General features: G+C 40.0%; 2 protein-coding genes across 5 annotated transcripts; one reads left to right on the top strand and one right to left on the bottom strand.

Moving 5' to 3' along the window:
- The first annotated feature begins 62968 nt into the window (after positions 1–62968).
- Positions 62969–125939, top strand: zgc:171775 (STKc_p38 domain-containing protein). Its single transcript, XM_039771076.1, has 12 exons — positions 62969–63364; positions 66446–66575; positions 66675–66733; positions 68518–68629; positions 96540–96569; positions 99535–99582; positions 106210–106324; positions 107116–107187; positions 112612–112691; positions 124375–124453; positions 125113–125286; positions 125432–125939. Exons 1-12 carry the CDS (start codon positions 63246–63248, stop codon positions 125491–125493), a joined length of 1080 nt encoding a protein of 359 aa, XP_039627010.1. The 5' UTR covers positions 62969–63245; the 3' UTR covers positions 125494–125939.
- Positions 125940–127191: 1252 nt separating this feature from the next.
- ccdc51 (coiled-coil domain containing 51) lies at positions 127192–138945 on the bottom strand. 4 transcript variants are annotated; one of them, XM_039771072.1, is made up of 4 exons: positions 138880–138945; positions 133532–133864; positions 130717–130881; positions 127192–128708 (listed from the first exon to the last, which is right to left on the bottom strand). In XM_039771072.1, the coding sequence occupies exons 2-4, from the start codon at positions 133832–133834 to the stop codon at positions 127956–127958; spliced, it is 1221 nt and encodes a 406-aa protein (XP_039627006.1). In that variant the 5' UTR covers positions 133835–133864; positions 138880–138945; the 3' UTR covers positions 127192–127955. The 4 variants fall into 4 exon arrangements, with proteins under 4 accessions (XP_039627006.1, XP_039627008.1, XP_039627007.1 ...); XM_039771074.1 differs by lacking the exon at positions 138880–138945 and adding an exon at positions 138762–138846; XM_039771073.1 differs by lacking the exon at positions 138880–138945 and adding an exon at positions 138746–138839.
- Positions 138946–144179: the final 5234 nt, after the last annotated feature.

Genomic DNA, 144179 nt, shown 5'->3' with positions numbered 1-144179 from the left:
CCACCAAGGTCTCATTGTATTGAATGACCTTAATGACTCTTGCATTTTAAACCAGGGTTGGCCAAAGACAGGTTTTCATTCTGTTTTCTTCATTAACAATAATAATTCAATGATATTGACATTGTGCAGGTACAATGAAATGCAGTTATCACATACTCCTTGGGGTCAGAGCACAGGGTCAGCTATTATACAGCACCCCTACAGCAATTGCAGGTTAACAGCCTCGCTCAACGATTCCAACAGTGCAGAATCCCCTCTGGCTGTAACAGGATTCATACCGGCAACCGTCAAGATACCAGCACAGATCCTTAGCCTCTGAGTGACCAGCACTCCCGTCTCACGATCAGATTCCCATGATTCGCTGAAAAAGAGTTGCTCAAAAAGAGCAAATTGCTCACAGATCACCCATCACTTCCTGTGAGTGTGGTATGTTGTGGACGGCCATCCCTTGTATCCCTCCCAATATTTCCTGGATAGACTTGGGTTCTAGGGGACCCTGTAATGGAACAGGCGGACTCCAGAAAATGCTTGGAATGATGGATTAATAAATGGATGCTCGATTGTAATAATTGCATAGTAAAGGTTCTTTAATTGGATTACTTTAAGTTATAGAAGTAAAAGAGATTTATTACCAAACCACCAGTAGGTTTACTGTTAAGGCATTGGAACCAACTTATTAATGAAGATGCTCTGCTTGGTGCCTTCCACATTTCCTGTCTCTCTTGCTTTAGATGTATTGTAGGCTCAATGTCAATGGAGTATGCATCTCACCCGCTCAGGCCATAAATGGTAATATTCAAAGGCCCAGTTCCATATATTCACTGTGTTCTTAGAAACCTGACTGCCAGTCACTGCCCTCCGCCTTATAAATGCAGAGGGCCTCCCACAGTTCTTGGTGGTTCATTTTGAAAGTGGTTGGAAGTTTTGGTGTATTTTTGAGTTTCGTCTGTGGTTATTATAAATTATTGGATTTTTGACCTGTTTGCTCTGTCTTTGGATTCTTGCTGAGGGATCTTGTTTACATTGGATTGCTTTATTGCAGCACTTCCCGATTCATTTTACCCTCACACCCCCTGTGACGGACAAGGCCGATTTCGCACCCCCTTGGTTTGAGAAAAAGTACGAAAAAATATGAGGTTAATGCAGAAAAGCAGTCATCCGTTTTAACAAGCAGCGTATTGCACTGATACAAAATAGCCTGCCCATTTAATTATTTAGGAATGGATAGATAAATTAAGATTTTGTGCAAATAATGTTTTTCATTTTTCTTCCTCGGTGGATTCTGGCACCCCCAGCAACCCCAATTGGGAAGCGCTGCTTTATTGGGAGGTTAGAAACCTCCAGTTTTTTGTCTTTCTGCTCAATAGAGCTTCATTGGTATTAAAGGGCCTTTTTGTGAAGAATAAATCTTTGATTTTATAAAGATTCTACAAAGCTCTTTTTTTAATAGCCAGGGTTTTTCAGGAGATTTCTCCCTCTAATGAGCATTTTTGGAAGTGCTTTTAGAACTTAATGTGCTTTGGGACTCCTAGTTCATGACATTGTGCAGACAAAAACTGGGTGCTTCATCAGTCATAGCTTAATGGATGAGTGGCAAAGGGAAAGCCACTGGTACAAAAAAAATTGCACATGATATCTTGCCAGAAAGCACATGGGAGACCTTAAGGTCAGCAAGGAAAAGGTTCTGTAGTCTGATGAGAGGAAAACAGAACTTTCTGGTAATCAGACTAAACACCATTGACATGGTCCAAATACTGCACATTATCAAAAGCACACCATCACCACCATGAAGCATGGTAGTGGCAGGAACATATTGAGGTTGAGGAATTGGGGGTTGAATGCAGCAAAATACAGGAACATGGGGGAAACCCTGATGAGGACTGCAAGATAACTGAAGGTTTACATTTCAACAAGACAACAACTCCAAGCATAAAAATAAAGCTGTATGGGAATGGCTTTAAAACAGTGATGCTAATGTCCTAGAATAAGCAAGTCAGACTCCAGATCTCAGTCCAACTGGGAATTTGTGGCTGGATTTGAAAAAGACTTTACACTCACAATCCCCATGTAACCTGACAGTGCAGGAGCAGATGTTTTACAAAAAGCAATGGAGAGCAATTGAAGTGTCCAGATGGGCAAAGATGACGGAGAGAGGGAGAGAGAGAGAGAGAGAGAGAGAGAGAGAGAGAGAGAGAGAGAGAGAGAGAGAGAGAGAGAGAGAGAGAGAGAGAGAGAGAGAGAGAGAGAGAGAGAGAGAGAGAGAGAGAAAGAGTGAGAGAGAGAAAGAGAGAGAAAGAGTGAGAAAGAGAAAGCGAGAGAGGAGAGAGAGAGAGAGAGAGAGAGAGGAGAGAAAGAGAGAGGTGTGAAAACAGGATCAGATCCGTCAGGGCTGCCAAAGGTGCATCTACTAAATACATTCTTGAGCGGATGAGCGGATGGGATCAATTATTTTGTGTTTTATATTTGTAGTATATGTTCTGTTGATCAGTGTTGTAAAAACACTTTGATCCACAGTGTTGTGCATGAACTCATTCAAAAGAGCAGGTTCATTGAACAAGTTATTTTTTCTAAGAACGGTGAACTTAACGTATTTGCAAGTGAAGAACTTGAACGTGAGCGAGTTCAGTTTTATGTGATATTCTGTATCTGGTTTAGGTGCAGATTAAACGTTTTGACTTTCCCTGTAATGTAGGGGTATTCAGATAAGCACAAATAGTGGATTTTTACGAATATTTATTTTGTACAAATTTTTTGCCATTTATTTGTATTCAGAAAAAATAACGTCAAATCAAATAGGCCCTATCTGTTCCTTCCTGCTTGTGCTTACGCTGACACGAGCTCGTGGTGAAGCTCCGCTTTTGCTTTTAGGAAAACGCTGGACTTCACGAGGCCACTTTATATTTTTCCACGTTGGACATGCAATATGTGATATGAATATTGACCGGCAGTGTAATACGTTAGTTCACCAACACGCTGGTTCCACAGTCGCCATTTGTGTCACATGGTTGGAAACAGAGAGGTCATTTATGTACACTTGCATATAATTAATTTCTTTTTTGACTGGAAAGATATTAGTGCATATATGTTTATACAGTACATCTGCGGTGGGCTGGCGCCCTGCCTGGGGTTTGTTTCCTGCCTTGCGCCCTGTGTTGGCTGGGATTAGCTCCAACAGACCCCCGTGACCTTGTAGTTAGGATATAGCAGGTTGGATAATGGATGGATGTTTATACGTGTTTGTTGCTGGGAGTAATTTAAAAAAGTGTATTTAAATAAAAAAGTCACCATAATTATTGTATTTTATTCAAGAACTAGCAAAATAGCAAAATACACATCCACATATATATACATACTAGCAAAATAACCCTGCTTCGCAGGGGAGAAGTACTGCTTTTAAATTTTTATTAAGAAGAAAAGTAAACCTTTTTAAACTGAGGGAAAATATACCAATAATTATTTGTTAAAGATCTCTTTGTATACCACGTTGTCAGTTCAGCCCTCCGGTTGTAATATGACCAAGCTGTGCGAGCTTACTCTTGAGCATGCAATGTATAGTTGGCCATGTGAAAAGCAATGTTGCCTCAAATCAATGGCAACCTTTTGTAGGGTCTGTCCCTGAGACTTATTAATTGTCATTGCGAAGCAGAGCCTTACTGGAAATTGGAGGCATTTGAATTGAAATGGGAGATCAGAGAATATAAAGGGGATGCGAGGAATAAAAACTCTCTCCCCTGAGCAACTGCCAGTAAAAATAGTTGCCTCAATTAGGTTCTTTTGCAGACAAGTGACCTGAAGTCTCGTGCCATTACAAAGTTTCAGTGGTTGTAAGTTTTTCAGTAACATTATTGGTGTCCTAAACCTCAAAATTAGATTATGCTCAGGAGTGTCTGGAGGATTCAGAGTGTGGAGAAACTCTAGTGACAGCGTGTCTATTAACTTGTGGATTTTTCTGTGAGTATTTGGCAGCAGCGTTGTTTCACAAAGCTCAGCTCGGAGTGAAATGAAGTGAATGAAATGAGGTGAATGGGAGGGGAGATGATCACATGACTCTCCCACCCACCTTAACTCTCCATCCCTCCGCAAACACACAAACACAGTCTCTCGGATCCCAACTCTCCTTTATATAAATCAGTAAAGAAGAGAGGACTAAATAGTAAGGATAAAGAACGGCAAGACTCAGCTCGGAGTGAAATGAAGTGAATGAAATGAGGTGAATGGGAGGGAAGATGATGACGTGACTCCCCCACCCGTCTTAACTCTCAATCCCTCCACAAACACAGTCTCTTGGATCTCAACTCTCCTTTATATAAATCAGTAAAGAAGAGAGGACTAAATAGTAAGGATAAAGAACGGTAAGACCGCGTCAGCTGCGAAGCTCAGCTCGGAGCGAAATGAAGTGACGTGAATGGGAGGGGAGATGATGACGTGACTCTCCCACCCGCCTTGACTCTCCATCCCTCCACAAACACACAAACACAGTCTCTCGGATCCCAACTCTCCTTTATATAAATCAGTAAAGAAGAGAGGATTAAACATTAAAGAAAAAGAACCGCAAGACAGCGTCCGCTGTGGAGCTCAGCTCAGAGCGAAATGAAGTGAATGAAATGAGGTGAATGGGAAGGGAGATGATGACGTGACTCCCCCACCCGTCTTAACTGTCCATCCCTCCACAAACACAGTCTCTCGGCATGACAAACGCCAGCGGCAGCGTGTCTATGAACTTAATTTAAAGTTAATCTTTACACCTTGCTTTCCTATTTGTTTGCATAAGCACAATCCTTCACCACTCCGTTACAGCAATTTTAACTCGGTTACAAAGTGATCAAAAGTCTCGTTTATACTCTGCTTCTTCTCATTAAACTTGTATCTCACGAATATCGTATTCGTCATAGGCATGACAAACGCCAGCGGCAGCGTCTTTGTTTGCATAAGCACAGTCCTTCATCCGTGAATATTTAGCGGCAGTGTGTCTATTGGATTGCTGCTGATGGACGGCCTTATATGGGCAGGCACTCAATTACGTGGGAGGCGTGATGATGCGGGACGCAACTCCGCCTCACACGGCGACCAAGCTGCAGGTTATGGCCGCATATATGGATGTAAGAAGGTTCCAGTTATGACCATTACACGTAGAATTTCAGAAAATGAAATCTGCCTAACTTTTGTAAGTAAGCTGTAAGGAATGAGCCTGCCAAATTTCAGCCTTCTACCTACACGGGAACTTGGAGAATTAGTGATGAGTGAGTGAGTGAGTGAGTGAGTGAGTGAGTCAGTGAGTGAGTGAGTGAGTCAGTGAGGGCTTTGCCTTTTATTAGTATAGATACTGTAATAGCCTAATATAAGGCAGGCGAAATTGAAAAAAATAAACTCGTGTCATTTATTCTCACTCCTTAAAAAATACAAAATAAACTGAACATGAGCTATTGCTCAAAAATTGAAAATTGAAAATAGTGAACTATGAACGTGAATCTATTCATTTTAATCTGTGTGAACTGAACTTTGAGCGAGTTCTTGTGAGGTGTGAACTTGCACGACACTGATGATCCAATGCTGTATAACAATAAAGTGTGAATACTTCCAATTTGTCAAATGAGTTGGCCTGTCCCATCTGCCCCACTCCAGTTGACATCAGTAGAGCAAATTCCACAGCAATGGGTACAGAGAAAGTTCATTTAGACAGCTAATCAATTGTGAATTGTACACTTGCACACTCATGCCGTCCCACTTCCTCAATGTAAGTGTAATCCAAATTGGTTTAATGGGTAGCTTTGGAGGAACCCCAGAGCCCCCGATACACAAGCAGCACTCTAAAATTGAGGTGTTTCAGGTCAATCAACAGTTCAACGATTCCTTTATTATGGGAGGTACCACTTTTAACGTTTTGGCATATGGTGTATTTTCTTCTTACACTTTGTGGATAGGCTCTGGTGAGAATCATCCTCACGTGTCTGGGGTTTTAAACACAATTTATGTGCCACACTGCTTGCCTTTTTAAAAACAGAAACTGAATTGTTTCTGAGGAGAACTGAGATCTGAGTGAGTCATTCACATGAAGTGGCTTGTGTAGTTGGGCCCCAATGGCACAATTAGAAAATAGGAAATGAAAAAATCAGGACCATCACAGCCTGTGATATCAATGTGAGTAGAGAAACAGAGAAGATGTAACCCAGGAGAGGCACTGAACCAGAAATAGGTCTCCAGGGACAAGGGCAGGCATGCTATGTTATGGAGCACATAAGCCATAATGAAAGAATATCACATGTAGTTATTTGTCAGAGCCATCTAGCTTGGGATTTGGAAGAATTCATTCTTTATTTCTAATATTTATAGATTAATTGTTCTGTTATTTCTGATTTTCGAATGTGGTGTGAACAACTGATCGCAGGTTGGCAGGAGTGTTGGCAACAAATTTCTTTTATTTTCAACTATCCATCCATCCATTATCCAACCTGCTATATCCTAACTACAGGGTCACAGGGGTTTGCTGGATTCAATCCCAGCCCACCGTAGGACACACACACCCACACACACCCACCAAGCACACACTAGGGACAATTTAGGACCGCCAATGCACCTAACCTGCATGTCTTTGCACTGTGATAGGAAACCCACGCAGACACGGAGAGAACATGCAAACTTCACACAGGTCGGACCCGGGAAGTGAACCTGGGTCTCCTAACTGCGAGTGCCAGCGTGCTGCCCTATTTTCAACCAGCAAAATAGAAAATTAATGAAAACTGACACTTCACTTGTGCAGGTCAAAAGAAACAAAATCTTTGTTCACAAGACAAAAATAAAAAAACGGTTTTTGGGTACTCAAGCCAGGTCCACATTAGAATGGCACTACCATCTCCACGGCTGCTCTGCCTTTATATTACTGAGGACCAGAAGAGGCGGAGCTTCCTTTAGCTGGGTGCCCTCATGGGACGGTTTCTCCAGGCTGTGTGGGAAGAAGGAGGCAAGTCTGATAATGGCAGCGCCCCCTCTCATTCTGGGGTGGTATTACTTACTTTGCGTGAGCCTGGAAGATGACCTACTGACACACATGCATGACACTAACTAACAATAGCATTTTTATAGACAAATAACAATATTTGACAAATTACCTAGGATAGTTAAATATTTTAATCCCCTCATGTCAGCTGATGCCAAGATGAGAATGCTTTATTTTTAATAGTTGAAAAGAGGCAGGTGAAGTGACTTGCTCAGGGTCACTTTATAGTTTATGTCTTACACAAACTTGCTGGCTTCCTGAATTTTACAGCACATTCCACTAATTAATTTCAGCATAAAATGTTACAAACCTAAAAAAAAAGGAGAACTGAAGTTTTCTCATAGTTCTGTGTTTTGTTTAGTGCTTATCATTTTAGTCCTGCACACCAGAAAGATGATGTCATGAATATTTCCAGTATCAGCATGTAAACCTAGCTGATCATTCAAGTCAACTTACATGGGTATGGGAGTGACTCAGAATTCTTCAAATTATTCTCACATTCCTCATTCTAGAGACTTGCAGACCTGCATGTTGGCCAGAGCACCATCTTCATCTGAATGATCCCATTTGGAGATTCTGACTTTACAAGAAGTGGGCAACAAGCTTACCTACTATTACTGGATATTTGACTGTTAAATTTATTCAAAGCAATGTAACCAGGATATGTTACAACTGTGTACAGATATTATTTATAGTCTGAGCACAGGCCAGGGTCACGCAGAGAGTCACAGTCTGGTGGTCCAAGGTCCAGTGCCTCAGCCACTACACTATGATGTCTGTACATGCAGCGTATTATAGGATGTCCAGTCAGAGATACAAATTTTACCTTATATAGCAAATCGCTAAAGTTAATAGCCTCATAAGACACTTTAATCATTACTATATAATAAAATGCCAAGATCTGCCCATCTGTCACACAATTCCTCACAAGCTACAGGGGCTACAACCTTGATCCTGGTCTTATTTGAAAGCGTATGACAAGGTCTGTTTTGGTAATTTAAAAAATTTGAGGTATCAGCATCCTCTGCAAATTGATCTGCACTCGTGGATTTCCTGTGGCTCAGCAAACAAAGTGCCATGGTAGAAAGAAACAGAAGACCGGCAACATCTGCTGAGCATCAAAAAGATTGCAGAATTCCAATGACAAGATGAAGAACACTATAACAATAAGATTAAAAAGAGGAGCAGTGCCATCTGCTGAAAGTCAAGCACAGTATACAGAATGCAAGAATGACAAAGGCAGAGAAATGCAAGCAACCAGAGGTATATGTGTTTCACTAGTATATATATTGTCAGGGATGCCAGGGGCGACGACCCGGCCGGGACGCCCTGAAGGACCGGAAGAGGGTCTACGCCCTCCCTGGATCACGTGGGGGCCGCCACCCTGGTTGCTTTTGGGGCCACGGGTAGAGGGCTTGGAAGCCTAACCCTGTAGGGGCCTGTGGTCACCACCAGGGGGCGCCCCGATGCCTTTGGAGCCCTGGACCTCAGCACATTCGAGACTGGAGTCGGGTGAGGAGGAAGATGTGGAAATGGCCAGACAGGCAGACATGTTGTTTTTCCACCACCACACATTTATTTACAGTTATATACAAGATTAAAGTGCACACACAAACCCCAAAAGTCCCCAAAGTCCTGGCCAATAGCACACAATGCCTTCACTCTTCAGGCCGCCTCCAGTCTCGTCTCCTGCTTCGTCCTTCTTCCACCCGACTCCAGCCTCGAATGAAGGGAGGCGGCCCCTTTTATTAGCACCCAGATGTGCTCGAGGTGACTTCCGGCAATCACCCGCCGACACTCCCCTGTGTGGTGGACGTGCCGGCTGTACTCCCAGAAGCTCTCCAGGTGTCCCTTCTTCTCTTCCCCCAGCACTTCCTGGTGTGGCGGAAGTGCTGAGGTCCAGGGCTCCAAAGGCATCGGGGCCTTTATAAAGTGGCTCAGGTTGTGCAATATTATAACTGTAATGCAAGTTTGCAGTGAGGTAACTGTACTAATAAGTACTAACAGTTAAAAACTACAAGGAGCAGTTGATGGACTGATTGAGTGCGTTTAGAGTTCTTGGGATGAAACTCTTTCTGAACCATGAGATCCATAGAGGAAAGGTTTGAAGCATTTGTCATATGAAAAGCAGTTCAAATAGGAAGCATGGCTGAGGCAGCGTTTGCTTGATGCTGTATACCGATAATTCTCTTTCCGATCAGCTGCTCCGAGTGGTGCAGTGAGAGTAATATGGAAAAAGATGATCTGATGTGGCAACCCCTAACGGGAGCAGCTGAAAGATGAAGAAGAAGGTGCAGTGAGAGTAATAACGCTAAAGCAGCTATGGTATTTAGAATAGTTTGACCATTCCGTGGACCATTATATTGTTACAGGTAAAATTACAATCAGATGAACTAAACTAATAAACAATATGCGGTTAATTTCAGTGTATTTATAAAGCCACGTCAGGAAAAGAAAGGATAACCACACAGGAACAGTAGCACTGCTTTGACGCTGGGTGCCGCAAGTCTGCAAAACCGAGCGGAGAACTTGCGTACGACAGGGTATGAGGTACCGTGGAAATGTGCGTGGTTTTACACCAAGTGTAGGTTTTATACATCGTTATTTGAACGTGGAAACGTTCTTACGCAACATTTCTGTGCGTACGCACCGTTTATACATGAGGCCCCAGGTCAGGCTAACAGAGTGCAACAGACATGCCCAGTTAAGAGTTTACATGGCCACATAACCTGTGTTTTCCTGTGGAGAAATTTACATGTGTTAACCCAGCTTCTCAGACACCAATATCTGGGTTTCTATATCTGGAATAAGGGTGTACAGTACTTGGAATTTTTCAAAAAATGGGTTCCTGTGAACGGGAGCGGACAGGGTCTCAAAACCAGCCTGGGAATCCTTCAATGAGTGAGGTGACAAGGTCGACCCACTCGACCAATTATTCATTGTCATTTTCTTAAAATAAATTTGTACGCGGCTCGCTACTTGCTATCAGCCCCTATGATATGAACTCAGTCTAAACTGTTTCCAAACTTAATCTGTGCACTGTTGTTTAGACACAACTTAAAATTTGATGACATGCTTAGAAATAAAATTTAATGACGTTATTAGTATATGTCAAATAGTGCCAGCACCCTAGTAGGCTAGTAGCTTACCCAGTTCACTGCTTTTAGCAGTCACATCATCAACAACACTGTTACAGTTTGGCCAGGATACTTTTCTCCACTGACATCAACATGAACACCTCAAGATGTTCTTGCGTCATTGTGCTTCTCTGGCGGCTTTTGATTCTCTTCAACGCAGAGAATAATCTTTCACACTTCACTTGTGACACAGGCAGCATTAGCAGTAGCTTGTAGACAAGAATTATACTCTTGTAAGCATCAGTTAAGATGGTCAACCCGAGTAGCACCTTGTAGCAGCAGAGAGGACAGTCTTTACAAGACTTGCAAGTTTACTTAATTCAATGCCAAATAATTACCCATATAGGCGGTTTGCGGCCTAAAGCAAAGTAAGTGATTATAGGTATGAAACAATTATTTTTAACTCGATAATCAAACTGCTTATTTACAATGGAATAAATTATAACCGAGGTTATAACAAAAACCTCACACGATTGAAATGTTCCATTAACAGAACGATAAACTATAAATGTTCTGTCCTAATTTGAAAAATTCCTATCCTGTGCTTTATAACTTTATTTCATCATACTAATAATCGCAGCTGAAAACCGCTAATTATCGCTCACGCTGACAACCAGAGAACAATAAAATGCATAATACATAATCTAAACTAATTATTAGTAATGAAGAATTTAAATACTAGATATGAGATAAAATAGATTGCAATAATGTATATGATAACCGAAATGTAGCGGTATCGAAACAGAAATCGGCAAAAAGCAGTTTTGGCCAAATTTTTCGCTGCAATGTTGCTATCTATCTATCTACTGACAACTAAAACAACTTGATGACATAATAAGGTATATTATATAGGACTATATAAATTGCAGCACCAGACAGATAATAAATAGTAGTTTATAAAATTCATTTTAATGTTAAACAGTAACCAGTACATAAAATCTATTTCATTAAACGGCTGGCCCATGACCAGACCAGAGTCTGCGGCCCACCGGGCATTGCCCAAATGCCCTAATGGCCAGTCTGCCCCTGCCTGTGAATAATTCTGGATCGTTAAAGTGCATGTAAATGTAATTCATCAAGGAAGAAGTAATCCTGAATACAGGGCAGCTGAGCAGCAGAAAACACAATGGCTCACAGACCTGAAAGATAAAGTCCAGGATACAAGAACGTGAAAGTCGCAGAAATGTGTCGCCGATAATCGAGAAGATCATCAATTAGTCGAAACTTTGGATCAAATGCAAGCATTGCTTTTACAACCGTATATTGATGCTTCTGTGAAGAGCACAACTTAGCAAGGTTGCATCAGTGATGTGATGAGTGTCAAGCTGTGCTTTTCATGTTGAAGACAAAAGAATAGAAACATTCAGCTTGCTGATGATGAACCGGTTAATAAAATACATTATCACTTCCACAGAATCTGAAAGAAGTGACTATCTAGAAGACATAGGAACTATCAGCAGTTTCTTATTTGCGTTTTATTTCAGGACTGTGGGTCCGTGTGCTTCAATAGTTTTATTATAATACCATAAAATTTTATGTTTTGATGTCACTTAGTGAAGGGCAAGGTAAGAAATGAACTCCGGCCTTGAGAATGAAAGAGTTAAAGTGATTTAGTCAATAGAATACACTAGCTGCCAAGGTCAGGTAACTTTTTATTATTATTATTATTCATTGTTTAGCCAACAACTTTGCGCAATGGTTTAAAAAAATCAAATGATTGTGTTATTGTGTTATTTTTTATAAGGATAGTGGAATCTCAGGGAGAGTCTTTATACACAGTGTTCAGTTTTTACCTCCTCTGTTGTCAACTTACTTCATTACGGCCACAGTTTAATGTATTTATAAAATACTTGATTGCATTACCAACATTAGTAACTTGAAGAGCCTAATTCTCCACATCACTTATTAAATTACACCATGATAGACTGAACTGATCCCTACAGCACAAGTCACAATGTGGCACTAATTCCACATGGGATACCAGTCCATTGTACCACTCTAGTCTTTGATTGTTGGGCACGTCTTTTGTTCGGATTATGGGTTTTCGAGCCACGAGGAATAAGATTTTTGCATTGATTTTGTAAAATTTGCGATGGTTAAAAATTTGAAGTTTTATAGTATCTGATCACGATGATTATCCATTTGTTCATTGATCGCCACCTTTTTGTTGTGTTAGCATCGGTCATTGCCTCAGCGATCCATCCCCACAGTCCTAATGTGTGCGACATGCAGTGCTGACATAAAGGAAGGTTCAAAGGTTTCAGGAGCATCTAGTTTTAGGATTCTTTATTTATTTTCACATAGCTGTTTTCTCTGACTGGCTTTTTCATTTTTCAAACAAAATATTTCTGCTGGCTGGTTGACTTTGGATGATTGTTCCTTTTGGTGCCCTTTTACGTGAAGGAGTTGAAAGGTTGCCACAGGTGGCCATTTCCTATCTGAGTCTTGCAGATAAAACTTTTCCTTTGCAGTTTACTAAAAACCTTCTATTTATTGACTTCTTGATTGCAAATTTCTTGCTATAGTTCCTGACATTTGAATTTCGTTTTCTCCTTTTAGCTCTGATGAAAGATCGGTTTGGATCACAGTCTTGACACCAGCTTGTTTCTTTGACTAATGTGTACCTCCTGCTCCTTTTCGTATTTCCTTGCTCTATAAGTCAGTATAATTTGCAAAACAAAACTGTAAATCGTAGTCGAAGTTCATGTGAATTTGTCTTTAACCAGTAGAATCAAGAAAAGCAATGGGACTTGTAAATTTCACTGTTGTTATCCTAATCTCAGATGACTGGAAACGCCTAACGTGATCTTTTATACCCGTGTAAAAATTACATCACACAATATTCATAGTTTCCATTGCAATGGCACCAGAAAATGACGGCGCCCATGACAAGCAAGCTGGCAAAAAATGCAAATAATTTGAAGCTATGTATAAATAACTTCTTCTTCTTCTTCTTTCGGCTGCTTCCGTTAGGGTTTGCCACAGCGGATCATCTTCTTCCATATCTTTCTGTCCTCTACATCTTGTTCTGTTACGTCCATCACCTGCATGTCCTCTCTCACCACATCCAAAAGCCTTCTCTTAGGCCTTCCTCTTTTCCTCCTTCCTGGCAGCTCTATCCTTAACATCCTTTTCCCAATATACCCAGCATCTCTACTCTGCACATGTCCAAACCAACACAATCTGACTTTGTCTCCCAACCATCCAACTTGATTCTCTAATTTCCTCATTTCTAATCCTTTCCATCCTAGTCACACCCAATGCAAATCTTAGCATCTTTAACTCTGCCACCTTCAGCTCTTTCTCCTGCTTTCTGGTCAATGCCACCGTCTCCAACCCAAATAACATAGTTATATGTATAAATAACATTAAATCAAAAAATAATTCTGAAAATGAAAAAAACATAATAAGTAGTTTTATGTGCACAATTCAAAATTTAGTATAGAAAATGAACTACAAATTAAAAAATGAAGCATAATCATGGATGAATTGGAGTGCTTGTAGAAATCCAGCTTTGTGCTTGTCAATGAATTCTGTAATAAATGAAAACAAAATGAATTAAACAAAGGAAATCGTACCTTGAAGTAACGAGTCCTTCATTCATTTTTATTTTATACAGCTCCTTCCACAGAACATATTATCTCAGGTTACTTTACAAAGCACAGAATAATTCAATTCAAAATATCAAAACAACAAGATCATTTCAGAATCATTCAAGGTCAAGATGGTTCACTGGATAATAAAGACCGGTCCAATGAGAAAAAAAATGGTGATGGTACTGTGGAAGATTGCAGCCTGGATCACAGCACAATGCGCACAGTGCACCAATCACCACAATAAGCTCACAGTTACTCAGTCCTTTCTTTTCCTTTCTTCTCTTTTTCCACTACTCTGTCCTTTGCCTCCTGACTCTGGCTCTTCTAATGGAGTGAGTCAAGTCAAGTCAAGTTAGGGAGCATGCACTGGTATAGTGTGTTGTCACACCAACTACACAACGAAACAACTCGGGATCCCAGTTGGCAACCCCCCAGGCAGACACGCGGTCCAGTCCTACCCTCCAGAAGTGACCCTCTATCTGCCGCAGCCAGGTGTTACATTAGCGAACCCCTTGGTCTGGTCCAGCCACTCGGGTCCTCAACAATGAGGATCTTACGAGCTGGCTCACCCTCGGGGAAACGTGCCAAATGGCCGTAGTGCCGTAACTGACGCTCCCTCACAATGCAGGTAATGTGCTTCATTCGGGACTCCATGAGCAACCGCTCATTCGACACAAAGTCAAACCTAACGGTACCCAAGGATTTTCCAGAGAGACACAGTACCAAAAGAGTCCAGTCTTCATCTCAGGTCATTGGAAAGCGTCCATGTCTCCAACCATATAGCAAGACAGAGAGAACCAGGACTCTCAAGATTTGGACCTTCATCCTTTTGCATAGATGGAGTGAGGCAGCCCCTTTTATGTTGCACCCAGATGTGCTCCAGGTGCTCCCTGACGATCTTCCAGCAGCACTTCCGAGTGTGGTGGAAGTGCTGCATCCCAGGGCTCCTATCCTGTCCAAGCGCCCCTTGGCGGTGGCCACAGGCCCCCACAGGGTTGAGCTTCCAAGCTCAGTTCCCATGGCCCCAACACCAGCCCTCTCACATCTCGGAGGAGATACTGCTCCTATCCCGGTCCTTCCACTCTCCAGGCATGCCGGCTAAGCAAGGGTCCCAGCCAACCGTGACAGTACGTAATAGTAGAAGGTGCATGGATGGCATTAGTTAGTGGAGACAGCATTAGCAGGACTGATACAGATGAGTCAGATAGAGGATAACACAAGGCAAAATCAGAGAAAAGTCGGCTCTCCAATATCAAGCTGAATGACAATTAGGGACACCGAGAGCCAAAGCCTAATCCTGCACCAGCCGAACATTTCAGAACGGGCACAGCCCTGCTCACTGCTACTGCATAGCTGCTCCTCTACTTTCTTTTCCATTATCAGGCTGCTAAAAGCTATGAGCGAGTCTGGCGTGAGTAGCCCTGAAATTAAACTCACCTATATACAGTATAGTCCAGCTTGAGTTGATTTATTTCTTCATTAACATTTTCTTATTACAGAAGCTCCTGGGGGATGGTAACCTCTGCCCAGATATTCACTACTGCCTGAGCTTTGTCTGTTTTCCAAGACTCACTCGATTGGTACAACGTACATTGTAATATACGGCATCTTTTATCATGTCAGTTAAAGGGTGAGGCAATTATATTGGCAGCGTCTTAAAAATTCATTTTTAAAACTGAGTCCTTGTGGGAAGATGAGCATTGTATCCAGTAGCCCAATTCTCATCCCTCAGCTTTTTTCAAAATCCTCCTGCCCGTGTTTACTTAATTTTCCGACTGAGTGTTCTGTACCAGCCGCATTGATTTTGACTCTACTGATCTTTCGATTTGCTCTGACTGTTGATCTACTCCTGTGCTCACTCAGTTCATTTTTCCCATCCAAGTGATTTATCATGCATTGCTTTTCTGTGTTCCTTTGACTTGTTTTGTTTTGTTTTTTTTCTACTCGTTTGACGGTGCCGTCGGTGAAAAGACACCATATGAAATAAAGACTGTTTGATCTTTATCTGTAGCTTGATCATGTCTAGTCTGGCCAGAGCCAGCTGTTTCTTTAATGAGCCACACCTTATGTAAATAACAGTGCACTCCGGTGACTTGTTTAGTTTGAGAGAGGATAAAGGCGGAGGAATTTCAGTTGATGAGGAGTGTTAGTAAGGTGGATGCCAGCTGTTGTGTAAAAAGAGCTTTTAACAAAAAACACAGGGACACATATTGACGATGGCTAAGGATGAATTTCACATAGATATTCTAAAGAGCTGATTTCTTCAGACAGCGCAAACATACAGTACATAGAATATGTCACCACCATGGAGTGGAGCAGACAGTAGCCTTCTGTCTTTAATCATTAATCTTAAAGATAGTTTGAAAATGTTATGGGAACAGTGACAAGTATATAGACCCAAATGGCCTACTGAAGTTCTAATCCTGTTTTTAACTGCAGTCCACGTCTTATCTAAAATCAGGTAGTAGCTTTTCAAAAGGAGGCGGTAGAGCCAAACACCAGAGCCACAATGGCAAAAATGAACTGTGCTGCTGCGTCTATGGACAGCAATGAACTGTCTCTCAGAGAAATCTCCATAAACATATTGTATTTATTTACACATCCGCAGTATATATCTCTCTATTATTAAAAAAAAAAAAACTTGCGACGAGACGAGACTTTTTCACGGAGACGAGAGTTTTTCCCAGGGACGAGACGTAATCTTTTGAAGAAGAGAGACAGAGACACTTTCATATCCTGTGAGACAGGCAAGTCACATCATACTTACAACCTTCAGATGCAAGTCCCGTGATACACATGCAGAGCAGATTAGAGATAAAGGAAGTCGGAAAAGTTGAAAGTCTCAAAAAATGAGAGTAAAGATCGCATTAGCGCAAACAATCTGAAAATATTACTTGGGGAAATAACGGAACAGCAAAAAGAGATTGAATATTCAGGTGCCGTACAGGCTTTTAAACGTTCAAAGCTCCGCACGAAATGCAGATCACGTGGTACTCAGCAGCAGCAAGCCAACAGCTTCTCGAGCAAAGAGGAGGTGAAAAAATACCCGTTACTTGTTGCCCAATGTATCACCATTTAAGAGGAGTTTTGGAGGTGTGGCTGCGTCTCCTTGGGGTGTGCTCAGAACCCTCTCTTCACAATGGCGCCTACCGCTGGTGGGAGGGTAGGTAGGCGAGTGAATTGCAGATCATGTGTGAGGGCAGCAGCATCTGCTCAAGCAAGGAGGAGTTAAAAAAAAAAAAGAATTTGCTTCTCATTGTATCACTGTTTAAGAGGGGTTTTGGAGAGATGGCCACTGGCAATGGGGGAAAGGGGTTGGCAAGCAAAGCAAGCAGGATGCGAAGCCCCCTAGTCTTTATATTTAATATGCTACCATGGATGTTCATTTGTCTGTCCAGGATTTTAAATCACCTGTAGCTCGTAAACCGTTTGACTTATTCACCTGAAATTTGGTACACATATACTATGTACCGTCTACTATCCGCTTTCAGGGAGATGATTGACTTCCAAGGTTATTCCTCTTTTTATTTTTATTTTATTTTATTGTAGAATCAACTCTCGGCAGTGGCCAGGAGTGCAGCTGTGCAGCGTATACTTATGGGCGCCGTTCTCATTTCCCTACCACCTTCACCGCCGTTTCCCCTACCTCTTCATATCTTAAATCATTCTTGAGGCAGATTGAAGACTTAAGTGCCAACTTAAGTGAAAAATTAAGGAAAACGTATAAAGTAATTGCAAAATAAACACTGACGTAATCAGTTTTAATGTGAAAAGATGCCGACGAAAGAAGAGAAGAAGTGGGCCGCTAGGGTGGAGAAAAGAAGAGCTGCTCAGGAAGCGGCAAGCGCATTAACATCTGAGCAAACGAATGATAAATGTATAGAGAAAGAGGATGAGAACTAAAAATGCTCAAGTCAAGTGTATTCACTGCACGTTATCATGCAGTGCGCTGTTACTGGTAATATATATTAATATTGTCTGTCATACGTGAGGCTGATGGGAGCTGATATAGAAGGGACACCTGAAATGGATACTGAGGTGACACCACAAACTATTTGTCATGTTTCTCTAAAGCCAGGAGGACCCCTGAGTTTCAGTGAGCCCACTTTTGATCTCCCAGTAACACCACCCCATTTGGTTGAAAGAACATCAAGATGGCGTTACACGAGCGATCACTGATTCACAAATAAGCCATTTATTATGTCACTTCCACCCTATCTCTGCCCATGCTACTAAACAGGGATGTCCAACTGTTGTATGTCTTTTGCTTTCTTTTTTATTTAAATTTATATTCATCACTATGGTGTTGTTGGTAGGCATCTAAAGTGTTTTCTTCAATATGTATCGACATTGCACACCTCATAAATGCCTCTCCCCCTCATTCACCAGAGAATCTATCATTTCAAAAATTGAATCCCATGTGAACTGCATCTCCTATTTATCCCAACACCCCATGATGCTTTGCATGGCCAGCGTGACATCACAGAGGTGTAACAGCCAATGCTGGATCTGCCTGTTGTCCTTATTACTTGGTCAAGAGTCCTCATATCAAAAGCACAGAATTATGAGAATGTATTTCCTATTTATGATATTATGATTATCTGGCGGTATCTGTTTAACAATTTTTTTAGCAAAACAAATGGCTGTGTTTTGCCCATTTTGAATTTACAAGTGGATAACTGACATGTGGATTATGCAACAGGAATAATGTGAGACTTTGTATTCATTTTACTTTCTTGTATACAAAGCATAGAGAAAGTATAGGAATTGTGAAAAAAATTCGACCTCAAGATTTTGATGAATCTTGACATTTTAGGCCTTCATGAGTCTGAACATACCATTTTTGAAATTATGTCTGTCAGTGTGGGTCTGTGTGTAAAAAAAAAAGCGCTTTGACCTCGGTCAGTGAAATTTTGTACACCTAGTTCATATCAAAAATAAAGAATCCTATCAACTTTTGAGCCAGTTTCTGACAACCAGAAGTGGTACATTAAGCGAATACTTGAGTATTTTCAAGTAAACTATAGCAATAATTAGAGATAACTTTGTATAGATTTTATAATGATAAAAAGCAAACAGATTTGAAATTTGGAAAAAATGACTCAACCTGAAGTAATATTTTATTTAAGCAATCATCCAAATTTTTTGTATCATGGAAATACAAATGTGCACACAATATTAAAAACTGTGTTTAATATAATCCATATTCTTTCAATAACTATTATTAAGTTTATTTTAATTTATACATAATCAGTTTCGCAATAATGTATAAACATTGAACCTGCCATGTAAATTTAAAGATGTAATGGGAACAATAAGCTGCAACGTCCCTGTCATGTTCCTGGTAATATATTTAATTTTATAATATATAGTTTTATTTATTGTGAATTTCCCCTTGGGATCAATAAAGTATCGATCTATCTATCTATCTATCTATCTATCTATCTATCTATCTATCTATCTATCTATCTATCTATCTATCTATCTATTTACACCATTATTATCAAAAATAGCTAAATGTTGTTTTACCTTTGCAATTTATTTCAACAAATATTATATAATACTAACACTTTTATGTTTTTAGGTAACTAAAACTCTTTTTACTTTGCACGTAATTTAGGTAACGCATATGTAATCATGAATAAATTCCACCACCGTTTTCGACCTCCCTAAGTGTGAATACACCATTTTAATATAAAGTTTGATTATAAATAGAGATGAATGCTCATATATCAATATTATCAATTAGTTATAATGAGAAATAAAGAGATATGATATTTGAGAAATATTGAACAACTGGAACTGGTTCTGATGACCTTTTCTTCCATCTCAGTATACGAGGAATGCGCACTCCGGATTTTTTGGTCACAATTTTGTTCCCTTTTCCAGCATTGGTGACAATAGGCTTCAAATATTTTATAAACCTTTTCCCTCCACTCTGCATGAAAACATGAGAATAAAAATTTTGGTAACACTTTAACTTAGGTACTGCAAAAATGCATCTATTACTTCTTTACTATTATGTAACAAGACCTTAGCACACACTTAAAAAAAATGTTAACCTAAGCATATTGCTTGGCAAATTTTCAGGGAAGAATTTGGTGAAAAAGGATGCTGGCAAACCCAACAAATTCACTGCAAAAATGCTTTGGCAAATTTCACAGATCAACACTAATTATTACAATTATAATCCATCTTCTGATTCCGTCTTAGTTTAAACTGCTGCAGCCAGTACACGAGGCAGGAAGCTGCTCTGGACCAGATGCCAGTCCTTCACAGAGACTACAGTACCCCCACCCTCAGAGGGCTAGTTTGGAATCACCAGTTACCCAAACACTCACAGCTTTGGAGATGTGGGAAGAAAACCAGTGGACTCAGAGGAAAAATCCACACAGACTCAAAAAAAATGTACGGACTTCATGTTGTTATCAGCTAGCAAAGGATTAAATTCATCAGGCAGCAGCACTAACCCCTGAGCCACCCTGCTGCCCCTGTAAATCTGTCTCATCAAGAATTAAATTAAAACTGCTGAGGTCTTTCCTGCACTTTTTAAGGGCCTTTCATGGTCCTCCCGGGAAAGTTCACAGGCTCAAATCTAACAAAGATCCACAGGCTTTGTTTCAGACATGTCTGGCAATGAAAAGAGAACTCGCCTGCTTGCAAATTCACAGTCGTTTATAAAATCAAGACACGCCACACTTAAAGAAAAAAGAAAAGCGAGAGAGGGCAACTCATTCGATTGAACATGACCTGCTTCTCCTGAAATCCGAAGAAATGAAATAAAAGTGAAACTTAGCAACTAGGAAGCATTCGGTGAAAACCAACTTCCTAGCGGAGTGATTTCTCTTGTGTTTTTTTCAAGCGCTATTCTTCACTTTAAACATTAATCCCTTGTGTTCTCTGCCTGTGGCTGCCAGCCTCAGCTTGCTAGTGATCAAATGTGCTTGTCTGTTTCAGAAAAAACTCAATTTATGTAAAAGGAATGAAGGGGCAAAGGAAAGACTGGGTTTGGGGGATTGGTGGGCTGCATTTATTCACCGCTTGACTTCCCAATCTGCTGTGTGTCTAAGTGCAGCCGTGCACTGGGAGCGGTGCTGGGTTTGGAGGGGGACTTGTGTGAACGGGGAAGACTGCCTGTCATTCAGGGCCCTGAACACACTGCCCTCATTCATGGCCATCCAGAGCCTAGCAGGCCTCCTGGAATATTAATGCGCTTAAGGGGACAGCGGCGCTCAAAATCCCCAAGGAAGGATTTATCTGCTTGTGTTTCCATAACCAACATCTACAGATGACGTACAGTGGATGGAAAGCTAAATTAACGAAAGTATTGTAACATTTGTTTTCAGATTTTTGCTCCCTGTAACTCTGATTAGAAAGTAGTGGATACAGAAAACAGATCTCTGCATGGTGGTCTAAATAATTGCAAATATAAAACACAAAATAATTGATCTCATACAATTAAGTATTTACTACACTAGTTCAGGTCAAGTCAGTATTTAACAGATTTACCTTTGGCAGCCATGACGGCCTTGAGTCTGTGTGCACAGGTCTGCACATCTATACGCTGCACCTTCTCCCCATTCTTCTTTGCTGAGCTGCTCATGCTCATCAGGTTTCATGGGGATCGTCAGTGAGCACTTGTTTCTCAAAGCCATCCACAAATTCTCAACTGGATTGAGATCTGGACTCTGATTTAACTACTCCAAGCAGTTTTTAAGCTGTATACCTTTGTCTTAGTTTTTTGGGGTCGTTGTCTTTCCGGAAAACAAATCTTCTCCCAAGATGCAGGTTTCTTGCAGACTTTCCTCCAGAATTTCCTGCTGCATTCATTTTCCCTTCTGCTGTCTTCCAACTCCAGCTGCAGAGAAGCATCCCCACAACATAATGCTGACACCACATAATACACGGTGAGGATGGTGTGGGTTTGGTAATGCACGGTGCTCAAATGTTGCACTTAGTCAAATCAATTTTGGTCTCATCAGAGTATAGAAAGTTCTGCCAAGTGACATCAGAGTCTCCCTCTGGTAAACTCTCCTTGTATTTATTTTCTCTTTGACACTTTCTCATAAAGCTGTGACTGGTGAAGCACTCAGGAACAGTTGTTGTCTTCACAGTCTCCCCAATCTCATCCCCTTTAGCTTGTAGCTTCTTCAGAGATCTCATAGGTCCCCTAATGGCCTCCCTCACTCATCTTCTTCTTGCACAATCACTCAGTTTTTGTAGATGGCCTGCTCTCATTTATCGCTCTGCCATACTCTTAGCATTTCTTAATGACTGATTTCACTGGACTCCAAGAAATATTTGGTGACTTGGAGATTTTCTCGTCTCCATCGCCCATCTTGTGCTCTTCAATCCCCCTTTCATGGAGTTATTCTTTTATGTTCATTAAATAGGTTAGTCCGCTATACTGACCCACCACAAGTTGAACCTTCTAGATAAGGCACATTTATAATGTAATCAAGTGAAAACCTAGACAGGCGACATCCTGTGAATTTCCCCTTGGGATTAATAAAGTATCTATCTATCTATCTATCTATCTATCTATCTATCTATCTATCTATCTATCTATCTATCTATCTATCTCTTTAGCCACCTCCACTCCTCTCTTGCAAGCTCCGTCTTCTCCCTCCCGACTCTGGCTCCTCGAATGGAGTGAGGCTGCCCCTTTTATCCCACGCCAGATATGCTCCTGGTGTGGCGGAAGTGCTGCATTCCAGGGCTCCATAATTGTCCAGGTGACCCCTAGTGGTGGCCATGAGCCCCAACAGGGATGAGCTTCTAAGCTCTGTTCCTGTGGCATCCACACAGCTGTTCCTGTGGCATCCACACAGACCAGGGCGGCTGCCCTCTCGTGGCCCTATCTATCTATCTATCTATCTATCTATCTATCTATCTATCTATCTATCTATCTATCTATCTATCTATCTATCTATCTATCTATCTATCTATCTATCTATCTATCTATCTATCTATCTATCTATCCATTGAACTAATTCTGTGACTTCTAAAACCAAATGGCTGCACCAGTGATGATTTAGGGATGTCACATTAAAGGGGGTGATAAACTATTATATTTGTAATTCATTTAGACCATTTAGCAGGGCTATCTTTTCAATTTGATATTAAAGTCTTTTTCTGCTTACTGATGTCAATAATGCAAAATTAAGTCAACTGACATGTAATGCTGTATTGTATAACAGTAAAATGTGAAAAGCTCTATGAGAATGAATACTCTTTAGAGGCTTTATATTAAATATGGCTTGGCAAAAGTCAACACATTCTGGTGAATGGGACTCTGTGTTTTGAAACAGGGCTAAAAATCGGGAGTTCTCGGGTCTCCCCTAGACGTTCTCGTATACTCAGATATATTTGAGGAGTAAACCGCAATTATATATATATATATATATATATATATATATATATATATATATATATATATGATTATATTTTTATATTATGTACATAGAACCATCAACAACAAATCACATTAATAATGCATTGAACAATTATTATAAAAGTAAAGTTGAATAAATTGGACTCTGCAGCTGCATGAATAAAAAAGACCCACTTCTGGTTAGTGGAAATAACCCAAAAGTTGATAGAAATTGACATTTTTTATTTATATGAAAAATTTGGTTAACCTAAGTGAAAGCCTACTCAAGTTATCGTACACACACACAGACATAATTCCAAAAATGGTATTTTCAGACTCAGAGAGGTCTAAAATGTCGAGATTCATCAAAATCTTGAAATCAAATTTTTGGAGGATTCCAGTACTTTCCTTGTACTTTGTAAAATGACTATATTTTTATACATACAGAGATGGATACTATTCTCGGACCAAACTTGTTAACAATAATTATTACTTTTAATGTAAAATCTTGTTTACATGAATAACCAAACCACACATCCATAGTTGCATTGGTTTATTTTTTATCCTACATTTGGTGTTTTGACATTCGCCCTGTGCATGTTTCATGCTTGTTTTTTTTCTATCTCCAGATTGGTGTAGCCGACTCCTTTTTTTGATTAAACCCTTCAGATATATATGAGTTAAAGAAACAAACATGGACTCTATTAAGCTAGGGGAGGACCCAAAATGTCATTGGCCATTAGAATAGTGAGTATCGTTGATCGCTATTAACCACAGGACCTCAGACGAAATACTGAGGTGTCAACCGGGCCACTCTGTTTAGCTCTTTTACATAAGAGCACAATAGTGCCAAATAGGACAGAAATACAATACAATACAATTTATTTTTGTATAGCCCAAAATCACACAAGAAGTGCCACAATGGGCTTAACAGGCCCTGCCTCTTGACAGCCCCCCAGCCTTGACTCTCTAAGAAGACAAAACTCCCAAAAAAACACCCAGTAGAGAAAAAAATGGAAGAAACTTCGGGAAAGGCAATTCAAAGAGAGACCCCTTTCCAGGTAGGTTGGGTGTGCAGTGGGTGTCAAAAAGAAGGGGGTCAATACAATACAATACAATACAATACAATACAATACAATACAATACACAGAACAAATCCTCAATACAGTATACAAATAAAAATATTACAAGTACGGAGCAGAATTTAACAGTAGATGATATCACATAATATGATTTGGATTTGTTTAGAGTCCTGGAGACCTCAGCCATTAAGCTGCCTCCCCCATTTGGCCATTCCATGCCTGAAACAGTGCTGGCCCAGCCAATTCGATGAAAAGACCCCTCTTTCCCACGATTCCTGCGATCCTCCATCAGGAATGACATTACCTTAGGCAGGCAAAACAACTTGGTAGGTGGGCCGTGGCACCAAGTGCCACATTTGAAATCAATAAAGCCGTCAGCTATTATAACGTTTTCCTTTTAGGTTTGTCAGGCTTGTTGTCGCACTTCCTTCCTTTAAGTCAGTGGTTCCCAAACTTGGTCCTGTGATGTTGTTCCAACCAAGTTCACAATTAGTGATAATATTTGATAATAATTATCTCATTTAGTTAGCTCATCCTTTTTCTCTTCTCTTATTCTGCATTTAGAAAAGCACAGCAGTTTCCATCCATCTATCCATTTCCTAACCCGCCGAATCCGAATACAGGGTCACGGGGGTCTGCTGGAGCCAATACAGCAGTTTGATTTTAGTCTATTACAACAGTTAAAAATATTGCTATTTTCTGCTATAGCTTGAAATGCTTAACTCTTTTTATTGTTTTCCTATTATTTCCCCCTATTTCTTTGTAGTCTGCTCCCTTCATTGTGTCCTAATGGTGACAATTAAAAACAAGCCGGACAAACAACACTAAACAACGAAATGCTGCAACTGCTTCAGCGTCAGACCCACTAATTAGTCAATAATGGAAAGGCAGAATGGGAATCAGAATAAATTAAAAGTAAAAAAATATTATCCACTTATAATTGCTTCATTTTATTAAAATGTATTAAAACACTTACTTTTGTTGTTTCTTCATTGACCCCTAAAACACAGAAACTGGGAAATAACAGTTCACTTAATTAGGCTGGGAGTCCAATTAAAAACAGAAGTTGGTTAGAACACAAATCTACAGCCCCAGAGGGTCCCCAGGACTGAGTCTGGGAACCATTGCTGTAGGTGGGTCATCTTCCAGGTGAGCCCCCCTCTTTTTATAGCCCCAACACTGGAAGGATGGGGTTAGTTGCCCTCACTGAGTGGCTTCTCTAAGCTGTGAGTGGAAAAGGAGATGAGGTAGGTAGCTATTGGGCACCCTGGTGTCCTGAGTTGGTAGTGCTTACTTACCTTTAATGAGACGGGAAGGTGACCATGCGTGACATGAATTATAAGCATAAACTATGAGTGTCAAAAGCAATATTGACCAACAGCTCTGAGAAGTTGTAGTGAGTTGCGCCATTTAGCCACCTTCAGTGGCACTGAGGGATTTGCTTTCATAGTTTGGAGTTCATCACTTGCTCAGTAGGACGTACAGAACCTCATCTGGTTCATTCAGGCTTTGGATGGATGAGACTGAACGGATACTAAAATACAGCCAGGCCATGTTCACGCTGTATTACAGGATTCACTTTGCTTTGTCTAACTGACATTTTTATGTTTTATCTGGAAAGCCCCTAAAGCAATATCCGCCCAGCACCTTCATCCAAACTCCAAAATTCAGGCAGAGCAACCACCTCAGAAGGACATTCTGTGAAAAGCTCGTTCTTCATCTGCTCTGACAGGGTTAAACTGTTTTGCTCTGTGGTTTGGCCAATTATTTTTAAGCAGACATGAACAAAAATAAGTTCTTTTTTTTTCTGTGGATGTTAACTCCTACTTATTTCCACCCAGCGCTATTTTTACAGCAATGTTTGGCAAGGCAGCAGAAAAAAATGAAGAAGAAATGAAGCCTTTTACTTCATCACATCAAACGTTTATTGGACACTGAGGCAAAAATAACAACACAGAGGGCTTTGAAAGTCCAGAACAGCCGCCCGGCTTACTCAACTTGCCCCGAGTTTCCTAGCACCCAATTAGCTCCGAATTTGGACGAATTCAAAGTTAATACAAAACAGCTTTCACAAGTGGAATTTCAAAGAGCACAGCACTGGGGAAGCCCATTAAACAAAATGAATGGTTTGAATGAAGGGTAGTAGGCGTTAATTAATTGAACATATGCCATGAACTGAAGCTGGCTATGCTAACGCACATGAAAACTGGACGACAGAAAACTAATGACCAGCATTGTGTGACAGGGCTGATAAGCGGCGTTTGTTCAGGCTTCAACTGCCCCCTCTGACAGCCTGCCTTTCCCACTGATAAGAGGACACATTTTGATTATTTGTGTCATTTTTATGGACGTCACCTACAGCACAACATGTGTCTGGAGATCTGTTGGCCTTTGTACTTGAATATGTCACAGTTGACAAATGAGCTAGCTCTTGCATAAAGGACAGTTATATTGGAAACAGAAATCATTAGGAATCAAACCTTTTCTGGCTTTAAGAATTATGGATAAGGCATTTTTTCTGTTACAATGAAGATTGTAAGCAAAGGGGCCATTTAGTTTTAATTGTCTGTGCAAGGACCCTAGTCGTCTGCAAACTGGTGTTACCTTCAACAAAAAATAACACCATAGTGTGGCCAAAATTCCAATTACAGAACCCTGTATTTAGGATATAGCGGGTTGGATAATGGATGGTTGGATGGATGAACAATTGTGTTATGCACTGGTGAACCGCAGCGCCTTGAATTTTGCTTTTGGTCCCAATGGAGAGCTTATTCTGTGATATACTGTATGTAATGTGACCCATGAATTGGTTGAGCAAGCTATCTTAGTCACAAAATTGGGTTTCATGTCTTTCTCACAGTAAGTGATAGTGTGGCTGCGGCTGACAGAAAAAGAACAGCAGTGCAGGCATGCTGTATTGCTGCCTGGAAAAGAACCATGGTGAGCTCTGCTCAGAGCGAAATGAGGTGAATGGGAGGGGAGATGATGACGTGACTCCCCCACCCTCCTTAACTGTCAATCCCTCCACAAATACAGTCTCTCAGAATTTGCATAAGCACAGCCCTTCACCAGTAATTTTAACTTAGTTACAAAGTGATCAAAACTCTTGTTTATTTCCTGCGTCCTCTCATTAAACTTGTATCCCGCATTAGCCGTGAGCATGACAAACGCCAGTGGCAACCTGTTTATGAACTTAATTTAAACTTTAGGTTTACATCGTGCTTTGTTTCCGAAGTAGCAGCACTCATGAATATGGTTGTATATGTCACTCGCTCGCTTCTTATTGTTTCGCTGCCTTCTCAATTATATAATGCATGTTTTCTTCAGCACTTTTTGGAGCTCTTCCTTGTTTTCTACGTATTGCGTTGACAGTCAGTTCACGTGATTACGTGGGAGGCGTGATGATATCACATGAAACTCAGCCCCCCACGGCCATCGAGCTGAACTCCATTACATTATATGGAGAAAAATAGGTTCCAGTTATGACCATTACGCGTAGAATTTCGAAATGAAACCTGCCCAACTTTTGTAAGTAAGCTGTAAGGAATGAGCCTGCCGAATTTCAGCCTTCCACCCACACGGGAAGTTGGAGAATTAGTGATGAGTCAGTCAGTTAGTGAGTGAGTGAGTCAGTGAGGGCTTTGCTTTTTATTAGTATAGATTTAAATAAAGAAATCTAAGAAATCCAGTGAAAAAAACCCTAACCTTAACCCTAACCCTAACCCTAATCACCAGAAGAGTGTATATTGTCATCTCACATAAAGCGCATGCTAGATAATGAAAGTGTCTACTAATGTAGTGAGATTTCCTGAGGAGAAAACAGAGTAATGTGTACAGTGGTGCTTTTGAATTGTTTTTGCATAGATAATATGCAGCGCTAAAATACATACTGGGCTCCTCCTCTTTTGATCTGAACAAAAGGCATAAACAGAATTGATCTTACTGATGTGGTATGGATTACATGTGTAATGCAGCTGCAGAAAACACAGTTAACCTGGCAGTGCAAAAATGACTTTAGGGTGCAGTATTGCTTTCCACACACACCCAAACAAAAAATTACAACCCCAAATAATTTTTTTAATGAGTTCTGCATATTGCAATTGCATAATTGCATGGGAAACAAATTTTAGTGCAAGTTTTTTCCAGCAGTTTATGGGAATCAAAACTCTCCTGCTCCACTTGACACTAAGTCATAGCGCTCAGCAGTCTCTGTGAGTGACTCGCTATGACAAAATCAAACTGGCAAATGGGCCTCCAGCTTGAAAGACGGGTTCTTGTGCCCATGAGAGTTAACAGCCAATGAGAGCTCAACCAGACATGCAATGAATACAATTGCCACAATCATAAAAGAATATTGGAGGCTGAATTTAAAGAACAAAAGTGTGTGTTTAGGACTGTGTAAACGGAGGAGAGGAATGTCAAAATAGGGAGCCCAACTCAGATGTCCGTTTGGTGTTTCTCATATCCGGGGCCAGCTCGGCATTTAAGTGAACTATAGACATTTTTTTTTATTTTGCATTCAGTTTAATGTGACAATATGAAGAACAAAAAACTCCAAAGATGTGTTTCTGCCTAATTGCTGAGCTGGTCAGCATACACTTTACAACATTTGAAATTTCTTCTATTTCATATTTAATTACATGTGTATTATGCCTGTTTTATATTACTATCATTATTATGTACGAGGGATATCCAGAAAAAAAGTTTACAACAGCTGTTAAAAATCGAAAAATGAATATATTTCAACCAAATTTACAGGGTATGTTCTAAAATATGTGTTTATTTCTCAACATAATCGCTGTCAACTTCGATACACTTCTTCAGCCTGGGCACCAGCTTTTTTATACCCTCGTCGAATACGCTCTGCTCCACCTCCAAAAGCCACTTCTCCACTGTCTCCTTCACCTCCTCATCGTTGGAAAAACGTTTCCCACCCAAGAATTCTTTCAGTTTGGTGAAAAGTTGAAAATCTGAGGGTGCAAGGTCCGGGTAATAGGGTGGGGGGGTAACAATATCCCATTCAAAGGACACTAGCAGGTCCTGAGTCACACGAGCGGTATGGGGTCTGGCGTTGTCGTGAAGGAGGGACACACCACGAGTCAGCACTCCCCTCCTTTTGTCTTTAATATTTTTTTTCAATTTTTTTAGGGTCTCACAATATGTTTCAGCATTGATGGTGGTCCGTTTGGCCATGAAATCAACCAAAAAAAACCCTTTTCTGTCCCAAAAGACAGATGCCATAATCTTCCGCTCTGAAAACTGAACTTTGAATTTTTTGGCTGATGGGGAACGGGTATGGCGCCATTGGTAGGGCTGCCTTTTGGACTCAGGAGTATAGCGACATACCCAAGTTTCGTCTCCAGTCACAATAGAGTCAAGGAACGCCTCACCCTCGATTTCGTAACGCTGAAGAAATTCACGTGCAGCCAAAACGCGATTTTGGCGATGTTCTGGAGTCAACATTTTTGGCACCCATCTTGCACTCAGCTTCCTGTAATCAAGTTTTTCTGAGATAATTTCACCCATGAAACTTCGTGAGATGTGTGGGAACATTTCATGAAAGGTGTCAATCGTCACACGACGATCACTGCAAATTTTTTTATCAACTTGCTGCAGACGCTCTTCTGAAACGAGAGATGGCCTCCCACTCCTTTCTTTGTCATGAGTGGCAGTGCGACCTTCTTTGAACGACCTAACTCACTTGTAAACATGCTGACGTGACATTACCTCAGGTCCATAAGTTTCCACAAGCTGACGATGGATCTCGGCCGCGGATTCGCGACGCAAAGTGAGGAACTTGATGACCGAACGAATCTCGCATCGGCGGTAGGTGGAGCAAACGGCCTTAGCAGAGATTGACTAACTTGCTTGCTGTGATGACATTTCACAACTGACTGATGTGGTCCCAGGCTTATTTTGACCGTTAGGACCCCCCTACACACAGGTATGCCAACCTTCAAAAAAAAAAATTCCCTACACCCTCCAGGGCACTTGTAACCTTTTTTTCTGGATATCCCTCGTATTAGTAAAAATGTGGATAAATTTTAGAATTAGTAGCAATTGTGGAAGAAACCTACTGTACAATGCAGTCATTTGAGTGGTTTACTGTATGTGTATATGTACTGTATATGGATATTATATATTGTGGTCTATGGCCGGCTTGTCATCCCAGCCAATACCCGCAGCCGCCAGATGGAGCCCTCCCTGCAGCATGGAGGTGCCCCAAAGACCAGCAGGGAATCCTGGAGAATGGAATTTTCATCCATAGCCCTGCTGGATACCACAGGGGCCGCTAGATGGAGCTGCAGGGAGGAACAAAGAATATTATTTGCCCTACGCCCCGGAAGTATGTCCGAGTCACATGGACAAGAGGAATGATGTGATTCCGGGGTGAAGAAAAAGAAGAGTTTTGATCTGACCCGGAAGTGCTCAGAAGTCACATGGACTGGGGGTTCAGAAGCACTTCCGGGTCACGGACTATAAAAGGATTGTGGGAACTCTCAGACAAGGAGCTGAGCTGGGTGGAAGGGTGGCAATGCGTCTGGGAGTGGAGGATTATTGTTTATTGTGGATTATTGTGTTATTTATGAGTATTGTGAAGAGCAGGGTGCTTTCTGCACTGTTTGTGAATAAAAAGTCAACTATTTGGACTTTTATCTGGTGTCTGGTGTTTTGGACAAGGGTTCAAGGGAGTGATAGCGCCCCTATCTGTTGCAATATATATATATAGGGACGAGGGACATTTAAAAAGTTTCCGCAGTTTTATATTTTCATTGGAAATGATGAAGGTGGGAGGAGTAGTAATTGGGCATTAAAAAGTTGGTATGATGCTGGGAAATTGCATTGCAAACAAATGTGATTATGCAGAAAGGTGATGTAATTTGTTTTTGAAATTCTTAATAAATAGTTAAAAAAAGGTGCAGAAAGTTTTTGAACATCCCTCGTATTTATATATAAATATATATTATCAGAAACTCGACACAGAGTCATGGAAAGGCTTGGGGCAGACACCCGTATAATTGGTTTCCTGGCTGCAAAGTCGAACATATGAATACAGGACTGATGTGCACAAAACTGAGTCCAGAACAGAACTGAGGGAATAGGGAAAAGGTGCAGGCATTTAAAGGGGAAGACAGGGAGTGAGATCATAGGGGTCGGGCTCATTGAGGTCTTCAGCCATTGGTTCGAGCCTGGACGTGACATCACAGGGGCCAGAGCTGGCAAGGTCTCTTTTGATAGGCTCGGTCCCGGAAGTGGCGTCAAGAGAGCCAGGTGGAATCTCCCATGAATGGTCTGCAGGCAAGGGAGAAAAAGAGTCAGTGCACTCTGCCACATCCCGGTATGTCCTTACTCAAGCCCTTTAGCTGCCTCCCATGAGCACGTGTGTGACAATATATATATATATATATATATATAATATATATATATATACTGTATATTGTGACCAGCAGCGAATGTCACTAAGCCCCTACACCCTGAGACACAACTGCACAACTGCATACAATATATTCTCTTGTCTCCTTCCACACCTCCCAAGTAATCTCATCCACTCTCCTCCCAACTGAGACTACACTACCCATGCAGGAAATTCAGTTTCTTTTATGGCACACTGCAATCACTTCTAGGTCAGGTGGAAGCTCTTCAAAGAGGATATAATGGCAGGCCTGTTCAAAGAGTCTACAATTCCTATTCTGCACTATGGTTATCCATATAGGAGTACCACCATTAAGATGCTGCCATCATGGGCATGGGGGAAATATAACTCCCAGGTATAGCTATTTTCTGTCCCTCCAAACTGGCCTCCTGACCTGGCAAAAAATTTGCCTTCATCCTGGTTGGGATGCCAGTCCACCAGTCCCAGTCCCTCTAAGATAGCACTCACTATATATATATATACAGTGGAACCTCTAGATACGATCACTTCTGTATACGAGAAATTCAAGATAAGAGGAAAGTATGAGCGAAAAATTTAGATCTAAATACGAGCATTGGCTCACAGAACGAGCCACGAGCTAGGCTGTGGTTATGAGTGACGCGTTTCCCGATCTGCCTCAACTCGGGGATTCACCCAAGCTAACGCTGCCAGCCCGTCAGCTCACTCAGTGTTCCTTGTTCTCCCATAGCGTGAGGATCTACGCGTTTGTGCGCTTGTGATTTCATTGTTTCGCTGTAGCAGTTCGCTGTATAAGCATATCCAAAAATATCGCGGACATGCAGACAGAGAATAGGAGATGATTGCCCTCAAGAGGAGAGAGAGAGAGAGAGAGAGAGAGAGAGGCACGCGCGAGCGAGAGAGATAAGGAGAGAGAGAGACGCGTGCGTGCGATAAGGAGAGAGAGATGCGCATGAGAGAGAAGAACCATCAGATCAGTTATGCTCACATGATGTTCAGCAGACAAAGTATATCCATACTACTCGTATTGCAAGACATCGCTCTTTTTATCAAGTCAAAATTAATTAAAAAATTTAGCTTGTCTTGCAAAACACTCGTAAACCAAGTTACTTGCAAACCGAGGTTCCACTTGTATGTATTATTTATCAGTGTTATTTTTTAGGAAAATTGATTTTTATGTTGATATTTTTGGGGGTGCGGAACGGATTAACTGGATTTCCTTTATTTTCAATGGGGAAGTTTGTTCTAGATACGAGAAATTTGCTATGCAAGCTCAGTGCTGGAACGAATTAAACTCGTATCGCGAGGTTCCACTGTATATATATATATATATATATATATATATGACTACTGACATTTTGCTTAGCTTCTCAACCTCAGTGACTGGTTGTTACATTTTAAAATTGTTTTAATTTAATTTCACATGAGGGTGAGGCCTAATTTATTTTTTTGCACCAGGGCCCGTGAAATTCTAGTTACGACACAAAACTTAAGTGAATAGTTTTCTTTTTTATTGTTTTGTTTTCTTTTACGGTCCATATGTGTATGATGGCAAGAGTATCTTAGTGTTGTAAAGTCATAGATAAGAAAATGATAAGATGGATAATAGTGAAGAAACGATCTTGAGGGGTGTGAGTACTAGTGTTGCTATTTTATTGTACACTCTTAAACTAAATTTGTCAGAGTGGTTCTTCATGGCGATGCCATTATTGAACCATTTTTGGATCCCAAAAGAACCATCCACATGAAGGTTCCAGAAAGATCCTTTATTTCTTTAGATCTGTAACAGATTCCACACAATAAATAACCATGAATAGATGGTAACAGATTTGTGAAATGTCAATGACTTCCTGATTTTCAAAAGGGCCTTGCTGCATACAATAATCTGCTAGTGTCCTGCTAAGTGGCATCTCAAACATTAAAGATTTTAATTTTATTCCACATATTAGAAAGTTTTTCAAAGCGCCAAGAACCAACTTCACATAAAATGAAGCCTTCCCAAAATGAAATGGTGCTCTGTCAAGCAATGAAGCTACGATGAACTACACAATCCTGTAAAGAACCATAAAGAGCCATTAAAGAACCAGGATTATAAGTGAGGTGCAATTATGTATTTCTGATCATTTTAATTAACAGTTGACAATCACAAAAAAGCAACTCTGACATCAGACGTCAGAGAGCAGTTAGAAAGCACACCACTAAAGCAGCACTCAAAGCCCTAAAGGAATAAATTAATTTGGAAAAATTTACTGTAAGGGAGATGTTAAGTATCCTAAGGATAGGCTCTCCATAATTGCATCCGTCAACACTAATAAACTAACAAAACCTTCCACTTCACCCAAATCAATAGTAAGCAAATCAAACTAAACTCTGGGATCACTTCTAGGAACTCATTAGCATAGCAACTTTAAATCAAAGTGAAGCAAAGAAATGTTCCTCAAAAATATATACTGTATGTGTTTAATTTTATTGTTCAGTGTATTACTGCAACATATTATAACAGATTACAGGAATAAAGCTGGTTTATTTCTATACTTTACTATGCTTTTTATTTAAACTATTTATTTCAGCCACTTATGGAACCTGATATTCTGCTGTAAATAGTTGCACAATAGTGCATAGCCTGAAGAGCACAACATTAAATAACTAAGAAATATACGGACCTCCAGTCTTTAAATCAAAGTGATTCATATAGAACAAGCTGAACTTTTTCATTTTGACAAAGCAGTCTTTTGTTTTCATCAAGGAGAAAATACAACTTTACAGTGATCACATTGGTGAGGTACTGGTTGTTTTGTGAGCTCCTCGTCACAATCGATGATCAATAACACTTACAACACTTACAGTTGATTATGAATTCTGAACACATATGTAGCTTGTCTTAGGGGAATATCAACAAACGGGTTTGTGGAGATCGAGTTTTATATTACAATATATGTTTCTGCCCAGCAGTGAGACGCTCAGCATATGGCACCACTCTTATTTTCTTCCTATGACGTTGTCCTTTGTCACGTCAGCAGCTTCTGCCATTTGCTTCATTGGTCCTTTCCCCTTCTGCCATGTCACCTCCTTGAGCAGTTAATTATAAAAAAGTCGTGACCACCAATAAATTCATGGAGGTTGCCCCTAACCCAATTTTGTGCTTCATCAGCAGGAATCACATCATAAGTTTTCAATTAAGACCACAAACAAGATTCTAGCCCTAGTTGTTAGCATGTAATTGTGTGACGGACAGACACAATCCTTGCTAATTTAAACAGAGATGAAGGATTTGTGGAGGATTGTTGTGTTTATTTGCTGTGTACAAAGAACGTTTGCTGGGACAAAATATAGTTCCTTCAGAAACTGTATTCACATTTTGCTATGCTATGCTAAAGTCATTAAACAACACTCACTATCCTAGAATGACGAAGGGAAAAAAGGATTTTAAGAATTTTTACAAATTATTTAAAAATTAAATAGTGAAATATCATATTGACACGAGTATTCATAATGTTTGCTGTGACACTTGAAATGTGGCTCAGGTGCATCCCATTCTGTTTCTCATCACTGAGATGTTTCTACACCTTGTTTGCGGTATACCTGCGGCCATTTCAATTGATTGTATATAATAATAATAAATTTTATTTATATAGCGCCTTTCCCATGCTCAAGGCACTTATATGATTAGGGAAGGCACAAGTCCGACTGTAAAAGGTTCCACAGTTGAGCAAAATCCAAGCCATGAGGTGGAATGAATTGCCTGCAGAGCTTAGAGACAGGATTGTGTCAAGGAACAGATCTGGAAAGGTTACAAAAAATTTCAGTAGCATTGAAGGTTCTCAAGAGCACAATGGCCTCCATAAGTATTAAATGGAAGACTTTTGGAACAACCACAACTCTCTCTAGAGCTGATTTCCTGGTCCAGCCGAGCAATTGAGGTGAGAAGGGCCTTAGTAAGAGAGGTGACCAAGAACCACTCTGGTTGGGCTCCAAGAAACCAATGCAGTGATGGGAGAAACTTCCAGAAGGTCAAGTCATCACTGCAATGCTCCACTAATCGAGGATGTATGGCAAAGTGGTCAGACGACACATGAAAGTGCACTTGAAGTTTGCAAAAAGGCACCTGATGGACACATAGACTATGAGAAATAATATTACTTTGTCTGACTGAACAATTTGGCCTCAAATCTAAGCATCAGGTCTGGAGGAAACCAGACAGTGCTCATCACCTGCACAATACCATTCTAATGGTGAAGCATGGTGGTGGCAGCATCATGCTGTGGGGCTGTTTAACTAGAGACAGGTTTGAGACAAAGTTGAACAAAGTAAAGTACAGAGATCTCTTTAATGAAAATCTATTCCAGAGTGTTATGGACCTCCAATTGGGCCAAAGGATCACCTTCCAACAGAACGATGACCCTAACCATAAAGCAAAGACAATACAGTAGTGACATAGGGAGGACTCTGGGGGTGTTCTTGGGTTGGCCAGCCAAAGCCCTGACTTAAACCTAACCGAACATCTCTGGCGTGACCTGAAAAAAGCTGTCCACCAATGGTCATCATCCAAACTGACAGAGCTTGAGAAGAATGGCAGAAAATCCCCAAATCCAGGGGTTCAAAGCTTAACACGTCAGACCCAGCCTAGACTCACAGATGTTACCGCTGCCAAAGGTGCTTCGCCTTAGTATTGAGTAAAGGATCTAACAAAAAATGACGCAAACATCATAAAAAGGTTTGGGGCAGCCACCCGTAAAATTCCCTGGCTACAAAATGGTAATTTGTTAACACTGATGTGCTCAGAACGGAGCCCAAAACAGAACTGATGAGATTTTTACAATATGGCTGTTTTAAAGGCCAGAGAGGGAAATGAAGTCATCAAGGACGGAAGCGGAAGGGTCCTCTATCATAAGCCCAGAACCGGAAGTGACACCATCGGGCCAGGCGGAATTTCCAGAGAACAGTCTGCAGGAAAACGAGAAAAATGGTCAGCGCAACCCGCCACCCCCTAGTCTGTCGTGGGATTACTTTCATTTAGGCCCTTTAGCTGCCTGTGTGTGACAAGGGTCCAAATACTTCTGTCAAAGGGATAATTCAGTTTTTTATTTTAATCAATTTGCAAAAATTCCTAAAGTCCTGTTTTTCCTGGGTATTGAGTGTTACCTAAAGTGTTAAAAAAACAATTTAAAGGGTTTTAGCATTAGGCCATAATACAACTAATGTGAAAAAAGTGAAGGGGTCTGAATACATTGTGAAAGCAGTATCTGTACCTATTAATCAATAACTATTTCAATTAGCACATGTCCAAATCATCAATAATTTTTTAGCAAACTATTAAACAATACAGCAAAGGATGCTTTGAACTGCACTTATGGTTGGGTCCTTTTTACACTCCGAGTAGCATATGGGGCTGTTAGGCAGTATAGTGTCACATAGTGGACAAAATTCATGGCCCCGGCCAATAGTTAAAGATGGGACTTTGCCATTATTGTATATCACTGTGTTCAATTCAGTTAATTCCTGTAGAGGACTCTTCACTCAGTACAGCCTCAGAGTGTTTAAACAAATTTACAACTACGTTCCAGTAACATTAAAGTGCTAAATCTTGCAAAATACAGGCAGCTTTTTTGTTAGTGTGTGTCCTAGTAAAATGTAAAATCAATCACATCTATGAACGTGCTTACCAGTTGCTGGGACGGCTCCATTGACTCTGTCCTCCAGCAAGGGAAAGTTTACAGCTAGACATACAACCTTGTGAGCGCTCCACTGATCAATGCAATGTCCTGACCCCGAACACAGAAAACAATAGACTGCATCTAAACCCCCAACTGGAGCAGCTAGGTCACAACTTGGTAATGCCAGAAAATTCTGTAATGAGGCCATCATTAGCAAGAGTGTCTCAGAAAGGAGGCTTCTGAAATCCGATACATTATTTACATATATTGTATTAACATTATCTGATTTTTTTATTAACAGCAGCTATTCTAAGCAAGAAGAAATATGAGTATGAGTAATACAAATATAGTAACATAGCATACCTTTTTTATATATATATATATATATATATATATATATATATATATATATATATATATATATATATATATATATATATATTATATCATTTTATATACATCCATCCATTAATTCTCCAATCCTCTATATCCTAACTACAGGGTCATTGGGGTCTGCTGGAGCCAGTCCTAGCCAACACAGGGCACAAGGCAGGAAACAAACCGTGGGCAGGGCGTCAGCTCACCGCAGATTTATTTATTTATTTATTTATTTATTTATTTATTTATTTATGTATTTATTTATATATTTACTCATTCAACAGGTCCATTAGAGAGAGACAAGTGAATTATGTATTTTTCTTAATCCTGTCTGTCTGACAAAGGCATTCCTTCAGGTTACATAGTCCATAGCTAAGAAAAGAAAGAGAGCTAAAAAACAGTTAACCAACTTATGTATGGTGAACAAGCTGGGAAGATGAGACAAATAGCTTATTATATGTTCATGTAATGGTTAAGGCAGGGTTCCTCCTCTTGCTCATGTTTAAAGTGTTTCTTAGTATCTTATTCTTTGTTCTTTCATTATTGTTCATTGTTTTGCATTTTTTTATATAATATTGCTCTGTCCTTTAATTATACTGTATATTATTTTTTATTCTATTTGGTTACTGTTTAGTATCTATGTGTGTTTTATGATTTTCCTATTCTAACCCCACTAGGCGGGGCTACTCATCCATCACTGTTTAAGGACCACCCCTGCCCTCTAAAGGCCTGCTGGGAATTGTAGTCCAATGCAGTTCATTTGAATGCACTCATGAGTTTGGCGTTCTTTGAATATTGAATTTTGATTTTTTTTTCCAACTTATTTTGCTTTGCTTCTTAGAATTATTCTTGTGAATTTTATATTTGGACTTGTTTACTTTGGATTGCTTGTAGGCAACGTCTTTTGCCTCTTTTTGTGTTCTTTTTTGGAGTATTTTCTTATTTTTGTACATTCTTGTGAATAAATCCTTTATTTATGGAATGTTATGGTTTTACCACTTGTGATGCATTTTTATTGTTATTTTGTAAGTTTCAAGGATATTTTGAACTTTTGAAGTCATAGCCCTATTTGACCTGGTATAGGCTGAAGCCAGCCAGTAGAGTGCAAGCGTAGGCTGCCTTGAAAGGTTGCCTTTTCAGGACAGGCTCTCACAAACTATAGAAAAACCTAGCATGTCATATCTTTCAAATTTTCGGCAAATAGAGAAAATGATGTTGTCCTTATAATTAATGATCTCTAGATTTCATTTTTCCTGAGCGTCATGTACACAATATTATTTTTTTTCATGAATCAACAACACCTGCCATTGAAATCACACAGTCACAGCATTTGAAGTATGTGATTGTAATCCAATGTTTTCATTGGTAGGCGGTCTTTCCTCATTGGTCAGTGGAGTTGCTAGGTTTTTGTCTTACATTCATAATGGCTAACACCCTTGTCTTACAGTATGTAAAATACTGTGTGCATACTAGCTTCTTCCATCTTGCTATGACTGGAATGAAAACATATTTGGCCATCACCACTACCGTATAACATCAGGAAAGACCTAGTAACTCCAAAAACTAAGAAAAAATAAATTTTGAAAAAAATGGCAGTTACTAGGTTTTTCCATTTAAACGTGAGAGCTGGTGAGGGCACCAGGCTGCTTATGGCTCAGCTTTTAGAGGCCTTTTTGATTTGTGTCCTGCTGCAATCATAAAAGTTCAAGCCTGCACCATCTTTGGGAAAGGCTGGTGGAGATCTTTTGCTCTTATAATATTAATATATATATATATATATATATATATATATATATATATATATATATATATATATATATGAGTATACATATGAATAAAATGAATATAAGAATATAGAAAAATACATAAACCTAATTCCCTTAGTACTGCTTTAACTACAGAGCCAGACCAGAGCAATGCCAGAGGTATGCTGCCACCCACTAGAAGGAATATACTCAGATAGGCAATCCTCTGCAGCCCATCCATTTTATTAGCATTCCACCCAGAAAATACATCACCAACCATTCCAGCCAGGATGCCAGCATTTCCACAACCTCCATCACAATATATCTATACTGTACACATACATAAGCATAAGCCTGATGGGTTGTTTGTGAACAGACACTTAACCAAAACATCAAAGTACAAATATAAAAGTCAAAAGATAGATAGATAGATAGATAGATAGATAGATAGATAGATAGATAGATTGATAGATAGATAGATAGATAGATACCGTCCCGGACACACACAGGCGGGCACCGTTTCAGCCATCACCACACGTTTATTTACAAAAGTACAAGTGCACCACCACCAAACCCCCAGTTCCCCAAAGTCAATAAACACCGTCCTCTTCACACAAACACTCAGGCCTCTCTTTGCCTCCTCAGCCACGACCTTGTCCTCCTCCTCACCCGACTCCAGCCTTGATTGCAGGGCGGCGGCTCCTTAAATAGGTGGCTGATTGCCGACCACACCCAGCCACCTGCGACAATAGATAGATAGATAGATAGATAGATAGATAGATAGATAGATAGATAGATAGATAGATACTTTATTAATCCCCAAGAGGAAATTCACATACTCCAGCAGCTGCATACTGACAAAAAACAATAAAAACAATATTAATTAAAGAGTGATAAAAAGGCAATGCAAGTTAAAAAATGCAAGGTGGAGAGTGTGGCAGGGATAAGAGTCTATAATCTTGTGTAGTGTTAACGTTTACCCACGGGGTGGAATTGAAGAGTCGCATAGTGTGGGGAAGGAATGATCTCCTCAGTCTGTCAGTGGAGCAGGACAGTGACAGCAGTCTGTCGCTGAAGCTACTCCTCTGTCTGGAGATGATCCTGTTCAGTGTATGCAGTGGATTCTCCATGATTGGCAGGAGCCTGCTCAGCGCCTGTCGCTCTGCCACAAATGTCAAACTGTCCAGCTCCATGCCTACAACAGAGCCTGCCTTCCTCACCATTTTGTCCAGGCAAGAGGCGTCCCTCTTCTTTATTCCGCCTCCTCAGCACACCACAGCGTAGAAGATGGCACTCGCCACAACCGTCTTATAGAACATCTGCAGCATCTTATTGCAGATGTTGAAGGACGCCAACCTTCTAAGGAAGTATAGTCTGCTCTGACCTCTCTTACACTGAGCATCAGTATTGGCAGTCCAGTCCAATTCTTCATCCAGCTGCACTCCCAGGTATTTATAGGTCTGCACCCTCTGCACACAGTCACCACTGATGATCACGGGGTCCATGAGGGGCCTGGTTTTCCTAAAATCCACCACCAGCTCCTTGGTTTTGCTGGTGTTCAGTTGTAGGTGGTTTGAGTCGCACCATTTAACAAAGTCCTTGGTTAGGTTCCTATACTCCTCCTCCTGCCCACTCCTGATGCAGCCCACGATAGCAGTGTCGTCAGCAAACTTTTGCAAATGGCAGGACTCCGAGTTGTATTGGAAGTCTGATGTATATAGGCAGAACAGGACTGGAGAAAATATAGTCCCTTGCGGCGCTCCTGTGCTGCTGACCACAATTTCACAAAAGCCTGAATTAGTGTAAGCCTTCCCAATATGAGGTGTTCATAAGAAATCTACCGATTTATTTCATGAGGCAGAAGTACTTACTATAAAATAAACAAGAATAGTTGCATCAGATTTTTAAAATATTAAAATGTGTGCTTTGATTTAAATGTTTAAAGTCTAAATATTCCCAATTTTGATAGAAATTTGTTATTTTCCACCCTCTGATAGAGGTCAATAGCGGGCTAGATCCCCACTAAAGTGTCAAAAAATCAAACAAATAACATCATATTCATAATTACTCACCTTTAAATAGTCTTAAACAATACCCCACATGCTTTTGTTTGAAATGTGACATTTTAACCTTCTGGGAGTGTCTCTTAGAGAATGTAAAGAATAAAATTTCAAAAATGTGATTGTATTCATGATCAATAACCTCCAAATAGCTTAAAATCACACTCTAATGCCTATATCACCGATCCTCATTTTTTAAAATTTTGTTAAAAGATGTAACTTTGACCTCTTGTACGCCATTAAGGGGTCTTTCTGATTAATTTTCTTGAAGACATCTATTGGTTTACTCTTTATTAGAAGGGTGTAATTTTCTGTTCCAAATTAAGTTCAAGAATTGGCCTAAAAATGAGAGTTCTTTTGTATCTAGAGAGTCAAAAATAGTGGGAAAACTCCAAAAAGCACATGTTGCATAAGCTGACATCAAGATGAGTAGAATGGTACATCTAATGTAGGGTGTTTCTCATACCAGAGAGTCAGGAGGTGCCAGACAAAAAAAAAAACAGCATTCATAAGTAATTATTATGAACACAATTTATTATAAAATAATAAAAAAAACAAATACATTAGTGGGTACACAATACAACAATGCAAACTGAAGTCAACAAGAGTAAAGCCTCTCTGTGCCTAACCCTGTATATTGATCCACCCTATCAATCATGTGGGGTGTCCAACACACTTAGCTGCAAGGTTAAAACTTAGCGGATCTCCACCTGTTCACTTCTCTGCTTTTTCATCCTGTTGCCAACCCTAATCCTCTTGACTTCAGTAAGACTAGAATGGGAAGCAACAGGATCTTTCAGGCCAAGAGCTACTTCTGGAGCAGGCTCTGTCTGACCTAACCCTGGGGAACCTGGGGATCATCTTAATAGAACATCTCCAAGAAGGCCAGGTGTGGCCCTACAATCCTTAGCATTTCATTTAAAGGCAGGGGCCTACCCCAGGTCACCAGTCTATACTGAGGAGGAGCAAGGACCCACACAGAATGTGTTAAGCCTCCCTGCTGTCACCCAAAGGCCTAATTTGTCTTCATGATCAGAGGTGGCATTCTCTGGGGCTCTGTTTGTAACTGAGGAATAGCAATGTCAAGCGTATTTGCACCTTTTTAAGGATACTTTTGGTAATATCTACTATCAGTCCTCTACATTTTTCCTCTTTACTGACTTTCTGTGGCTATGTAGACTGATCTGTATCACTGAGTTAACTTCAAAATCAAGCTTCTTCCCACAGCTCAACAGCTCCTACTTCTCAGATATTTCTGGTCTCTTTTCTCATTTTATTATTACAGCTTCTTTAGCTTCTGGCTGTGTTCCATCTTTTCTTGAAACTACTGCTATTAGACTTATTCATAAAAACCTGGTCTTGATCCATCTTGCCTTGGTAGCTTCAGGCCCATCTCCAACCTCCCATTCTGAGTTGAGGTGCTGGGAGGCTTTGTCACTAAGCAACTTCACATATGTTTAGCTAAACGGAATCTTTACTACCATTTTCAGTCGGGTTTTCACATGTTACACAGCACTGAGAATACTCTCTTGAAAGCTGTTAATGATCTCTTTTTATCTACTGAAGTTGGGGCAATCAACATTCTTCTGCTTCTTCATCTTAGTTTGGTCTTTGACAATGCAGAACATTATATTTCTTTCATCTTACCTTTCCTCAGTTGGCATGGCTGGCACAGTTCTGTCCTGTTTTGAATCCTACCCTTTTGAGAGATAGCATTTTCTTATAACTGATAAAACAGAAATCCTCTTCTACTCCCTTCACTAACGGGGTACCCAGGGATTTGTTCTTGGTGCTGTTCATTTTTAATATATATGCTCCCTTTAGGGCAAATAACTGACATGCTCTTATCTTTCACTGTTAGACTGATGACACTGCTATTTATCTTAATACTAGACGTACCACTGATCTTCCACCTCATTCTCTGCTGGAATGAATTTCTGATTTGCAGATTCTGCTGGATGTGAATTTTCCTAAATTGAATGCTAGTAAGCTTTAGTACTGTCACTTGCCTCCAGCAATTCAGACTTAAACATTTCCATTGACTCTTCACATGTTGTGTGTCCTTGTTGTCCCATCACTTAGCTCTGGGCCTCAGATTTGCTCACTTATCACAGCGTTTCTCAACCTTTAAGTATTTGCGACCCGAGTTTTCATAACAGTTTTAATCGCACCCCCCTAACATTTTTTTGAAATGTAGATGCATATTTTATTATACCTACTTAACGTTTATCGACATTTATCTAACTCTATATTTATTGTTCTGGTATCAGAATGTGGTTTAAGTTAATTTGTTTTGGCTTCAACAGATGTTTTTTTCATATTTTTGATTCTTGTTTTCTTTTTTCACATCTTCGTGCCCACCTTTTTGTTACTTCGCACCCCCCCCAGGGGGGTCCGCCCCACAGGTTGAGAACCACTGCTTATCAAAAACACATATTATCAACTTCTCAATACGGCACCCACTCACCTATTAGGAGAGGAAGTGAAACGCTAGTGCATACTTTCTGCAAGAGTCATTTGCCAGTTATGTCGGTCATGTTAAGTTGACAGAAGTATTTTCTTAGTTATATTAAATGTTTGCCTATAAATTACTGCATAGAATATGGGGGTTCTTGTGTACCCTACAAGCTGAGTTGAAGTGGAATGTCCTAACTATTTCTTGTCCCTCTGATTGCAGATCAGTCTCAGTTAGTGACCTGCCTTGCTGTGTGTAAGGCATGGAGGGCACACAGTTTCAAACCAGGCCTTAAGGTGCCCAGTTGTATGCGCAGAACCGTACATTTAGAACGTACTGAATATGTAGTAAATCATACAGAAATAGCTCATCCTTAGGTGTAGTAACAACTGAAGTTTAACAAGAAGAAACATTTTTCCTTTTTTTTTGCTCTTTATTCTACGTGTGTAATAACGTTTCTCTATTATTGTGTGGACTGTTTGCTTTGAAATTTCACTAAACCTTTTTAAAATGAACTTTTTTGGACTTTGGCACATGTTTGATCCTGCCTTACTCACCAGCAGCTACACTTTCATTATTACTTATTCGTACTTTGACTATTGTACCTCCCTCTTTGCTCGTCGTCCTCTTAAAACACTCACTTGACAGAAGCATATCCAGAATGCAGCTTTTGGAGTTCTCATAAACACCAAGCGATCAGAAATCATCACTTCTCTTCGGCATCATGCATACTTTCTGCCTGTTTTTTTATATATTTTATGTACTTTCATGGTTTTCTCATCTACCTCTGGCATATCTTGCTGTCCTTTTTTTTTTTAAATTGTCCCCCATATGTCCTCAGGTCCTCTGGTACTGGGTGACAGCTCATTCAGTGTCATGGCCTACTGCACCTGGAACTGTCTACCTTTTTACTTTCTTATTTAATGACTAAGATGAAAACTTTTCTGTTTTTCAGTATTTTTCTTTAATCATAGATTTTTAACATCTCTACTGCTATGAGTGTTATTATTATAGAGTGAGACCAGCAGAAGAGATATATTCAATAACTGATAATGTTAAAATGCTATGAGATCAAAGGAATGGCAAAAATGGTAGTGAAAAAACATTTAAACTTGAAAACATTTTTAGTAAAAGGATTTTGGTATTTGAGAAAGAAGAACACCAGAAGTGTCTTTTACTTGCTAACTCCATCCATCCATCCATTATCCAACCCTCTATATCCTAACTACAGGGGGTCACAGGGTCTGCTGGAGCCAATCCCAGCCAACACAGGGCGCAAGGCAGGTGTGGCGGACGGCTGGGGTGGTACCCAGCTGGGATGCCCAGGAGGACTGGAGTAGGGCTTGCGCCTCCTCCAGACCACAAGGGGGTGACCACCCTGGTTACACTGGGGGCCACGGGTGCAAAGCTTGGAAGCTCAACTCTGTAGGGGCCCGTGGTCACCACCATGGGGCACCCCGGTGCCTGAAGAGCCCTGGACCTCAGCACTTCCGCCACACCAGGAAGTGCTGGGGGGAAGAAGACTAATGAACACCCGGGGGGCTTCTGGGTGTGCAGCCGGCTGTTCCACTACACAGGGGAGTGTCCACGGAGGAGTGTCGGGGAGCAGCTGGAACCCATCCGGGCTGCTATAAAAGGGGCCTTCTCCCTTCATTTGGAGTCAAGAGTCGGGTGGAAGTAGACGGGAGTCTGGTGAGAGAGGAGTGGAGGCGGCCAGAAGGTAGGCACTGGACTGTAAGGCCTGGACATTGGGGAATTGGTGCTGAAGGCACTGGGTTTGTGCACGGACTGAAGACTTGTAAATATTGTATATAATAAACATGTGTGTGCTGGGTGACAAACCATTGTCCGTCTGTCTGTGTCCGGGCCACGTTCCACACGGGAAACAAACCCCGGGCAGGGTGCCAGCCCATCGCAGTTGCTTGCTAACTCCAATAGGGAAACACTTCAAATGATGACTTTTAATCCCATCACTTTGTAGCAGTCAGACATCATGACCTCTGAGAACCCAGCAACAGCAACACAAAGTGGTGGCGTCTGTCATAAATTAATATGACAGTGAAAATGGTCCAAATAAATTTAAAATATTTAATCAATGTATCGTAGCAATGATAGAAAAGAATTCCTGGACTTCAAATACAGCAGCATGATATTCCAAAAATTACACTTTATAGCAATGTCCGTCCTTTTTGTGTATTATGTTTTGTTTTCTGCTCATTCTAGAGCGTTTTGTTTTCAAATATTATGTAAAGCATTGTTGCATTTGAGAAACGCTCCATATAAATGACAATGTTTGTAACAAATATCAGTACTGACATGAAGGTGGCCCTCTGAGGGTTCGACCAACTAAACACCAGGAATGACAGCAAAATGCATAAAAATATAATACTTATTGATGAAATAATTAAACAATACCAGATCAAGGAAAAACATACAGTCAGGACCATCAGTATTTGGAGAGTGACACAGTTTTCATCATTTTGGCTCAGTACGCCACCACAATGGAATTGAAACAAAGCAATCATTATGCGATTGAATTGTAGACTTTCATCATTAATGCAAGGGGTTTAACAAAAATATATTATATGACCAGTTTAGAAAAGGCAGACATTTTTATAAATGGTCCCCTTGTTTTCAGGGGCTCAAAAGTATTTGAATTAACTAACATAAATATAATGATCATTTTGATTTTTGGTTGAAAATCCTTTACATTCAACGACTGCCTGAAGTCCTTACAGATGTTTTGCCAGAACCTTCAGGTGCTTCTCGTTCGTTGACCTTCCTTCCATCATTTCTGTCTTCAGCGAGAGAAATGCATGTCCAATTGGGTTGAGTTCAGTTGACTGATTTGGCCATTGAAGAATATTTCACTTCTTTGCCTTGACAAAGCACTTGGTTTGCTGTCACAGTATGTTTTGACTCATTGTCCATCTGTACTGTGAAGTGCTGATCTGTCATTTTTGCAGCATGAATCTGAGCAGGCAGTATAACTCTATACACTTCAGAATTCGTCCTGCTAGTTCTGTCAGCAGTCACATCATCAATTAACACCACCGACTTCCATTTGCAGCCATGCATGACCCTGCCATAAAACTGCCCCTACCACATTTCACAAATGAAGTGTTATTCATCAGATCATGAGCCATTCCTTCTCTTTTCCACACTCTTCTCTTTCCAAGTTTCTAGTGTACATTGATCTTAAGTTTCCTTTGTCCTAAGAACATTGTTCCAGAACTGGACAGGCTTTTAACAAATGTTTTCTGGCAAAGTCTAATCTGTCCTTCCTATGCTTGAGCTTTACCAGCGGTTTGCACTTTTTGGTAAACCCTCGGTCTTTACTTTTATGAAGTCTTCTCTTGATTGTAGACTTTGGCAATGATAGGTCTACCTTGTGGAGAGGGTTCTTGGTTTGACTAAATGTTGTGAATTGGTTTTTCTTCATCAAGGAAAGAATGTTGCGATCATCCAGCACAGTTGTCTTCTCTGGTTGTGCAGACCTTCTGGTGTTGTGGAGTTCACCAGTGCCTTCCTTGTCTTTTACAATGTACCAAATGGTTGATGTGACCACTGCTGGTGTTTCTGCTATCTCTCTAAAGGGCCTGTTTTAACTTGCATGGAAAGCTCTTTGGACCTCATTTTGAGAGTTCACAATGACCGCTTCCAAATACAAATTCCACACGTGGAATAAATTCCAGACCTTTTACTTGCTTAATGAAATAATGAGGGACCTGCTCACACCTGGCTATGCAGCAGCTTGTCAGTAAATTGTTCAAAAACATTTGAACCCCTGGAAATGAGGGGCTATGTACAAAAATGGAAGTCATTCCTAAATGTCTCATGCAATATTTTTGGCAAACCACTTAAATTAAAGCTGAAAGTCTACACTTCAATCATCCATCCATCCATTTTCTAACCCGCTGAATCCGAACACAGGGTCACAGGGGTCTGCTGGAGCCAATCCCAGCCAACACAGGGCACAAGGCAGGAACCAATCCAGGGCAGGGTGCCAACCCACCGCAGGACACACACAAACACACCCACCCACCAAGCACACACTAGGGCCAATTCAGAATCGCCAATCCACCTAACCTGCATGTCTTTGGATTGTGGGAGGAAACCGGAGCACCTGGAGGAAACCCACGCAGACACAGGGAGAACATGCAAACTCCACGCAGGGAGGACCCAGGCAGCGAACCCGGGTCCCCTAACTGCGAGGCAGCAGCGCTACCACTGTGCCACCGTGCCGCCCCACTTCAATCACATAATGATTATTTTATTTCAAATCCATTGTGGTGGTGTACAGAGCCACAATTATGAAAACTGTGTCACTGTCCAAATACTTATGGACCTGACTGTAATTTTACAACCAAACCAAAAAACAGAATAAAACATAAAAGATGAAGACTTATGAAACAACAACAAAAAAATAGGAATTATTTAAGAAACAAATTTAAACAAGGGCAAAACCCCTGGTTAAACCATAGCAGCCAAAAAGTAGAAGAGTGACTGAAATTTGATGTGGGGAAAGGCTTTTTGATGAAACAATACCAAGATGGAACATTCTGGAGAAAACTCAAAGAGTTTTTTTATTTTCTTTCCTCCATTGACAACTGGCCATAGTCCATCCATTCATCCATCCGTCCATTCATTTTGTAAACACACTTATCCCGGCCCCAGAAAAACCATCATCTCAATCTGACTGAGGAATGGAGCTGATATGAATGATCCAAAATCACTGAATAAGATACAATGCTGTACATAATTACTCCAAAAAAACTAGAAACTGTTCAGACATTCTCCAACCTGCTATATCCTAACAATCCCAGACAACACAGGGCACAATTTAGGATCACCAATGCACCTAACCTGCATGTCTTTGGACTGTGGGAGGAAACCCACGCAGACACGGGGAGAACATGCAAACTCCACGCAGGGAGGACCTGGGAAGCGAACCCGGGTCTCATTACAGCGAGGCAGCAGCACTACCACTGCGCCACCGTGCCACTGCTGCAAATAGTGACTCTATAAAATATTCCATCACTTTTCTAAGGAAATAAATAACTCCTGTGATCTATCTGTGCTTTAGAGACTTCACAACACCATCCATCCATCCTCCTGTGTTGACACTTCAATTCCAGGCTGAGTGAGAGACTCCTGTTACAGGATTTGGTGCAGATGCACAACAGATATACATTAAAACACATAAATACGCAAACACTTGCATGTACTGTAGCTAGCACAGACATATACACAGGTGTACAAATGCACAAACACTTCTACAGGAGTGTGTAGCTCTAGATTTCAGCCATTACATCAAAAGACCCCTTGTATATCGAGTGCATGTGTACAGCTCTAAGAGACTCGTCTAAGGAGACCAAATTCATCAATCATTGTCGTAGTGTTTGCGGCTTCACATGCTATGGGAAGAATTAAACTAATTATAAAATAAAATGCGACATTCTTAGATACTGAGGGATACTCCACTCACCCATGTGTGCTCATAAGGACAAGATCACGTCCATTAACTGCAATAACATATATTGCCAATTAATGTGCGGTCCATTCAGAGGTTCTTTTGCAATTTTTAAGTGCTGGTTTTTATTAGCATAGTGAAGTTTATTTGTTTTTTTAGTTCTGAACAGCTAGAGATGCTGGATTTAGCTTTATGCCTTTCTGCATTTTATTTCTTAAGCATTTGTGATTTTTGATAACTATATCAATGCATCTTAATAAATACTTTTGAATTTAAATAAATAAAAATGTATTATGGCTTAGAATATGATCCATACACACCCTGAGGTAATGCGGTACAATAAACTGTACAGGCCATGCTAAGTTGACTGCCTTTTTAAATGTTATTGTTACTGCTTATAGGATTTGCTTGGGCCCTTTAAAATGGCCTCTTTAAAATAATGGTTCTGAAATGGCACTTGTCAGACATGTGCACTTGGGAGGCAGGCAAAGGGTTCGAATCAGGGTATTGACATGCCGGGCTGAGGGTTGACACTGAGTACTACAGTAATTCCTCTTCTTCTCTTCCCACAGACCTTCAGAAGAAATAAACGCTTAATCAACTCACTTCCGCCTGTTCCTGACCTCACTTCTGGCCCCCACAGATAACCTAATTCTACTTCCTGCCCAGCAAACTCCGCCATCCTGCTTTCCCACTATAAAGTCAATCAGTCAGTCCTGATAGATGGTACCAGTATCAGTCCTTAAAGATTACTCTTTTTATACAATATACAGGGTGGATCCTGTGGAAGCTACAATATATAATACAATGCTACAATACAGTGGAACCTCAGGTCACGAACGTCTCGGACCATGTACAAATCGGGTTATGACCAAAAAGTTTGCCAAACTTTTGTATCTGTTCACGACCACACACTCGGGTGACGAACATGCCAGTTTCCCCTCCGGTTCGTACGTGTCGATGATTTCTGCAGGTGTTCAGTCTCTCCCTGTACATTGTTCTCGGCCAGACGTGCGTGCATTCGCTGTGAACTCTTTGTGCTCTATTTCGTGTGCTTTTGCATTAATTTTGCAATTAACCATGGCGTCTAAGCAAGTGAAGAGTGGTAGTGTTGGTGAGAAAAACGGTTCAAAGAAAATTGAAATCAAATTAAAGAAAGAAATTATGAGTGTGGCGTTTGTGTTACTGATCTTGCCGCCGAGTACATCTACGATTTTGACTGTTCTAAAGCAGAAAGAGGCAATTAAAGCAGCTGATGTTGCAAAAGGAGTTACAGTGTTAACCAAGCAGAGGCCTCAAGTGCTGGAAGAGGTGGAAAAACTGTTGCTAGTGTGGCTGAACGAGAAGCAACTTGCAGGGGATAGCATAAGCGAAGCGATGTTATGCGAGAAAGCCAGGAAGATTCATGCCGATTTGCTGCAAACCTATCCTTCTACGAGCGGCTAGTTCTTCCTCCTCACTTCCTTCATGCCAGAACTCGACTCATGCAAGGTTAGTTTTCTTGGTTGTTTATGGTTAGTTTTTGTATAAATTAAGGATTTTTCAAATTTTCATATTTTCCCCGTTCTTAAAACTCATTAAAAAAAAGTGTTTACAGTGAGTGGTTCATAAGGCTGTAGCGTGAACTCTTGCAATGTTAGTTTTCTCTGTTGTTCAAGGTTTTCTCAAGTGTTATTCAATGTTTTTACATTTAGTTTACTATTACGCTGTGCATTCTATGGTACAATTAACTATTTTTGTGCTTAAAAATCTTTAAAAAAAATATTTACATACAGTTTGTACGGTCTGGAACAGATTAATTATATTTACATATAATCCTATGGGGGAAATTAGTTCGGGTCACGACCAAATCGGGTTACGACCAGAGTTTTGGAACAAATTATGGTCGTGACGCGAGGTTCCACTGTATATATATTACTAATGTACTGATATAAACAATTGACTACTATAAGCGTGTGTGTAAGCAAGAATATTTAAAGCAGGGTGACAACAACTGTTAACAAAAGAATGTTTTTTAATTTCCTAAAAGCGACCGTTAACAAAAGACTGTTCTATGTCTAGGAATAAAAATGAAAATGTGATGACATAGAAAAAAGCTTTCAAAAAGAGGAAACACTGAAGCAAGTGTAAAAATATTTTAGAAAAGGGCACAGAGAGGTAAAAAAAACTATATAAGCATCCTGAAGATGGGGAAGTGAGAGTCTTTCTGACTTGCAAGCAGAACGCTCCATACTCGCTACTCACCTGTTTATTCATTTTTTAATGAATTAACATTAATTAATTGCACTCCTCTCTTCCATGGCGTCTTTCTTCCACAGTTTTCTGGCGCCCGAACAGGGACGAGTGGTGGCTGCAGGCTCTACAGGAGGGATCATCTAAGAAAGACTAATAACGATTGGTGAGACCAGCTCCGGGTTAAAGTTAGGACTGGCTCATCCCCAGTAGGGATTGGAAGTCAGGAGCCTCAGACCCCCTCTCGATTGAAGACCCCAGGAGAAACTGAGTTTTTGCAGACAGGAGGAAAAAAGAGTAACCGGTGAGTAGGAAATAAGGGGTGATTTCATTATGGGGAGGAAGCTAACTGACACATCTGGTCATATCCTGTGCTCAATGGGTCACTAGGGGAATTGATCGCCTCACCAACAGTAACCAGCAGCCTTCGGGTTCGACTGTCAGTCTGCTAAAGGGGTTGATCGTCTTCAGTGGACCGGGGTAAAGGAGGGATGTGTCAGTGTTGGTGGCTCATGTCTGGAAGTACTGGTGTATAGTAGTGCCACACAAGCCCTTTGAAACAGTAGTGGAATCACATGATTCGAAAGTAAGGGAAGGAACGTTAGTATTGTGCACAGAAAATAATATAGAAGGAACAAATAAAATAAAATTGTAATATGGGAAATAGGAAATCCAAACCGTCGTCAATGGGGAGTACAGTACCAGTGGAGCCTCTGTTGGAAGGTTTATTTTCTGAAGACCAAAAATAAAGGAAAGAACAAAGGAAGGAAAGGGGGGGTCCCCTAGACAATTTGTGGAACAGAAAATAGGGTTGGAGTTTAGGTATGCACCTGTTTATTAATTTTTTTAATAAACTGACATTGATTAATTGTACTCCTGTCTTCCTCTGTGTCTTTTTTCAGCAGTCCCCAACTCTGTTTTGCTTGTCTTTGTGTTTCGTACACACTCTACTGGGTTGGGAGGTTCCTTTGCTCGACAAAGAGTCGATTAACACCATGATGAGTTCTTTGAATATGAGATTGGTTCTTTGGGCTTGGAAAAGATTCCTAAAGCTGTGGACAAAACAGAAGTCTTTAATATATAGTAGGTGGCCCAGGAGGATACTGAGAAATTAAGAAAACCTGAATTTAGCCTTTGTCACTGTATACAATAGATTTTAAAGTCATCTTTAAAATCACCACACTTTCTGGGAAGGGTTCTTTGAAATCTGAAAAGGTTCCTAATTTGTGAGCAAAATGGGCAACTTTAATTTACGGTAGGCTACCTATAGCAGGGTACTAACAGATCAACTTGAACTCAGCTTATGTTATTGAATGCAATGAGAGTCTTTTTAAAATCAGGAACCTGTCGGTATTTCATAAATCAGTTATCATCTCTTCTTGCCTATTTATGGAGCCTACTGGTCTGATGAAATAAAAGCTCTTTCTGAAACCTTCATGGAGAGATCTTGTAGGAATCCAAAAAGCTGGAGTGGAGCAAGTTTTGGATACCCCATTCATTCATTTGAAATACTCCCACTGAAGCAAGGCATTTGGGCCAGCGATCGGAAGGTTGCTGGTTCAAATTTCATAAACAGCAGATTCTAATTCAAGTGATGCGAAGATGGCATTGATTGATGTGCCGTCAGTAATTGTGGATGGTCTCTTACTAACTGTAGATTTGTTAGGGATCAAAAGGGATCCTTAAAGATAAAACCCCCAACAACTACACAACAAGTACTTGCATTAAATACAATCCCGTCTTTTTTAACTCTAGTAACAATACTGCAGCAGTCAGTTACCTACTAAATAAAATGTATTATTATTATTATTATTATTATTATTATTATTATTAAATACCTACTAGTATCGAGGATGATGTGAAATTACCAAAAGAAAAATAACTATAAAAAGAAAATGAACAATTCTAGCATAGAAAATCATTGTGTCAATGTGCGTATCAACACCACGAAAGAAGAAAAGCACCTAAAATAAGTCCCCCTTCTTCATATATAAATGGCGGTCCCCTTTCTAACCCCATGCTGTCTTTTTATGACTTAATGTGTGATTAATTAATTAGTTCAAATAACTGTTAGCTGTAGGATGATAATGTCTGTTCTTTACAACACTAATGTGCAGATAATACAGACATAATGACGTTTATACTGTAAAGTAAATACTAAAGACTTGTTAGTCCAGTCTATGCTTACTGAGTGGTGCTTGCAGAATTTTCTTTCTCTTCCATTTATTTCCAGACTGGTGATTTCTGCGTGTGTGTGAATTTCTCTACAAGTGGCTTGAGCGCACACCTCACCACAGTTTTGATTAACTTACAGTGGGCATCCGAGCAGCTGTCTAAAAGAGACTAAAAGAGGAAACTACACAAAATATACAAAGCCGCATGTAACCTCTCTCAAAGTAAAATTGAAACAGGAAGCTACTTCATACCTGAAGTTAAAAAGAATGTTTCTCTTTGTTAAGACAGATGAGGTTGTAAATTCGCCAGTGATCTTAAAACTTCAGAACTTTACAGTATACAGAGCGATCTGTTTAAGTTATCTCAACAGAAACTCAAGTGTCTTGACAAATTTCCTTGAAGATCAACTGTGTCACATTTCAACAAAATTGGTCCACTGTGGGCTGAATGGTTTGCAGACAGACAGACAGACAGACAGAGCTATCACGGTAGGTGCTTCTTGCATTGTATGTGAACACTCTAAAAAAACAAAAAAGCATAAAAAATCAGCAATATTTACAAGACAACACTCAGTGATCAATGCTGGGACCATCTTTGTCAGCTCAACATGAAGATTACGGGAGGTCCCTGCAGCTGCGACATCAAGGTGGCTCTACCTCTTGGGGTCCCACTCATAAAGTACAAAGAATTTCAGAACCCTTAAAGACACAGTACTTAAGTATCAAATAATAAACAAAGCTAAGAAATCACATAGAAACAAGAAAAGTTCTTCAAAAACAGCAACAACAAAGGAAAACACACATAAGACGTGGCTGTAACATAGAGACCCCAAAGTCGAGCAGGTTATTTTGGCCTGTTATGGGTGAGTGGCTGTGTGTATGAATGTTTAATTTCATTGGCATCCCATCCAGACTTCATTCCTGATATTGATGTGGTGGGTTTCCAACCTCATAACCCTAATCCCAGTTCCACAAGTTCAAAAATTAATGGACAGATGGGCTCATAAGATGTGACTTGAACTCTACAACGGTCATCAATAAAAATGTACTACCTAGCTTTAAAAATCTGTTAGATGAATGTGAGCTTTTATTAAAAATAAACAGCTATACTGATTGATTATCTACGATAATGAAGTGTCATTTAGTCATCAGTCAGTCATTGTCCAACCTGCTTTATCCTAACACAGGATCACGGGGTCTGCTGCTGCCAATCCCAGCCAGCACAGGGCACAAAGCAGGAACAAATCCAGGGCAGGGCACCAGCCCACAACAGGGCACACACCCACACACCAAGCACAATTTAGGATCGCCAATGCACCTAACCTGCATGTCTTTGGACTGTGGGAGGAAACCCACGCAGACACAAGGAGAACATGCAAACTCCACGCAGGGAGGACCTGGGAAGCGAACCTATGTCTCCTTACTGGGAGGCAGCAGTGCTAACACTGCGCCACTGTGCCGCCCGTGTCATTTATTTATAATTTAAAAAATGAACATTCAAGAACACAGCTAAATCCCAAGGTCAGCATTATTATAATTATTCCTTAATGCTGCATTTTGCCAAATTGATTAGCAGCAGTAAATAAGCTTGCTGTGTTGGAGGACTGGGTGCCACTCAAGGTTGGGTGTGAAACTGCTGAGATAATTGGGGTTGATTCCTACAATCAATGAACCAAATGACCATATGGGGACCCACAGCCCCACAAACGGCAATGTAGCGTCGTGGTTAAGGCCTTGGATGCCAAACCCTGAGATTGTGGGTTCAAATCCCACTACTGACACCATGTAACCATCAGCAAGCCATGTCACATACCTGTGCTCCAATTGAAAAAAAAAAGAATTGTAACCACTTGTATCTCAAATGTTATGCATCATCTTGGATAAAGGCATCAGGTAAATAATTAAATGTGAATATAAAAGGACAGTGGTGAAGAATAGCTAGGAATCCCAAAATAGGTTTACAGCTCAAGGCCCCAAAAAGACAAGAAACAACCCTGGGGATTATTGCTGGCCCCTCTCTGACCACGTCTAAGTTAAAGTGGGTGCTGAAAATGGATGTAGCACTTTGGCTCACTAAGTAAAAACAAAGAATGCATTGACGGGATCTGGCTTGTATTTATTTGATGTAAGAAGCAATTTATTCTGCATTATCCCTAAATATAAAACGTCCTGCCTAAGCAAATACAGCTTCATTAAATAAAATGCTACGAGTAGCAAAATATCTCACCAGACTTGGCAAAGTGACCTTTTTTTTGCAAAGTATCTTCTTCTTTGTATCACATCACAATTTGTATGTTGATATTTTAGAAGTATTGATTGCTCAATAAATAAATTAGAGTCAAGCCCGCCTGCAATCATTTTGTCAGTGAATAACTTTCACAGCGGCTCCTACAGTGGGCTGAGCTCATTTGTTCATTTGTCCAGCTCAGCATCTCCAGCAGAGTCTGTACATGTGCAGGCTGTGGCCGACTGGTGGATCTCATTGCAAAGCTTGTGATGTGTACCTGAAAATCCCAAGGTCGTGCGTAGATCCCATCTAGCTTAGCTCATAATCGCACTCCACCCCCAGCCTAAACAAGGGTGGCCCACTATTGTGTGTGGAAATAATACAAGAGAGAAAGAGAGAGAGGGAAAAAAAATCCATGTTGACTTTCACATGACCTGGGCTTATAAAACATTGGTGGCAGGAGGGCCATGTGGCCACTGAGGAGTTGCTGTCTGCCTGTTCTTCTAATGGAGATCTGGGTTCTTACACTTCTTAGAGACATCAGCATGAGACACAGGGTGACAGGAATAGGCCTTAAAGGATATGTTAGGCCAGTCTCAAATGAAAAGGAGCTGGAACAAAAATTCATGCCCAGGATGTATGAGTTTGTAAGTTTGATAAGGGTACCCTCTGCTGGAAGGAAAAAAGAAAAACAAAAGAAAATGGGACCTTCCAGGTAGGATTAAGACACACATGGGCCCTAAATAATGTCAAAAGTGAGAGGCCCCATACTATCATCATCTACTTGATGAGTGTGCTTAATCCAATGCCCGCGGTCTTGTGGAGTTGGTGTCTATCCGGGTAGCATCAGGTACAAAGCAGGAAACAACCTTAGATTGGAAGCCAATCCATGTCATAGTTAACAGTAAAGGCTAGAAGTGTTTTACACTACTAACTAAATTAGCAATAATAAATCAGTGATGAATCTTTACATCTTCCATATACTATAAAGGAGGACTAGTTGGCTGGCATCTCGGCTGGGATGGATAATGTTCCCTTATCTTGTTGGAAGACCCCATTTATCGATAAGCAATATGGATCGATGGGCAACCCGACTGAGCTAGTTATTTTTCCCTTTCCTGGTAAGGATTCCTGCATAATGGAAAGACAGATGGTGAGGGCCTCCAAGGGCCATGAATTCCACCAGGACACTGGGTGGTGGCATCCCTCTGGCATAATTCCAGTTGTATTTAAAGTTCTGGAGGATGTCCTTGTTGAGGTACTTGGGTGCAACTAGGGAGGAGGCTCGCCTTCAGGTTTCAACAGATCTGGAAATGCTTCCACGGTATGACGGTGAAGTACTTCTGGGTCCGGCTTAAAAGGGAGCTTTTCTGCTCACCTGGGTGAGTCAGAGTCAGGAGTGGTAAAGGACGAAGCTCACCTGGGGTGGAGGTGGTGTAGGAAAAGAAAAGAAAAGAAAAAAATTGAATTGTGTTTGTGCTGATTTTGATAGTGAAGCTTGCATAAAGGCATTTTGCTGAACAAAAGGCTCCTTTTGATCCTGGTTGTATCTGGTGTTTGGGATATGGGAAGCACCCTACAGGCCATAATACAAATTACCACTAAAATTTAAAAGCTGGCTTACCAGACTTGGACAAACTTGAGTTTATAACCTTCTTAAATGTTACAGTGTCTGCATCCCTGCATTTCAGATTAGATTCTCTAACAAAGGCTTGCTCAATATTCAGAAAAGGAAACATAAATGAAGTGGAAAGGTGGCATTTTGTTTTTATGCATTGCAAAGAGTAAGAAGATGCTGACAAAATAGGGAGTACTACATGTACCCAAGGTAGCTACTTGAAAAACCACATTTTCTTTGAGTTTCACCTCAATTGTCTTTATCCACTTCACGAACCATTTTCTTTGCAGTCCGACACCTTGTTTCTTCTTCCTGTGTTGGGCAATTGCCATTTTTCACTTGCTGACAGCCCCATACTTTTACGTGATAACAGAATCAGCTTGTATAGTGGGGCTGTTCAACTTCAGGCACTCATTTGCATAAACTCCGCCCCATTCCTCCTTGTGATCACAGCTGAGGCAAAAAAAATGACATGCTGCCTAAGAGTACAAAACTTGCTACAAATATCAAGAAATAAAAAAGAAATCATGGGTCAAAGATTGTTTTTCTATAATGTCTCCAGATTTCAATCAAACTTGTTTACTCATTTTTGAGATTTTGGGGTATTTAATTTTTCTTCTTTTTGGGATTTTTTTACCTCTAACTATTGATATATTGAAATATTCTTTATTAGTGGGTATGTACTGGCCTAGATGTTAGCAACCTGCTTTTTAACTAAATGGGAATAATGTTTTGGTAACTGAGTCATCCAGTCAGTCAGTCAACTTTGCATATATTTATTGTCACACACGTGCGCATGGGAGGCAGCTAAAGGGCTTGAGTAAAGGCAGTTCTGAGTCATACCGGGATGTGGCAGAGTGCACTGACTCTTTTTCTCCCTTTCCTGCAGACCATTCACGGGAGATTCCACCTAGTCCTCTTGACGTCACTTCCAAGACCGAGCCAATGGAAGGAGGCCTTGCCGGCTCCGGCCTCTGTGATGTCACATCCGGGCTCGAACCTATGGCTGAAGAACCCCAAGAGCCTGGCCCCTTTGATCTCACTTCCTGTCTTCCCCTTTAAAAGCCTCCACCTTTTCCCTATTCCCTCAGTTCTGTTCTGGACACGGTTTTGTGCACATCAGTGCTGTATACATTTGTACGACTTTTGCAGCCAGGATACCAATTACATGGGTGGCTGCTCCAAAACTTTCTATGTCCCTGAGTCAAGTTATATTAGGGTGGATGGCTGGGGATCCTGCTCAGCCGGGATGCCTGGAAGGACCTGGAGAGGGACAATACCTTCCCTGGACCACGAGAGCTGCATTGGGGCCTGTGGCCACTGCCAAGGAGCCCAGAGGATCGTGGAGCTCTGGATTGCAGTACTTCTGCCACACTTGGAAGTGCTGCCACAAGATCATCGTGAAGCACGTGGAGCACATCATTTATCATTATAAAAGATAGATAGATAGATAGATAGATAGATAGATAGATAGATAGATAGATAGATAGATAGATAGATAGATAGATAGATAGATAGATAGATAGATAGATAGATAGATAGATACTTTATTAATCCCAAGGGGAAATTCACAAACAAAAAGGTGCCGCCTCACTCCATTAGAGGAGTTGGAGTTGGGCGGAAGAGTACGGAGCTTGTGTGTGGCGAAGTAGAGGCAACAGAAGAGTTGAAAGAAAAGAAGGGATTGAGTAATTTGTGTCTATTAAGGTATTGTGTGGTGCTATTAAGCAAGAATATAATTCAACGTGTGTGTTTTTGGAGAATTGGTGTATGTTTGTCTGTGTATGGGGACTGAGTTTCCACTAAATATATATATATATATATATATATATATATATATATATATATATATATATATATATATATATATATATATATATATATATATTGTAAGGTTTCTAAACTCCAAAGTGTGATCGGCACGTCTGTGGAAGACAGACCATTTTTCACCAGGGCAACCGCAGGCTCCCAGCGCTGTAGCAGCTCACAGCGAAAACAAATCCTAAAAGATGGCAGTCGCGATATGAGCGCCTGCAGTCGATGGGTAATGCAAGGAATATTGTAAATTCAGGGAACAGGACTACTTGGCCATTAACCTGGCCCGACTCTGCCGGTTTGCTGTGACTGTGTAAAGGAGAGTGGTGTGTCTCTCTGCAATAAATAACCGTGCTATTCCATTTTCAAGTTGAATAAAGCTGGTTTTGCTAAAGTACTGAGATTCAGCCTCGTGTTTTGGGGTGCAGTGACTCACATGTCAAAATACAGTACTCAGTGGTAGCTACCTGTGCTACTGGGAAACTAAAAGCCATCTCTTTAAGAGTCTCCTCATAATGGTGACACATTTATGTGCTGAACAATGTCCAGAAGTGGCTGGGTGGCCTTATGACTTTGGAGCCCCTGCTGCTTTTGTTTCTCCAGGAGTTTTTGTTTTCTTCAATTCTCTGGTCACCTGGCCATGGCTTTTGTTTTTTTGGACAAGATGGACATTTTGCTTCCCTTTTCTAGTGTCCTTAGCCAACTTTTATCAATAACTTACTTAGTTTTTCACTTTCTCTTTGTCACTTCAGCTATTACAACTGTAAAGCACTGCTGTCATGTATAAAATGTGCTAAATTAATACATGTTTTTATTGTTACATAAATCAATACACCATAATTTCTTTTGAGGCATTAAGTCTCTTTATTATAGAACTACATGGAGCTGATGCTAATTCCAGCATTATCAGGTGCAAGGCAAGAAGCAAACCTGAATGACAGGCCAATCCATTGTAGGGCACACATATAGGGACGATAAAAAGCATTCGCCCCCTTGGAAGTTTTCACGTTTTATTGGTATAGAACATTAAATCATAATGGATTCAACTGGACTTTTTTGACACTGACCAACAGAAAAAAGACTTTCATTTCAAACTAAAAATGGATCTCTGCAAAGTCATAATAGATTTAATTTGGCTTTTTGGCACTGATCAACAGGAAAAGACTATTTAGCGCTGAAGTAAGAACCGATCTATGCAAGTTGGTCTAAATTTATTAAAAATATAAAGCCCAAAGTAAGTAATTGGATAATTATGTATTCCCTTTAATCTGAAACGCCTACATCCTCACTGGTGCAGGCAGTTAGTTTTAGAAGTGACAGAATTAGTTCAATGGAGATCACCTATCTGGGGTTTCCATTGATTGTACTATAAATGCACCTCATCGGGAAGGGCCGTCTTATGGTGAGTCAATCTGATGGCCTGACCTACGCAATGAAGACAAAAATAACTCTCTAAGCAACTCTGTGAAAAGGGAATTGAAAAAGCACAGGCCAGGGAATGGAGGCAAGACAAGACAATCTCCAAGTCAATGAATATCCCTAGGAGTCCAGTTAGACCGGTCATTAAGGAATGGAAAGAGAATGTCAGGGCTGTAAAACTGTCCGGAGCAGGCCGTCCACAAAATCTGAGGGATTGTGCAAGAAGAAGATTAGAGACCTATGAGAACTCACTCTGAGGGAGTTACAAAACACAATGGCTGCAACATCATCATTATGGTTAAGAAAATTGTGAAACAGCTTAACATTTAAAGTATTGTAATATGTCTTTTCTCAATACACAGTATATCAAACATTAAGGCCACATAACCATGGTGTTGGCTTCTGTGATAAATACCATTCTGTTAAAATAAAAATGAAATCTGTGAGACGAGTGTGACTTCTGCAGGTTATTTGTGGTATTACAGTCACTGTAAAGTTGAAAATTAGATTTTTTTTTTCAACTTATTTTGCTTTGCTTCTTAGAATTATTCTTGTGAATTTTATATTTGGACTTGTTTACTTTGGATTGCTTGTAGGCAACGTCTTTTGCCTCGTTTTGTATTCTTTTTTGGAGTATTTTAAACAAGTAAACAAGTTTACTTAAGGATCGTTCTACGATCGAACGGACAACATCTCCCTCCGAATCCCACTATCTTAAGGCCCCTATATATACGAGCCGGGACATAAGACGAAATCATGTGTCACAATTCTGGTTAATTGGCGATTTGGCGTAATTTGTGGCGACAAATCAGAGGCCAAGAAGGGGAAGTATTGGGAAATTATCATTGGCGTTCTCTTGATTTGGATCATTATTGCCTTTATTTTATGTCACCAAGACGGTATTTTTAAACATATTTTTTTCTAATTTTTCAATGCTTCATCGGTTTTTCTTTGAAATTCATGTTGGAAATCTATGGTAAGTTAGAAAGCCTAGAGAACGAAACTTGTAAACAATTAAGTTTTTATTAAATTGTATTATAATAATAATAAAGTTATGCACTAGGTACTATCACTATGAAAAAAGATTTCTTGCATTGTACATTAAACTGGCTTATTAATAAAAAGGCATTTTACTTTTTTTTATTCATACAAAATTGTTTACAAAATAATTAACATTATGCCTCTTTACTTAACCAATTGAATAAAAAATTGCTTTCTCAATAAATTTCATTTTATATTTTGGTGGACATGGGGGTGACAAGTTTAAACTCCGCACCGGGTGCCACCAGACCTTGCTACGCCACTGCAGTCAGGAGCAAGAATGTCAGGAGTCTCTAGTGGAAACTGTAGCCTGGGATCTCGGCACAAAAAGTAGGGACAATCCTGACAATAGAAGGGATTCTGCGGTTTGGTTAGAACGGATTCTCGGGCAGATATTAACGCTGATTCACAGTCAAAACACTTTGAACATTGAGTTAGGACGTGTGTTGGGCCGAGGCCACAACAACAGGAAGAAAAGAATAGCGAGGCACTCTAAACAGGCTCTGCCACGTCTTATATCAGCTCACTATGTGGATAGGGGTGGTAGGGCTCACTGTGTGGCCATGCAGGACTTGCTAACAGTCACAAAAGAGACAGCAGAGGGGAACTGCTCCTCTATAAAGTTCATGCACCCAAAAAGGAATACACAATATCGTAACTTATATACATTACCAATTTTGACTTGTATATGAATTTGAGTTAATATATTCACATGATGACTTTACATATTCAGATTGTTATTATATGTACTATATATAGGGATTGTCAGACAGGCAAATACAATGATTTTCTGATATATATACTCTTCATATTATTTGGCAGCTACTGTATCACATATCTATGAGCTGCTTCTAGTAACTGAGAGTGAAGTTTTCTTAAAGATTTTTTTCACACGGTTTCATGCATGGAAACAGGAATCAGGTAAGATGAATTGTGCTTACTATTAAATACCGTGAAGTTATGTATTAGAATACATTCATGGCTATGCGCTGCTTGTTGGTGGGACGTCTAAGTGAGGATTTCACTGTACTGTGCACGTGACAAGTTTACTGCTACTACTAATCATAGCAGGTGAAGTACACGGCAGCACTTCAGGTTTGCCTCCATAGGCTGCACTCCGTATTTCTTAACAGCTCACCCTTTCTACCCCCACCCTTTGCGATAGACCCGTGGCCCAGGAATTTTTTTTTTTTTTTTGTATTTATTCTTCAGCTCACGTACTCGAAAAAGACGTAAGGGGGTTGTCTTAGGGCGTTTACCTGCCTGAGGAAATGCATTCCCACCTACTCAGGCAGCACTGAAGCCTTAAGCGGATCAGTCACGTTTTGGGGGTCGAGAGTGGCAACAATAATTTTGGAGAGGCGGAAAATCTTCGTGAGATGGCAACTCCGGTTAAAAAGGGCTTTTATAGACAAGAAGTCCAAAAAACCACCTGGGAAGTTCCTGCCAGATATACCAACCTGAATCCTGTGGGGACAGGGGCGTACGGGACAGTCTGGTAAGTGACGTGCCGCAGGGCTTCTTTGAGAGCGCAGTTTTCCTAGCTGAGAGTCGTTATTATTTGGTTTAAGGAGCACTCTAAGTTTATAAATGTGCTATATTTGTGAATGTTTTCTAAAAGCATATTACAGTAGTAAAGCTGCATAAGCCTGATTAGTTTTTTTTTTTTTTATTTGTTATAGTTGTTTCTTATAGATTGGTGATTACTTATTAGAGTCGCCTTTAAGGATGTGTTAGTAATAAAGTTGCATTTTTAATCTCCAGACCTGACATCTTTATACGATCGATTGGCGAAATGAAGACGACAATCATCAGTGTAGAATTTGCCCAAGTATCGTTTCGTTTACTTTTCGCAATGTTATCTTCTACATTTGTTACTTCCGATTAAGTGCAGGACACTGAAAATTTTTGCTCGTTCAGACATCACCCTCGTATGACCTCCAGCGAGCGTCTGAAGCGTCTTGAAATGGTGTTCGCAATATGTAAAATAAGATCTGCTGTTTTACGTGAGTTTTTCATCAAATGTACACTAAAGTGGAAGACAGGGGCTCAGTTGGGGCTGTGCGAGTGACTGTATGAGGGGATTTTGCACAACCTGTCCATGTCTTCCTGAGTTCACCTGCAGTTACTTTGATTTCTTTCAACGTTTCAAATATCTGGTTGGTTGATTGACAAGCCTTGTAATACACAGGCCAGTTGTCCAGAGTTTGTTCCTGCTTTGTGCCTAAACTTGACAGGATATCAATCTTTGTTGTTGTTTTATATTTTATTAATCCCAAAGTATCCCCCACCGTCCCCAGCCTCATACTATATAGGGTGGTCTACGTCTAATTATGCAATTTTCATTAAGCTATAACTTAATAAGTTTATTACATAGAGAATTCACAAAAAAATCTCTTTTTTTGCCAATAGATGGCAGCACCCGCCCTGCATTCCAAAATGGCGGGGAGACGGTTGTCAGTCGAACAGCAATTCTTTTGTCTTGAATTGTTTTTCTGCATAATTAGATCTGGACCACCCTATACAATGCACACAACATTCTTTTCTTGCCCTGTACAATAGCCTTTTAAATTAAATACGTGTTTGAGTATTTCATCCATTCAAAATGTAGTTTGTGAAGGAGAAAATGGTAATGGGTGCAGTGAAGTCCAACTGGAGACTTCTTAATGTTAAGAGAAAACCACACTAGTATTGCAAGAGGTTCTGCAAATAATGACGTCAAAAATGTCACCACTACTGGGCATTACATCTATCACCTTTACAGAAAGCCCTGGAAGGGCAATATGCACCAGCACTAGAACAGAACAGAAGAGGAAGAGGTTTGGGCATAAAATTGTAATGTTATTTTAAAATACTGTAAGTCAGTTAGCTCAGCACATTTCTGACTTTCTGTTTCATAAATGAGAGCTAGCAAGAAGTAGCAAGTCCTCCTGGTCAACAAGTGGAAGCGTGTGGCCACTAGAGAGTGAAGCTAGGGCCTGGCATCTCTATCAAGGACAAAGTTGAGAAGTACTCTTCTGCCTAACCGTTACGAGGCAGCACATGGACCCTTAGCAGAAGGAAAGGGACTGGGTCCATCCTTACAGACACTAGGCAGCTGAGCCACTGAGGAGGGTTGCAGGTGTGATCGCCTGATTGCTGCCCCGGGATGATAACAAGACAGTCACTTCAGACCAGCTGCACATGCCCACAAGACACAGTTCAGTCGTCTTGACTGACTGGCACCACCTGGAGATAAACCATTTTTTCTACCGATCATCCACACCTACTCCACTCCCCAGCACGTCATTTATTTCAAATGCAACGATGAGCTGTGGACCTCTTACCACAAGGGTGATTAGAGTCTGCGTTTTTGTTCATCTACACCACTACAGTGAAGCTGCATTTTCAGAAGTATACGGCCATGGAGAACATTTTCAAAAGTCTCAGTTTTTGGGGATTGAAAACACTGGAGAAGTGTGAACAGAAGATGAAAATGGAGACTAATGTCTGTATTTTAAACAAAAACATAGTAGTGTGAATGTACCCGTAGAAATCTACCAGGATTAAGAAATGTAAAGCCATACCAGATCCTAGACTTGGGTTTAGAGCTTGGCTAGAAGTGACTCTAAAGGGGCATTTAAAGCTGCCTCAAAGACAGGATGAGGGATTAAAAGAAATGATAAAGACTCAACTGACTGAAGGGAAAGAAAAACTTTATTGAACGTAATTGGAGGTGAGGATGGGAATGCTTTGATATTACATCAAGACAGGCATTTGGATATGTTATTATTATTAATTTGGTTGACACCTTTATCCAACATTTGAAATGCAATTGGTTACATTTCTTTTCATTTTCCAATCGGAGCACAAGCAGATGAAGTGACTTGCTTATTATGTTCACACAGCATCAGTAGCAGGATTTGAATCCACAACCTCATAGTTTGAAGTCCAAAGCTTTAATCACAACACCCCACTGCCTGCCAGGTAGGCAGAAATGCCAGGCCTGTGGAAGTAGACACAGAAAAGCAGGGGATTGGCCTTCAGGATGTTAATCTGGGTGTGGAGGGTCATAATGTAACCCCAAATCATTAAATGGATTTTCTTTGGTTTACATTTTTCATTTAGGAAGTTATGTTAATAATTAATAAATTGTGCATTACAGTTTAGAAATCTGTCTCTTATGGCTGGTTTTGAAATCCAACAGGAAAGCATTCCACTATCTCCTACCTTCTGCAAATATTAAGGAAATGAGTTAAAGAAAATAGGACAGACGTGCACTGGCGGGGAGCTGATATTTTTGAACTATTGTCATCTATAACTAATTTTTCTGAGTACTTATGAAAATGAGTATTTTGGAGAAAAAATACAAATTAGTAAAAACTTGAGGTCAAAAGTTTGAAATTGTTTAGGACATAGTTACAGGTCCTGGTGTCATAAGGAGTCCATTTGTCAGAAACGTCCCCATTACAGAGACAGGTTGTACGTCCATGTGAACTCGAAGTCACTGAGGAAAACAGACATGTCATATGAAACGTTACGACATGCTGGATGTCTTAACGCACAACTAAAATTTATGTTTTATTTTTTTGTGTTGCAGTGGAGCTACAGATCTAAAGACAAAAGAGAAGGTAGCAATTAAAAAACTCTACCGTCCATTTCAGTCATTGCTTCATGCAAAAAGGGCATACCGGGAACTTCGTTTACTTCGCCACATCCAGCATGAGAATGTAAGTTTTACTCATTATTTTCAATGTCCTAAAGCTTTCGCCTTTTAAAAGCATCTGGATACTGAGTTTTACTTCCTATCTCTCATTCTGTCCCTGCAGGTGATCTCTCTTTTGAATGTTTTCACACCTGATTCATCCCTAGAAAAATTCCAGACATTGTGAGTACATGTGATAGTTCATTTTGAAATGCCTTCAGCTTAAGAAATCAGCTACCTGTTGAGACATGAGCCAACCACTGCTTGGAGAAGTGTTAGGGTCAGAAGAGAGATGGTGTGTAACTCGAAGGAAGCCCTAATATGTGCTCACCAACTCCAACAGGAGGACATTACTGTCTGTCCACACTAGGTTGCATAATGTAACACCCTGGCATGGCACATGGTCATCTCAGTGCCACCAAATACTACAAGAAGTGGTGAAGAAAGCACAGAATATTACTGAATATAACCGCCTTCTATCCAGAGCATATACATTTCCTATAAAAGTACTCACCCAGTTTTCACATTTTATTCTTTGTAATGTTGGAGATTTCATTTTAAAGTGGAAAAGCAGTTGGCCCAGACAATATGCCAGTGGAAGCATGGAGATGTTTAGGTGAGATGGCAGTAGAGTTTCTAACTGCATTGTTTAGCAAAATCTTGAAAAGTGAAAACATGCCTGAGGAGTGGAGAAGAAGTATATTAGTACCAATTTTCAAGAATAAGGAGATTGCAGAGCTTCAGTGACTGCAGGGGTATAAAGCTGAGCAGCCACACCATGAAAATGTGGGAAGGAGTGATGGAGGCTAGGCTGAGAAGAGAGGTGACTGTGAACAGCAGTATGGTTTCATGCCAGACAAGAGTACTGCAGATGTGATGTTTGCTTTAAGAGCATTGATGGAGAATTACAGGGATGGTCAGAAGGAAATGTATTGCCTGTTTGTGGACTTAGAGAAAGCGTATGACAGGGTGCTGAGAGGAGTTATGGTACTGCATGAGGAAGTTGGGAGTAGCAGAAAAGTATGTGAGGATGTCACAGGATATGTACGAGGACAGTGTGGTTGTGGTGAGATGTGCAGTGGGAATGGAAGCCTGGTTTCAAGATGAAAGTGGGATTACATCAAGGATCAGCCCTGAGCCCTTTCCTGTTTCCAATGGTGATGAACAGGTTGACAGATGAGGTCAGAGAGGAGTCTCCGTGGACTATGATGCTCACAGATGACATTGTGATCTGTAGTGAGAGTAGACAGCAGGGTGAGGCAAACCTGGAGAGGTGGAGGTACAGAATGTAGAGAAGCTGAATAAGAGTCAGTAGAAGTAAGATAGAGTACATGTTCAATGGCAAGGAACAGAGGTGGTGAAGGTAGATGAATTTAAATACTTGGGTTCAGCAATCCAGAGCAACGGCGAGTGTGGCAGAGAGGTGAAGAAGAGAGTGCAGGCAGGGAGGAGTTGGTGGAGTATAGTAGCAGGAGTGACTTGTGATAGAAGACTACCTGCAAAAGTGAAAGGGAAGTCTATAAAACAGCAGTGAGACCAGCTATGTTGTATGGTTTGGAGACGGTGGCACTGAGGAAAAGACAGGAGGCAGAGCTGGAAGTGGCAGAGTTGAAGATGCCATCATTTTCACTCAGAGCAACGAGAACAGACAGGATTAGGAATGAGTACATTAGAGGGACAACACAGGTAGGGCTGTTTGGTAACCAGGTGAGAGATGCTGGATTGAGATGGCTTGGGCATGTACAGAAGAGAAATGAGGGGTACATTGGGATGTTGAGGATAGAACCACCAATTAATAGATTGACAGGAGCAAGCAGGTTACTAAGCTTTTCTGAAAGATAAGAAAATGTTTTAACGCAACAACGCCTTTGAGATGACACATCACCGTTACGAATGAATTCTTCAGAAGGGCATTTTAATGATCGCCTTCCCCACCAGAAATTAAGTCCTGACTTCTTCATTTGCAGTTACATGGTGATGCCGTTTGTAGCCCAGGACCTGAGTCACATCATGAAGAGTGGAAAGCTGACTGAAAAGATAATAACTTACTTACTGTACCAGATCCTCCGGGGACTTAAGGTGAGATGGGGTGGTATGAGCATTCTCCCTCCCAATTACTTAAATATTTAGTGCCAAATTATCCTCAATGTAAAACAGTTTAGGTTTTATAAAAATGAAAGGAACTTTATAAATGTAAAGCTTTGCCTAACATACCTGGAAGTATTTAATAGAAAGTGGGCTATTGAGGATGACAAGTTGGGGCTAATGACTTTTAAAATCTAAATTTTTATTGAAGCAGACGGGACAGCATTTTATCAATATTTTTTAGAGATTAGTTCATAAATATAAGCAAATAATAATAATGTTGGGTCTCACGTGGTGTTTAATATTGTATATTTCCCCAAGTAGTGATAAGACACAATATAATACTGCTGAATTCTAATGTAGAATGATTGGGTTGATAAAAATCATTAAGCCAGAATTGGACCAACTTGGCAGTTGATTCTTATTGTTTCCCTTTTCTACTTTGAAAGCGCAGTTTGTAATTCAAAAATATGTACAACACAGGTATTAAATATTAATTTATTTCTTTAATTCCTTATTTCTCTAAAGTTAGCCATTTTATATACATTAAAAAAATATCTTGCCTGCACTCACTCTTTATAATGGAGGCTAATGGGGCTTGGTGCACCATGGGAAAATAAAAGCTTAAAAACTTACTAAATACGTCTAAGGAACTTGTCAAGTATTGATCTTCTTCTTGTGATTGCACACGTTGTAAAAGAGTCTATACATGCCATTTTTGAATACACAAAGACAAATATTATGACACTCGGCCATTTAAAAAAAAGACCAGCTGTTTGAACTTTCTCAGCGCTTGTCTTTACCACAATAATCTTTCAGCCTTCGAGTCGAGGTTTCCTCTCAAAAGACCAAATCACAATACTTGTTTCATGTCACATAGTTGGATTTGTTTGGATTTACTTACATAATTTCCCCTTAAGGATTAATAAAGTGTATCAAATACCAAAGAAATATTACGTGAAAACTCACACAAGCGAATCCTTACCACGAGAAAAATAGAAACAGGAACGTGCGATAAAATATGGTGAATAAGCTTTGCAAGAGGAAGAACGCTGAACTTCGTCTTGAAGAAACCTATTCCATCAGAAATCGTAGAGAATTTACTAAAAAAAAAGCAAAAAAATGAGGCAAAAAAGTATTTGCCAATGAGGCAGTCCTTAGTAAACAAGTTCCAAAACACTATCCGCAAAAACAGAAGAAAAGAATGGAAAAGCCACTAAATACAAAGATAGCAAAAAGGAAAAACTCACAAACCACCAAGCGCATACAATGTACCACAAGAGACTACAAGTCCCATGAGGCTTTTGAGGAACCACCCACAGAACACAAGGCAGAGCAACCATTCCCACAAAGAAATCAAACAATAAACACAAGTAAAAAAAACCATAATAATACAAATAACAAACATATAACAACATTAGCATAAAAATAATAATCCAAAGGACCAAAAATGTACAAAAGGACATAGAAAAGGAATTTAAATGTAAGGCAAAGTAGTGACCCTGAGTTAAATATAACAGATAAGCCAAAGTACCCAGCATTGCCAAAATAAATAAATAGCAAAAAACTTTAATTTGGAAATTCAACATAGCTAAATATAACACACAGTGAGACAAAACGATTTGGTCTTAGACTAAATCTGTAACTGAGTGAGACAATAAAACTGTTATACAGATCAGTTGAGAAGCAAACGGCATATGTACCTGTGGTCTATAAGATTGTGCATTTTCTGTCCTCCATCTGCTGAAGTGTACTCCTGCTGCTAGATGGCAATTGTAGTCAGCACCAGTTTTGGAGTTGCCCCCTCCCAATATATATTCTCTCCCCAATATGAAATATAGCCTAAATTTTAAGTCAGAGCACCGGCAAGGCACACACAAAATTTTGTAAAAATTGATTTAGCCATTTTTTTGCGTGATTAGCAAACAAACAGACATCCAAACAGCTTGCGATTGTATTCATTTAGATGTCACTACCTCAATTGTAAAATATTGCGGTAAACTCGGAAGCTTCTCCAACCTTTGGTCTGAAGAATCTAAAAACATGGAAGACTAGATTAGACATGGAAAGGATAAGAAATAAAAAATCTGGACATTTAGCTTCTGTCTTCTGCTTAGTCTTGGGTATTGTGTCATTTTGGGTTTGATGGTTAGTTTAGTAAAATATAACAGTAGGACTGGGGTGTGCTGGTGCCCTGCCCAGAGTTTGTTTCCTGCCTTGCGCCCTTTGTTGGCTGGGATTGGCTCCAGCAGACCCCCGTGACCCTGTAGTTAGGATACAGCAGGTTGGATAATGTATCGATGGATGGATAACAGTAGGAGATCCCTGCTTGGCAAATAACTTTCTTTATTTTCCTCTTCTAAAAGATCTTTACTTTCTGGATTAATCATTAATAGCCTTTATCCTTTTTTACAGTCATTTATGTTCATCAAAGAAATCAAAACTGACATTCCTTTGGTTTCATTTGGACCTCCTGTTGCAACTACATTTCTAGGTTGTAATGGGCATGCACATCTTTGTTGCACTATAGCCTGAATTCAAGGGCATTTTACGATCGACTGATGTCTTTGTAATTATTGTTTTTTTCAAAATTGTATCCAATTTCTGTCCGTTTGGTTTATAATTGGTTGATTGTTTACTGTCTCATAAGTTTGTCCGTGTTCTTTGTTTGTGGTGGGCGGCAGGGTTAGCCTGGTTTCCCTGATCTCACTACTCCTCTGCCAGTATAGGCCAGAGAAACAGGAGCTCAGGCAGCTGTTCATTAAAGTTGTTAAAGAGTTAAGGAATTAAGCTAAATTTGGATTTTGTTGTTTTTTGATTGTTTTGCTCTGCTTATTGGATTATACTGTATCTTCTGGACAGTATTTTGGTCTGGTTTGATTAAAGATTGCATTTTAGGAAATGTCTTATTACATCTTTTGAGCACCTTTTGTGATTGCATTTGCTGTTTAATAAAATATTCCCTTCTGATGCCCAGGTTGCCCGTAGCCTTGGCACCTTCCTGAACCCAGACATTGATAGTCATGACTGGGGAAAACCAATTACGAGTGAGGCAGGCAAGCAAGATTTTGTAACAGGAATCAAAAGAGTTTATTAATTAAAACAAAGAATTATAAATGCCAAAAAGAATGCGAAGCACTGGAATAAATAAGCCATTTGCTAATTCAACAAATAAATCCATAAATACTCCAAATTCTAAATTATTCATTCATTTCCATGCCTTAAAATGAAATCTGTGTCTTAGAGTGTCTAAAACAGTAAATACAAAAAATAAGTTTAAAATCATGTTTGTCAGACAATTCAAAACATTTCTTTCCTTCACAACAACAACAACATTTATTTCTATAGCATATTTTCATACAAAAGATGTAGCTCAAAGTGCTTTACAGGATGAAGAAAGAGAAAAAAGACTAAATATATAAGAAAATAAAATTAGGGAACACTAATTAACATAGACTGCGGTGTGCTGGCGCCCTGCCCGGGGTTTGTTTCCTGCCTTGCACCCTGTGTTGGCTGGGATTGGCTCCAGCAGACCCCCGTGACCCTGTAGTTAGGATATACCGGGTTGGATAATGAATGGATAATTAACATAGAATAAAAGTAAGGTCCAATGCCAGGGAGGACAGAAAAAACAAAAAAAATGTCAAGATGGCTGGAGAAAAAAAACAAAATCTGCAGGGCACGAGACCACCCAGCCCCCCCTAGGCATTCTACCTAACATTAATGACTTCAATCAGTCCTCATTGTATTCAGGGTTCACATGGAAGAACTTGATGATGACAGTCATGTGGACTGCTGGCCTTTAAATGTCTTCACCTGGTCCTCATCAGGACAACAAGAGTCCTCAAGGTGGCAACCTGTCGCATCCCCAATCCCACAAGTGGATCGGGGCACACCTGTAGCTCCCAGGAGACCTTACCCATCTTCACATGTGCAGAGTCTGGCTTCTTATTAGAAGGAGGTCGCTGCATCCCCAGTCCCAAGCCTAGATCCGAATTCAGCCACAAATGGACAACACAGCTCCCAGGGCATCTTGCCCACCTATGGGATGCTGCTGCTCTTGTGCCTCCCTCCTTCAGCTACTTCCAGCGGCCTTTCTTCCTCCAGCCTGCTGTATTGCTCACTGGACGGGAGTACAGTCACCACCTGGAGCTCCTTACGCAGCCATCAATCGTGCTCTTCTCCTTACAATTCAGCCTGGTTGAAGCTGCTTTTCCTTCTCTCACTTTTCCTCTCTGACCAGCGATCTCTCTCAACGAGCTCCAGATAATTATTCATTTAAATAGGATTTACCTGATCCTCTTAAAACCCTTCTGTACCCGAAGCTTATCTCTGAGCGCACCTCTGCCCAGCCCACAATTATCACATTAAGCCAGTGCATGTAAAAACACTCGCACAGTGCACCGGCACGGGATAAAGGGTTGTGCTAAAATAATAAATTAATTAAAGAATTAAAAACCTCATATCTTCTTACAATATCCCTTTTTACAACTAATCCTTGCTGCCTTTTGTCCCCAACCCTGAGTTTTTATGGTTTCTCCTTCTTGTGATTCCTTTTGGAACTGTTTTGATTTATACTGAGTGTTAAAGCTGGTTTTCCCCTATTTTGGGCCTAGGCAAGCTAAAGCCGGCCGGTAGTAGTCTGGGGCAAGCTGGTGTGGGGTGAGCCCCTTCTGGGCTGGCCAGTGAAGATCATGGCCTGCTTTGTGGCTATAATGTGGAGGCTTCACACCCACTTTCACCATATTCAAGACTCCTTCTCACAACAAGAGTGTAGTTCCAAGGTGGGCTGTGGTTTTAAATGTTAATCCAATGAAAATGTGCACATTTCTTATTAAACTCTCACTGGGTAACGTATCCGGTTTTCTGTTCTCTTGTACCAGTGTTTGTGTTTCTGACTTTTTGCTTTGCTTAATTACAATTTACATAACTTCTGTATTTACTTGTGCTCTCTTGTTTTTTCGTCTGAACTGTTTGTGTTTTTTTTCATTGGAGTTGTTATAAGATAAAAAAGGAGCCTCATTTGGCCTGGCATTGTTTGTATTTCAAGACAGATGATGGCACCTAATCAAATGCCTTAAGGAGAAACGATCGAGATGTGTAGGTGCCATACGTGAAGCTCTTGTACATTTGGCTAGAAAGAAAATATAATTATACTGAGTCAGAGGCTTTCGTAAAAACAGTTCTTGGAATTATATAATCAGTGTCAATTTATTCACTTGATATAGTCATTTAAATATGAAACGCTCTATTCGGTGAAACCAGTTAAGAATCAAAAATGAGCTGGCATATTGTTACTGTCATCTGCCACTTACTGTACTGTGAGTGTTGGTGCGTCTGTGTTCTTTGAGAAGCATTGAACAATGGCGGCTCTCTTCAATCTCCTTAAAAGCCTAATTATTCCTATTGTCTAAAGAATATTTAAAAACTATTTGCACTTTCTTTTAACTAATGTAAAAAGCATTCCTTAACCAGCAAACAGACATGGTGATAATATAAATCTATTTGTTTAGAGAAAACAGACATGCTGGTTAGTACAGTATTATGAAATGGTTCTGTTTTTAATTTTTTGAAGTGTTTGCTATGTTTTGCTGGGATATTTTGCGTTATCTAGGATTATTTAGATTATTTACAATGGTAATAAATATTTTGCACCATTTTCTATATCATTTTTGTTTTGCATAGTTACTACCATTTGTGAGGATTTGTTTCATTGTCACTTAAGAAATAAACACAATGACGTCATCATGGCAATGAGTTTAAAGATCTGCACTGGCGTCACTTCCTCATCTGAGATTGTGGATAAACCTTTCTCTCAGTGTTATGATTTCTTTAAAAAAGCTTTATCAGTTAACAGTCTTGGGCTCTGTTTCTTCAACTATGAATTTTGATTGATGTTTTAGTTTCGACGAGAATATTTTTCATTTCTTGGCTGTGATCTTAGAGATTGTTTTATAAAGATTTGTAAAACTTGCATATGCACAAAAAAATGGCCCAAAATTTGCATGCACAACTTTCTATGAAAAAGCCTACATTTATAAAAGAAAACTTGATGAAAGAACGTCCATGTATTTACTCCAACTCTGACCCGTGCATATAAAAGATTTTGGAGAAACGGGGAAATACCGACACTCTTAATCAAATAGGGAAAAGCAGGCAACCAGCGAAATGACGACTCACGCGTGTAATAGTTCATATTGCTGATCCATTATTATCATGTGTGTTGGCATGACAAGCATATTACACCTCAAAAGTGAAGACTTTGATGCCCAGACTGTATTTTAGTTTCCTTGAAAGATGGCCAATGCTGCATCTTTGCACTCAAGGACTTTTTGGGTTTTCATCAGTTTTTGTTGGCTGCATGTTCTCTCTTCTCAGGGAATTACCTGATAGGTCAAGAATATCTCAGCCAAGCTTCTGCTCCATGGCACCCAATGTGCTGGAATTCATAAACTGACTGATGAGGCGCTACCTTTAGTTTCTGTATGGCGTGGGTCTACACACATCAAACATGTTTTTTTTTTCAATATAAAATATTACTAACATAAAAAGGCAATTTACAGTAGTGTCTGGTTCTATTAATGTAATCAGTGCACTCTACTGCACTCATATTGCAATAAGGGAATCTAGCGAGAATGAAGCTGCTTTTGCTAACCGTAAGCAGTGTGGTATAGCAGGTTCATGGCTCAGAAAAAGGTGGATGATTTAAATAAATAAATAAATAATTGAATGGACGGCTTGATCTCTGCGGGTGTGCAGCTGCAGGATGTTGGTAAGGTAATTGAAGTGAGATGTACCTGCATGTGAGCGTGTGGTCTGTCTCGATTGATTCTTCAGCTTTCCACAGTTCGCAATTGAGGTGCTGCAGCCAATGCGGCAGATGAAAAGGGTGCCCACACAGTAAGAAGGGGTTAGAAAAAAGGGAAAAATTGAGGAACATTTTCCTGGACAGCAAGAGAAAGATAAGCGAGAGACAGAAGTTAAATGGAGAGAAGACAGAGAAGCAAAGAGAGAGAGTCGTGATGCAGGGAGCAAGAGGCAGGTGGTCTAGAGTGAGCTTCATGACTGCAGCAGCCTGAACCTGAAGAAGGGGCATTCCTACTGAGGAGCACTTTTGCACTTTTATCCACCAACCCCTTGCGTTGTGTGTTGTGACCTCACCTGCTAGGCTCATCCCTTGGGTACATTATCAGCGGTAGCAGGTTCAAGAGGCTCCTAAATACTACAAGGAGGGTCCAGCCGACCGGCACCATCCTAAGAAGAAGAAGTGGGTATTAACGAGTTACATTTACTTTGTTACTACTACTTGAGTAACTTTTTAAACAAATTGTACTTCTAATAGTAGTTTTACTGCACCATACTTTTTACTTTTACTTGAGTACATTTGTGAAGAAGAAACGCTACTCTTGCTCCGCTACATTGGTCAACACTTGAATCCTTACTTTTTTTCCATTAGATATGCTGTATTTTTACCAGAGAGAAGCCGCCAGTGGATCTACTGCATGACTGTTTCATCAATCAGATGTAGCAATAATAATCACGAGACTCCGTTTCACCAATCAGACGTAGCAACAATAATCACATGACTCCGTTTTACAAATCAGATGTAGCCGTGCAGTCACATGACCACACACAAACTGAGGTGGCATAGCGGCACAAACTCCTCACATACAGCGGACAGAGAAAGAAAGAATACAAGTGGAACCTCAGTTTGTGAGTATAATTTGTTCCGGAAACGTGCTTGCAATCCAAAGCACTCGTATATCAAAGCGAATTTCCCCATAAGAAATAATGGAAACTCAGATGATTCGTTCCACAACCCTATTCATATAAAATGATTAATACAAAATATAAAGTTAAAATACATAAAAGAAATTAACTTGCACTTTACCTTTGAAAAGAATCATGGCTGGTGTGAGTGAGTTTCTAAACTCTTGTGGGATTTCACCCAAGGAAACGAAACGCAGAATAGCATCCTGTAGAAACTGCAGGCACTCAGCGCTGTAGCAGTTTGCCGTAAAAGTGAATCCGAAAAAATTGCGGACGTGCTATAAGCATCTGGCATCGATGGGTGATACAAGGCACATTATAAATGCGCAGGGCACAGTATTACTTGGCCACTAACCTGGGCATAACCCTGCCTGACTGCTGTGTCTGTGTATAGTAGAGTGGCAGATCCTGCTACAATAAATAACCGCTCTGTTCCTGTTTCAAGCTGAATAAAGATGGTGTTGCTAAAGTATTGAGTCTCAACTTCATGTTTTAGGGTGCAAGATGGGGACTCACACGTCACAGCACACACACGTGGTCACAATGCTGTAGTAAACAGTATACGCTCGTATGGATGTTGAATATATGAGTGAGGCACGCTGACTGCCGATTACCCACAATCCCGCAGCGAGAGAGAGAAGAACCATCAGCTTAGTTGTGATCACGTGATGCTCGGCAGACAATGCGTATACGGATTACTTGTATTGCAAGACATCGCTCGTTTATCAAGTTAAAATTTATTACAAATTTTAGCTTGTCTTGCAAAACACTCGCAATCCAAGGTTCCACTGTACATGAAAATGAGAGCCAACTCCTGCTGAAGCTTAACCATCACTTCACTGAGTGAAGAACAAGCACGTTTTAACCAAACATGCACAGACACAGACAGTCAAGTTAAAGTGAGACTTCTTGTACATGCAGAGGCTGCCTTGTTCTAAAGTTATTTTCTGTCAGCTGTGCTATTTGGAGGGCAAGTGGATATGCAGTATTATACTGTCAGTGTACAGTCAGTATATCTCGTCACTGTAAGTAGTTTGCGCTGTTCAAACATTCGTGTTACCTACTGTAGGTATTGGCTTCAAAGGCTTTGTTGTGAAAAACTAAGATTTGGAATATTGTTTATTATTACTCATTTTTTATTTTATTATTTGGAAATAGCAGAATTTGCACATTGTTTTATATTTTTGTCTTTTTACAACATTTCTAAAAAATAAATCATTTATTATGATCAAACAGTTACTCAGTACTTGAGTAGTCTTTTCACCAAATACTTTTTTACTCTTACTTAAGTATTTTTTTGGACGACTACTCTTTATTTCTACTTAAGTAATATTATTTTGAAGTAACACTACTCTACCCACCTCTGCTAAGAAGTGACATTTCATTAATGCACAAGTCATTTGCAACCCCAAGATGAGACCAACAAACACTGTAGCTTGGTGGCCCAGGTCAACCCATTTATTATTATTTTAGGCTAAGTAGTAGTGGCAGATAACTTGCTGACGGTGCTGTATGTGATGGCTGGCCTTTTGGTAAGGTAACTGGCAGAAACTGATAGATAGATAGATAGATAGATAGATAGATAGATAGATAGATAGATAGATAGATAGATAGATAGATAGATAGATAGATAGATAGATAGATAGATAGATAGATAGATAGATAGATACTTTAATAATCCCAAGGGGAAATTTACATAATCCAGCAGCAGTATACTGATACAAAGAAACAATATTAAATGCAATAGTAATAAAAATGAAAAATGAAAAAAATAAAAATAAAAAAGCAGACAATAACTTTGAATAATGTTAACGTTTACTCCCCCGGGTGGAATTGAAGAGTCGCATAGTGTGGGGGAGGAACGATCTCCTCAGTCTGTTAGTGGAGTAGGACGGTGACAGCAGTCTGTCACTGAAGCTACTCCTCTGCCTGGAGATGATCCTGTTCAGTGGATGCAGTGGATTCTCCATGATTGACAGGAGTTTGCTCAGTGCCCGTCGCTCTGCCACAGATGTCAAACTGTCCAGCTCCATGCCTACAACAGAGCCTGCCTTCCTCACCAGTTTATCCAGGCATGAGGCCTCTTCTTTATGCTGCCTCCCCAGCACACCACCGCGTAGAAGAGGGCACTCGCCCCAACCGTCTGGTAGAACATCTGCAGCATCTTACTGCAGATGTTGAAGGATGCCAACCTTCTCAGAAAGTATAGTCTGCTCTAAACTTTCTTACATAGAGCATCAGTATTGGCAGTCCAGTCCAATTTGTCATCCAGCTGCACTCCCAGATATTTAAAGGTCTGCACCCTCTGCACACAGTCTCCTCTGATGATCACAGGGTCCATGAGGGGCCTGGGCCTCCTAAAATCCACCACCAGCTCCTTGGTTTTGCTGGTGTTAAGATGTAAGTGGTTTGAGTCGCACCATTTAACAAAGTCTTTGATTACCTTTCTGTACTCCTCCTCCTGCCCACTCCTGATGCAGCCCACAATAGCAGTGTCATCAGCGAACTTTTGCATGTGGCAGGACTCCGTCATTATTTATTTGAACACTTTGTTTTTGTTGACTGATTTTAAATAAAAGCACTAAGCACTTTTTTTGAACTATCCCTTTGCTCAAATGTTGTCTCACTGTTTGGCACACTCGGTAACATTATCGACGGTGTTGGGTTCAAGGGCTTCCAAATATCAGATGGGAGCGTGGAGCCGAACCCACATCGTCACATTACCTGATATACTTGACTGCAGAAAAGAACATAATGTTATGCGAGAGTTGGTGTCTTGCACCCCAAAGACAAGGCTGAGTCTCAGTAGATAGATAGATAGATAGATAGATAGATAGATAGATAGATAGATAGATAGATAGATAGATAGATAGATAGATAGATAGATAGATAGATAGATAGATAGATAGATAGATAGATAGATAGATAGATAGATAGATAGATAGATACTTTATTAATCCCAAGGGGAACAGTACTTTAGCAAAACCAGCTTTACTCAACTTGAAACAGGAACAGCAAGGTTATTTCTTGTATTGGGGTCTACCATTTTACCATACACAGACACAGCTAAATGGGAGTGTTGGGGCAAGGTCAGTGGCCAAGTTGTAATGTACCCAGCATCACCCATCGAGCGACCGGCACTTTGTGTGTGGCAGCAGTCAGCATGTAGTTGTTTCTGTGGTGCTGCAAATCTGCGGTCTCCTCAGCAATGGACAAGCAGCTTTAAATAGACGCAGCAGTCATGCTTCTGCGTATCATCCCTATGGGGTCTCAAAAGAGTTCAGAAGTCTCACAACAGGTAAAAAATTAAGCGAGACTGAAGCTTTACGAGCAATATTAATGTTTTTCTCTCCAAAAACAGTCTTTAAACCTTCTCTAAAACTCTTTTTATTAAGTTTCACATTTTGCAATTAATTCTAATGTATGCAAATTGAAGTGTGCCTGCTTCGCTCATCACTAGGTATCACCAAAATGGCCATTAACCCAGCGATGATGTATTCAAGGTATAATTTGGACTATCAGACAAATACCAAAACCACTTTTTGTACATGATTTATAGGCTAGTAGTGTGGTCTGAGATTTTATAGGGTAATGGAAGACAGAAGTTTGGAGGTAAGGTTTCTATACTCACTAATACTAAGTGCTGGAGAGTGGTGACATGATGCATGTGAGACTTTTGCTGTACTCTGTACGCATGACAATGATGGCCTTATAATCCTTGTAACACTCTACATGCTCAGTCCAAGCCTGTTAAGTAGCCTGCCAGGGTAAGTGGAAGAGTTTCATCATATTTAGCAAGTTTTACGTCCTTCTTACAATACAATACAATGCAATTTATTTTTGTATAGCCCAAAATCACACAAGAATTGCTGCAATGGGCTTTAACAGGCCCTGCTTCTTGACAGCCCCCCAGCCTTAACTCTCTAAGAAGACCAGAAAAAACTCCCAAAAAAAACCCTTGTAGGGAAAAAATGGAAGAAACCTTGGGAAACACAGTTCAAAAAGAGACCCCTTTCCAGGTAGGTTTGGTGTGCAGTGGGTGTCAAAATGAAGGGGGTCAATACAATACAATACACAGATCAGAACACAAGTAATCGTCAATACAGCATAACAGTAAAATAAAAATATTACAAGTACGGAGGAGAATTTAACAGTAGATGATATCACAGAATATGATTTGGATTTGTTTAGAGTCCTGGAGACCTCAGCCATCAAGTTGCTTCCCCCATTTGGCCATTTCACAGATGAAGCAGTGCTGGGCCAGCCAATTCGATGAAAGGACCCCTCTTTCCCACGATTCCTGCGATCCTCCATCAGGGATGACTTTACCTTAGGCAGGCAAAAAACAACATGTCAGGTGGGCATTGGCACCAAGTGCCACATTTGAGTGCCGAGAAGAGAAACAGAATAGGTGAGGGTTAGTAACAAATTATAACAATCATGTTACTTATGTTTTAGTGCTAATGACTAACAACAGAGATGCAGTATGTACAGTTAATCAGCAGCTCTAGTCAGGATATGCTAAACTGAAGTAATGAGTCTTCAGCCAGGATTTGAAAGCTAAGAGTGAAGGGACATCTCTAATAGTAGCAGGCAGGCCATTCCACAGTTTAGGGGCCCTGTAACTAAAAGCTCGACCTCCCACTGTTATTTTATTAATCCTTGGAATCATAAGCAGACCGGCATCTTGAAATCTTAATGTACGCTCTGGTTTGTAAGTCATGATAAGTTCAGACAAGTAAGCCGGACCTTGGCCATTTAATGCTTTATATCTTAAGAGGAGGATTTTAAAATCTTCCCTAAACTTAACCAGGAGCAAGTGTAAGGATTTAAGAACTGGAGTTATGTGTTTGTATTTTCTTGTTCTTGTAATAATTTCTTGCAGCAGCATTTTGGATTAACTGGAGGCTGTATAAAGAACAGTCTGAACATCCAGTGAACACCGCATCGCAGTAGTCAATGCTCCTAGAAATAAATGCATGAATTAATTTCTCAGAATCCTGTTTATTTAGAAAGCGCCTTCATTTCCCAACATTTTTAAGATGGAAGAAACATGATTTAGACAACTTTGTAATGTGCGCTTTAAATGACGTGCTAGAGTCAAAGAAAACTCTGACATTACAGTCTAATTCAGTAAAATGAATGGTGATTCCAAATGAGTTAATTGATGACAGAATATTGTTGTGATCAGCGTTTTTCCCTCCAACAATTAACATCTCTGTTTTATCAGTGTTTAAACACATGTAGTTCTAATCTATCCACTCCTTTAATTCATTAACACAACTAATTAAAGACAACATCGGAGAAACTTCATTTGATTTAAATGAAAGGTATAACTGGGTGTCATCTGCATATGAGTGAAAATTAACATTGTTTCCTAATGATAGATTCCAGTGGAAATGTGTAAAATGAAAACAGTAAAGGTCCCAGTACTGAGCCCTGCAGGACACCATATCTCACTTCTGTGTATAATGATGGAGTATTGTCAGCACATTTCTGTACATATTGGAATCGATTTGATAAATAAGAGCTAAACCAAGTGATCACAGTGCCTGTGCAGTGAAATAGAATGGTCAGTGGTGTCAAATGCTGCGCTTCAGTCTAACAACATAATTACAGTGGAGTTTCCTTCATCGGAGGATATCAGAATGTCATTTAAAACCCACGTTAGTGCCGTTTCTGTGTGGAAACCAGACTGGAATTTCTCAAATAAATTGTAATGCGTAAGATGTGACTGAAGCTGATTGGCGACTACTTTTTCTAGTATTTTAGAGGGAATGGGTAAATTTGAAATAGGTCTATAATTATTTAGTATGTGTGGGTTTAGGTCTGACTTTTTAAGTAATGGTTTAATGACTGGCACTTTTTGTACATCAGGTACTGTGCCATGTAGTAGTGAACTATTGATAATGTTTAGAATAGGCGCTGCAAGAACATCATTGCACTTTTTGCTAGTTTTGTTGGAACTGGATCTAGGGAACAAGTAGTGGGTTTAGTTTTAGAAATTAAAGTTAAGACTTCCTGCTCAGTTACAGGATTAAAATTTCTAAAGTGCTGAATGCAATGTGCGGCGTTGTCTGCTAAGCTAGTATGAGGTTTGCACTGTGATGCTGAGATCTGGGATCTTATATTTTTAATTTTCTCATTGAAGAAGTTCATGAAGTCTGTACTGCTAATATCTGTTGGTATGTTGCACAGTAGATCTGAATTCCCATTTGTTAATTTAGCAACTTTTCTAAACAGTACCCAACGATTTTTATTATTGCTATATCTTCTGTTCAAACAAATATAGACTAGTTCAGACAAGCTGAGGATGGCTTCAAAATGTCATCTCTTTGTAAACACCCACCTCTGTGTGTGACATGTATGAAATGTGGAAATCTTGGGTGTTATTTAAAACTTGGGAGTAATAAACAACTGGAGCTTGTATACATGCTTCACTAAGTAGACTCTGCAACATGAAGCACACGTCAGGAGCCCCACTGTCATGTCTTTTCACAAAGTAATAAAGAGTCTGTTTTTTATAACACAATGAGAGAGTATCATATTGCACACAGCCGATGTTGTTCAAGTAAAATATAATGTTTTGACAACCTGTGGCTTTTCTCCTAAAGAATGCGTCACACGCTTCAGTTATTCCCTATTGTGAAGTAACAATCATGAACCTCCTCGCTTCATAAAGCAACTTTTTTCCTGCGGACAAGTGCCATAATATCCTAACTGATGTCATAGAGTAAAATGTTGGGTGCTGTTCTGGCGTTGAAGTAATAAAAGAAAGATTTGTGTGACCAAATGGGGGCACTTCCAGAGTGGGCCCCATACTCAGAAAAACACCAAGGCAGTACAAACAGATACTGGAAAGGGTAAGTAAGTATAATTAATTCACAAAGACAGTCCCACCCTGGGCATTACTACACCTTTCTGGTACAGCTACTGTAGACTACAGGTTGCTTGCCCGCATACACAAGTGAGCATCAAATGAAGTCGTTTCTTCCTATCACCCAGCTTTCCATCCATTCATTATCCAACCCGCTATATCATAACTACAGGGTCACGGGGGTCTGCTGGAGCCAATCCCAGCCAACACAGGTCGCAAGGCAGGAAACAAACCCCGGGCAAGGTACCAGCCCACCGCAGGGCTCACACTCACACACCAAGCACACACTAGGGACAATAGGATCGCCAATACACCTAACCTGCATGTCTTTGGACTGTGGGAGGAAACCAGAGTACCCAGGGGAAACCTACGCAGACACAGGGAGAACATGCAAACTCACATGCAGGGTGGACCCAGGAAGTGAACCCGGGTCTCATAACTGCAAGGCAGCAGCGCTACCCACTGTGCCATTGTGCCACCGTGCCACTCTATCATCCAGCCTTCCTTTACCAAATCAACTAGCCCACTGTTTCTCCTTGTGAGGTGAGCACTTGTCTCTTCTCCTCTTGAAACACCAAGCTCGCCTCATCTTTATGGCTGGTCCATTGAGTACTTCTGGCGCCAGACAAGTCTAATTTGAAGCCCATCTGGACCACCCATGTTCCCACAGAGACTCCTGCAAATAATTCACTTCCCAGGAGCCTCTGCGGGAAATGTAACCATTGCAGTGACATAATGTGGATGCCTACTAGCTCTTGTAAAGTTTATCTACAGCCAAGGACCTCTTGGTGTGACATCCTAGCTGGGTGAGGGTATCCTGCTCAGATGTACACTGCCCCACAGTTCTCACTACTGTCTGGATCTCTGATACATTTGGTTTGACTTTTTGAGGTTCAATTTTGTTTCAAACATTCACACATCTTCTTGGATGATTTATGAGATGAGGAGAAGGTCTGAAAATACCATAAATTAAATCTGTTATATTATCTGACGATTCTGCCTTCCCATATAGTAGAGGCCAACTTGACAGGGTGACGGTAACAAGGCCACATTATTAGTCTTCCCCCATGCTAGTATATGAGCACCTAGCACCGCTGTGTTTATTATGTCCACCATTGACAGAGATGCACTTGATCACCACCTGAGGTTCAATGTCAGAATTGCATTTGACCACCCCTTGTACTGGAATGTTCCACCTGCTTCTCCATACAACCCCCTTTTAACGCTGGTTAGTTGGAAATGAGGTGACACGCATTGAATGAGAACACAATTGGCTTCAATTTGAGTCAGTGTAATGAGTTGCTGTAGGACACAAAGACGTGGCTCAACTCAAGCTTACGTCAGTATACTATGTGGTCAAGATCAGGATTTGGTGAGCAGGCTCAGGACGTAAAAGGTGCCAATTAATTCTGTGATGTGTGAAATGCAGACAGAATCAATAATTCATTAAATGACAAGGAATCATCATCATAAATATGGAAGTCTGAATTTATAAATAAATGATTTGTCAAATATGTACCCAATGCTGAGATCAGTATTTACTTTACCACACAGGAATAAGCAATGTACAGTGGAGCTGGGGAAAGTTTAGAAAAAAAATTTAAAATTGCATACTAAATGAAAAAACAGGTCATGGGTTTAGAGGTCCTTGTTGTCACCTGTCACGGGAGTGGTGGCTTTGAGGCTAGGGATCTGCACTGGCAATCAGAAGATTGCTGGTTCGAATCCCATAAATACCAAAAGAGAGTCTGCTCTGTTGGGCCCTTGAGCAAGGCCCTTAACCTGCAATTGCTGAGCGATTTGAGTAGTGAGAAAAGCGCTATATAAATGCAAGGAATTATTATTACCTGTACGGTGAAATTCTTATTTGAATGTTGTGTTCGCTAGGGGGCATTGCAGCACCCCAAATCCCAGACAGAACCTCACAAACATAAGTCCCAGGAGCAAAGACTTTCACAGACCTTTCCAAAAGTTACACAAGCACAATTACAAGAAGTCTTCTTCCTGTCTCATTCCCTCTCCTCCACTCCTCCTCAGTGAGCTTCATCCTCTTCCACCCGACTCTGACTCACCAGGTGTGGAGGAGTGGCTTTCTTTATATCAGACCCGGCAAAGCTTCCGGTGCGATCACAATGAATCTGAACAAAACTTCCGGGACAACACTTCCTCCTTAAAATGATGGAACCTTCTTCACACAGCTCCCCCTTGTGGCTCCCATGCGATACAGCAGGGCTGCCCATTAGAACTCTAATTCCCATGCAGCCCTGCGGGTGTGTATATGAGAGACCGACCAGAGAGCTGCTGCCACCTCTTGTATTGGGAAAGCACATGGCCCAGGGTGATGGTCTCCTTCCACCCTTCCATTACCAAGCCATCCTGGCTGGGTAAGTAACCATCTGCCCCGGTCGGGATGCCAGCCAACCTGTGTCTTCTATGGCATTGACACTTTCTGCCATCATCATTAATGAGTGTACTGCTCATACCTTACCTTGAAAACGCTGTCTTTCTTTCCAGGAAAAATCTCACAATACTATTTACAACATTAATAGGAAAGAACTTCTTTTAGCAGATTTTGGGAAACAATCATAAAATAACAGTAATTATGGTAAATAAGTTCACTAACCACTCAAGCCTAACAAATAGTCAACGGAATTGTAGTAATGTACAGCAGAAAGGTGTCTAGGAATCAATCAGAATTACTTTATTGTGAGTCCAGTAAGTGGACTGGACAAGACAGCAACAACATTTATTGCAATAACACATTTTCATATAAAGCACGTAGCTCAAAGTGCCTTACAAGATGTTAAAGAAATAACATAGAAGTAAATACATTTATGAACATATAAAAAATGAAATACCAACAGTAATAAATACAAATAAATCAATATGCACTTACATGATGCAGGTAAAACAAGTAACAGATAAAGCATATTCCTTGATTATGGATTCAATTCCTAAATTCATTTTTTAACTGTGCACTTATGTGTCTATCATGTGTAATGCTCAGATTTGTTCCCAAACTGCTCCTTGCTAATTTGTTTCATCCTTTCTTGGATTTCTCTGTGAAGAAGCATATCTCCTTAACCCCCCAGTTTATGTGTTTGCCCAAAATTAGCCAAAATGAATATTAAACTTAAAAATGAGTATATATTCTAATATATAGTGAGAAGTCAAGCAACATGACACCTTTTATTGGCTAAACTCCAGTTTCTGTATTACATCTTGTCTAAAGAAGGGGCCTGAGTTGCCTCAAAAGCTTGCATATTGTAATTTTTCTTGTTAGCCAATAAAAGGTGCCATTTTACTTGACTTCTCACTACATTCATAATGGCTAACACGGTACAACACCCTATTCTAATATATACACATTTACATGTACAGTTGTGCTTGAAAGTTTGTGAACCCTTTAGAATTTTCTATATTTCTACATAAATATGATCTAAAACATTATCAGATTTTCACTCAAGTCCTAAAAGTAGATAAAGAGAAACCAGTTAAACTAATGAGACAAAAATATTATACTTGGTCATTTATTTATTGAGGAAAATGATCAAATATTACATATTTGTGAGTGGCAAAAGTATGTGAACCTCTAGGATTAGCAGTGAGTTTGAAGGTGAAATTAGAGTCAGGTGTTTTCAATCAATGGGATGACAATCAGGTGTGAGTGGGCACCCTGTGTTATTTAAAGAACAGGGATCTAGATAGATAGATAGATAGATAGATAGATAGATAGATAGATAGATAGATAGATAGATAGATAGATAGATAGATAGATAGATAGATAGATAGATAGATAGATACTTTATTAATCCCAAGGGGAAATTCACAAAGTCTGCTCTTCACAACATATGTTTGTGGAAGTGTATCATGGCACGAACAAAAGAGATTTCTGAGGACCTCACAAAAAGAGTTGTTGATGCTCATCAGGCTGGAAGAGGCTACAAAACCATCTCTAAAGAGTTTGGACTCCACCAATCCACAGTCAGACAGACTGTGTACAAATGGAGGAAATTCAAGACCATTGTTACTCTCCCCAGGAGTGGTCGACCAACAAAGATCACTCCAAGAGCAAGGCGTGTAATAGTCGACGAGGTCACAATGGACCCCAGGGTAACTTCTAAGCACCTGAAGGCCTCTCTCACATTGGCTAATGTTCATGTTCATGTTCATGTGTCCACCATCAGGAGAACACTGAACAACAATGGTGTGCATGGCAGGGTTGCAAGGAGAAAGCCACTGCTCTCCAAAAAAAACATTGCTGCTCGTCTGCAGTTTGTTAAAGATCACACGGACAAACCAGAACGCTATTGGAAGAATGTTTTGTGGATGGATGAGACCAAAATAAAACTTTTTGGTTTAAATGAAAAGCGTTATGTTTGGAGAAAGGAAAACACTGCATTCCAGCATAAGAACCTTATCCCATCTGTGAAACATGGTGGTGGTAGTATCATGGTTTGGGCCTGTTTTACTGCATCTGGTCCAGGACAGCTTGCTTTCACTGATGGAACATTGAATTCTGAATTATATCAGAGAATTCTAAAGGAAAATGTCAGGACATCTGTCCATGAACTGAATCTCAAGAGAAGGTGGGTCATACAGCAAGACAACGACCCTAAGCACACAAGTCGTTCTACCAAAGAATGGTTAAAGAAGAATAAAGTGAATGTTTTGGAATGGCCAAGTCAAAGTCCTGACCTTAATCCAATCGAAATGTTGTGGAAGGACCTGAAGCGAGCAGTTCATGTGAGGAAACCCACCAACATCCCAGAGTTGAAGCTGTTCTGTACGGAGGAATGGGCTCAAATACCTCCAAGCTGGTGTGCAGGATTATCAAAGTTACCAGAAACGTTTAGTTGCAGTTATTGCTGCAAAGATGGGTCACACCAGATACTGAAAGCAAAGGTTCACATACTGTATTTTGCCACTCACAAATATGTAATATTCGATCATTTTACTTAATAAATAAATGACCAAGTATAATATTTTTGTCTCATTTGTTTAACTGGTTTCTCTTTATCTACTTTTAGGACTTGAATGAAAATCTGATGATGTTTTAGGTCATATTTATGCAGAAATATAGAAAATTCTAAAGGGTTCACAAACTTTCAAGCACAACTGTATGTACTTTTTTATACTTCATTTTTTATGCTAATAGCTGCACTGTCGGCCACAACAAGGACAAACACAAACAGGCAGTACTCAGGCAACTGTTATTTAAATGTAGCAGCCACGAAAGTCCCAAGCATCTGCATGGCCATCTTTTTTCAGTCTAGTACTGCCAGATGAGTGCATAAGTCCTTCCCGGGATAGCGAGCTATGAAAGCTGCCATAAAAAAGGAGCTGAAATCTATAGAAGCCACACGCACTGGCATCACACTTCACTACATTATTGTTTTTATTTTGGACTGTTTTTTTTAGTAGTGTATCTGTAGATCATGAAGCACTTGATGACACTGTTGCACGCTTGCAACACTCACCTGGAGTATCTTGCTACCAAACAATGTAAAGGATGGCAAGCAGGGGCTGGTCAAATTAATACCGGGACAGGAATGAAAGTGGGAAGTTCTCTGCCTCAACCCAAAGATGGGCAGAAGGTGCCAGTTATGCAGCCGAGATGCTTACATTCCAGAAGGGCTCGATTGAGGACCCTTGCCTGGTCAGGAGGCCATTGTACTGGAAAGACAGGGAGAGATACAATATATGAGCACGAAAATGTTGAATCATAATTGGAAAACATGCATTGTATACCAAAGAGTACAAACATTGTGTATAAATACATGGATTCTCGGCTGTTTTAAGTGGAAATACCAACTGTTCTCAGTCAGTCACATTAAAAAAATATGATGATGATTTTATTTGTCATGATGCATCTACATCAAGACAGACTGAGTGCCACCATGCACATCAAGAAAAGAAAAGTCTGGTCAGGTTGGGGAGCATGCACTGGTACAGAGCGCTGCCGCATCCACCACACAATGAAACACCTCGATATCCTGTTTGGCAGTCCCCCAGGCAGACTTGTGGCCCAGTCCCTCACTCCAGAAATGGGCATCTATGTGGGTGTCCCCTTGGCCTGGCCTTGTTGCAGCCACTCAAATCCTCAACAATGAGGATCCTGTGAGCTGGATCGCCCTCTGGAAATTGTGCCACGTAGCTGTAGTGCCGTGACTCAGAAGAAAGAAAGTGGAAATTAACAATGTGTGTTTGTGTGCCCAGAGCTGGCTCCTGCTCAGTGGTGTTAGGGTACGCTTCAGTTCTTTGTAACATCTATAACTGGGTTAGGCAGGTCCTGGAGATGAATGACTCCCAGTGCTGTCTAGTTTGACACTTGCCCCCCTGCGAGTCTGAACTCAATATGATACTTAGAAAGTTTTATAGTGGATGGAGGTTCAGAGCATGGAAAGATGGATTACTGGCATTATACAAACCCTGATTTGCAATTCTACTCCTCTTGCTGATGTAGCTCAAGATTACAGGATGGAAAGACCATCCTCAGAGGGCCACTTGGGAAAATGATTTTGAAGTCAAGTCGACTATACCTCTGGAAGTAAAAAAGTAAAGGATTTCCAGGGGTCAAAATAAATGAAGAATGTGAAGAAAAAAAAGCAGAACTGTGTGAGTGAATGTATACTGTCAGCATGGCATTCAGAGCCTTGAGATATCTGAGCCTCTGTGCCTCAGATCAACATGTTACATCCTGCAAGCGTCTTGTGTTTCACTTCTTAGCATTCCTTTTAAAGAATGTGTATCAACACATTTCACAAAGGTACATTTTGCAAAATCCAGATTTAATTATCACACCCTTAGGCAGGTTGGCACTTTCATTGCTTTTCAGGTGGGACACTTTGTTTTCCCTATCAGACAGTAAGTGTCTGTGTAGTACCTCATAAACTGCATACAGTTTGGGAGGACTATTTTGCTTCTGCCCCATGCGCATTTTATTTCTGGTACAATGTCTCAGTTTTTGTGGATGACCTGTTTAACTCTGCTATACTCTTTCCATTTCTTAATAATTGATTTATCTGTCTTCCAAGGGATATTCAGTGACTTGCATGTTTTCTTCTGTCTGTCCAACGACTTGTGCTTTTCAATCATCTTTGAACAGGAGTGCACAAAGTTTTCTTTTCTCTTCATTATGTCGGTTAGGCCACCATACTAACTCGATACAAGTTGGACCTTCCAGATAAGGTGTATTTAGACTACAATCAACTAAACCCCAGAGAGGTGATCTCCTTGGAACTAATTTGGTGACTTCAAAAACCAGTTGGCTGCACCAGTGATGATTTAGGGGTAACACTTAGGCGATCAGTTATTGTGTGTTTTATATTTGGAATTTTTTTAGACCACTTTGCAGAGATCTTTTTCAGTTTATCATTAGAGTCATGTTCTGTTGATCAATGATAAAAAAGTCAAATTAAATGCATTGTGATTCAGTGCTTTGCAACAATAAAAAGTGAAAACGTTGTGGTTCCCGGCCGGGACGCCCAGGAGGACCGGAGGAGGGCTTGTGCCTCCTCCAGACCGTGAGGGGGCGTCCGTCCTGGTTATGTTGGGGGCCTCGGGTAAAGGGCTTGGAAGCCCAGCCCTGTAGGGACCCGTGGCCACCACCAGGCGGCGCCCCAGTGCCTAAACATCCCGGGAGCCCAGCACTTCCTGGTGTGGCGGAAGTGCTGGGGGGAATACGACAGGGGACACCCGGACTGGGGTGTGGCTATAAACAAATGCCGGGAAGCAGCTGGAGCCCATCCGGGTTCCCATTTAAGGGGCCGCCTCCCTCCAGTCATTGGTGGATGTCGGGTGGAAGAAGACAGAGCTGGAGAGAGGACGGGAGGCGGCCAGGAAGGCATAAGGACTGCGAGGCCTGGACATTGGGGGAATCGGTGCAAGAGGCACTGGAGGGTGCACGTTAAATTGTAAATATATTGTAAATAAAGAGTGTGTTGTGAGAAACAACGATGTCCGTCTGCCTGTGTCCAGGTTCAAGTTCACAACGTCTAAGGCAGTTGATACTTTCATCTTGATTTTGTATAGCTGTTCAGTAGCACCAAGAGATGAGGTTCTCTGCACGTCTGTATGGGTTTTTCTCCCACGTTCTCCCATTGGCATAAAGGTTTTCTTCTTCTGGCTTAGCCTTTGGTGACCCACAAAGCTTAATGGAGGTTTGAGATCATGGATGGATGGACTGACATAAGGGCAATCAGTCTATACAAAACCATTTATCTTGTACAGCATAGAAGAGTGAGAAAGAATTACATAAACATAACTTACTCCGCCCTTCTTAATTCGCTCAATTCAGGGTTATGGGGAATGCATCTGGTGTAAGATGGCAGCCAAACCTGAATTAGGAGCCAGTCATTCTCACACTTGAACACGGAATTGCCAATATGCATAAATTATTTGGGAAGAAAACAGGGGCTCCAATACAAAGTCAACTCAGATACTGAGAGAATGTGCAAAATTCATACAGACAACAACCTGGAATAACATTTGAAGCTGGAATTCTGCAGCTGTGTTAACCTCTGGGGCACAGAAGATTCTCTTTTTGTCATTTTTTGAACAGGCTTTCTCTTGTTCTGTTTTCGTTTCAGTCATTTAGACAATTCTGTCTCCTTCTGTACCACATGGAGGTCATACCTGTCTATCAGCAGCTTCTCCTCTGAGTACTTTGAAGTTTATGTTCACCACCACATAAATGCAGTCTAGCAATCTTAGTTTCTATCACCATCTTCTCCTTTCTCAACATTTTCTCCATTTAGTCTTGCCCTGCCTTTGCATTATAACATCAAAGTTTTTGAGTCTTGGTTTAATGATTAGCCTTTCTAATCAGGCTGAGTTTAATGAATATTGAATGGCTTGATTGTCTAACAGTGCAGGGAATTCTTAACAGTTTTATCCAAACCATGGTTCAACAGTGACATTTTTCTAGCACTCAGTCCTGGTGATGATGCAGCTTTCTTTGCAGTAGATCACATATGGGAATACCGCAGTGGCGACTGTTCATTTATAAATGTAAATGCTGTTTGTCCACAGTAGTAATTTCATGTTGTTTGTAAAAGTATCTCTGTCCACACTAATATGACTGAAAACCCATGTGATGTTCACGTTCGCCTGTACTAGGAGTGTATGACCCGACATTTGCGCGATAGACATATGAGCGCCGACAAAATAGCGCCGATTAAAACGCAACATCAAAATCGCGCAGACAAAATCGCGAAAGTTTCATTGAATATGAATTACTAGTTTAAAGCATATATAATAATGTTTATTTTAGAAGTCAATATTATGAGACGCGGCATGCCATTAGCACGGCACGCAGATAGTCCTTAAGGTCACGCCCTGCAAATGTAGGAAGAATTGCAGCAAGACGTCTTGATAGTTGAGCGTATTTAGACTTGCTGGCTGCCTGACTGCTGGTAATTCCGCTTTGTATACGACGCGTTATGCCAACCCTCGACTGAGTTGCTTGTTCGCGGCATGCCATCAGCGGTTATAACATTTATAACCTAGCACATAATGCGCACGTACGCGTCCCACTCTCTTGGCCTCTCTCACGATTTTGTCGTGGCGATTTTGTCAGCACGCATTTGTCGAAAACCAGTTAGCGGGTTTGTCGGCGCTCATTTGTCCGTCGCGGTTTTGTCGGGGCGCATATGTCTGTCGCGCTTTTGTCGGTGAACCCTAGGAGTGCACACATCGGTGGACAAATCTTTAAAGGGCCACAGGATTTATCACACAGCTGTAGCGACTGGTAACTTGTTTGCCTTTTGTGTGTGTATGCAGTATTCAAGCTGCACAAAATGCCATTTGGATTCACACAGGTAAAGAACACAACAAACACCACGGAAAGCAACTGCTCTGTATCTGCTATATTGGAATATGATATTCTTTCCTGAAGAGTCACCAGTCAGGTAATGAGACGTAATGAGCAGGATCCAGTCATGGAGGGGCTACATAATAAGCACACACAAATCAGAGTGCATTTTTATACGGCTCTGGAGAGAATTTTCAAAAGTCTCTGTTTTCAGGGGTTGAAAATGCTGGGGTAGTGTGGACAAAAGACGAAAATGGAGACATATGTCTGTGTTTTGAAATGAAAGCTTAGTAGTGTCCATAGGGCCTAAGTAAAGACTAAACAAATCAGGGAAAGGCTAAGTACAAACAAATCAGAGCGCATTTAGAGACTGCGTTTTCAAAAGTCTACATTTTCGTTCATCCATGTAGCAGTGCTGACCCAGCGTTTTCAGATGTAAACAGCTCTACAGAGTGTTTTCAAAAGTCTCCATTTTTGAGGGTTAAAAATGCTGGGGTAGTGTGGTCAAAAATTGAAAGCGTTTGTAAATGAAAGGGTAGTAATGTGGATGTAACCTTAAATGAATACATTAGAATGTCTCCTTCAAATTTGACATAACCTTTCTCTCAAGAAGACAAATGTCTTAGACTTTGCTAAAGTATTTAGACTTAGTATAAAGTATAGTATATATTCACTAACATGAATACATCTGAAAATGCTGCATTCATTTTAAATGTTTCACTGGCCAATAATTTTATGGAAAATGTTGTTTCCTCTACAATTTTTGGTGAAACCAATAGATTTTTACACACTGAACACATATATGCATTTGTTATTTCTGTATCACGTAGGGTTTTCAGGATAAATGCGATTACACATTTAACATTGTAACGTCTCCAGCGGTATAGGCCTATGCTAAGATATTGCGATATAAGCAACACATGAGAAAACTAGGAATGTTTTGCCACAGATTTTCATTTGTAGTCACTGTCCGATGCTTTGCATATCAGTGTCCAACAATAGTCTCCCAGCATAGACAGACTCCACTTTCCCTGATAGCATTTCCCCACATTGGCAATGTCTTGGTGAAACCTTTCACCTTGTTCATCACTGTCGAGTTTGGCTGGGAAGCTCAGGTGGGAATGAAGAAAATGTATCTTTAGTGACATGTTGTACTTCATCGACTTGTATGCCTGGACCAGACTTTCAGTCTCTTTGGTGTATTTTGGTGTCTTGTACCTTACTAGAAAGTTACAAGTAACACTCTTGAAGGTGGTCCATGTGACACATTCAGCATCCTGCAGAAGACCATCAAAGTGACCATCCTTCATCACCACTTGGGTCTGTGGTGCCAACAAAAACACCTTCTTTTATCTTGGCACCACTGATACGTGTAAACATCTGTCGCAAGTATGCAGAGGTTTTGCTTTGCTTGTTCATTACCATAACAAAGTTTTTCATTAGCCCAAGTTTGATGTGCAAAGGTGGAAGAAATATATTGTAATGGATGGCTGGCAGCTCAACCTGGCCAGGACGCCCTGAGAAGGAAAAGATGGAGGAAGGCAGCAACTTTTGGACTCCACTGGAGTATAGCGGTGCCCTGGATTCATAGTCCTGGGGAGCTGTTGAAGGACCGGGGGAATCATACTTTCCCTATAGCCCGGAAGTACTAATGGATCACGTGGACAGGAGCCCCAAAGTACTTTGGGCTAACTAAAGAATTAGAGTTCTCCATTTGACCCGGAAGTGCTGGCAAGTCACGTTAAAGGAAGAACAGAACCACTTCCAGATCGGGCACTATATAAAGGACTGCTGATGACCCAGAAGCCAAGCCGGAGTTGGGAGGTAGAAGACAGAGCTTGCTGGGAGGTGTGGAGGAGAGAATTATATTGATTTATCGTTCATTTAATTGATTATGGTGGCTGTGGTGTTTAAAAGGCACTTTGAAGAAGAAAAAACAATTAAAAGAACTTCTTCATGCTTTTACTCTGTGTCTGTGTATCTGTCCGTTGGGTTGAAAGGGGCAACAGCGACCCCGAATGTTCTTCGGATCAAGCAGTGGGTCATGTGTAACATTCTTCTGCCCTGGAACCAATTTCCTGCGAAGTGACCAGTCCTTTATCATGTAATGTGAATCTCTTGCTCAGTTGTCCCACTCACAAGAAAACCAAGAGTACTTGGGATATCCAAGCTGCAGACTGAGTAAAGCTGCAACCACCCTCAGATTGCTGCATTTATTCCTCTTGTACTTCGAGTACCGATTCAGTAGCAGCCACAGAAAATTATCTGTCCACACTGGTGTCTTCAGATCATTTTATAAACGTTTTTCATCCATACCGCATTGCCAATCTGTTTATCTGCTAATTGCAAGGTTCATTTATGCAACAAACCTGAGGTCAATCAAATTGAGAAAAGAAAAAAGGAAAAAATAAAACAGACTTCCTTGCCAGTACATACGATGAAGTACAACTGCTTTTAATGGTTACAAACGAGTATAACTAAGCCAAAGTATTAGAAAAGAGACTTGGAGTTCTGGGAAAATAACAACAACAAAATATTCAAGTGATTTGAGGTGCTGTAGCCATGGTCTAATGCAAAGAAGTCAGACTACCAACAGATGAGATTACAAAAGGAATTATCAGAGCACATGACAATCACGTGGGAATCCAGTGTTAGTGTTTTCGAAAGGCTCCGTTTCCCCCATCCACACTGCTCCACAAGAACCATCGTTTTCAAAAATGATGAGTATTAGTGTGGACACATCTTATTGTCATGGTGAAAGTTTCTGTCTACTAACATCTTTGATCCCCCCCCACCACCCATAAAAGAGAATACAGACACTGCCTACACTTCTTTGCCATCTTTGTGGAGGGAGGCAGTTTTATTGCAATGTCAAGTTTTTGTACTTTCTTTCACTGTATAAAGTTTACAAATGTCTGGCAGTCATTGTCATTTTGTAGATGGCACAAACTGTTTGCGGTACACTCCAAGGTATTCATGAACTCAAAGGAGAAAATGAAGCTTTAGTGCTGTCATTGTCAAATTTTTATTTGCTTCCCTGTAATTGAGTGCCTTGCACACCTAACCACCTGATTGTCTTGCTAGATGATGTGCAGAGTCTTCTAGTGTTATAGTGCAACAAACATCCACGTGTCCAGAATCTGCGTATCCAGAGTGTGGTCATGTGGTGTAATATAATATACAGAAATAAATATAGGTGTTTGAAAATAACATTTACATTTATTTGCTCAGCAGACATTTTTATCCAAAGCGACTCAGAAATGAAGTCTACATAACTGAGTAAACGTCAGTCTGGGAGACTATTTGGCAACAAGTGTTACAGGACAAGGTTACAAAACTGATCACCACAAGTGAAGAGCTGCGAGTAAAATACAAGTGAGCTGCAATTAGGTTACAAAAACGTAACATTTGAAACTAACTGCAGATATCTTTCTTTCTTTCAGTATATCCATTCGGCTGGAATCATTCACAGGGTATGTACATTTTTTTTTCTTTTGTTCTTTATTTCGGCTAATGCAATTTTATGTATAAGGAATTTGTTAGTTTTCACATACTCCTTGAGATCAAAGTGCAGGGTCAGCCATTATACAGCGCCCCTGGTGCAATTGCAGGTTAAGGGCCTTGCTCAAGGGCCCAGCAGAGTAGGATCTCTTTTGGCAGTAATGGAGATTCAGACTGCCAACCTTCTGGATACCGGCATAGATCCTGAGGCTCAGAGCCAGTTTTCCCCAACTTTTTTTTTCTGTGGTGGCACAGTATTTGTAAGCAGAAATATCTGAAGGCACACCAATAACACATTACATATCTCATACACATGCTCGAATATCCAAAGGGAAGGGGCTACTGGAGAATCCAATAAAAAAGCAGATCTGAGATTAACATTCGCAGACACTGCACTTAGTGAGCATTTTGATGGCATCTCCCAGCTGCTAAGTCCCTTTGCCCATCCCTCTCTGCCACCAACCCAGCGAGAATCGCTGACAATCACATACTCAGGCAGATGGACTCTGGCAGCCAGGAGACGTGTCTGAAGTGTTCTGAAGTAACAATTGAGGAGCTGCATTTTTGCCAGCTTCACCAGGTGGTCCTGTCCTCCTCAGACAGGTCTTGACCACTTGCGGAGCTTCTACCTCTCAGGTTCAGACCCAGGTGCACTACTATCTGTTGTTTCCATGCAACACCTGGGAAGCTCTCATGACGCACCACTGTGCTGTGGCATGCTGGTTGAAAAACCATTGTCAGCTATCAATTTTGAATTCATTTAAACTTCAGTTTCTTTTTTATATTCCTCTTGCAGAAGGGATTTTCTGAGTTAGTAAAGGGTTGATCTTTATCGAATGTTGGAATTTGGTATGATTACTAACTTTAACAGAACTGAAAATTGACTGAAATGTCTGTTTCGAAAGAATTTACCCAGTTGAAGATGGAGTCTGACAAGTGGTATTTATTCTTCACTCAGCATGTCAGCCCATTCAATGGAAGGCAGTCAACAGTTACAGGGGTGTAGTCAACATTTTATTTGGATATGTTTTATGAATTACAAACTGGATTCCAAAAAAGTTGGGACACTACACAAATCGTGAATAAAAACTGAATGCAATGATGTGGAGGTGCCAACTTCTAATATTTTATTCAGAATAGAACATAAATCACGGAACAAAAGTTTAAACTGAGAAAATGTATCATTTTAAGGGAAAAATATGTTGATTCAGAATTTCATGGTGTCACCAAATCCCAAAAAAGTTGGGACAAGGCCATTTTCACCACTGTGTGGCATCTCCCCTTCTTCTTACAACACTCAACAGACGTCTGGGGACCGAGGGGACCAGTTTCTCAAGTTTAGAAATAGGAATGCTCTCCCATTCTTGTCTAATACAGGCCTCTAACTGTTCAATCGTCTTGGGCCTTCTTTGTCACACCTTCCTCTTTATGATGCGCCAAATGTTCTCTATAGGTGAAAGATCTGGACTGCAGACTGGCCATTTCAGTACCCGGATCCTTCTCCTACGCAGCCATGATGTTGTGATTGATGCAGAATGTGGTCTGGCATTATCTTGTTGAAAAATGCAGGGTCTTCCCTGAAAGAGATGACGTCTGGATGGGAGCATATGTTGTTCTAGAACCTGAATATATTTTTCTGCATTGATGGTGCCTTTCCAGACATGCAAGCTGCCCATGCCACAGGCACTCATGCAACCCCATACCATCAGAGATGCAGGCTTCTGAACTGAACATTGATAACAACTTGGGTTGTCCTTGTCCTCTTTGGTCCAGATGACATGGCGTCCCAGATTTCCAAAAAAGAACTTTGAATCATGACTCGTCTGACCACAGAACAGTCTTCCATTTTGCCACACTCCATTTTAAATGATCCCTGGCCCAGTGAAAACGCCTGAGCTTGTGGATCTTGCTTAGAAATGGCTTCTTCTTTGCACTGTAGAGTTTCAGCTGGCAACGGCGGATGGCACGGTGGATTGTGTTCACTGACAATGGTTTCTGGAAGTATTCCTGAGCCCATTCTGTGATTTCCTTTACAGTAGCATTCCTGTTGGTGGTGCAGTGTCGTTTAAGGGCCGGAGATCACGGGCATCCAGTATGGTTTTACGGCCTTGACCTTACGCACAGAGATTGTTCCAGATTCTCTGAATGTTCGGATGATGTTATGCACAGTTGATGATGATAGATGCAAAGTCTTTGCAATTTTTCGCTGGGTAACACCTTTCTGATATTGCTCCACTATCTTTCTGCGCAACATTGTGGGAATTGGTGATCCTCTACCCATCTTGGCTTCTGAGAGACACTGCCACTCTGAGAAGCTCTTTTTATACCCAATCATGTTGCCAATTCACCTAATTAGTGTTTATTGGTCTTCCAGCTCTTCGTTATGCTCAAATTTACTTTTTCCAGCCTCTTATTGCTACTTGTCCCAACTTTTTTGGGATTTGTTGACACCGTGAAATTTTGAATCAACATATTTTTCCTTTAAAATGATACATTTACTCAGATTAAACGTTTGATCTGTCATCTACGTTCTATTACAAATAAAATATTGACATTTGCCATCTCCACATCATTGCATTCAGTTTTTATTCACAATTTGTTTAGTGTCCCAACTTTTTTGGAATCCGGTTTGTAATAATTAATTTCAATTGATTAATTTAAACATGAAATCTTATATATATAGCAGACTGTAACAATCTTGCGGCCTTGTATGTATGTTATCATCTAGTTGACGCTCGGAACGTTTCTGGTGTGCTCTGTAAAAGTGACCGACAGATGTATCATGAAAAATCTGTAGTATTATTTGTTTGTCGTTTAATATTTGTTTTTGTTTACTATACTTTCATCTTTTCATCAGCTGTTATGTTTATCTGCTTCTTGTTTTCTTGAGCTCGATCAGCTGACCTTGACCAGTATTTTTGCGTTCATCTCCTGTAGGACCTAAAGCCAAGTAATTTAGCTGTGAGCCAGAACTGTGACTTAAAGGTAACAGACTTTTAATTGTTTCTCTTTGTAGTGTGCTATTTTGTTACACATTTTTTTCAGTAATAGTTCAAATTGTTCAGGTATTAGTTATTTAATTTGTATTTTGCCTCACTGGGTCACATATTTTGGTCCTGCACCAAATTAACATAATTTTGGACCAAAATGTTTAATTACCTTTCAGACAGCCTTGGTCTCACAATCCCTCCTAACCCATTAACAACTGTGTTTGGGGTTCTTCCAGATGGGTTTAAAGTGGAGAAGGACAAACAAACTGTAATTGCATTCACTACACTTTTGGCACGCAGACCTATTTTGCTAAGCTGGAAGAATCCTAAGTCAGTGGGAAACCAATGTTTTATACTATTTGAAATTGGAAAAAAATCAAATACTCAGAGGATCTATACAGAATTTTTTAAAAACCTGGCAGGATCTAATCAATAATATTTTAGAGTAAGCTCTTAAAGCACAGAGGAAGTAATTATCTCTGCATTTCTTTTTCTTCTCCATTCATCTCTATTGACCTATTAAACTCATCAATTTAGGTAGGTTACAAGCCTTAAGTTCTACTCCGTTGGCCATGCTCTCTCTCTTGGGGGGTGTTTGACTTGCTTTTCAATTCTATTTTTTTTTTTTTTTTGTAAAAATTTATCTATTTATTGTATATGGAATGATTACAATAAAATTAATAAAATTAAAAAAGTAATAATGTGTATTTTGCAAAATAATTAATCCCTAATATATACTCAGCAAAAAAAGAAACGTCCTCTGACTTTCAACGGTTTTTACTTTCAGTAAACTTAATGTGTAAATATTTGTATGAACACTAAAAGAGTCAACACCATAAGACATAAACTAAAAATGTTTCACAATGTGTCCCTGAATGAAGGGAGGCTCAAAATCAAAAGTACCAGTCAGTATCTGGTGTGGCCACCAGCTGCTTGAAGTACTGCAGTGCATCTCCTCCTCATGGACTGGACCAGATTTGTCAGTTCTTGCTGTTACCCCACTCGTCCACCAAGGCACCTGCAAGTTCCTGGACATTTCTGGGGGGAATGGCCCTAGCCCTCACCCTGCGATCCAACAGGTCCCAGACATGCTCAATGGGATTGAGATCCGGGCTCTTCCACTGCGAGGATGATCAGCTGTCCTTCCTGTCTCCCTGTAGCGCTGTCTTAGGCGTCTCACAGTTCGGACATGGCAATTTACTGCCCTAGCCACATCAGCAGTCCTCATGCCTCCCTGCAGCATGCCTAATGCACGTTCACGCAGATGAGCAGGGACCCTGGACATCTTTCTTTGGGTGTTTTTCACAGTCGGTAGACAAGTCTCTTTAGTGTCCTGCGTTTTTAGAACTGTGACCTTAAATGCCTACTTTCTGTAAGCTGTTAAGGTCTTAACGACCATTCCACAGGTGCATGTAAATTAATTGATTATGGTTAATTGAACATGCATGGAAAACATTGTTTAAACCCTTTACAATAAAGATCTGGAAAGTTATTTGGATTTTTAAAACATTATTGTTGAAATACACAGTCCTGAAAAAGGGACGTTTCTTTTTTTGCTGAGTATAGTAGCACCTTCAGTCAATCTGACATATCATTTTGTGAAATGTAATACATATGGTGTATTCTAAAGGGATGCTTCTGAGCGGTTTCCAAACCCATAACAAAGCCAGGGAAACTAAAACTATACAAATTAAAGATGTGTGGGAATAGAGTTGGCGAACATGGATGAGTTTAAATACTTGGGATCAACAGTACAGAGTAAAGGGGATTGTGGAAGAGAGGTGAAAAAGAGAGTGCAGGCAAGGTGGAATGGGTGGAGAAGAGTGTCAGGAGTGATTTGTGACAGATGGGTATCAGCAAGAGTGAAAGGGAAAGTCTACAGGACGGTAGTGAGACCAGCTATGTTATGTGGGTTGGAGACGGTGGCACTGACCAGAAAGCAGGAGACAGAGCTGGATGTGGCAGAGTTAAAGATGCTAAGATTTGTATTAGGTATGACGAGGATAGACAGGATTAAAAATGAGGACATTAGAGGGTCGGCTCAAGTTGGACAGTTTGAAGACAAAGTCAGAGAGGCGAGATTGAGTTGGTTTGGACATGTGCAGAAGAGAGATGTTGGGTATATTGGGAGAAGGATGTCAAAGATAGAGCTGCCAGGCAAGAGGAAGACCTAAGAGGAGGTTTATGGATGTGGTGAGAGAGGACATGCAGGTGATGGGTGTAACAGAACAAGATGATGAAATCCAATGTAGAGAACATGTGGATGTGAGACAATTTATAGGTCCATAATGGCACTACACTTATCAGAGTCAGTATTATATATGAAAAAGAAATGACATATGAATAAATCAAACTGTATTCAAAAATATATATTCAGACTGTTAAAGGCACTATAACAAACTTAATGTGGTTTATTTTTAAGGCATAGACATCAACAGTTGGGGGTCCCAATTTTTTCATTTACTGTACTTTGACATCATTCTAAACTCTAATTTATTTATTTATATATTTATTTAATTTATTTTTTTCCCCAGCCGTCTGGAGTTTTTTTTTTTCTGTCCCTCCTGGCCATTGGACCTTACTCTTATTCTATGTTAATTAATGTTGATTTATTTTGTTTTCTTATTGTGTCTTTTATTTTTCTATTCTTTATTATGTAAGTACTTTGAGCTACTGTTTGTATGAAAATGTGCTATATAAATAAATGTTGTTGTAATTTGTAATACTACATGTTAGGAAAGGGACTATATGAAACAACAGCTATGTGACTGCTCCCATAATACCACCTTGCTTTAAAAGGGACTGTTCATCTGCACTGAGAATCACTTACAGATCCCAGGAGGGCTTTGTGGGCTTTTTTTTTTAACAACAGCTATTGCAACTAAAAAGCACACCCACCTGCTGCCCCCTGCAGTATGAATTACATATTACAAATAATCAACATTGATTTTGTCTTTTTTTTTTTTTACTTTATAGTTAACTACATTCAACTTTGTAGGTCTGAAATGGCCCGTATAATTTTAGAGATGGTAAAAGTTCAATAACAGACCCTTTCAAATAGGTCACAATGGATTGTGGTAATTATCATATTGAGAAAACCTGCTGTGGACTTTCTGGAACTTGTTGGTGTTCCAGTAAGTCTATGATTTCCTAAATGCGTAAGTACGATTACAACATAATGTGTGCTAAATCACTCAACAGTAATTATAGAGAACGATTAGCAGCTCTAAATCTCACTGTATATAAAACATAATCTCCGTTTCTTTTTTTGTTTGCTTGTGCTTCGTGCGGCCACAGATATGAAATTAGCTTGCAGTTACCTCTCATTATAAGTCAGCATTTTAAGGTATAATTTCAACCTTGGCTGACTAGGGGATGAAACCAGTGGTCCATTAAGTTGATCTTTTTCATTACTCTAACACTTCACTATTATTTTTGTCATGGCTCCAAGCCACCCATGGTGGGCCCATATTGTCTCAGGAGTTGTTTATCGCAAATTGGGACTGCAAGCGTAGTCTCTCACAATTGTACCGTCTTCGTAAACTGCCCAGCACTGTTTCTCTGTTGTATTTGAAGCCATACCCTCTTAGCCAGTAGTTATAACCTCACAGCTAAGTCAAACGTGACCAACACTCAGACTTAGTCTAAACACAATACTTTTCCTCACTTTAAATTTAAAGAAGACTTTTGAAATAATACCTGGGCCAAGCTTGGAGCACAGAGCTATGTCAACATAATGTGGATTCAGAACGTATTCATATCCCTTCAATTTCTACATTTTTGTGCTGTAGATTTCATTTTAAACACAAGTTTTCCATTTTTGCCCATCAATCTGCACTCAATAACCCATAATGACAAAGTGCAAATGTATTAAAAGTCAAACTCTGAAATCTCTCATCCATGTAAGTGTTCAAACTCTTGATTCAGTATGTTGTAGAAAACCCTTTTGGCATCTTGGGAAAGTTTCTACAAGCTTTGCTTACCTGGATGTGGGCAATTTATCCCATTTCATTCTAGCTGATCCTCTCAAACACCATTAGGTTCAATGGGAAACGTCTGTAAACTGCCATCTTCAGGTCTCTCCGAAGATGTTCTATGGGGTTTAAGTCACTCAAGGAAAGTTACAGATTTGTCCCAAAGCCACACCAGCTTTGTTTTGACTGTTTGCTTTGGGTCATTGTTGCACTGAAAGGTGAACCGTTGACCCAGATTGAGGTCACATGCACTCTGGAGCAGGCTTTCTTCAAGGACCTCTCTGTATTTGGCTGCATTCACCCTTCCCTCAATTCTGACCAGTCTCCCTGTCACTGCAGCTGAGAAGAACAGTACAGCATGATGTTGACACCACCAGACTTCACCACAGAGAGAGTATTAGGCAGGTGATAGTATTAGCAGTGCCTGGTCTTCACCAGGCATAGTGCTTCTGCTCGTGGAGTTCAGGTTTTGTCTCATCAGACCACATAATTCTTTTCCTCATGTTCTCAGAGTCCAAGTAGGCTGTCATATGCCTTTTACTCAAGAATTGCTTTCATCATTGCCACTCTACCATTACCATCCAGTTGATGGAGTGCTGCTAAGATGGTTGTACTTCTGACTGGTTCTTCTATCTTAGAAAATGACGTCTGAAACTTGTTAGGTCCTTCTTGCCCGGTTACTTGTTGGCTAACTCCAGGAAGATTCCTGGTGCTTCCAAATTTCTTCACAATGTTTGTGGCCACTGTGCTCCTGGAAACACTCAAAATCTTTTGAAATTGCTTCATGCCCTTTCCCTGATCAATACCTCATCACACTTTGAGGTCTCCAGAGAGTTCCTTAGCCTGGTATTTGTCCTGAGATGCAGTGTGACTTGTGGGACCTTCCATGCACAGGTGTGTGTCTTTCTAAACAATGTCCAATCAATTCAGTTGGCCACAAGTGGGCTCCAGTCAAGTTCTTGACACATCTCAAGGAGAATTAGACCATGCTGGCCACAATCTGGAGTGGCACCGCAAAAAAGTCTGAACACTTAAATGAATGGGAGGTTTCAGTTTTTGATTTTTAATAAATTTGCAAACCTTTCCGAAAACATGTTGTCATTATCTGGTTATTGAGTGTAGATTGATGGGCACAAATGTCAAATTTATCTATTTCAAATTAAATATGCAACACAATGAAGTGTGCAGAAAGTGAGGGGGTCAGAATTCTTTCTGAATCCACCGTATATGAGGCTGAGGTTTTGTCTGTCTGTTTAGATAGATAGATAGATAGATAGATAGATAGATAGATAGATAGATAGATAGATAGATAAGATAGATATTCATCTTAGTATAGATAGATAGATAGATAGATAGATAGATAGATAGATAGATAGATAGATAGATAGATAGATAGATAGATAGATAGATAGATAGATAGATAGATAGATAGATACTTTATTAATCCCAAGGGGAAATTCACATAATCCAGCAGCAGTATACTGATACAAAGAAACAATATTAAATTAAATAGTAATAAATAAAGTTTAGTTGGTATTTGCTCCAGCATCACGCAAATACAGCTCTATTTAATTTTTATAAAAATTGGAGAATAACACAGGAATAGTCCTACCAAGAATAGAGACAAAATGGTGTCTTAATGCAGTGGCAAAGAGGACTTGGTGAATCCAATAGCATCACTTTTGTGTTGTTGAGCACTAAAGCGCTATTTTATTGTGTCAAAGACTTTCCTTAACTTTAAAGCTGATTGATTGACTGGCGTGGGTGGCTCAGCCTTAACGGGGTCTCATCAAAGGAAATCTGTAATTGTACCATAGATTCCTCTCACCCTGCCAAATTATGCCTTCCATTCCAAACTGCTGTAGTTCCCTATGAGTCCATGTTTTGTGTGCCAGACATCTCTGGTCAAACTGCTTCATTCAGGGGCAACTAGCTGTATGCTGCTTGCTCAGAATAGTGGAAAGTAAAATTTACAGCAATGTTTTGAAATAAAATCCAGATAACCTGTGGAAGGAGATCTCCGAGTAAGACAGGAATAGTTCAATCAATCTGTCTTTATTTAGTCACAGATGAGTACATGGATTCTACGTTGCAAGGCAGAAGAGCAAAGTTCCGCTTTTCAGTTGGCTTTTAATATTTTTTCCTTCTCCTTACCTCTAAAAAAAGAATAAACCCATTTCTGTTTTATGTCAGAGGGGCCCTAAAGAAGGAAAGATCATCTTTCCTGTGTCTAACAGACACATGCCTAGAAAAAGGAAGTTACCCTAGGTCAGCTTACTTCACCTTGTCTTACGACAGGCGCCTGTATTAATAACCTTTTACTTTAGCAGAACAGCTTTTAACACTTTATAGCTTGCAAGTAGTTTTTTTCTTTCACAAACCTCAGGAAGAACAGCTTGTTGGCCCTAAATGAGGGAGTATGGGTCTGTGCATGAATGGGTCTGGTGATGGCCTTGCGAGCAACAGTAAGCACTGACACCCTATAACATTGACCTAAATAAACAGATTACAAAATGGATGAGTGCTAATTTAGGCAGAATTGTCTTCCAGATGCTGATCTGGGATCTTCATGTTTGATATTTAAAGTGTTTCTGACTCACTCTCACTTCTCAATATCTGTTCATAACAAAATGTCTCTGTGACCACAGATTTTAGATTTTGGTTTGGCACGGCACACAGAGAGTGAAATGACGGGCTACGTGGTGACCCGCTGGTATCGAGCACCTGAGATTATTCTCAACTGGATGCACTACACACAAACTGGTAAAGTATTTGAGATTTATGAGTAGCTTTGTATTAAAGAAACAGGCAAATTAAAACAGGTTATGTTTTCGGATCAACTTATGTCCACCTGCATCCTTTCACTCATTCTCACCATCATTCTTTTATTATTTGTATCTGCTTTGCAAGTACACATTAACTGACCTTTAAACAAATAATAACTGATTGAAAAGTTTACAGAGATTGTTTTAAGTTTTTCTTATTTCTCATACATTACTTTCAATGTACTGTAGTTGCTAAATACACCATAAATATAAAATGAACAATTATACAAAGTTCCAATTGCATCAGAGAGATTTTTTTCACTTTATTTTTGAAAGAGAAATTGGTGTCCAGGTTGTCAGAATAATTTAACTCTCAGTCTTACAAGGGACATTGAAAAAGTTTGCGCACTTTTTTTTTAACTCTATTTATAAGAGTTTCAAAATCAAATGACATCACTTTTCTACATAGTTGCCTTCATTTGCGATGCAATTTTCTACTCCTCCCGCCTTCGCCATTTCCAACAAAAATAAAAAAGTGCCTAAACGTTTTGAATGTCCCTTGTATATCACCCTGAGAATATTCACAAAGATATGCTGGGCAATTATTGAACATTTTTAGAGGTGTCTCTCTTAATGCACCCACTCTTTTCTTTGTCTTCTATTTTAATGATTTACAGTTTATTTGTACAAAATGAATAAGCTCCGATTACCCAGGGGCCTGAACTGCATAGACAGATAAAGAATGGGTGAATGGATTTACAGAATTATCTTTTTTCTTCCCCTTTGTAGTGGATATTTGGTCGGTTGGCTGCATTCTGGCGGAGATGATTACGGGCCAAGTTTTATTTCAAGGAAATGACTGTATCCTTTAAAATGAACATTCAGAGAGACAAAGCTGCTGTCTCTCTTTAGGTTACATGATATATGTTAATGTTTTTCGTCACTTCAACACTTTACAACTATTTACCAGTTTGTCTAGTGGAGTATACACATACTGTATTCTGCCTGTTTATGCTGTCTATCATGTCTGCCTGTTGTTGTATATGCATGCAAGAATAACTTATGGCGCTAAACTGGCTCTGTACAATGGCCAATGGCGTCCTGTCCAAGGCTGGTCCTGACTTACACCAGTGGTGCTGGGAGAGACTATGGTTTCCTATGACCATCAAACAAAAAAGTTTATTCTGGAAACTGGATGAAGAAAAATTAGTAGGAGTATAGGGTTCAATATGGCTTGAATGATCGTTGGTCAGTTTTGTGCAAATATAGATATCTTCATACATCGATTAGTATTGGGCATTTTGATTCAATTTACTAAATCGATGCTTTCGAACTGATCATTTAAGTGAAGTGATTCTTTTGATTAATTTGTAGGGAGAGCTTTTACTGTAGTTCTGGGGTCCCTCTTTGATCACATCACAAGCATATAATGTAATAATTTGTACATTAGTTTCATATATATGTACATATGTATATAAATAAATAACATTATTGCTTGTTAATTTATGTTTAATTTATCATCTATAAATACATGATTCATTTTATATAAACATATAATCTACTAGCAAAATACCCGCGCTTCACAGCAGTGAAGTACTGCCTTAAAATTTTTATTAAGAAGAAAATTAAACCTTTTTAAACTGAGGGAAAATATACCAATAATTATTTAAAGATCTCTGTATACCACATTGTCAGTCCTGCCCTCCGGTTGTAATATGACCAAGCTGTGCGCTGAGCTTACTCTTGATCATGTAACGTACAGTTGGCCATGTGAACAGTAATCTTGTTTCAAATCTCACAGCTTGGATTACTGCTGTCATAATCGGTTTGAGTTTCATGTTTTGTTTCAATTATGACAGTATTTGTAGGACTTGTGTTGAAGAGACATTCGGCATCAACCACACGGGAAGTTGGAGAATTAGTGACGTTGGAAAGTTCAATATGGCGGCTGACAGTGGCGTCATACCACCGAAATAAGTACGTACATTGGTTTCAGTTAGCGCAGGGAAGCCGCCTACCAAATTTCATGAAGATGGGGCCATGAATAAGAAAGTTCAACATGGCGGACGTAGTTGACTGTTATGACTGTTACGCGTAGAATTTCGAATTGAAACCTGCTTAACTTTTGTAAGTAAGCTGTAAGGAATGAGCCTGCCAAATTTCAGCCTTCTACCTACACGGGAAGTTGGAGAATTAGTGACATTGGAAACTTCAATATGGCGGCTGACAGTGGCGTCATACCACTGAAATAAGTACGTATTTTGGTTTCGGTTAGCACAGGGAAGCCGCCTACCAAATTTCGTGAAGATGGGGTCAGCCTTCTACCTACACGGGAAGTTGGAAAATTTATGACGTCGGAAAGTTCAATATGGTTGCCGACAGTGGTGTCATACCATCGAAATAAGTACGTACATCGGTTTCGGTTAGCGCAGGGAAGCCACCTACCATATTTCGTGAAGATGGGGCCATAAATAAGAAAGTTCAACATGGCGGACGTTGTCGACCGTTATCGACCATTATGACCGTTACATGAAGAATTTCAAAATGAAACCTGCTTAACTTTTGTAAATAAGCTGTAAGGAATAAGCCTGCCAAATTTCAGCCTTCTACCTACACGGGAAGTTAGAGAATTTGTGATGAGTGAGTGAGTGAGTGAGTGAGTCAGTGAGGGCTTTGCCTTTTATTAGTATAGATACATATAAAAGGCAAAGCCCTCACTGACTCATCATTAATTCTCCCACTTTCCATATCGGTGGGAAGCTGAAATTTCACATGCTCATTCCTTGTAGTGTACTTACAAAAGTTAGCTATGTTTCATGTCCTATTGCAACACCCAGGAGGGGAAACGGGTGTACCCCCTAAACTGCATATTTCTGCAACTTCCAACATATGTAGGAAGCCCAAATTTCCCATGCTCATCCTTTACACTGTACTTACAAATGTTAAGTATGTTACATTTTGCGTCATGCGTGTGCCCACGAAAATAACGTCTTCTTTTTGGCGGCTCTTACCATTATGCCGTAAGCAACTTTCGAAACTGACCTCTAATTTTGGCAGTTTCATTCCTTATTTCCATTAACAGATGATTTATTTCACGGCAGAAATGCACAAAGGCCACCCCCAGTCCCCCTTCCTTTTTCTGCACGGCCGCTGTCCGCTCACCTACCACGTGGTTGGCTCCCTGTCTATATACATTAACGACATCCCACACTCATGTGCCTCCTCACTCGCTTCCTTACTTTCCTCAGCTGTTCGTTGTGCTCACTCCTCCGTTCTTCTTTACTCCACCGCTTTCAGCCTGTTATTGTTGGCCTTGCTTCACGTCTTCCTGCTGGTTCCTCCTGCCTTTTCTTTTACTCCACCGCTTCAAGGCTTTCATTGTTGGGCTTCCTTACTTGCTCACGTACGTCTTCCTGGTGCTGACTTCTGCTTTTCATTCCCTGCTCCACCGCTTCTCGCCTTCCTTTGTACTTTCTTTCTCAAAAGGTTCAAGTTTACCCCGAATAACATGTCTATTCCGGTGATCAGCGTCGATCACAATTTCACCGACCAGTACCCAGTGGTTTCTATGCCCCAAGATTGCGCCTTCCTCTTCCAGTCTCTCTCTTACTTATTGCATGGCCATATTAGTCTCAGCCTTGATATCTACAGAGACATTGTGTCTTATGTACTGAATGACTTGGACGAACTTCCGAAACAAAAACATGTAAGTCTGTCGACTCTGTTGTAGAACTAGAGGATGCGGTGCACTATCCAGTAGAGTTTCTTCATACTCTTAATCCTCTGGACATGCCTCGGCATATTCTACTTTTGAAGGTCGGCGCACCAATTATGTTACTATGAAACTTAAAACCACCAAAATTTTGTAACGACGCCAGGCTTCAGATCAGATCTCTGCACGAGAACCTCATTGAGGCAACTGTTATGGCGTTATTTCAGTGCCACTATTCTGAGCACACGTAAAAAAATATTGCAAGTGTTGCATTTTGAGGAGAAATATATTTTGAGCGTACAAAAGCTGAATTTGAGTGAACAAAATTCATTGCTGCGTGCAAAAAATGTATTTCAGTGTTTGCACTTATCCATATACACACACACAATAGCACCCCCTCTCGCTCAGTTTTTTCATTTGCGCTTGCTCGCAATGTGTTGCTTGCGCTCACAACATTCTCTGCTGCAAGCGCTCAACTCTCTGTACACCGTTATAAGTGTGCCACAAAACCAACCAATCACAGACTTGGTTTCAAAAATTCTGATTGGCTCTTACGGTCTCCAATCAGCTCGCTAGCTGCTGCATTCATTGTGGCACATCTGCGAGATGCTTCTGGTGATTTTATACATTCTTGCCTATCAATTACCACTAATGTAAATCACAGTAAGAAGAACATGAAAACAAAGGCATTCTTTTTAAATTGTTGTATTTATTGGAAAAAACGCTTACACAAAATAACATTACTCCCAAAAGTACCTATTCTGGAATAATGACTATTATATATGTTTGTGGATTTGAAGGAGCTTCAGGATCCAGGCATTGACTGGGAGAGTACTACACCAACGATAGTCTTAACAAATAATATATTTTAAAATAAAATAATTAAAGATATTATCCAAATTGGGGTTTAATTGAGTTTAGCTGGATTTAGCTACATTTCGGACTGTTTCCGGAATGCAGCAGCTAGCGAGCTGATTGGAGACCGTAAGAGCCAATCAGAATTTTTGAAACCAAGTCTGTGATTGGTTGGTTTTGTGGCACACTTATAACGGTGTACAGAGAGTTGAGCGCTTGCAGCAGAGAATGTTGTGAGCGCAAACAACACATTGCGAGCAAGCGCAAATGAAAAACTGAGCGAGAGGGGGTGCTATTGTGTGTGTGTATATGGATAAGTGCAAACACTGAAATACATTTTTTGCACGCAGCAATGAATTTTGTTCACTCAAATTCAGCTTTTGTACGCTCAAAATAAATTTCTCCTCAAAATGCAACACTTGCACTTGCAATATTTTTTTACGTGCGCTCAGAATAGTGGCACTGAAATAACGCCATACAACTGTCTTCACTGGAACTGGCCATGGGGAGACTGGATTTATTTCAGGCATCCCTCTCATACCCTCTGACCTCCCATTCCTATTTAAATGCCTCCAATTTCCAGTAAGGGTCTGCTTCGCTATGACAATAAATAAGTCACAGGGCCAGACTCTAAAAAAGGTCTCCACTGACTTGGCACAAGATTGTTTTTCACATGGCTAACTCTACGTTGCATGCTCAACAGTAAACTCAGTAGACAGCTTGGTAATTTTACAGGCTGAGGGCAGAACTGCAAACGTTGTTAACAAAGAGATCTTTACATCCTAAGAATGTGCATTTCTCATACACAACATTCACAATCATAAATTAAACTCTTTACAATCATCAAATTTACTGTCAATACTAAAATAGGCCTACGACAATTACATTTACAATCATGTTACATTATTTTTAAAATGTTTCCTTTTCTTTTTCATAACTTCTTTAACACACTACTTCTCCGTTGCGAAGCACGGGTATTTTGCTAGCTTATTATATGTTTAGCATGCTAATTCATATGGCATTGCCCTGTTTAGAACATTAGAACACTCTAGCCAAGAACAGGCCATTCAGCCCAACAAAGCTTGCCAGTTCTATCCACTTATTTCTTTCAAAAAAAACATCAAGTCGAGTTTTGAAAGTCTCTAAAGTCTTACTGTCTACCACACTACTTGATAGCTTATTCCGAGTGTCTATCGTTCTTTCGTTCTTTGTGTTTACATACACAAAGCATTATAACACATTTAAAATGTATAATTAAAATAAGATGTTACATTGCAAAATCACAAGTGAATGAGAATCGTGCTGCTCGTAGTGATTTGTTCATGAATCAGATGAGTGAGAATCGTTGGACTGATTCTCGGCCAGTGACTCAATCACAAATCAAATAAGTCAAGGCTCATGAGGGAGGTGGTTCTTGTGCATACATTTTACACATCCACCGATAGGCAGCAGCAGCAAAATGGAAGACGGTGACGACGTCACGCAGGACACACGTGCACTTTAGCGCTAGTCCTGTTGAGCTCTACTAAACCAATTTGTTTGCGCTCATGAATCTATCCATATGATTTACTGAAGAGATTCATTTAAAAAGAACAGATTGATCGCGAATCACCCATCATTAATGTCAAGATGCATTTATATAGTGGAGCTACCTTAAGCTTTCTGGTGACAAAGAGATCCAAACAAAAATGATTTATTGCACTTAACTCCAGGTTTAGATTTTGACCAGCTGAAGCGGATCATGGAGATCACAGGAAGTCCTCAGCCATCCCTGATAGAGAAGATGCAAAGCAAAGATGTGAGGTTGCTAAATATGTACCACTGTTGAACAGAAAATGTTTACATTTCTAAACTTTACATTTAAAATGTAGTCTTTTAAGATTTGTAGCCTCCGTCCCACCCTTGTTTTTTATTAAGCTTCAGGGAAAATCCAAACTATATATGATGAGTTCACTATTTTAGAACATAAGAAATTTGACAGACGAGAGGAGACCATTCAGTCCATCAAGCTTGTTTGTTTAGTTAATTACTAAGCTGTCCCCGATATCTCATCCAGATACTTCTTAAAGGCTATTGAGGTTTCTGCTACACTACATGACTTGCGACTTTGTTTCAGGTTCCCACAACTCCTAATGTAAAGAAGTGCTTCCTGGCTTCAATCTTAAAGGCTCTTCCACTTAATTTCCACTTGTGTCCTCGTATACGTGACTCACAATTTAGTTGACAGAATTCTGCTAGATCTACTTTATTGACAACTTCATGAATTTTGAAGACCTGGATTAGATCCCCATGCAGTCTCCTTTGTTGAAACTAAACTAAACAGAGTCTGTTCCGAGTCCAACATGTCCTGAGTCTGTGTTACTCTCCTCTGCCTGGCTTCAGGTGCTTTTATGTCTTTTTTTTTTGTGTATGTGTGGTGACCAGAACTTCACACAGTACTCCAGAGGCGGTCCTACTAGCACATCATAATGTTCAAATATAACCTCACTAGATTTATATTCAGCATTTTTTACAATATAACGCAGGGGTCCCCAACTCCGGTCCTGGAGGGCCCCAGTGGCTAGAGGTTTTCATTTTAACTCTTTTCTTAATTAGTGACCTACTTTTGCTCCTAATTAACTTCTTTGGAATCTATATATATAATTCACTAAGGCAAGACACCCATGGAAAGCACGCCGGAAGGGGCATGGATTCACTAAGCCGCCAACAAGTAAGACGCCCATGGCGCACGCAGGAAGGAGCCACGCCCACCAACTCTAAGACCATTGGATACAACGACAACTCACACAACCACGCCCACCAACTCGGGCGCAACGACACAGGAAAAACGGCGTCATTTATGTTCATCTGTCGTAAAGTCCACATGTAGCTCTGAGCCACGTTGCCTGTTCATAGAGGCATATTTCTCACGGAATTGAATCGCTATATGCAGCGTGTAAAGCAGTTTGTGAGGGGTATCCCTTGGGATCCTTAAAACAATCCTTTAAAACTGAGGTTAAAACACAATGAAGGAAGCAGTCTTTAAAAACCAATAAGCCCCGTGTCTCTGTTTCATTACCATCTCACCTGCTTCACCAATGCAGGCCCTGCAACAGTCGAGACGCTCTCTCAGCAGCTGACCTTCTCTGTGCCTGACCGGTTCACACAGAGGCACCACACGACGTGGCAGGACTATCTAAGAAGAGGCATGTTTGGCACGGATGTAAATCGCTGTATGCGGCGTGTAAAACAGTTTGTTTGTCGTGGATGTGAATCATTGTATGCAGCATGTAAAGCAGTTTCCGAGGGGTTTCCCATTGTCTTAGAATCGGTGGCCGGGTCTCTGTCAGTTGCTCTTGCGACCGGGCACATGACCAGGCAGTGTGTATGCTTCGAGTGCGAGGGTGGACGCGACAGGACCATCTAAGAAAAATTATGTCGCGGCTGTGAATCGCTGTATGCAGTGTGTAAAACAGTTTGTTTGTCGCAGATGTGAATCGCTGTATGTGGCGTGTAGAGTAGTTTGCGAGGGGTATCCCATGGTCTTACAGTTGGTGGGCGGGTCTCTGTTAGTTGCTCTTATGAGCGGGCACATAACCAGGTAGTGTGTGTGCTTCGAGAGCATAGGTGGACGCGACAGCACCATCTAAGAAGAATCATATTTGTCGCGGATGTGAATTGCTGTATGCAGTGTGTAAAACAATTTGTCGCCAATGTGAATCGCTGTATGCAGCGTGTAAAACGCTGTATTGTATGTTGCCCTCTCCAGAGTTACATCTTTTCATTCACCTACAGTCGTATACACAATGAAATAAGCAGTCTTTAAAAAACGAGTTTTCAGTTACGACGCACGACCGTGTGCACCATAGCAAACTGTTTTACACGCTACATACAGCAATTCGCATCCGCGACAAACATGCGTCTTCTTAGACGCTCCTGCACTTTGTACACACTGCCCTCCCACCTCGCTACCACCGTGGTCGGGTGTCTTGGTGGATTATATATAGAAAGGCAGCCAAAACCGCACAGAGCAATGAAAAGTCTACGTGAGTCACAGGTGCATCTGGACTGTGCAAAGACGACAACGACTCGAGTGACGAGTTGAAGGTGGGCACATGAGCAGGCAGTGCATACTGGACGAGAAATCAGTAGACTAGCATGACGGAGGGAGAGGAATGGACGTCCTTCTCCTCTCCTCCCGTTCCACTCTGAGTGCCACACGGACGATTGTGTGTTGGTTCGTTCCGTGCATTGTTACAATGTTGCTTTTCTTGCTGATTTATTACATTACCGATTTTTCAAATGTTAATTTTCTCCCTGTGCTTAAAAATCATTAAAAAAATCGGCCTGATTATGCGGCGTATGGTATGCTGCGGGTGGGCTAGTTAATTTTATTTGACTTGAAGACTCAGACCCCTTAATTGTTTCTTTTTCCTTAATTAGCAGCTGAACAATAATGAGATACAAAATGAAACTAAGCATGAGCAACAAACTGTGTCAGTCATACAATATACATTTTAACAGTGCTGCTCTTAGAAAAGAGAAAATCAGCAATTTCGGAAATGTCTGCTATTGCACAATGAGAGCAGCAACAGGCCATGGAATTAAAGAACTCATTTAATTAACAACAAGAATCGGCTCCTAATTAAGCAACTGCTTGGAGTGAACTTGGCTGGAGTTTGAGGCCCTGGCTTATCAGTATACTGCTGCTGGATTATGTGAATTTCCCCTTGGAATTAATAAAGTATCTATCTATCTATCTATCTATCTATCTATCTATCTATCTATCTATCTATCTATCTATCTATCTATCTATCTATCTATACTAAGATGAATATCTATCTATCTATCTATCTATCTATCTATCTATCTATCTATCTATCTATCTATCTATCTATCTATCTATACTAAGATGAATATCTATCTATCTATCTATCTATCTATCTATCTATCTATCTATCTATCTATCTATCTAGTTGGTCTTCTGTTGGCTCCCTCACTTCACATTTCATTTCTGTTTGGGTGCCATTTAAGGAAAAAATGAAGCAATTCAGAGAAATGATGAAGACATTCAAGGAAACAAATCTTAAAAAACAAATCAATTAAAATGAATTCAAAAGAAGTTATTAGCAGCAAAAGCTGTTAAATTAAGAAAAGGGTTAGAATGAAAATCTGCAGCCACTGGGGTCCTCCATGACCAGAGTTGGGGACTCCTGATATAATCTAACATTTTTATTTGACTTTTTAGTCACTTAAGCATATTGCTTAGATGATGAAAACTCTGTGTGAACACAAACCCCTAAATCCTTTTTTAGTGGTGGCTTCCTGTAGGTCAGTGTCTCCCATCTTGTATTTCAAATTGACGTTCCTGTTGCCCACTTAACATTAAACTGTGTTTCTAAGTGTTTCTGAAGCTTCTCCAGTTTCTTTTGAATACTTTTCAATTGCTGCCTCCTCAGTGTTTGCCATTCTTTCAATTTTAGTGTCTTCTGTCACATACACAAGTTTACTAACAACATCTGTGTCATTAATATATGAGGGACGTTCAAAAAGTTTTTGCACTTTTTTTTAGCTCTATTTATTAAGAGCTTCAAAAACAAATGACATCACTTTTCTACATAGTCACCTTCATTTGAAATGCAATTTTCCCAGTGTCTTACCAACTTTTTAATGCCCAGTTATTACTCCTCATGCCTTCACCGCTTCCAACGACAATATAAGACCGCGGAAACTTTTTGAACGTCCCTCGTATAAATTAAAAAAAGAAGCAGTGCAAGGACAGACCGCCCAGGGGCTCCACATGTGCAGCTTTCTCTTCTTAGCTGTAGACTTTGTCTCTTACTGTTTAGCCAACTTAAAATCCCCTTTTTAATGTATCTATCTCTGATGCCAACAGCTTCTAGTTTCAGAATTAACCTTCTGTGTTAGACAAAGGCTTTTTAAAAGTTTAAGTAAATTACATCATCTGTTTTACATTTGTCAAAAATTTCAGCAGCCTGGTCAAAAAAATCTAAAAAATTGATCTATCTGGATCTTCCTCTCATAAATCCATCCTGTTTTTATTTAGCATGCTCTTTTCATACAGGTACTCTGCTGGTTTATTTCATATCACAATTTCCATGATAAGTAAGACTTATTGGTCTATAATTACTCAGCTCCCTGTCTGTAGACTGGAGTCACATTTGCAGTTTTTTTCGATTCATTCTGTTTGCACTCCCCACAGTTAGTAAATCAGCAGTCAGTATTTCCTTTCACAAGTACAGATTTTTATGAAACTTATAAGGAATATGAAAACACAGAAGGGTGGTGGTATAACATTGTAGGGAAAACAGGTGAGGTGCTTGGGAAGTAAAGTTTTAAAAACATCCATTTATTATCCAACCCGTTATAACCTAACTACAGGGTCAAGGGGGTCTGCCAGAGCCAATCCCAGCCAACACAGAGCGCAAGGCAGGAAACAAACTCCGGGCAGGGCGCCAGCCCACCACAGAGCATGCATACACACCAAGCACACACCAGGGACAATTTAGGATCGCCAATACACCTAACCTGCATGTCTTTGGACTGTGGGGGGAAACTGGAGCACCTGGAGGAAACCCACGCAGACACGGGGAGAACATGCAAACTCCACAGGACCCAGGAAGCAGTCGAGTCTCCAAACTGCGAGGCAGCAGCGCTACCCACTGCACCACCTTGCCAACCTGTTTTAAAAACAACCAAGTTAAAACATCACAGCATGCAGCTGATCAGGGTGCCGACACAAAATGCATTTGTTTCTCTCAGTGCCCTAAAAGCATTCATTAATCATCATTTGTCATCCCCAATTATCCCAACACGAAATCATGGCCGTTTTAATCTCTATATATAAAAGTCAATGTGTGTGTATGTATGTATGTTTCAGCATCACTTTCTCTGGAGCGGTTTTCATGAAACTTGGTACACATGTTTCTCATTGGTTGACTAAAAATACTGTAGGGTGAAATCAGCCCTAACTCACCCCCTTCTGGGTAGGGTAGTGGGTGATCTTAATGTCTTATATAAATGTTATCATTTAGTTGATACTCGGAACGACCACCAGAGGGCGAACTGGAGGCGACTGCCAGCATTCTTTATGTTTGAGCTCCACCGCCCGCCTGATGCTTTTGAAATTAAATAGAGTTGGCCAGTGGATGATAACATACATACAAGACCGCAAAACAAGCACATTAGTGAGTCTTCATTGTTTGTTAATTTATCTTTAAAGTTGTGTTTTTTTTTTTTAATTATATTTTACTCAAACAATTTAAAAAAAAAACACTTTATTTTCCTCCCGGGCAATGCAAGTCAAGTGAAGTTGGGGAGCATGTACTGGTACAATGTGTTGCTGCACCCACTACACAATGAAACAGCTCGGGATCCCGGTTGGCAACCTCCCCAGGCAGACACACAGTCCAGTCCCACCCTCCGGAAATGACCCTCTATCTGCCGCAGCCAGGTGTTATTTGGGTGACCCCTTGGCCTGGTCCAGCTACTCGGGTACCCAACAATGAGGACCTTACGAGCCGGATCACCCTCGGGGAAACGCGCCACATGGCCGTAGTGCCGTAACTGACACTCCCTCACAATGCAGGTAATGTGCCTCATTTGGGACTCCATCAGCAACTGCTCATTTGACACAAAGTCAAACCAACAGTACCCAAGCATTTTCCGGAGAGACACAGTACCAAAGTCCAGTTTTTGTCTCAGGTCACTGGATAGTGTCCATGTCTCGCAACAATACATCGTAAGACAGTAAGCAGCAGGGGCCTCATGTATAAACGGTGCGTACACACAGAAATGTTGTGTAAGAACTTTTCTACGTTCAAATCGTGATGTATAAAACCTACACTTGCCGTAAAGCCATGCACTTTTCCACGGTACCTCATGCCTTGTCGTACACAAGTTCTCCGCTCGGTTTTGCAGACTGGTGGCACCCAGCGTCAAAGCAGTGCTACTGTTCCTGTGTGGTTACTCTTTATTTTCCTGACGCGGCTTTATAAATACACTGAAACTAACCGCATATTGTTTATTAGTGTAATGCATCTGATTGTAATTAACTTGTAACAATATAATGATCCAGGGAACAACCATAGTATTCCAAATACCATAACTGCTTTAGCGTTGTTACTCTCACTGCACCTTCTTCTTCTTCTTTCAGCTCCTCCCGTTAGGAGTTGCCACAGTGGATCATCTTTTCCCATATTACTCTCATTGCACCACTCAGAGTATTTATATCACTGTATCTGAGTGTGAATCACAGCAGCAGCTGATCGGAAAGAGAATTATCGATATACAGCTTCAAGGACACGCTGTCTCAGCCATGTGTGATAAAGGCGCTATATAGCGCCTGACCTGGCACAGACTACGCAGAGGCACGTGTTCACACTCAATATTTTTTTTATTTTCTTTCTTCAGCCGTGGGCACACGTCTTCCCGGTGTCCCACCGGACCCACACAGTCCCAAGCACAAAACACACAAAAACCACACTTTCCTGCTCCACCACTCCTCCCAGGCAACCTCGTCCTCTTCCTCCCGATTCTGGCCTCGAGTGGAGGAGGCTGGCCCTTTTTATATCCCACCTGGTTGACCAGCTAGTCCTAATTGCCCTTCCGGGTGGGGCTGAGAATTCAAGCAGCCAGGCTGCGGGGTCCCTACAGCTCCCCCTAGCGGCCACCCGAGCCCCCAACCAGGCTGCGGAGGACTCCATCTCCCATGGAGCCCTGCAGGTGGTTGGGGAATCACCGTCCGCCATGGAGGCTGCCACCAAGCATCCCGGGGGAGGTACTGAAGTGTCCATGGTGGCTCCCCCGGAATATACACAACAGGGGCGTCCTGGCCGGGCATGGGACCCGGCTGTCCATCACACATGGCAAAACGTTTCAAAGCCTTTCCTGTACGGACCTCGCGGTTCAGAAACAGTTTCATCCCAAGAACTTTAAATGCACTCAATCAATTGCTCCTTGTAGAACGGTTTGTACTTATAAGTACAATCACCCCACTGTAAACTTGCACTATAGTTATAATATCGCACAACCTGAGCCACTTTATAAAGCGCATATTTACATATGATGACGATATCATTTTTAAGGTGAAATGCAGCAAAATATGTTTATTATATTATACAGATAAAACTTTAACTTCATTTAAATAATCTATACTCTTCACTGGGACTGGCGTGAAGGATAGAATAATTAAACATGTACTATGAAGATATTTCAATGTTCCTGAAACGTTTTGAAGAATCGGCAATCTAAGCTTACAGATGGCTTAACGTCTATTACAGAGCTGATTGTATGGCGATCGGTTACTTGGGGAAAGAAAAGCACTGACTGCAGTGACGGCTACGCCAATATATATTGAATATAAAATAGAAAGAGAAAATAACGACACAGCTAAAAACGCAGCGACAAATTTCGACAAAAGTTAAACGCTTGTGTCATGAGCACGAGGCGGCTATGCATTGTCCGCAACGGATGTGGCCATCCACCTTGCATAAGATACCATATTGACATTGGACTTTCTCTATTGGACATAGAGCCGCCCCTGAGTACTGATGCAATAAATAATATCATCGAAGGTCGCACACAATCACTGCGCCATGAAACTCATGTTTATAACGTGCTTTAACTATCATCATGAAAATGATATCATGTATACATCTCAGTATTTTAGTTATTCAGAGAGCTGTAATATCACAAATGTCATGGATTCTGTGTCCTTTCAGAGGAAGAGAGCCGGTTTAAGAAGCACGTAGTGATTCACTCACACAAAAAAACAAGAAAATCCATGTTCAAAGAAAAGGTCCTGGAAATCTGGAAAAAAACAAACTGTAATAAAATTCTGGAGGACGTGATGAGCCAAGTTAGGTATTTGAAGTTAAATGAACCTCACAGACTCAACAGTCTTCTCTTAGATGTCAAGAATTATGTGCACAGGTTTTTATGGTCTTAAAAAGGAACATTTTCAGGTATCATTTATTCTTTTGACAAAAGTAGGTGGGCAAAAGTAAGTTTACTACTTTGTATGGAAAAAGACATTTTTACAATAGTTTTATTAACTCAAGAGAATGTCACAATGGCACAGTGTGCTTAGGTACAATCTCTTTAGTGCTCAAATTGCCAGTCTTCATTATTTACACATTGTTGTAGTGTACTTGCTACGCTCAAGCACACTTTAATAATAATGAGAAGACAAATACAGTAATCCCTCGCTATATCGCGCTTTGACTTTCGCGGTTTCACTCTATCGCGGATTTTAAATGTAAGCACATCTAAATATATATCACAGATTTTTCGCTGGTTCGTGGATTTCTGCAGACAATGGGTCTTTTAATTCATGCTACATGCTTCCTCAGTTTGTTTGCCCTGTTGATTTCATACAAGGGACGCTATTGGCGGATGGCTTAGAAGCTACCCAATCAGAGCATGTATTACATATTAACTAAAACTCCTCAATGCTATAAGATATGCTTCCCGCGCGGAGCTTGATTGTTTGCTTGTCTCTGCCTCTCTTTCACCCTCTCTGACATTCTCTGCGCCTGACGGAGGGGCGGTTTGCTTAAAAGATACTGACGCTCCTCTAAAAATGCCGCTTTATTGCGGTGCTCGGCATATTTAAAAGCACATGTATTGATTTTTTGATTGTTGCTTTAATCTCACTCTCTCTCTCTGACGTTCTCTGCGCCTGACAGAGATGTGAGCAGAGGGGCTGTTTGCTTAGAAGATACTGACGCTCCTCTAAAAAATGCCGCAGCAAACTTAAAAGCACACGTATTGATTTTTTGATTGTTTGCTTTTCTTTGCGAGCGCTCTCTCCCTCTGAAATTCTCTGCTCCTGAAGAGAAGAAGATCTATTTGCATTCTTTTAATTGTGAGAAAGAACTGTCATCTCTGTCTTGTCATGGAGGACAGTTTAAACTTTTGACTAAAGGGTGTTATTTCATGTCTAGAGGGCTCTAATAATCTTAACAGTGTGGGAGAGTTTATAAGGGCTTAAAATATATAAAACTAACTACACAAACATATGGTTTCTACTTTGCGGATTTTCGTCTATCGCGGGGGGTTCTGGAACGCAACCCCCGCGATCGAGGAGGGATTACTGTAATACAAATAAACAATAGAATCTCTAATTATATAAAATCCAGCGTCTGCCTGTCCGTCTGTTGTGGGAGCCAGCCCGACCACAGACAGAGAGACTCTGTTCTTAAGTCCACCGCACATGGTTTATTCATACTATGTACAAAGATCACAGTCCCGCACAGCACACAGTACTCCAGCACCAAACACCCTTTTCCTGGGCCTCTCAATGCTCCTCTTCGGGCCGCCTTCTCTCCACTCTCCAAAGCCTTGTCTGCTTCCTCCTGACTCCCGCTCCTCAACTGTTAGAAGGTGGCCCCTTTTATGCTCACCCGGATATGCCCCAGGTGCCCCTTGAAAAACCTCCGCTGGCAATTCCTAGTGTGGCGGAAGTGCCACACAAGCATCCGGAAGCACCTCCTGGTGTGGCAGAACTGCTGGCTTCCAGAGCTCTAGGATTCAGCAGGCGCACCCTGGTGGTGGCCACAGGACCCTATAGGGTTGAGTTTCCCAGCTCTGTTCCCAAGACCCCCATAGCAACCAGGGTGACTGTCCTCTTGTGGCCTGCGGGAGGTATAATCCCTCTCCTGGTCCTTCCAAGCATCCCGGCTGGGTTCACCTGTGACACTGTATGTCTGTGTCTATGTCTCTCTTTTCACTTGAGAACCATTTAACGGATTAGACTGGGTTTTTTTCTATAATTTGCTTGAACATTCCAGTTGATTTTGTGACTTCTCTCATCGCGCTAAGTATCATACTTTGCTTGCGGTACTGATTTATTTGCGCGAATCTGACAGACATGCAGCGGGCTGAGGGGAAAGGGATGGAGGGGGGCCTTTCTCATTCACACGCCAGCTTTGGTGTGTATCTTACCTCCGCTTAGCCAGCGAATGAGAGAACTACTTAACGGATTTAGATTTTTTTTTTTTTTTCTCTTTCTCATCCATTTTAGGCTTCAAACCACTTGTATGATACATCTCTCTCCCTATATATATATATATATATATATAAAATCCAGGGTCTGTCTGTCTGCTTTTCACGAGAGAACTATTTAACAGCTGCGGTGGGTTGGCACCCTGCCCGGGATTGGTTCCTGCCTTGTGCCCTGTGTTGGCTGGGATTGGCTCCAGCAGACCCCCATGACCCTGTGTTCGGATTCAGCGGGTTAGAAAATGGATGGATGGACTACTTAACAGATTTTGATTGTTTTTTTTTCTATAATTTGCTTGAACATTCCGGTTGATTTTGCGACTTCTCTCATCGCGCTAAGAATCATAGTTTGTTTGCGGTACCAATTTATTTGTGCAAATCTGAGAGACATGCAATGGGCCGAGGGGAGGGGGTGGCAGGCCCGTCACACGCCAGCCTAGGGGTGTATCTTACATCCACTTAGCTAGCAAATGAGAGAACTACTTAACAGATGTAGATTGTTTTTTTTTTTTTTTACTCATCCGTTTTAGGCTTCAAATCATTTGCAAATCACCGTCTGTCTGTCTGCTTTTCACGAGAGAACTACTTAACAAATTTAGATCAGACTTTTTTCTAGAAATTTGCTTGAACATTCTGGTTGATTTTGTGAATTCTCTCATCACGCTAAGAATCATAGTTCGCTTGCAGGAGCGATACATTCACGCTAATCCGAGACAGAGGCTGTGGGCCGAGGGGAGTGGGGAGCGTGATGTTAGGAGTGGGGAGCCAGGCAGGGCCCTCCTCACTCACTCACCAGCCTTCGTTCGAGTCGGTCTACCTCTGTATTTTGGAGTGTACTTTGCATCCGCGCTTAGCTAGCGATACCTTTTTGTTTATTGATTTTTAAAGTTCGTCCTCTTTAACTACTATGCTGGCAGAGACACGGGGGACAGCTAGTAATTAATAAATAATAATACAAGAATAAACTCTGTGTTTCACATACTCACAACCATAAGCCTACTTTTGCCCACCCCTGTATATTTTTCTATACACCACCATTCAGCACTTTTCCCAATTCACTTAACCAATAAATACGGAAATAAAAATGTGGTCAATAACCACTACATGCAGCAGGCCATGACTGGCCTTGGTCACAATTGCAATCATTGAAGAGTTTTACCTGTAATCAGATATAAATAAAATGCATTAAAAGTGCAGGAAAGAAGAAGAGATTTCATAAAGCCATAAAGATTACATCTTGCCTGAAGAAGGGGCCCGAGTTGCCTCGAAAGCTTGCATATTGTAATCTTTTTAGTTAGCCAATAAAAGGTGTCATTTTGCTTGGCTTTTCTCTACATAAAGCCATTTTAAAATGATTTACATGGCAATCATAAGAAAAGAAGTAATTGAAAGTCTACCATATTTCGGTGTTTTTGTTTGTTTTAACATCTGAGTTGGCTGGGAAGGGCTGATTTAATTAGAAATATATTTATTTGCAGGCAAAACGATATCTACAAGCTTTACCATTAAAAGTTAAGAAGAATTTCAGAGATTTGTTTCCCTTCATGGACAAGAGAGGTATTTTTATTTATTTTGTTTAATCATTCCTTCTAAAGTACTCTTTCATATCTTAATTGTACCCTGTCGTCTTAATCATCTTTAAAATGAACCACTGTGGAGCTCTCTGGACTCTCTGGTGACTGCAATGTGCAGAGTCTTTAATTCTCTCGCCTTTATAATCGAACTTCTTCATTCACTGAATCCAGTTTCAGATGTGCAGTGACGTCACTCCAGACTGGTTTATTGCAGCACAAACTTATTTTGTTTTAATGATATTTTCAATTACCAGTAAAAGAAGAGAACATACATTTAACAGAGAAACTGTTTTATCAGCTGTGTAATAAAGTTATCTGGCAGAGCTGTGGACGGCGATGCTGCTTCCCAGACCCAGTGGGTCCGAGTCATTTGTCTGTGTGTAGCGTGTACATTTTCCACCAGTTAGCTATGCCTAAGGCAGGTGTGCCAGTTAAAATGTCAACTCTCAACCAGCCTGGTCAATGTGTCTGTGTGTGCTCCCTGCAATGGACTGGCACCCCATCCAGCGCTGGTGCCTGCCTTTCACCTAGTACTGCTTCAATTTGTACATTAAATTGGCTTCAGCAGATAGAAGCTTCCAGCAACTCCTGCAATAATGGTGAGTCCTATTAACACCATATTGATGACACATTTTTAATTAGTTGTAGATTTGCTAGAGAGGATGCTGGTCCTGGATCCTGACCACAGAATGACTGCCAAAGAAGGACTTTCTCACAAATACTTGGAAGAATTTCGTGATCCCGACAGTGAGCCTGACTCGGACCCATATGATGACTCCTTTGAAAATCTTGACTTGGCCATAGAGGAATGGAAAAGTAAGAGTATTTCAATGATGATGGAGCACTAGTGTGGTTTAGTTAAGGTCATGGTCCAGGAGGCCATGCGCCACCATGTCCTAAAATGGCCACCCAAACTGAATTTGACCAGGCAGTCTAACTATTCTTTTGCTGTATTCTGCAGGTCTCATCCACATGGAAATCATGACTTTTGATCCAGACAATCCCAAACAAACAGCTATATAGTCTGAAGAATTACTGAAGAACTAGCAGATCCTGAAAAATGACTTTTTTGAATATGAAGTCAGTTGACTACATGGCATGTGAAATGTTCCAGCCCAAACACACAGCAGACAGCTTGTAATGTGTAAAGGGCCTTCCAACTGTGCAGTGGAGTGGAAACAAGTGCTACAAAATGAGGCTGTACCCTCTTCACCTTCTTCCAAATGCCTTACCTTAGTCTCCCCTGTTTATGTTTTGCATACTTGAAATATTATGTTACAGAAAGTAAAAAAAAAAACACTGTAAAGCACAATGAGGCAAAGTATATGTACCCAGATAAAAAGAAAATGCTTTTGTTATGAATGTTTACTGTTGTGGCCAATTGTGATGGAGAAGCTCACAACCCAACAATGAAGCTATCCGTTAGAAATGAAAACAAAATATATATACTAGTTATTCATTTTACTCTATCACTTGCTGGTCTGTTTTATTTACAGAAATGCACAAATATGAAAATCCAATTTGTTACCAGTTCAATTCCATTATAGGATATTTTGGATAATTGGTTATTAGCCTTGAAAAGGAATTATTACTATTAATCAAGTATTGGCACTATTATTGTTTTAACTGTCAAGATAAATCGTTAATCTGCTACCTTAATTTTAGCAAAGGAATTATACCGTAACATGTGCTACCTTTAAATAGGATAGGATTAACTAAACTCTGTGAAAATCTACCTGGCCAAACTGGGTTTCATTCAAAGTGAGATGTCTGAATGCCACTGAGCTTAGTCACAAATCTCTTAATTCTAACAACCAGAAGCAAAGTTGTGAAAAAGATTAAGTAGGGGCCACTCACTGGAGAGGTGAACTGGATCAAAATGAATAAATGTCCTGTAATAACTAAACTTAAGAGAATACAGCAAAATATTTTGAAAGGATTGTAATATGGTCCTCTCTGAACACAGCTTTATACATACAAATCAGGAACAAGGTTTTTCGAAAGAGCAAAATGTTGTCTTATTAGCATTCTTTTTACCATAATAAATTTAGCCCTTACGCGACTAGCATAATCTCTTGCTTTCCTTCTATAATCAACAAGTTCATAACTCTCCCATCAGCCATCTTTAACAAACTGTCTGACTGTAACCTAAAAACTACTGACACTGCTTTCATGTATCAAGATTTAAAAAGTGCACATTTTGGTTTAGAGATCACTCAGTTGTCACTGAAGAACACTAAGCTAGCAGCCCCAAGTATCCCAAATATTCAAACAGCATTAAACTGAATGGCGACTTCAGCATCATATAAGCTGTATAATGAACACTCTCCCAGAAAAGGAGTACTCTATGGACCTACCCATGTGGATGCTCTTAGAGATGTAAAGCTGTTAATAATCAATTGCAATGCACTTTTAGGATCTCGAATTTCTGAACCCAAGATAAAGAATACAATCCGCTATAAGCAAAAAAGGAGTAACAGGGCACAGATGAACCAGGCACAATTTCCATTTGAACTGTAATTAAACAGTAGTTTTTTTTTTTCTTTGTCTTACCCTCGGATAATAAAATGCTAATATTAATAAAATACTGACATACCAGCTCAGAGCAACTGTAATTATTTATGAACAAACAAACACTGGAGTCAGGGTTATGCCCTGCTGAAAAGCACACATAACACAATAGGAAACATTTTAAACAAAGTTGCGCCCAGTTTTCTAGTATGTCTTTTAAGTTACTTTATTCCCATTTCACAACATTATTTAACACAGTCTCTGCATGCCTAACGGTAACCACTACTGAATTTTTAATTTTGTTGGGTTAGTTAGTCTTCTTTCATCTTTCAGCAGAATGACTCGGGTGATGATCGGGAAGGTTACTGACTCTTTATTGAGGACGGCCCGCCTGTTATGGTAGATCAGTTTCATTATTTTGGGAAATAATTTGCTTGTGTTCCAGAAAGGAGCTGTGCAGTTTATGACTATTGTTGCCTGTATATTTGAAATGATTTGCTCAAGCTTTAATCGATGCCTATGGCACCAAAACGTTTAATTTGTTGGCAGCAATGTTGCATACTTATAAATAACTCCTAGTCAAGTGTGCTTATATATATTACTTAGTATCTGCAATAAGTTCATGACTTCTTTGCATTTAAATCAGTTATCAGAACGAATCATATGCAATTGCTTTTACAATTTATTACATTATTCTTTTATCGAGTAATTTTAATTACAGCTGCTGGGAATGGCACGGCCCTAAACAGCTACAATTTACTTAATAAAAATCACAAATCCTGATAAATAAGGCCAGCAACCTCAAGCACTCGATTGTGCAATTTTGCTCACACTCAACCAGAGAATTATATATATATATATATATATATATAAAGATAAAATCTGTCAAAATTTCTACTTTATATATACATATTGTTCTCACAATTACATACATGTAGTTAAATGTCTTAAAATATACATACTAATGTAAATATTTATGTACTTTTAAATAAAAAATAACATATTGGTAGTGTCAGTGCAATAGCAGCATAGGTGAACACTGTGCCATACAAAGTATTTTTCTGCATTTGATTCGAAAGCCTTTGCTCTGTTTCAGCAATTCCCTGAAGGACATCACCCACATCCAAAAATGCCAAATCCTGCATTTTCAAAGTGGACCTTTCTATGTTGCGAGACTGAACTGCCATTTTTACAGATTGAAGCTCACTCATCATCTTCCCTAAGTTCTGCTCAACTCTCAGTATTTTTGGCTGAATCCCCTCCACTAAAGACTGTGTTGCCTTGCTTACTACCAGATGCTCTTTGAAGGCAGAGTCAGAATGCCCAATCCCCCGAGACACCTTGGTTATTTTCAATTCTTGATCTTCTGTTCCTTTGCCTTGGTCTACTGTATTGCGAAGAACATTAATAAGGCTGTCAAGCTCTTCCTTCTGTGAGTGATGTATTGCAATTTGCTCACTGATAGCTTCTTGAAGGTTAATTGGTCCTTTTTCAGCTTCTAATAAAAGTGCCTTGAGTTCTTTTAGCCGTACCCTGTTTATATAAGTGGAACCCAGAACTCCAATTATGCCCCCCAGCACTGAGCCAATAATGGACCAGTTTTTTGTTCTTTCTGCTCTGCTTCGCTCCTTCTCATGACTCTCCCGCACTGATGCAGAAAACAGAGCAAATTTCTCCCTTTCTGCTTCCTCTGCATTTTCATAGGAAGACCGAAGTCTCCGTTCCTCCTGTTAAACAATAAAAAAGTAAGCTGAGTTCATAAAATGAATAAATGAATAGATAACCAATGTGTATCTTACACTATTTACAAATACATATTAACATAATATATACTTAAACTTTCTTTTTATTATAACTATGTGTTTCAAGTTCCTTGTTCATTAATGGATGTGAGTTACAGTTCAGCCTTCCTTTAATATTTATTAAAAAAAAAGAAAAGGTTACCAACACAAATATTTATTGATTTAATAGTTATTCCTGAATTAAGAAAATATATCACTTATTATTTCAAAGATACATGAGAGAATCGGAGAAAGTTTTATTTCACACCTTTTCTCCTTCTTCCTTTTCATATCTCATTTTTAATTTATTACAGTTACAAGACTTCCACAGGAAAATGTAATACTTTTTTCCCCCAGACTCACGAATGGTAAGAACTGCTCAGTCCACTGGTGATCAAATGTGTTTGACAGGCCATTTTTTTCCCCACTGTGCTCAGTGTGATTTCTATCTGCAAGTGAGTCATGCATTATGTAAAGGATAATAAAACAGAGACTAAAAAATAACATCTATTGAACTGAGCCACAACTATAGCACTCATTTTATGGAAAGAATATATCCTAAAAAGCGTTTTTAAGTAATCATTTGATATTATTTTACACCTTGAATATTTTACTACATGCAATAGTATGTGCCATACTTAGCAGGCAGAAAACAACACTAATGATCTCCCCAGATCTGTCATCTTTTAAAAGACCTAAACTGAGTTAGCTATGATTGATAGATAGATAGATAGATAGATAGATAGATAGATAGATAGATAGATAGATAGATAGATAGATAGATAGATAGATAGATAGATAGATAGATAGATACTTTATTAATCCCAAGGGGAAATTCACAATTCACTATTGAGACTTATTTCCCAAAGGGCCATCAAAACTTATATTCTATATAAACTATATTCATCTTAAATTGTGCTAATTCACAGTAACCTGACACCACTAGCCTTGAGTTATGATCAGCGCATCTTAGGTTGGAAAATAAAACATTCTTGGAGATTTTTGAATTTCAGAATTGTAGATTAGGACACTTAAAGCTAACAAGTTTAAAAAAAAAAAAAAACAAACTTAAAACAGAACCACAAGATCTGTGCCAGAAACTGAATCAGGTTCCTTGTCTCTATGGAATAGAGATGAATCATTTAACATATATATACAGTTTATATTAAAAAATGTAAGATTAAAAAAAAATCAGCAATTTATGCTGTATAATTAACTACTTAGTTGAGCATATTATTATATACAGTAGGATAAAAATTTTACTACCACATTTGATTAAGACAAACAAAGCCATAAAACATACATATCAAAGACGATGAAATATTTTGCAAGACACCCCCCCACACTCTCACAACAGACTAAAACAGTGTGGTTTTATTGTAACACAATTATTTATTTTAATGTATCACAATTATTGAATTCCGCCTCTCTAATATTGATGCTAACTCCTCTGACATGCATATCATCAAAAAGTATTTTTTCTATAATGTTTAATTAGGTTGGAGACCACAGTGGAAGGGGGTCATGGTCCATTCTTCTATGCTCAAATTTCCCAGAGCTCTGATGATATTAGGTCAGTACGTTTAGTTTGCTTTCTTCAATCAAGATCCAAACTTGTGAATTGTACCTAAAAATGTAAACTGAGGTCTATCCATTCATCCATTCCCTGAAGCCACTTAATCAAATTTAGGGGTTTGCCGTCTTGTTTATACATAAGTGGGTACACAATACATATGATGAATTGAATTTTAAGATGAAATGTTAAAACTGGCAGATGATACAGTTTAAAATCCCTTGTTTACAGAATGGACAGGCACCCTGGCTGAACCCATAAAACGGCTGTTAAACCAGCAGAGAACCAGAAGGAAAAAAAAAAACCAGTAAATATATACTGTATATATGTATACATACATACATACATGCATGCATAAACAGGACCACCTTCATTACAAACCTGTAGCAGCCTATGCTCCTCAGTAGCTAGTTCCAAGTATCTCGACTCCTCCCTAGAGACTCTGTCAAGACGATCACGGATTTCTCTCAATTTCAGAAGGTGAGTCTCCAGGCTGTCATGAGCCTCTCCGACTATTCCCCTAGCTACCATAAATTGTTTTTCTGCCTGAAAAAATGTAAACACATTAAATAAAATGTTTTCCTTTGATTAACTAGCAGATTCTTAACCAATAACAACTGCCAAGCTATGACATTTTCAAATCTTTGATCAGAGAAAATACATATAATTTTTTTTTTAACACAAGTTAAAAAAATAGCATCAAATCTGAAATATATGCCAAAAGAAAGGAAAGCACCTGCACATCACACAGTCATGATCCCCTTTAATAATATCTCCCCATGGGACTGTCAGAAAAATAGTGCCTTCAGATAAGGAATTCACTGCACACTGCTTTGAACCTCCTGAAAAACTTTGGGAAAGGTCATAGCCATTACCATTTGAAGACAACCTGGTGTATTTATCTTTCACACTTACAGAATTGCAAGAATAAAATAAAATGTGATACTACTATTGTTGTTATCAACACCAACTGTTCAAGGTTAATGTGGAATATTTTTTTGGGTAGTACCTCATTTTATGAAAGCCTCAATGACATGTGTGCAAAACTGATAAATTATCATTTTAATTCATGTAGCTAGTTGAGGGTAAATTAAACATAAGGTAAACCCACAAAATTTCATATACTATTTTATACTATGAAGGAAACATTTGAAATAAAATGTATTTATGTTATGCTACACTTCATTTTTCAGACTATACAAGTATTTGTATTTATTGTTTAACACACTAGGCACATAACTGAAAATGTACCTATTACAAATAAACTGAATTGAAATTAATGACTTCATTAATTGATTTTCTGTTTTTGACAGTCTGGCATCACAGAGATTAAGTATGAAGGTTAAGCAGAATACCCCTAGAAGACCCGGTGTGGTCAAAGGTAGCTTTTTTTGTCAGTTTTCCACCTGTAATATGGTTAACAGAGGATACAGTGTAATAGTTTACAACATGTTATGATAATAAAAAGTAGCATCTGTGACTGGCACTATATTTACCAGCCAGTCTGCAGAAATGCCATTTTTGACTGGTGATCAGTAGGTAATCAAATGCAGGTCTCAGTTTGCCAGGAGACTGGTGAATGTTAGTTTCCTTCCCCTTTTCCAGAGAGACAAGGAGCTCAGAGGCAGCAGGGATTCTTTGCTGGAGTTTTTCAGCATCTTCATTGGCCTTGCTTCTTTACTGCCCTGCACACCTTCATGTTATAGTGTGTTGTATTCCTCTCATCACCTCAATGAGGACCCTCTGCAAGGTGAAGAGACTGGGTAGACAGAACTTTATTTCTCCCCAGGGGGAAATTTGGCAATTTATAAAAGACTGTAAACTGTCTCGTGAATGACTGGTGCGGTCTTACACCCACTACTACAGTGATAAGTGTATGCCCCACTAACCAGAATTGGATTAAGTGAGTTTGACGATAAATAGATTACTTTTGTCAAAGATAAAAATTAATGGCCGGCACGGTGGGCAGCGCTGCTGCCTTGCAGTTAGGAGACCCGGGTTCGCTTCCAGGGTCCTCCCTGCGTGGAGTTTGCATGTTCTCCCCGTGTCTGCGTGGGTTTCCTCCGGGTACTCTGGTTTCCTCCCACAATTCAAAGACATGCTGGGTAGGTGCATTAGCAATTCTAAATTGTCCCTAGTGTGTGCTTGGTGTGTGGGTGTGGGTGTGTGTTTGCCCTGCGGTGGGCTGGCACACTGCCCGGGGTTTGTTTCCTGCCTTGCGCCCTGTGTTGGCTGGGATTGGCTCCAGCAGATCCCCGTGACCCCGTAGTTAGGATATAGTGGGTTGGATAATAGATGGATGGATAAAAATTAATTAGAACACGTCATGGTAATGTTTCTTCTTCTACATTAAAAAAGTATATCAATGTTCAGAGATGAGAACATACATGCACATTGGTAACTAAAAAAAGTGATACATACATATACAGCCATGACGCCTACAGCATTGTGGAGGACTGCTCCCACCTTTCCCATGGTCACTTTGCCCAACCTCCATCTGGCACAAGGATCTGCAGCATCCAAACCAGTTCTGTCAGGTTCTGCAACAGTTTCTACCTCCTTAGCTGCGTGGACTCTAAACTCAGTGCAGACCCCGCACCTCAGATCTGCTGCTAGTAGCTTATTTATATGCAGTCCATTTGTTACACTCGCACTCTGCTTACTATTGTCTTTTTATTATTAGTTATTGTTTTCATTTACTTTTGATATCTATTTCAATTAGTTACTATCTATTCATTTAACTAGTATGTATATTATAGTATAGTACAAGTTGTTACTTGTCTTGCATTTGTATTGTGTTTATGTACTGTATGTGTTTGTTATTTCATGCCACTGTAGGCAGGATTTGACAATAAAACCACCTGACTTGACTACTTAACATTTCTCTCCACTTTCTACCACTCATAACCTAATGCTAAAGCAGTGCCATTTTGCTAAACATACGTAGAATTAACCTGCACACAGGTAAACTGCCCTAAAAATACAAGGCAGTATGTGGCCCAAAATTACGTACATAAATGTGTACCACAACCCAACACAAGCCTCTATATAACTATATAAATATCCTTTAAAATTATAAATAAAGTTATTATAACAACATAAAAGTATGAAAAAATAATGACATGAAGCAATATTTTAAGTGCTTCTACAATGTTAAAATAATGCAAAATTTTGTACAGTATTTTATACCACTTACCTCTGTCACTTTAGCTTGGGCATCGCGAACTTCATTTATGCCCACAAACTCTTCATATTTTATCCACCAATAATTGGCAATGCTTGATATCTTCCTTACTGAATTCCGGCCCCACTTCTTTCCCAACTCAGATAACGTATGCATAGATTTAGTCACTGCAACACTGCTGACTGGCTCTTTTGGACCCTGAGTACAATAAATCTGCAAGTGCGTGATGATGCCTGGCCTGCTCAGTCTGGACATGAGAGTAGGGCCAAACTGTGACCTGCAGTTAAGTAAAACCAATGTCCTTCGGCACTCCATTGGAAAGCTTTGCTTTTTTCACTAATACAACTAAAAAAAAAAATACAGAGAATACATTTATGGCATTCACATAATTATAAAACATCAAATCTATCTCTGTATGCTGTTTTATTTGATTGAGTTATTGATTTTATTTTTGCATTATTTGGGCAGCTGTTACCCCGTCTCTATTGTTAGTTCATGCCTTACACATAATGGACATTGGAATGAACTCCAGCTAGCCCCCATTACTCTGCATTTGGTTAACCAGAAGGAAACGTGGATATAAAAATCACATGGAGAACAAAAAAGATTAGCTCTGTACCAAAACTGAAAATAGATAATACTAGCAACATAACATCTATACCACTATATATAAGCTAGTCATGTAAACAGTGTATCTTGTTATGGTTATTTTGTTCTTTAATAAAGACTATGGGACATGTTGGAGCACTAAATTACTAAGGTGAACCCAGCAGTAGTTTTTCACAGTATCAAGTCAATCCTTAATATTAAGCACTAAGCACATTTATCTTTTATGAGACATTTCTTTTGATATGATCAATATACTGCTTGCTGCTAATGTTTTGACAATTTTTGTAATTAAAAAAAAGAAAATGAATCTACACACAGCTTAATTGGTATGTTTTTTCTGCTACTGCTAAGACTATATAAGTCGCTTTCATTATTCTGATGAGGTAATATTTTACTTTGTACATTTTGCATAATGAGCCTGGATTTTTATTCATCAAAGGCCAAATTTCCTCTTTAGAAATTGTTTCCTTTACTTCACCCTGAACTCATTTCGAATTGTTAATCCAACTAAATGCTTGTCCGTGGATAATTGCAGGTCATCTCAGTTAAAACAGGAAACCAATTTAAAAAAAAAAAAAAATGAGCATTTCACCAACATAGGTAGCACCTGTTATAGTTGACTTTTACTGTTAAATAGACTTTTCACTATTTGATTATAGAGTACATTGATTATTAGCTATTAGCTTTTGCCCTTAACACTCTTAGAAAGCATTAAACATCTTAAGCTGTGATGCTGTCCCACTATTACTCTTATATAAGGTCAAATATCAACAAGAAAAGCCTGTACAAGCAAAAGCAGCAGATGGTCAGACTCCAAGGGTCTGCTCAACAAAAACTTGTAAAGACAGGAGTACTGCCCTCTAATCATGTCCTCCTGTAACTACCTGTGTATTTAAGAATTGTAATCTACAACTGTAATTCAGTCATCTCCTTCCTGGTATTGTGGTGACTCCACATGCGTGTCAGTAAAAAAGTATTCTTCTCATCCTGAACTGGCTTTGACAATTTGAATCTGACACACACCAACCAAAAATCAAACTGTCAAAGTGTACTAAAGGAAAAATGTGCAAATATTAAGAAAACCAAGCAATGTCCCTTTGTGGTGGCACATTTCAGCTTTTGTGATCAAATATTCAGAGCTTGAAGGGAGCAGTGACTATAGTATGGCATATTTGCACTTTTTAAACAACATAAAAATTGTGCTTTTTGAGGTTGTTCAATATACCGATTACAACAAACCACATGACCTCTACGACATATAATGAAAGCTGACAGTGTGCAAAATGAAACTATATCCATCTCAAAAGCATACTTAAATTCAGAATATTAATTTACTGTTTACTCATCACTTGTCTTTGAAGGTGCTACACAGAGGTTTTGCTTGTCTATTCATAATATTCATAAACAGACTGCTGACATTCACCATACCAGTCTAAATACCCAGAGTGGTATGGTTAGCACTGCTTCCTCACCATACCAAGAGGCTGCACTTGGATCCTGACCTTGAGTTTGTGTAGAATTGCAGATTCTCTACAACCACATGGATGCCAAAGATGCATAGGTGAAGTTAAGTGATGACTTTAAATTGAGTCAGTATGATTAAGTGTTGGGTGTGTGTCTTGTGATGGGCTAGCACCCATTCCATGTTTGTTCCTATCCTGCCTCCAGTGTTAAAAAATTTGGACAGTAGGCTTTGCGTCCCAAACTGTTCTATAGCATTTCAGTAATTATTTACTGTTCTGATGCCGATCTTTCTGATTATAAAATAGGTCATTATGTGAGCAACTGAAGAGAGGAAATTCAGATAATGAATTGCAGAATTACAGTATTTGGGGGTTCCTCTAGAGAGCCTCTTTCCCCTGCATGATTTGGCTTAAAAATTAATCAGGACATCATCATCTCATAACATGCTTAAGTTTCGAGTTTTGTATTTTTCCATCCGTTTTAGCTCTAGAACTTCCTCAAGAAACTGCGACACACAGACACACACAACCATCACCGAGATGTCAATGTTTTCAGGGGACCCTAAAACGTCGAGATCCGTTGAAAGATGGAGATCGATATTTTTGATGAATCAAAATCTTTTGCTCCTCCTCCACAGACAATAGGTTATGGTGGGGGAGAGCACAAAGCAAAAAATGGATGAAAACCTTGATTAATAACCACAGTGAAAAGTGTGGATCTCTCTTGTTTAATCATGGTTTTCAAGATGACAAAAAGGCTGGGAAATTCTGACTTTAAGGTAAGCTACTTCTTTCAGAAGGCACTAAAAATGAAAAATGTATTTAATATGAAATGAATCAAAATATCACAGAAACATTTTAAGTAATCTTTTCACTCCGGTGACTGGCTGCATGGAAATGTTGTAAAGTTCGTCTTTTTGAGTGTGTGCTGATCAGTTAAATAACATTTAATCTGAGTACCTGGTGAAATTTATTTAGGTGAATAACTACAGATACAGTTAATTATTACATTATTTAGCAAAAACAGTAGCATTCAAAAGTTTGAAATCATGCAGAAATGTTCAGATTTTTGATTGAAATTGATACTTTTTTTTATCAAAATACCATTAAACTGATTTAAAAACACAGCCAATTCATTACTATTGTTGCTAATGACTAACATTTATAATTTATCAGTTTCATATGACTGCAAAGGTCCATTATCAGCAGCCACTACTCCAGTGGCTTAATGGTAAACTCATTTAGTTAGTCCTAGGATTGGCTACAGCAGACCCCCGTGACCATGTGTTAGGGTATAGCGGGGTGCACGATGAATGACTGACTGACTAATTAATCATGTTTGATTGCAAACTGGTTATTAGAGAAACCTCTGAAAAATGTATCATTTGGTTCAACAAAGCAACTCGATTGTCTTTTCTTGAGTTGCAAAGGAACTGACACTCCTAAAATTCAGTTCTGGGTTCAAAAATAGTCAACAAAAAATAGGTCTCTCAAGAAATATGTCAATCAATTGTTGGTTTGGAAAATGAAAGTTTCCTGTTCTATGTGAAACGGCTAGAAAACTGCTGAAATTTCATGCAAAGATGTCTGCTACTTTATTGATAGAAGTTATTAAACTGATCTAAAAAGGCTAAAAAAAGAAATAGCAGACCCAAATGTACAACTGCACAGAAGGATAAGGACATCAGACTGTAGTTTGAGAAAAGGATGCTTTCTTAAATATATATACTTAAATATATACAGTATATAGTTTGACATTGCGACGGGCGCTGAGCAGGCTCCTGACAATCATGGAGAATCCAATGCATCCACTGAACAGTGTCATCTCCAGACAGAGGAGCAGCTTCAGCGACAGACTGCTGTCACCGTCCTGCTCCACTGACAGACTGAGGAGACCCCACACTATGTGACTCTTCAGTTCCACCCACGGGGGTAAATGTTAACATTATACAAAGTTATTGTCTGTTTTTAGCTACAATTTTATCACTCTTTAATTTAATATTGTTTTTTATCAGTATGCTGCTGCTGGAGTATGTGAATTTCCCCTTGAGATTAATAAAGTATCTATCTATCTATCTATCTATATACCACAAACATCAGTGTTATGCACAACTGTAAAAATATGATTCTGGGATGCTGGTCTTAAAGGCAATGTTTCATATAAAAAGACACAATTGAAAAAAGAAAAAAAAAAAGTTAAAATCGGCAAATGTATGGAATCACCCAGAAATCCAAATTACAATGTTCATCTTCTTGGCTCCCCTTTAACATTTTTTACTGCTGCAGAGGACATTTGGCACGTATTTAAGGAGGACCTGGAAGGTGTCTGTTTCTCATGGTCTTATCCTCCTGTACAGTTGTGCCTGTCACTTCTGCTCCTAGCATGGTCAGGTCTCTTTACCTTCTTCTCTTATGACAGTGGTGGAGTTGATAAACGGACTTATTTTTTGAGAAAGCTGTCTGTTGCCCATTTTTGATCTTCATGAATGGCAGTACCTTGCACAGCAAGAGAAAACAGGTTTTGGCTGTGTTAACACAATTACAAAGATTTACTTAATAACCAACTAGAATTTAAACATCAGCTAAAAGAGTTCACCATTAGCATATTGGAGTAGTGTCTGCTGATAATGGAGTGATGCAGTCGTATGTAAAAAAATAAATTAAAAATCTGTCATTTCAAGCAGTAATAACCATTCACAACATTAGCAATGACTTGACTATACTTTAACATCGGTTTAATAGTACTTTGATTAAAAAAAGAAAAAAATGTATCAACTAACCATCCCTGAAAAGGGACTCCAGTGCATCGCAGTGCCCACTCACGTGGGGTCTGTTCAGAACTGACAGTTATTCTGTGACGTATCTTTTGCGCCGATCTTGCACGGAGACACAAACCACACACAAACAAGAGAGCCCGTCCCAACTCCACACAGATAAATAGCTGGATGAAGAATTCGATCGTAAGACCCTGTAAACCGCGAGGCAGTGCTAATCAGTGTTCCTCCGAGGCGCTCATGTTTCGGGGCTGCTTCCGCAAAATATTCACACTTCGGAAATTTTGATGGTGAAACGAATTTCTCAAGAAACAATTCTGTGCGAACCAAATTATAACTCGCATGAAATGAATAACGATAATAATTTTTAAGTTTCATACTTGCTAACAAACATACTCTTTTAGTTGTACAAACTTGTCACTATCATGTTTCCAAACGGTTTACTAGTCAAATTAATTGTAAACGAAGAAAGGCTGGTGAAATATTAAGAATCGCCACCTTAAGTTTTACTAACCGGTAAATCCAGGTTATGTGACATACCGGAAGTCATTTCTGTCTCTTGTGACCCTTGATATGAGGCAACTACGGAAAGCAAAAAGGCTCCAACGAAACACGCACAGTCGTTTTTTTCATTTTGCGCGCTCCTGCCAATTAAAATGTGTTGTATTTAAATAGGACATTTTAAGATGATGGCGAAAATAAAACCTTATACAACACTACAAATGATTCGTTAAATCAGCTATCATTGCTGCTTCTTTATGTCTGTTCTTACTCAATGTTATTTTTTTAAATAAACAATGATTTATTGTAATAATAAATAGTCAAATACAACAGTACCAAATATTTTAATATATGAAGTACATATAATTCACTGATATGTATACATATCAAAGCAATATTCTACAATCACAGTTCAAGGACAATAAATTACAAGAGAACAAAGTAAATCAAAAAAGTAAAACAGGTTAGTTTCAGATTTAACCAATTACTTTGTGCTCTGAGCACGCTGACATTGTTCTGTTTGCTTTTTTATTTGAAGATGGAGAGACTGTAAATAAATACAATACAATTCACTTTTGTATAGCCCAAAATCACACAAGAAGTGCCGCACTAGGCTTTAACTGGCCCTGCCTTTTGACAGCCCCCCAAGCCTTGACGCTCTAAGAAGACAAGAAACAACAACCCCCGCCCCAAAAAAAAACCCAGTAGGGAAAAAATGGAAGAGACCTTGGGAAAAGCAGTTTAAAAACAGACCCCTTTCCAAGTAGGTTGGGCTTGCAGTGGGGGTAAACACAATACAATACACAGAACAGAACACAAGTAATCCTCAATACAATACAATAGTGCAATAGAAATATTACAAGTACAGAGCAGAATTTAACAGTAGATGATATTACATAATACAATTTGGATTTGTTTAGAGTCCTGCAGACCTCGGCCATTAAGCTGCCTCCCCCAATTGGCCATTCCACAGCTGAAATAGTGCTGGGCCAGCCAATCCGATGAAAGGACCCCTCTACCCGATGATTCCTGTGATCCTCCATCAGAGATGACTTCACTTTGGGCAGGCAAAACAACTTGGAAGGTGGGCAGTGGCACCAAGTGCCACATTTGAGAACCGAGAAGAGAAACAGAATTGGGTTAGTAACAAATTATAACTATCATATTACTTATGTTTTACTGCTAATGACTAACGACTGAGATGCAGTCTGTACAGTTAATCAGCAGCTTTAGTCAGGATATGCTAAACTGAAGTAGTGAGTCTATAGCCGAGATTTGAAAGCTGAGACCGAAGGAGCATCTCTTATAGTAGCAGGCAGACCATTCCACAGTTTAGGGGCCCTGTAACTAAAAGTATGATCTCCCACTGTTTTTTTATTAATTACTGGAATCATAAGCAGACCGGCATCCTGAGATCTTAATGTGCGCTCTAGTTTGTATGACATGATAAATTCAGACAAATAAGCTGGACCTTGGCCATTTAAGGTTTTATATGTTAAAAAGAGAATTTTGAAGTCTGTCCTAAACTTAACTGTGAGCCAGTGTAAGGATTTAAGAACCGGAGTTATGTGTTCATATTTTCTTGTTCTTGTAATAATTCTTCCAGCAGCATTTTAGATTAACTGGAAGCTGTATTAAGAACTACTTGAACATCCAGTGAACACGGAATTGCAGTAGTCAATCCTACTAGAAATAAATGTATGAATTAATTTCTCAGAATCACGCTTATTTAGGAAACACCTTAATTTCCCAACATTTTTAAGATGGAAGAAACATGATTTGGACAACTTTGTAATGTGCTCTTAGAGTCAAAGATAACTCCTAGATTGCAGGCTGATATAGTAAAACTAATGGTGATTCCAACTGAGTTAAATAATGACAAAATATTGTTGCAATCAGCATCATACACTCCAATAATTAACAGCTCTGTTTTATTGGTGTTTAAAGATAGGAAGTTCTCATTCCTCCACTGCTTTAATTCACAAGTCAAAGTCAAGTCAAGTTGGGGAGCATGCACTGGTACAGTGCATTGCCGCACCCACTACACGACAAAACAACCCCCTGGCAACCCCTCAGGAAGACACGTGGTCTAGTCCCACCCGCTGGAAATGACCCTCTGTCTGCCGCAGCCAGGTGTTATGTGGGCGACCCCTTGGCCAGGTCCAGCCACTCGACCCCTTGGCCTGGTCCAGCCACTTTTATCCAGGACACTTGCAAGCCCAGACACTCAGACTCCTCGCTCAGTCTCTCGAGTGCTCTGATCAGAGCCTCCATTGACTCAGCATCATCAGCAAAGTCAAGATCCGCGAATCTTTCTTTACCAACAGATGCCCTACAGCTGCTGGACCCCACGACCTTGCCCAACACCCAGTCCATACAAGCATTTTACAGAGTAGGAGCAAGAACACACCCCTGACAAACCCTAGAATCAACTGGGAAAAACACAGAGGTTCTTCCTCCACTCTGCACAGCACTCACAGTACCAGTGTATAGGCCGATCATGATATCCAGCAACCTTGAGGGGATCCCGCGAACCCTCAGGATGTCCCACAGGGCAGCTCGAGCAACTGAATCCAATGCTTTACGAAAATCAACAAAGGCTGCAAAGAAACTCTGCTGATATTCGCATTTGTGCTCCATGAGAACCCTCAGTGCCAGGATGTGGTCAGTGGTAGACTTCTTAGGCATAAAACCAGACTGTTCCAATCGCTGGTAGGTGAGCAAGTGAATATGGATCCTATTGAGGACAACCCTAGCAAGGACCTTACCCAGCACAGAGAGCAGTGTTATCCCCCTGTAGTTGCCGCAATTCAGGCGATCACCCTTTCTTTTACAGATAGGGACGACAAGTCCCGTTTTCCAGTCATTTGGGATGATGCCAAACTCCCAAATGGAAGCAAAGACTGCTTGCAATGCCAGGAGGACAGCCTTACCACCAGCCTGGAGAAGTTCACCCCGGATACCGCAGATACCTGCAGATTTTCCTCCCTTCAGCTGGTTCACCACCTGTGCAGTTTCAGTGAGATTGGGTGGTTCACAGCTAATTGGAGGATCAGCTTCAAGAACCGTGGACCAAGAGGTATCCAACGTCCTAGCTGGAGGATCAGCTTTGAACAACTGCTCAAAGTAGCCAGCCCAGCGGGTCAAAACTGCAGTGTCATCCATAAGGACCATTCCATCAGACTGCGACTGTCCGTGGAACAGATTTGGATGTGCGTAATTAAACAGAACCTGCCCAATTTCCCTCACCTCCCACCTACCTCTATGCAGAAAAAAAAATTTGCTCAGTCTTGAGGACTCAGACAGCATTTCCGTAATATATAAAACTATTTTACAGTCCCTCCCTTTCAAAGATCCAAGAGAACAGTGGGAAAGGGATCTCTTACTCAATATTTCAGAAAAGGAGTGGAAAGTAGCAATGCACAGAATTCACTCGAGCTCTTAATGCACAAAGCATAGAATTATTCAACTTAAAATTATATATCAAGCACATCTCTCTCGTTTAAAATTGTCCAAAATGTTTCCCGGGCAAGATCTTACCTCCGAATGCTGCAATCAAGTTCCCACCTCACTGGGTCACATGTTTTGGGCCTGCACCAAATTAACATCATTTTGGACCAAAATCTTTAAATGCCTTTCAGACAGCCTTGGAAACATAATCCCTCCTAATCCACTAACAGCTGTGTTTGGGGTACTTCCAGGTGGGCTTAAAGCGGAGAAGGACAAACAAACTGTAATTGCCTTTACTACAGTACTGGCACATACACTTATCTTGCTCAATTGGAAGAATCCTAACTCACCTATTCTAAGTCAACTGCTGTCATATACTATTTGAAACTGGAAAAAATCAAATTCACACTTAGAGGATCTGTACAAAACTTTTTCAAAACCTGGCAGGGTCTAATCAATAACATTTCAGAATAGGCATTTAAATTGAGGAAGCAGGTTCTCTTCCCTCTTTTACTCCATATATCTGTATTCATTTATTATTTTATCTATTCATTTGTCTTTACTACTGTGGTGGGTTGGCACCCTGCCCAGGATTGGTTCTTGCCTTGTGCCCTGTGTTGGCTGGGATTGGCTCCAGCAGACCCCTGTGACCCTGTCTTCGGATTCAGCGGGTTAGAAAATGGATGGATGGATGGATTTGTCTTTGCTAGCATAAAGTTTTACACTGCTGGCCTAGCTCTCTTTCTTAGGGGTGGGGGTTGATTTGTTTCAAACCTTTTTTTCTTTTTGAAAAACTTGAGTTATGTGTATGGAATGTTATTTGATTTTAATAAATTCAATAAAATTTAAAAAAATAAAGAAATAAAGAAAAAAAGAAAAGAAAGGTATAACTGGGTGTCATCTGCGTACGAGTGAAAATTAACATGGTGTTTTCTAATGATAGATCCCAGTGGCAGCATATAAAGTGAAAACAGTAAAGGTCTCAGTACTGAGCCCTACGGGACACCATATCTCACTTCTGTGTATAATGATGGAGTACCGTCAGCACATTTCTGTATGTATTGGAATCGATTTGATAAATAAGAACTAAACCAGGTGAGCACAGTGTCTATGAGCCCAACGTCATTTTCTAGCCTGTGCAGTAAAACAGAATGGGCAATGGTGTCAAATGCTGCACTTAAGTCTAACAACATAATTACAGCGGAGTTCCTTCATCAGAGGATATCAGAATGTTCGTTTCTGTACGATGACCAATATGGAAACCAGACTGAATAAATAAATAAAGGTTAACTTCTTTCATAAAAATTGTAAAATGAGGTTTTCTATCTGTGAATTTGCATTTATTATTGTGAAATTTTCGCAAAAGAAAAGAAGGCATTCTCTTTACAGTATTTTCATTATACTAATAGCATGCAAACATAATATTTCTAAAAGGAAGAGAGAAATGTAATAAAATACTACTGTCATTTAAATTGTTGTCATATGCCAAACATGTATGAGTTCAAGTGCCAGGCCAAAATAAATAATAAAGAATAGTTTCTGGGTGCAATTTAACATTTGCTTGTATAAGCACTGAGGAAAACAACTGACCAGTTTCAGCAGTAGACGGATGGACCTATGGCATTTGTTTTACTATGTTAATACATTAATATATTCTCATGCCATGAAGTTAGTTTTAATTTGTTGCTTGAAATTAAAAGGGTTAATTAACAACAAACTATTATTAAATTACTGTAAAAATAAATGAAGGATAAAAGTAATTGATACAAAATGTCACATGTGAGAGTAGCTTATATAGGCTACTTGTTAAAAGAATATTTGTATTTCTTTCTGTTAATTTTAGAAAGTTAAGTTGTAACTTAA

This window comes from Polypterus senegalus, chromosome 12 (genome assembly GCF_016835505.1).
Source record: "Polypterus senegalus isolate Bchr_013 chromosome 12, ASM1683550v1, whole genome shotgun sequence".
NCBI classification, from domain to species: domain Eukaryota; kingdom Metazoa; phylum Chordata; class Cladistia; order Polypteriformes; family Polypteridae; genus Polypterus; species Polypterus senegalus.
Note: the sequence above shows the minus strand (reverse complement) of the source record. Positions and strands in the feature narration are given on the sequence as shown.

What these genes read in the sequence shown, in the direction of transcription:
- zgc:171775 (XM_039771076.1), top strand. Translation starts at nt 63,246, where the DNA reads ATGGCAACTCCGGTTAAAAAGGGCTTTTATAGACAAGAAGTCCAAAAA. An exon ending in AGATCCTCCGGGGACTTAAG is followed by an intron (nt 68,630 to 96,539) that starts GTGAGATGGGGT and finishes TCTTTCTTTCAG; the next exon opens with TATATCCATTCGGCTGGAAT. An exon ending in TTTATTTCAAGGAAATGACT is followed by an intron (nt 107,188 to 112,611) that starts GTATCCTTTAAA and finishes CTCCAGGTTTAG; the next exon opens with ATTTTGACCAGCTGAAGCGG.
- ccdc51 (XM_039771072.1), bottom strand. Translation starts at nt 133,834, where the DNA reads ATGGAGTGCCGAAGGACATTGGTTTTACTTAACTGCAGGTCACAGTTT. An exon ending in CCCAAGCTAAAGTGACAGAG is followed by an intron (nt 130,882 to 133,531) that starts GTAAGTGGTATA and finishes ACATTTTTTCAG; the next exon opens with GCAGAAAAACAATTTATGGT. An exon ending in AGGAGCATAGGCTGCTACAG is followed by an intron (nt 128,709 to 130,716) that starts GTTTGTAATGAA and finishes ATTGTTTAACAG; the next exon opens with GAGGAACGGAGACTTCGGTC.